The sequence below is a fragment of the Pan troglodytes genome, chromosome 13, assembly GCF_028858775.2.
Source record: "Pan troglodytes isolate AG18354 chromosome 13, NHGRI_mPanTro3-v2.0_pri, whole genome shotgun sequence".
Taxonomy (NCBI): Eukaryota; Metazoa; Chordata; class Mammalia; order Primates; family Hominidae; genus Pan; species Pan troglodytes.
In genome coordinates, this window is record NC_072411.2 from 17,045,823 (window position 1) to 17,190,001 (window position 144,179).

Sequence of the window (144,179 nt, forward strand, 5' to 3'; positions counted from 1 at the left end):
CGATGGCAACAAAAGCCAAAATTGACAAATGGGATCTAATTAAACTAAAGAGCTTCTGCACAGCAAAAGAAACTACCATCAGAGTGAACAGGCAACCTACAGAATGGGAGAAAATTTTTGCAGTCTATCCATCTGACAAAGGGCTAATATCGAGAATCTACAAGAACTTAAACAAATTTACAAGAAAAACCCATTCAAAAAGTGGGCAAAGGATATAAACAGACACTTCTCAAAAGAAGACATTTATGAAAAAAGCTCATCATCACTGGTCATTAGAGAAATGCAAATCAAAACCACGATGAAATACAATCTCATGCCGGTTAGAATGGCAATCATTAAAAAGTCAGGAAACAATAGATGCTAGAGAGGATGTGGAGAAATAGGAACACTTTTACACTGTTGGTGGGTGTGTAAATTAATTCAACCATCGTGGAAGACAGTGTGGCTATTCCTCAAGGATCTAGAACCAGCAATACCATTAGATTCAGCAGTCCCGTTACTGGAGATATACCCAAAGTATTATAAATCACTCTACTATAAAGACACATGCACACATATGTTTATTGCAGCACTTTTCAGAATAGCCAAGACTTGGAACCAACATATAAGCCCATCAATGATAGAATGGATAAAGAAAATGTGGCACATATACACTATGCAATACTATGCAGCCGTAGAAAAGGATGAATTCATGAGTTCATGACATGGATGAAGCTGGAAACCATCATTCTCAGCAAACTAATACAGCAACAGAAAACCAAACACTGCATGTTCTCACTCATAGGTGGGAGTTGAACAAGGAGAACACATGGACACAGGGAGGGGAACATCACACACTGGGGCCTGTCAGGGGGTGGGGAGGCTAGGGGAAGGATAGCATTAGGAGAAATACCTAATGTAGATGACAAGTTGATGGATGCAGCAAACCACCATAGCACATATATACCTATGTAACAAACCTAGATGTTCTGCGCATGTATCCTAGAACTTAAAGTATAATAAAAAATTGATAAGCTTGACTTTATTAAAATTAAAAATTTCTACTCTGCAAAAAGACTGCAGAGGGAATGAAAACATGAGCCACAGAATAAGAGAAAATATTTACGAAATATATATTTGTTAAGGAACTGTTATCCAAAATATACAAAGAACTCTTAAAACAAGAAAATAACCAATTAAAAGTAGGCTAAACATATTAATGAGAATCTCACTGAAGAAGATATATAGATGAAAAATGAGCAGATGAAAAAAACTTCATATTACATGGACTTTGGATTATAATGATATGAAAATTTAGGTTTTTCAATTGTAACTAATGTACCATTTTGGTAAAGAATGCTGATAATGGAGTAAGCTATGCTTGTGTGGGTTCAGGGATTATGTAGAAAAATAGTCATACCTTCCTATCAATGTAGTTGTGAACCTAAAACTCCTCTAAAAAACAGTGTTAAAGAAAAAAAGACACAAAAAATCTATTGGGTAGAAAATTTAGACTATAAATATCTACATAAAATTCAGAATAGGATTAAATTTTATTCAGAGTATGATTAAATAAATGAAAAAGGCATGTCATAGACAATATGAATTATTTGAGATGGGAAAATATCACCATTGTCTTTTGAAATTCAGAGATATTACATATATTGGCATGTTGGCAACTGGGCTTTGTGAAGAAGGTATTTTCCTAAGATTAGAGGTTGATGGAAAAAGAAATAGGGCATCCCTTTCTTCTGAGGTTATAATAAACCCAGCCACTCTCAATAAATACAGATATGCTAGTAAATAAACCTCTAAATCAACGACTTTGAGGTTAGGAGAGCTTCTTCTGCTTTTTACTCTTAGGAGTTACCAGACTTTCCATTAGAGTTATTAGTCACTTACAGCTCAACTGGGTAAAGAGTTGATTAGCGAGACTAGAGAAAAAAATAGTAAGGCCGGATTGTGACGAAGGGATTTACCAAGACTTACAGAAGTGATACTTTGTTGAGATTAATGGGTGAGATCAGAGCAGAACCCAGTGAAAAAAATGAATTACACAGTGGATAAGAAGTGTCAGATAAAAAAGGAAGCCTAAATGTAAACCAACCAATAGTGAGAAGATTGAGTTTCTTTTTAATTATGTGATCAAAATATCATGAGAAGAGGAGTAAAGGCTTGGAGTATCCTGCAGTTATAAATTTCTAATGAGGTAAATATTTTGTACATATAAATCCAACGTGGATAGCTTTAGAAGGGCTTTACTTTAAGTGTGACTGGTACTGCTTCTGCCAATGTTTATATTGAGGCATGCTCAGACCCTGTACATTACTACTTGATTCTCAGTTCTACCATAGCCATTTAGTTTCCAGTCCTGGAGACAAAATTAGAACAAAGAGGGCAAACATTGACAATAGCAGTAAGTAATAACTGATAGCCAGCTTGCCAAAGGGGCTGTAAGAAGTAAGATGCAGAGTTCATGGATGTGAATACATGAGCCTGATTTATCAAGATAAGTGGGACTGAGGTAAGATTTATTTAATAGTGATATTTAAAATGTTAACTAGTTTGGTGCAGTGGTGCACACCTGTAGCCACAACTACTGAGGAGGCTGAGGCAGGAGTATAACTTGTGCCCAGAAATTTGGGCCAAGCCTGAGCAACATAGCAAGTCCCATCTTTAAAAAAAATTAATTAAAAAAAAAGTTAACCACCAAATATGTGGCAAATTTTTTGGGGGGGTCTACTTCCTTTTTCAACAGCGTTGAGAAATAGTTGAAATAAGTCAGAACTATTTATGTTGTTTCCTTAATATATAAGGTTGAAAATATTTAACATCTTTGAGACTCAATTTCAGTAACTGTAAAATGATACGTAGATATTAAATATATATACACATACATCATTGATTTAATAGAATGATTAATAAAATACCCACATATAACAAATATTCTCTATGTACGTAATGTATAATGCTGTCTCCTTATACACAGACACATATGCACTTAAACGTGACATAGGCATAGATTGATGTTCAATCAATAGAAGCTAAAATTGCAGTTTTGATCAGGAGGTAAAGGAAAATATAAAGTTACATTTTTAGCTAGGTCTGATTTCAAATGCCAGCTATTGAACCTTTTTGCCTTTCCCATTACTAATTGGATGATGACTCTTCAGATTGGGAATTTTTGAAATATCATGAGAAAAAGAGCTCCTCATGTGTTTAACCTTAGATAGCCACACATATCATCACACAGCGACCCGGAAGCTTATAGAGTCAAATGTGGATGGCATTATCAATGATATTGTTCCCTTTTTGCTGTAAGAAAACCGGTCTAAGAGAAACAAAACAAAACATAACAAAACAAGAAAATGAAACAAAAAACACATTCGAATTCACCACAGTCAGAAAGCTGACATCATCCAAAGCTAATTAAATGCTTGTTTAACATAGTTTCCTTTAACCAATATCTCATTACTCTGATCTCAATTCCATTCTCTGAAGCCATGAGGGACTCTCTTGAGTTTCTTTTTTCTCAACAGGCGGTGTAAGAATGAGAATAACATGTGCAGAGATGTTTATCTGATGTCAGTAATTTCATTTTAATAAAAAGCTTCTTGTTTTCCCATTTTTATTTGACAGGTGTGACGATGTATTCCTAGAATTGAAATGAACCTTCTTTATATTTTCTTTTATTAATAAAGATATCTATTGAAACATAGTCTAAAAGGTTTTTATAACATGAAAACAAGGTGTCAAACCTATTAAATACTTAGGCAAACCAATAATTTTCATGCAGATTAAAATTCAATACAGAATGCACATTTATTCTATTTACTACACTGTGCCAATGAAGAAGAAATCAGTCTCTGCAATAAACAGAACTTTATGTCTTATTGGGGGGCTAAAATCTCAAAAAACAAGCGCAACTTCACATTTTGTGATGCAGAACAAATACCGCGACCCCATTATGTATCTTCAGTGTTCTACCCTGTTGGACAAATTCTGAGACTCCTTCATAGATCCTAAGTCTATCACCGTAAGTTTTTTTTTCAACTGCATGGTATCAATATCTCATTAAATAGCTGTTGTTTCCTACTTTTGTCTGCAAGGTACATCTTTCTCTTTGTTGTTAAGTAGAGCATGGTCTCCTCTCCCCTCCTAGTGTCCAAAAACTTCTCTTTCCTTGCTCACTAGGAGACAGTTTCTTGAAGGTCTTAGGTTTTGCTCATGTATAAATCATAATTTTGCTATATTAAGAAACACAGATGTTGTAGTCACCCAGCTACTGGCTAGTATTAATTCATCTCCTTTTTTCCTAAAATAAAGGACAAGGGCTTTTTAAACATTCTGAGTCTGTAGTCTTACTTTCCATAAGATAAAACGCATCCCAAATAATGCTTCCCAAATAATATTGCTAAATAATCCAACAAGCATAATATGATATGTGTAATACTAGCACTTTTTAAATTATACTTTAAGTTCTGGGATACATGTGTGGAATGTGCAGGTTTGTTACACAGATATACACATGCCATGGTAGTTTGCTACACCCATCACCATCATCTACGTTAGGTATTTCACCTAATGCTACCCCTCCCCTATCCTCCCCACCCCCTGACAGGCCCTGGTGTGTGATGCTCTCCTCACTGGGTCCATGTGTTCTCATTGTTCAACTCCCACTTATGAGTGAGAAAATGAGGTGTTTGGTTTTCTGTTCCTATGTTAGTTTTCTGAGAATGATGCTTTCCAGCTTCATCCATGTCCCTGCAAAGGACATGAATTCATCCTTTTCTGTGGTTGCGTATTATTCCATGGTGTATACGTGCCACATTTTCTTTATCCAGTCTATCACTGATGGGCATTTGGGTTGGCTCCAAGTCTTTGCTATTCTGAATAGTGATGCAATAAATATATGTGTGCATGTGTCTTTATAGCAGAATGATTTATAATCCTTTGAGTATATACCCAGTAATGGGATTGCTGGGTCAAATGGTATATCTGGTTCTAGATCCTTGAGGAATGCCCACACTGTCTTCCACAATGGTTGAACTAATTTACTCTCCCACCAACAGTGTAAAAGCATTCCTATTTCTCCACATCCTCTCTAGCATCTGTTGTTCCCTGACTTTTTAATGATCGCCATTCTAACTGGCATGAGATGGTATCTCATTGTGGTTTTGATTTGCATTTCTCTAATGACCAGTGATGATGAGCTTTTTTTCATATGTTTGTTGGCTGCATAAATGTCTTATTTTGAGAAGTGTCTGTTCATATTCTTTGCTCACTTTTTAATGGGGTTTTTTTTTTTTCCTGTAATTTGTTTAAATTCTTCGTAGAGTCTGGATATTACCTCTTTGTCAGATGGGTAGATTGCAAAAATGTTCTCCCATTCTGTAGGTTGCCTGTTCACTCTGATGATAGTTTCTTTTGCTGTGCAGAAGCTCTTTAATTAGATCCCATTTATCAATTTTGGCTTTTGTTGCCATTGCGTTTGGTGTTTTAGTCATGAGGTCTTTGCCCATGCCTATGTCCTGAATGGTATTGCCAAGGTTTTCTTCTAGGGTTTTTATGGATTTCATCTTAACGTTTAAGTCTTTAATCCATCTTGAGTTAATTTTTGTATAAGGTGTAAGGAAGGGAACCAGTTTCAGTCTTCTGCATATGGCTAGACAGTTTTAAAAACCAGGAAACTAAGTTTTGGAGAGGATAATTTATCACACATTATACAAGTGATAAAACCAGAACTTAAGGAAGCCTTGAGTCTTAGAACCCCTGTTGGAACGTCATGTTTCTCCTTTGATTAAAGTACCCACTACATAGTTGCAGCACTCTCTTCCAAGCAAATGTAATCTTCCAGGCAATTGGTCTGAAAGCTTCTTTGTAGAGCAAATGACTTTGTAGAGAAAATGGCTTTGAAAAGTCTGTTGAGGGGCAGAACTCTGCAAGCATGTTAAAGCAGAAAGAGAAAGACATCTAGCTCAATAAAGAAAAGAGGGAGGAAGCTAAAAAGCTGAGCAATGTCAGCGGGTAGGGTAAGGGGAGTGGGTGGTCCCTAGTTGCTAGAAAGAATGAACGGAGACTTTAAGGAAAGTCTGATTGTCTCCTGGAATTGATGGTGGTGCCTCAATTTTTTTTTGTGCACAATCTACAGTAAATCTCAGATTGCATTTTATTTTGAAGAGGTGTTTTTTTGTTTGTTTTTTGTTTTTTGTTTTTTTTTTAATAATGTGGAGAAATGCCAAGTACTGCTGCAAGGATAGACTGCTACACCTGATGCTCACTGGGCATCTGACTTTTGGTATCATACCCTTCTCAGAAATATGCTGAAAATATATGAGAAAAGGCATAACTCCTGCTGTCAAGGAACTTAAAATGTAGTTGAAATGTTGAATAAAACTTAGAATATGCATTTAATATTTTAGCTGGCTAGATTGGTGTTATGTAAGTAAAGAATGTAGATAGATCTGTTAGGGCCCTTACAGGGATTTAAAGATATTTTAATGATATGTAAATAATATTAATGCCAGTTTTTACAAAAAAAGTATAAAAAGAACAAAGATACAGAACTATTTATAAAATATATAAAAATAGTTTCTATCTCTTTTTTATGTTACTAAATATGGATTCCACTTTGATTTGGGGCCACAAGAATCATTTTGCTAATATCACAAGCTAGGACTGCTGCGTGAGGCAAAAATACCTACAATTTAGCATATGAATAAGAAATCTTAATTTATGTCCAATTCTAGTTCTCTTTTAATTAAATAGATTAATTCTGTTCTCAGAATCAATGTTAGAAATTGTGTGAACACAAGAAACAAAGGAAGTAAATGGTAAAATCTCTTCCTTCTATATTTTGCCATCAAAGAAACCAGGCCAGTGAAAGTGCTTTCTGGAGCTATCTAGATGCAGAGAATTTTCCAGCTGAGCCCTCCCCAGTTGCATTCACAGAATAGGCATGATGTGTGACAGGCTTAGCAGCCTATCTCAATCTAAAGAATTTAAAGAAAAATAAAGCAGAAATCTAAAGAATAAAAACACAATGTAATTTCAGCAGTGGGCTTACTTTTTTTTCCTAAACTAATACACTCTAACATGTTCCATGGTAATAAGGACTATTTTTGTATTATTGTGTGTTCTATTATATTCTGTCATGAGAACTATTTTTCAGAGACTTATATCTAAAAGTATTGTTATATTTTTCTTTATCATTCTAATGGCAGAGATTATACTTCCAAGAACAGAACATTTTTCCAAAAAAATAATAATAGATAATCATTTCCTTTGAGAAGGTCTATAATGAGGGCAGAGTGTGAAGGGGGAGAGAGTGTACATTCATTTTTGTGACAAATATTTTAATGCACAGAATATTATGGACCATTAATCCATTTGTATGACAGGCTTAGGCTGGACTACCACGGGACTTTGGAGAATGTCATATTCTATATTGGTTTCTTTCTCCAGAAGGAAAATTATTCATCTGGTGGAATATGGAAGAATACAAATTGAAAGTACAAATTTATCCTGCCAAACTACATATAGAAGCATTTCTCCCAGCAATTTCTGTAAACACCCATTTTCCAGCACCGTATTATACAATTGCCATAATTAATTAGCTTTATGGGGCTGTGCTCGGCAGTCACCTGCTCTGAGAAGGAAATTAAAGTAACTGTGATAAATAATTATTATTGTGGCTAAAATTATAAACCATACTGTTCTGATTACGTCAAGTTTTCCACAGTAAGGGAAATAAATATTTCTAGAAGTCATTAAGCTTTCCATAGGGAAAAAGATAATTAAATGAAAGGTATAAATATTTATCAGTCAACGGCATAACCAAAGATCTAGGGTTACAATGCAGGAGAGGTCAGAACTCAAAAGTTTTTATGTATTCTCTATCCTTGTCATCTGATTAAGAGTAAATATCTTTTCTGAATTAGATGATAAATAATATTGCCTACATAGGTAGATGAGGCTAGAAATCTGATCTTCCAATATTGCTGATTATCAGGCAACATAGCTAGAAGAGAAATCTAGAACAATGAAACCAGATTGCATCTCATTAGTATTCTTTATATTTCTAAAGAATATTAAACAATATTTAAAAAAGCGACAATATTAATTATACATGTTTCTGTATAAGCCAGTCTTGGAGGACACCAGTATAGTTCAGGACTGAGTTGAGCTATAGATAGACTTGGACTTTTGCTGAAAAGAGCGGAAAATATTGTATAATGTCTTGGCCCAGGTAAAACAGACAGTAACTAGGCAACCAGAACTAAAAAACACTAGAAACTAGTTTGGGAAAGCACGTGTTACAGTCTGTGCCACATATCCCATTTTGATCTTACCATATATGTAGTAAGTTGAAAGGTAGAACCTAGAAAGATATGCCCAAATCCCTATCATCTGTGAATATTAGCCTATTCGGGAAATGGGTTTTTGCAGATGTAATAAAATTCAAATCTTGAGATATGATTACCCTGGATTACCCAGGCAGGCCCTAAATCTAATGACAAATGTTCTTCTAATAGAAAAAAGAAGGCACAGACGTCACAGGAAGCAGCAATGTGAAGACAAAAGGAGCTACAAGCCAAGGAATCCTAAGGATTACCAGCAGCCACCAAAAGAAGAGCATAGAATGGATTCTCTCTGGAGCCTTGGGAGGGAGTGTAGCCCTGCTGACATCTTGATTTCAAACTTCTGGCTTTTAGGATTGTGAGCAAATATATTTATATTACTTTAAGCCACACGGTTTGTAGTAATTTGTTACAGCAGCTCTAGGAAACTAATGCACCGTATTATCCTCAAAGTAAAATGGTAAATAAAAATATACCAAATGGTATATTAAATGGTATATTTAATGGTAAATTAAAATATACCAAGAAAGTCACTTATAGGGAAAAATAAAAGATAGATATCCCCATTTATTTAACTACCTAAAACTACTGGAAAGACCTATGGGCTAAACTTGCTGACATCTTAGAAGCCTGGCTCCGGCAAGATGGAAAGAAGTTCCAGGTGGGAATAACCCACGTGGACATAAATCCTCTCTACATCTACTAAGCAAAATATCTAATGAGAATGACAATCTCTGCTTTGGTTTATGAAAATTTTGCCATCCATGAAACCCAATAGGGTGAAAGGGCATGTACAGTGAAAGCCAGACAGACTTAAGTGAAAAAAGTAGTTTCCTGGCAGAAAACAGGATGGATTTCTGGGAGAGACCAGAAAAAGGGAAAAGCAAATTCTGGGAAATCTCTGGTTGTAGGCAACATGGATAAACCATCTACTATTAAGTCCCCCTGCACCCCATTAAGATGGCATGGGACACAGAAAACTTTTGGAGTGATTCTTGAGGACCTGATGGAATATGTGGACTGCACCATTTTTTGTTTCTTAATGCCACCTGTTTCAGAACCCTTAATGAACTCTAGGGCTCTGAGTTTTTGTTTGCTTTGTTTTGTTTTGGGAAGGATGTAGAAGTCTGTGAGGCGGCACGCTGGTTTCAATTTTCCTAGATAGTTGTGTATTTATTTCAACTGCTTGGCTGACAGGGATAAATGCTAAGACCCTGTACTTTTAATTCTTTTCACAGTGTTCAGCATGATTTAACAGTTGACATCCACTATGGCGTATCAGAAAGATTGTGCTGTGCAAAATATTCTTCCATTTGATAACAACAATTTCATTGCCCTTGTAAGGCACAGGTGCCATGGGGAAGTCATGGGGATGCACTGGGATCATTTAGATCTTCCTAATTTTCTAGAAATCCTGAAACCTCTGCCCTGATTCATAGAAGGTTTCAGGCACAGTCCTCTGATTGCCCCTATGGCTACAGTTTTCTACCTGTAAGTTAAAAAGACAGCAGAACGCATTAAAAGGGGAGGGAACATTCAGTGATACGTAGTGCATAAAATATTTTGGCACACTGACAGATTTAAAGTCAGCTTGACCACTTACTTGCTGTGTAATGTGGGAGACATTTCTTACCTGCACAGAGATCAGTTTCTCTGTCAGTTAGAAACTATAAACTGCTGCCAGAAACAGAAACTAAACTTTGATGGCTGAACACAAATGGGTTTATTCTTGCCTCTAAAGTAAGCATGAGGAGACAGTCCAGGGTTGGTATGAAAACTCCAAAAAGTCATAGAAAACTTGGGTCCTTATGTCTGCTTTCTTTAGTAGATATCTTCTGTCCTCAAGGCTACCTCAGATTCATGGTGGCTCCAGTTATCACATCCACACTCCAGGCATGTGTTAAAAATGTGTGCATTGGTAGGGAAGAGGATAAGAAGGGGACATGCCAAATATTTGCACTTCTCTTCAGGAAATTCTCTAACAGTACTATCAAATAGTATTTTGCTTCTCATTTACCTTCCTAGTAGTCATAGAAATTAGAAAAGACCATCCTTTTCTGGATACATTGCATCCCAGTTAAAAAAAAAGTCCTATTACAAAGAATAAGGTTTTTTTTAAGTCATCCAAAAAAATTGAGTAACCATCATTTCAAATGCACTCTAATATGACTGAAAGTTGCCAAATTTATTTTCATATGGACCTTTGAGTTTTGCCCGCTGCCGTGGTACATCTGATACCAAAGCATTGCCTATGCTTCTTTTAGGTACCGGCTTTGATACAATGATCCATATCCGCTTGTCTCCTAACACCCTGCTATTCATTCATTCATTCATTCAACATTTACTGTGATTCAACTATGTGTCAGGCTCCAAGCTGAATAAAATACAGTCTCTATTACTACAAGGAGCTCAAAGTCTACTAGGGGAAACAGACATACAGACATACCCAGAACACACACTTGTGCAAAGATAAACACATGAAAAAATTGTTTACAATATGTAAGAGTTGTAGAGCCACTAAGACAGGAGCAGTCAGGGAGGGTAGAACCCCAGAAAACCTCATGCCATCTTCCTGTTAAAGCCTCTTCCCTCCATCCCAGGATACCTTACCCTGAATTCTTAGAGCCTGAATTGCTTCTTTTAAAACTTTATAATGGTTGCAATCATACCATGTGTGCTTATTTGTGTCAGGCTGCTGTTAATCCGCATATTTTCAAGATCTATCTATGTTGTTGCGTGCAGCTGGAGCTTGTTTCTTGTTTTACAGTGTTCTTTTGTATGACAGTGTCACAATTTATTCAATCATTCCACTCTCAGTGGGAATTTTGGTAGATTCTGGTTTTGGAATTTATGAATAATCTTGCTTTAATAAAACTCACCCATTTTTGTAAATATATGTGCTTATTCCTATTGGGTATGTATTATAAAATTACTGGGGTATATTTCATGTGCATATTTGTTTTTTGAAGATAATGCTCAACAGTTTTCCAAAGTAGTGGTATAAATTCTACCTATTTCCATGTAAAATAGCATTTATAGAGATATGTGCTTCCATGAAGAGAGTTCTACTTCGCCCACATCCTCAGCAACACACAATGCTGAACTTAATCACATCTTATCCTTTCTCCCCCAAATCTGTTTCTTCTACATCGTAGTAAGTGACGTACCTGCATTCCACACTTGTGTGTCTGCACTGATTTCTGTTTCATTCCCTGAATTCAATGAAGCGCAAAGCATGATTATTCTATTTCTAAATATATTTCTAATGTATCGGTTTCCCCGCCTCTGTTGCAAATGTCCCACTCTAAACAAACGCAGTATCTCACTTGGTCAACTGCAGTCGCTTTTCAACAAGTATTTCCTTTTTTTCCTCCCTTCAATCCAGTCTTCATACAGCAATCAATGGGGTGTTCTGAGATGTGTTAAGAAGTAAATTGTATTATTTGCCATCTTGTTTAGAAATCCTTCCTACAAATTGTTCTATAATTCTAATGTTTTAAGTTTCATTCTTTAGTATGTATCATAACATTATTCTTTTATGGTTAAATAGCATTCCATTGTATAGATATGACACATTTTGCTTACCATTTCATTTTTTTGATACACATTTGTGTTATTCTCGCCCTTTGGCTATTGTAAATAGAGCTTCTGTGAACATTAGTGTATGTTATGCTAAATGAAAGAAGCCAGACACAGAAGGCCACATATTATAGGACACCATTTATACAAAATATCCAGAGTAGAAAAATCTGTAGCAAGAAAAAGCAGTTTTGTGGTTTACAGGCGCATGGAAGAAGAATAATAAGAGTCACTGGTTAATGAGTATGAGATTTCCATTCAGGGTAACAAAAGTTCAGAAATTAGATAATGGAGATGGTTGAACGACACTGTGATTGTAGTTAATGGCATAAAATGAAACACTTTAAATTAGTTAAAATACTAGATTTTATATATATTTTACTACAATAAAAATTAGATTATACTGACGGTTGCACAACTCTGCTAAAATCATTGAGCTTCGCACTTTAAAAGTGTGAATTTTATAATATGTTATTTATGTGTCAATAAAGCTTTTTTTTAAAGGCCCGTCATCTAATTCTCATTTACTTTTACAAAATCCCAAACTTCTCATCTTGAATAATCTCACTCCTTTTGATCCATCATTCTCATTTGGAGCCATTCTTCTCAGGTTAACTAACCTCACACCCTTTTTAATCTCCTTTTAGTTTCTGTAACACACTGCATCTTCCTTACCTTGAGCCCTCTATGCTTTCCATTCTCTCTCTGCCTGGGACATTATTCGTCTGGATTCTCCTCCATGGCAGAATAATTCTTTCTCTAACTTTCACTTTGAACCTCATCCCTGTAGACAGATCCCTCCGCACCCTACACAAATCACCCTCAAGTCCTGCCTCCTGCACTCACATCCATTCAGTTTGCTCCGTCATCGTCTCATTACCAGTTATCCATTTAACATCTGTCTTTCCCCCACTAGGGTATAAGCTCCATGAGAGTGGAGACTATGCCTACTTCATCTACTTTCAATAGTATCTGGCACATAGTGCTTAAGAAATATTTATCAGAAAGAATATTATGAATGCATGCCTCTCACTGGTCTATATTTGAAGGTGACATTTCAACAGATGTTCTGAATAAAGTCACTCCCGACACTTATGTGAAGAATTCTGACTCTACCTGACCCATCTAGGACTCCAGCAAATGTTTTGTGGATAAACTCTGGAAATGTCATCTGAGTCTCAGATTACTAAATGAAAAAGATTTCTTATATAAAATAATATGCCCTTCAATATATTTTAGTTAACTTAATGTTCAAAGATTTTATTCTTTAACATCAATGTTATTAATATAAAATCAGTTTCCATCTATTTCAAGTACCACACATAGCCATATTTCTGAATGACCTAAGTTACAGCAATAAAGTAAATTACTTTTACTTTTGATGTTTTCATAATTAAATGACTCATAAAAGTGGTTAAATTGTAAGATAAATGGACTATAACCACCCTCAGCCACTTTCTAGGTACATGGCAAATATCTTAGACTTTCTGTAATAGTCTTCATCTATTAAATCCAGAGGTTAGGTTAAATGGATGTTACATCCTCTATGAGTTCCCCTGGCCTCAAGACCTTTCCATACAGAAATACTGTCTAGACATCTGCTGAATTGTTGCCAATTTATTCAGTTCTTCCACTTCCAAAAAAGTAAATTTAAAAATGGGCCACCAGAGTACATTTAAATTTTAATGAGAGTTATATTTCCTTGTTTACATATTTTCTTATTACTTACCTAGATTTTTTTAAAGTCACATATCAAATCAGAATTATGTCTTAATATTTTAGCATTCTTTGACATTCCATTTTGCAAGGAGATACAATTCAAGTTGAACTTGGGAATTTATACACATTGGTAGTTAGTTGAGCCTTGTAAATTGCAGACTTTATTTCCCCATACTGGATCTCTGAGATATTGTGTCAAGACATGAAACTATATGTCAAGATGTGGGGAAATATGTGCCAAAGTGTTACGGCTTAATTGAAAACACAGCTGCTGAAAAAAAAAGTAGGAAAATTGTAGAGTGCAAAAAGAACATTTAACATGTTTGGAGTGGATCAAAGATATCCACATACTCTGTGGATTCTTTACTGTGGAAATGAGCCATAAGTTTTCAATAAAGCAGTCAGGAATATTTCATAGTATTTCCCCCCTTTGTGAAATAATTAATAACAGAATAAAGAAAAGATATGAAGACTTGTTAGAAGTGACAAAAAGAACATAAGTAAGTTATGCTGAATAAATGGAAAAGTGCTGGGAAAGCATTGGAAAAGTTTATACAGGTGCTGTTCCTCATATATACAAATTTTTGTTTTCCTCTCTAACCATCATTGTTCTAGCCATTCTGTGTCTTTAAGAAGACCTTTTGTGTATCACAGCCAGCAGAGATTGTACCCTCTCTCCAAATAGCAACAGTACTTGTAAAAGGTATGTGAAGTCAAGTAGGATCTCTTCTAACTATCTTATGTTTGTGAAACACTTCTCTCATGTGGCTATAAGCTTCCTGAGGGCAGAGATGATTTCATAGTTCTTTTTTCACACCCGTAGCACAGTGGCAATCACCTACTGTGAAGATAAATGCTTACTGCTTAAAGCCAGAATGATTCAATCATAGTAATAGTTATTGGCTGCCTATTCTATGTCCCAACACAGGCTGATGCAGAAATTGCTTTCTATCCCAAGGGGGCACCTCAGTGCTTTTTCACGTAGGGAATATTTTTCAAATATTGTCATACAAAGCTGAAGCACTGGGGTTTGAAGGTATGTAAAGTAGTCCTGAAATTCATCTGCGGATGTACGTTGGCCCTGACACATCTTCCTGGAAAGGAGGTGGAATTAATTAACTGCCTAATTCCCAGGGATAGGAGAGTTGAGGTTTTGGGGTAACAAAATGTAAACCTGTCTCTGAACATTAGGAAACTGGAATAATCAGTGGAATGCTTTAGTATCTTCATTAATAAAGGCACAGATTTTATTACAATGCTTTTAAGTCCTAGCAACACCAAATTTTTTCCTAATCTATTGATAAACACTGAACCAAGAGATTTTCATTCTATGTGGAAAGTAAAAATATTGATTCCTATTATATTCTGGGTTCCGTATGAAACACATCACATAAAGATGGGCATTTTGCTCTCGAGACAAATTTAGAGGTAGGCTCTTTCCACCCATTTCACATAAGATAAAACTCAGGCTCAAAAAAATAAGTATCTTTTCCAATTTCACAGAATTAAAAACAAGATGAGCCCTACATAAAGGATGTTCTATGGGATTAACTTTTCCACTTCTGCTTTCTATTGTATATGACTGTATGAAACAGGGTGGTATGCCTTAATATTCTTGCAACTAATTCTTAAAAATACAAGAATAATTAGAAAAATAAATATTAAAGTAGAACAATTTCACATTTTCAGCTATTGTGTTTATTGAAAATTTAACAGTAGCTGCATAAAAGTACTTGATGTCATTATCTTTTCTTCCAACAGAAAAACAATAAAATCTATATAATTTAATTTTACATTTGAAGTAAATGCTAGTCACAGTAACCTATAAAGTTATTCTCTGGGAAGTTTTTCTGTAAAACAAATGTTACTGCTTTTGATTAGACTACATTGTATGCACAATTTCACATTTGATGCTGAAATGGGAAATTAAAGAATTCAATCTCATTGGCCTTAAGTCAGTTCAAAATAAAAAATAACATCTCATTTTGGAGTTTAAGCCATAAACACAGCTTTAAAAGTTCTGTTTTTGAAGTTTAAGTTGGTCTTTTTTTATCATTTGGAAGTTTCAATTTTTAGCACACGCTACCTCCTATATATACACTCCTGTTTCTCCTGCCCAGAAAATAATGCCATTATAAAAACAGTTTTGAGAGGGTAAAACAAAAGCAATAGAGAAAAGAAAAAAAAAAACCTCTTCAGAGATTTTCTTTGTAAAGATGTTTGGAGTAATTTCAATAGCTCTATCTCATTTGTAATGCATAGTGCATTTACTATAATTATTTTTCTCTCAGCTAGCCACTGCTGAAATCACTCCTGCTTAGCTTCCATCAGCAATGGATTGCGTTACCTAGGAGACGTGCTTGTATTCAATCTATAACAGAATAAAAATATAATTAAAATGTAGCTAAATATTCCAGTGGTCAGGTCTTTGATATACGTTGGATGATCTGTTCCATTAAGAAACAGAAGAAAGACATAGGACCTCATTGCACAGAAGCATTTAATTTTTCTACATTGCCTGCAGGAAAAATTGTACACTTCCCCTAAACTGCTATTAAGGTTTCTCTATTACTCAAATCTAACTTGCTTCTCGTGGGGTTTGCACCCTCCTAGGTGAAAGGCTAGGACTAGATACTGGACAAGAGGAAGTTAGAAGTGTTAAGAGTGAAGCACAGCTTCAATAAGTACTTATTTTTCTTTCTCCAGAGCGGAGGCTAAGCACAGGACAGAGGTTTTAGAGCAATCTTCAGGAGGCTGTGATATAAACATCCCCAGATTGTATGGATAAATAAATCAAGGTATCCATAAGCTTGGAAATGAAACTGAGGTTGAAAGCCACTTATTAAGCAGTTAACTGGTCTTTTAAAATGAAGGATCTAGAACAGAAATTAAAGCGTGGCATTCCGTAAGTCTTTATCTTGCCCTCTCTTATTCACAGAAGGCATTGTTAATTGATCATGTAACTATCACTGAGGTGAAATGCTGTAACACACTCCTCTGCTGTGATCACCAATACTGTAGACTAGCCAAGAGAGTTAAAACTGAGCTAGTAGAACTAGAAAGTGTGAGGTAAACAAAGCAAAGCAATTAAAATTGGAGGCTGCAAGCCTATATACTGAAAATTCATAAAACTTCTTATCTGAGAGGCAATGTTGCTTATGGTTAAGAAATCAGACTACAGAGTAAGACTGGGTTTGCATCCCACCTCTATAATTATGTCTCTGTGCCCAAAATGGGACAAAAATAATCTACTTTATGATGGTGTGAAAATTAAATAAACTTACAACACTACCTGACACATAGCAAAGACAATAACAGATAGGTGTTTTAATTACGTGAGACATGATGACAACTTTCCTCTAGCCCTAGGTTAGAAGTGACTCTTAAAGTGAAAAATAGGGTAAAATACTTGTCAGCTTTGTTATCCATCCTCTCTATTATACACCTCCTATTTGTCAATTGGTTTTTCCATAGAATCCTTCACATACCTTTAAGTATTTTTTTAGGTGGTGTAATGATTGCTTTTATGAATCAAATTGGCTAGACTATAGCACTCAATTATTTAATTAAATCTAGGGGTTTCTGTGAAGGTATATTGTAGACGTGGTTAACACCTACAATCAGTTGAGGGAGGAAAAGATCAGCTCTGCTTTACTGATGTTTCTGCATAATGTATAGGCCCAGTGGACAGCTGGAGTAAGACACATGGATGTTCACCTTGCTTGGAAAAAGGCCATACGTATGCATGCACACAGATTCAGGGGCTGTGGACAATGATTTGGTCAAATGATAAGGTTCTTGAAGGCAAATATTTGGAAAATTGCTGACAAGTGGGTCTTGCAAGGATGTATATGGATATACCTCTCCAGATAGGCAAAATTGGCAAAGATATCTATCTGTTCCAATGACTTATCTGGCTATCCATTCACGGTTTCAACAGTCTTTATTATTTTGGCTGTAAAATAAAGTCTTGATCCTCCTGTTTTATTCTTTTTAAAAAAATGCTTTAGCTATTTCTAGTTTGCCTTTCCATATACATTTCAGAATAATCTTTTATGGAAATACAAAAATCTTACTGAGCTTTTGATAGGAATTTTGCTAAAGGCTGTGTATCAATTTGGGGAGAATTGACATTTTTACAGTATAACTCTCTCTAGATCATCTTTGCTTTCTTTCATCAGACATTTGTATTTTTCCACATATTACATTTTGTTAATTTATACCTGAGCATTGCATTTTATTTTGATTCTTTGGTTTGAGGTATTTTTTAATTGAATTGTTAATTGTTGCTATATAGGCAAGCAATTTATTTTTCTATATTAACTTTATATTGTATGATATTGCTGTCACTTTATGTGACCTAATTATATTATCCATTAGTTCCAAAAGGGGTTTCTGTTATTCTTTAGGATTTCTATAATCATGTTAATTATGAAGATAATTTTATACCATTTTTAATGTTTGTGGATACATAGTAGGTATATATATACTTATGGGATACAGGAGATTTTTTTTTTTCAGGAGATGTTTTGATACAATTGTGCAATGTGTAATAATCACATCATGGAAAATGGGGTATGCATCCCCTCAAGCATTTATCTTCTGTATTATGAAAAATTCTTATACTTTTATTTTAAAATGTATAATTAGTTATTGAATATAGGCATCCTGTTGTGTTATCAAATACTAGGTTTTATTCCTTCTATTTTTTTTGTACCTATTAACCATCCCCACCTCACCCCACTACCATTCCAAGCACCTGGTAACCATCCTTCTACTCTCTCTATTTCCATGAGCTCAGTTGTTTTGATTTTTAAATCCTACAAGTAAGTGAGAACATGTGATATTTTTCTGTGTCTGGCTCATTTCACTAAGCATAATGACCTCCAGTTCCATCCACATTGTTGCAAATGACAGGATCTCAATGTGCATAACTTTGTTTCATTTTCATGTCTTAATGCATTATCTAGGATTTCTAGGACAATAGTGAATAGAAGTTGTGAAAGGGAACATCCTTACTTGTTCCAGATCTTAGGAGAAAGTGTCCAGTTTCTAATCACTAAGTGTAACATTAACTCTAGGTTTTCTGTAGGTGTTCTTTATCAAGTTAAGAAAGTTGCCCTGGATTTGTAGTTCTGAGATTTTGTTGTTTTAAATATAAATGAGATTTGGAGTTTCCCAATATATTTTCTGCATCAATTGATAGATCATTTTTCTTTTTAGCCTGTTAATGTGATGAATTTCATCTTTGAATATTGAACCAGCCTTGCATACCTGAAATAAATCCCATATGATTTTGGTGTATAATATATTTTATACACTGTTGAATTCAATTTAATATTTTGTTGAAGATTTTTGCATCTATATTTATGACAAATATTGTGCTAAAGGCTTTTTTATATAATATCTTTATCGAGTTTTGATAATTAGGTAATTCTGACCACATAGAATGAATTAGTAAGTAAGTATTCTCTCTGTTTCTATATTCTGCAAGAGACTATAGAGAATTAACATTATTTCTTCCTTAAATGTTTGGTAGAATTTACCAGTGGAACAATATGGGAGTGGTAACTTTTCCTTTGGAAGGTTTTAAATTATTGATTCAAATTATTTGGTATAGGCCTTTTCAGATTATCTATTTCTCTTTGAGTTTTGAGGTTAATTATTGATATAATTGGGTTAATATCTACCATCCTAGTACCTATTTATTTGCTACATGTTTGTTTCTTCTTCCCCTCTCCATCACTTTATGCCTTGTTGTGTTATAATTGGTCATTTTATATGGTTTCATTTCATCTCTTTAGCATATCCATTATGTTTCTTGTTAGAAAGTTTTCTATTGGTTGCCCTAGATTTCCCAGCATACATTTTCCAGTAACCTAAATCAACCTTCAAATGACATGATGTTGCTTCATATGTAATGTAGGTACTTTATGACAAGAAGTTCCAATCTCTCCCTTCTTATGACCTGCTGCCATTCATTTTACTTAAGTAGATGCTGTAATTACCCCAATACATACATCAATACTATTACTACTTTAAATAGTTATCTTTTGGGTCAAATATGGAAATGATAAAATATTTATTTAATCTTTATTCTCCCTCTGACACTTTTCCTTTCTTTTTGCAGATCTCAATTTCTGCCCTCTATCATTTTTCTTCTGCCTAAAGAACTTTTTATACTTCGTTGCAGGGAAGTTCTGGTGGTGAATCCTCCAGATGTGCATGAGTGTCAGATAGTGACTTTATCTTTCCTTCACTTATAACTTCGCTGAATATAGAGGTCCAGTTTTTTGTGTGTTAAGTATTTATACAGCTTGTTTTCTGTGCATCCTGGATCTGTGGTTTGTTGTCTGTAATTAACTTTGAAAAGTTATTGGCCATTATTACTTCAAATATTTCTTCTGCTTATTTTCTTCTCCCCTGGTGTTTTAATTATGTGTATGTTACACCTTTTGAAATTCTGCAGCTCTTGGGATGTTCCTGTTGAACTATCTACAAAGTTTCTAATTTGTGTCTCTGGTGTATCCAGTCTACCTTTGAGCTCAAAAGAACTTCATTTATATCTTAGGTTTTTAAAAAAATGTCTATCAGTTTGATTTGTGTAATTTCTATCTCTCTGCTTATATTACCCACATAATTTTACCTGTTTACTTTTTTATTAGAACTCTTAACATATTGATTAAATTCCCTGCCTGATAATTTGAAAACTTGTATAATATTGGAGTTTAATTCTCATGAGAACTTTATCTCTTCATAGCATCATTTAGTTTTGCTTTTACATTTTTTTCCCACTGTTTAACATGCTTTTTAATTTTTTGTTGTTGCAAGTCAAACACAATCTACATAGTAATAAGAACTGAGGTAAGTAAGCATTTTGTATGATCATTTGTGCTAATCTGGCTAGGAGTTGGCATAAATTTAATTTTTAATAAAAAATTTAAATGTTTAATATTTTATGTAGCCCTAGTTGCCAGAACCTCAAACTCTTCTGACTGTTTTTTTTTTTTTTTTTAATCTTTGCCACTCACTTTGGCTTCCCTAAGAACTTCACCTTTGTGGAGGCTGAAGCAAATTCATCTTGGATGCACATCCATCATGTTGACTTCTGATTAACACCAGCTCTGGGAACGCATCTAAGATTTCTACTTTCACATACCATAAATTCTGCCCTTAGGTTGAAACAACTTTGATGTTATTGTAAACATTTACTTACCATAAATCCTGCCCTTAGGCAAATTCCATATGGTATATAAACCCTGAGTCTGCGCACAGGGATTCACCATCTTGTCCCTTGGCTGCCCAAGACATGGCTTCTGTTTGTAAGTCCCTACTATTAATGAATGTTTCTTTCTGTGAAACTGGATTTGTCAGCCTCTTTATTCTGCCCCTTAGCTTCCTAGGTCTTTGGGGGTAGGTTTGCATAGACCCGCTCACTGCAGAAAAATTTCCAAGTCTATGTCTTGTGGCACATTTAACTGTAATCCACTATTTCTACACTAGACCTCTAATGATGTGAAGGTAGTATGTGTATGGGTGAGGGGGAGAAGCATTCTATAATCTCATTATTAAATCTTAGTCTTTCAGTGGGCCTGTATTTTAGGACTGTGATCTTCACCAGTGCTATAGTCCTCCTTAACATCCCCTGTAAAAAAACAAAACAAAACAAAAACAAACTAACAAAACACCCCACCTTCCCCCTTGGCCCTCATTTGGTGAGACAGAAAAGCAGCAGGGGGCTGGCATGGGAGGAAACGACTTTCCCTGTTTGGGAAAATCTCTGATACAGTCTTTTTCTCAGGAGGGTGGGTGTTCGTTCTGGAAAATGCTCCGGGCATTAAAAAAATAAAACCGCTCTTCCTTTTCCCCTGCCAGAGGCAAGACGGTAGGTTTCTCAGATCCTCACCATGAGAACTCAGTGGGGCTCATAGCGGGGCTCACAAAAGTATGGAGAGCAGTAAGTCTGCAGCTCCTATAGTTTCTCATTAGTCCACGCTCAGCTCCAACAATTGATCAACATTACCATGTAAGTTGTCCTACCAGTTTTCTACTCCAGTGATTCCCGTTTCAGGTAAGCAGGTGTTGGCTATCACTCTGGATTCACCTGTCTCTCCACATTTTGAATTGCTCTAAAACCTCAGTTCTCTTGTCCAAGAAAAGTCATACATTTTCAATTTTTTGAATGCTGTTTTCTTCTTGCAAAAATAAGAGTAAAAACTCCTAACCTCTCCACAGGTGAAAACTAAAACTGTGAGTCATTTAATTTTCTTTTAACATAAGTAATTGAATGGTACCATAAGGAAAAATATAAAGACTTAACAGTAGTAAGAACAGAGCTATTATCACCCATCTACTTAAAGGGATGAAAGGAAGCAAAGATTCCAAGAAGAGAAAGTTATATAGTGAATTTACTCTTGACAAGAGCTGTTTTTTTTCTAGGAGAGCAAAGTTACTGTGTGATACCACACAGTAAGGAAGTTAAGTAAATAAAAACTCCAGTGCTGGGCTTGCTGGCTCACATCTTTAATCCCAGCCATTGGGAGGCCAAGGTGGGAGGATAAGTTGAGATCAGGAGTTAAAGACCAGCCTGGCCAACAAAGCGAAACCCTGTCTCTACTAAAAATACAAGAATTAGCTGGGCATGGTGGCGGGTGCCTGTAATCCCAGCTACTCAGGAGGCAGAGGTTGTCGACATCACACCACTGCACACCAGGCTGGGCTACAAAACAAGAGTCCATCTCAGGGAAAAAAAAATACCCTCCAATATCAATCATTTCTTCTGACTGATCTACTACGATTCCCCCTTGACCATCTTATTGGCAAATAGCAGGCTGGAGAAGGGCAAAGGTTGAATCTGGTAAATAAAACGTGTCCAGCACAGCTGCAATTGTTACTACCAACACTTGTTGGTAATAATAGCAACAATCAGCCAGGGTCATGGGAGGATAATGAGAATAATATCACGGAAGAGAAACCTGGCTACTATGGGGAAATTCCCAGAACAGAAGAATTCCTGTGAGCTGAAGACTACCTCATTTATGTCTAGCAAATGTTCATAGTTTTGAATTGAATAGATTACAAGCTAGATTAGAAAAGGCATAGTTAGCAAGAAAAAATTTAATAAAACAGACTCCTGAAAGCAGGCATATGCCTGAGTTATTCCATACGTAGGGTATTCCTCTCGTTATAAAGCCCTCATATAGTCTCTGCTGCTGTAGCTTTTACCCATCTCTGTGGTTTAGTTCAGAGACCATTTTTAAAATAAAACTAATTTCTCATAGAAATTAATCTCCACTTTTTCCGAATTCCTATAGCACATTTTGATTCCCACACATTTCTAATACATTCCATTAGTCATTATTAGATTTTATGTAGATATTCTTCACTCATTAATATATTTAAAATCACTTATTAAAGTCAAAGCATGGAAAAATGAAACCACATAACATTATAATAGAAATTAGTAATAATCTGGTATGGTTTGTGGTAGAAGTCAGAATTGCAAAAACAAGTCATGGCTAATTCACAAAATGCTAGGCCAGGCCAAGTGCGCCACATTAAGGAGTTTGAAATTTTTCTGGAATCCTCAAGCGTTTCTAAAATAAGTAACTATGTATATGTCAAAGTAACAGTATGTCTAATTTGACCTAATAGATTATGTAGTAATTGCAACTAGGTATTATTTTATCCTCATCCTTAAGTTTCTCAAGAAACTGGTCAATTACTGTTAGATTGATTCGTTTCTTTGTGAAAACAAAACTGAGGCTCAGAACAGTAAGTGATTGCCCATGGTAATGTAGCTAGATGGGGGCACAGATTATGTTCTGTTTCCTAGTTTTGAGCACTACATTACAACCTGATGCAATTTCCCCTTTTTATATTTCTGTTCATGTTCCTGTGCGTGGTACCAACTAGTATAATTTCACAGTACAATGCTTAACACCTGCTTTCTGCTAGACTATGCATATTAGTGTATTTTCTTTGCCAAATGAGTCACAAGTGATTAGCAAACGTTAGGGAAATAAACTGAGTGGATGAAGGGAGAGAGGCATTAGTTCTCATGAGTTCTTTCTATTTACACTCAATGATAAGTCCCAAAATATTTCATCTAGATACAAATTACATGAAAAAGGAGTCCATGTAAATGAATTGCCCGCCTGAAAAAATTAAAAAAAAAAAAAACCGTAAAAGAGTGAAGTGCCATTTGATAATCTACAGTAGAGATAGGAGAAGTTTACAGTTAACATGCTTATATCTTTAGAAATATGTACGTAGAACTTTTGTAATTTGCCTGAATATAATTTTTAACACTTCAGATCTGAGGTTTTCAAACTTTCTCTGTTCACCGTGCCCTTAGTATCTCAGTAATTTTTTCATAGTACCCCTAAGCCGAAAGAAAGAAATCCTGTTTACTGAGGACTTAGGTACAAATAACTTACGTATTTCCTAAAAAATTAGCAGTCACTTAAAAAAAAAAGGAGAAATTAAACACAATTAAACACCATTATTTACTGAAAGTATGTATGGACCTGTTTTCCACTGTAAAACTTTTCAAACCTCAGAATCAGACTGGTGGCAGCCACCCTCATTTCCTGTTTCTTGTTATTGAATTCATAACTCATAATTCATAATTTAATTCATAGTTGAATTCAATTTATAATTCAATTCATAATTAAATCCAATTCATAATTTAATTCATAATTCAATAATTATTCAATAAGCAGGCTTCCACTGTGATTTCCTCATTCTGATTCTCTGTATTGTATATATTAGAAGATAAATTGTTTATCATAATATAAATTTTGCTCCTGCCCCTTGCCCAACTGCTCTATAGAATTTTAGTAATAATTTTATTGATGTAAAAAATTAAAATTTCAGTGAAATAAATTTATTACATAAATGCATGCTCCTTGTAAACTTTAAAATCCAGTTGAATAAAATCCCTCTTAACTTTCTACCCATATCAACTAACTACTATCTACAGGAATGATGACTATTGTTAACAATTTAAGGTATCTATTTTCACTGAAATAATTACATATGTAGATTTAGAAGTATATGGTCACATTGTATATTTTATATTAAAAATATTAGATTGCAAAATTAAAATTTCTTTTCATTTTCTCATTTTGGAGAAATCATTCTATATAAACAGGTATGAACTTACCTGGACCTCTTTTCTGCTGTTTAATACTATCTTGTGTGTTATGCTGGATAACTTCCATTTGTCTCTCCAGATCCAGTCTCCACTCTTCTCCACCCTGCTCTGTGTCCTGGGAAACCGAATTAAAACGACTGCCTGGAAGAACTCTTGATCTCCAGTACCTTCCTTGCTCTACGGCTTCTGATTGCATCTGTCAGTGCAGTGAAAGCCACTGGCAGGAGATACAGAAAGAAGAAAAACAAGCAAAGTTGAGGCACTTATTTCCCATCTTCTTGCATACTTGTTTTCTATTTGCCATCTTCCCCTACCAAGGGTCATACCTTTTATCAGGTGGGCTTCTACACACAGCTGTCACGAGTTTCCCATTAGGCCAAGAGATACTGGGAGTTTTCCATTGTTATAAACCCCAGGATACCGTGTTTCCCTTTCTGACTTTCCTAAACTTGTACCCATATCATTGTAAACAATGCCTTTATTAAAATATGTTCAGTTACTTAATTTGAGTGTGCCACTTGTTTTCATCCAAGTCTTTGACTGATGCATGAAGACTTGCTATATGTAATCTTTACTTACACATTTATAACTGCCTACAATGTTTGATATTTTATACAATGCTACATTGAACATCCTTAAACATCTTTCTCTATAAGTACTGTGAGTATTCTTTTATAATGAATATTCTTTTATGGTTGATACCTGGAAGAATAGTTTTGGGGTTAAAAAGTAGCTTCAATTTAAAAATTGATACACATGGCTGAAAGTCCTTCTAAAGATGGAGGAACAATTTATTCTCTCTCTGAAACTAAATGAAAGCATATATTTTTCCATCCCCCTCACCAACAGTGAATTTTATAAACCTTTCTTAACATGTATAAGATGTTACCTTTTAATTGTTTTAATGTGTGTTCACTGATTAGTAATGAGAAATGACCTTCTTGTAATATGTTTATTAGCCATTGATGCTTTCTTTCTAAATTGTTAATTCAAATCTTCTGCCATCACCATGGGTAGAGGGAATGGCAGCTGGAGTGATATGAGAAACATATGGAGCAGAGCTCAGGCTTTCCAGGCAAAACACAGTAACCAGCCAGCCCTGGCCAGTTCACTAACTGAAGGCAAACACCTGAGCAAGCCGAATTCTGATCAGTAATTCTGACCCAAATCAATGGAACCTCTTGGCTGGTGTGTAGATTTATGAGGAAAAAAAAAAAAAGGCTGCTACTTTAAATCCTCAGATTTAAGTGGTTTGTTAAACAGAAACAAATAATTGATAAAATCATCTGAATCACTTTTTAAAACATTGTATTTATTTTATTATTTTGCTTTTATTAAACTCTGTACCCTCAAGAATACTGCTTCTCCTTTAAGAGTCTCAACTGGTAGCTGTTTCACTTTCCTTACTCCTGATATCATGGAGATGTGAAAGATACCCTCCATGTCACATCCAATCTCTTTTCTTCCCTTTTCTTTCAAAACTCCTAGCTTCAGTGATGTTCCTTCTTCATCCCTAGGAACAACAGATTTAAATTTGATGTCATCCTGCTTCTAACAAATATCGTAGACACATAGGCTTCGTCTCACATCCCATAGAATTTTACCTCCCAGTTTACTGGCTGTCTGTCCAACATGACTACCCTCATAACTCTTGAAGCTTTAAATATTGACATGGATAACTCACCCAGCAATCATATTTGTACCCTAGAACTTACCATTACTAATAAGCACAAACTTTCCATAATGTCAATTTCAAGAACATTGCTCTCTAATTCCACCCTATCCCTAACTTACATGCTCTAAGATCCCAACACCGATAACCAGAACCTAAGATTTACTGCCCCTCTTGTATCACATCATTCCTCTCTTATTTCTTATCTTCTTTTATATCTTTACCCAGCTTAAATTTCATGGTAAAACATTATAATCAATCCCTTGCCTGTGTCTTCAACTCCCTTGGTAACACCATAACCCTGGTTCACATTCTCTGCATACCCTGAACCTATATATACCTACTTGAGCTTAGTGGTGTAAAACACACTATCATGCTGATTGTTCACATAGAAAAGCATGTTTACCAGCTTCTTACATACTCCTACTGCTGCTCAACAACTGTATTAGGTGTTTCCATTCTCCATTCAATCTGCCATTTTCCAAGACGACCATTTCAGGCACTGTCCTTTCTTCACAAACCTCCAAAATCTACACTCTTATCTGATGAGGTCAGCTCTTGCTTTATGAAAAGAATTGTAGCCGCCAAAATATCTTCTAGATGCTTCCACCACTATTACAGCCTCGTAATAGTTTCTATGACAATGTATACATTTTTCCTGTTTCATTAGAAATAAATTATTCATGCTTCTATCCAAAGGCAACACCTTCAGTTGTACAATAGATTCTACTATCACCATTTTCCTGAAGTACATCATTTCTTCAGTTTTTGCCTCTGTTTTATTTATTTTTAGGTATGTGCATGATCTTTCACATCTGTGTGAAAGATGTAGCTTTTTCTCTTATCTTAAAACAAATAAAAAACTGCCGATCCTGCCTCTCCCTCTGCTTTATATAAAAACCTGTTTTTTTTCTTTACAACAACACTCCTTACAACACTTCACTTCCCTCATTTATTTTAATGCTTCTTTTCATATTACCCCTTGAGCCCATTCCAAACAAGCCTATTGCTCTTGTCACTGTAACAGAACTTCTAATACAAGGTCAGCAGTGACTTCTTAATCACTGAATACAATAGTCAATTCTTAGTCTTCATCTTGCTTCATCTATCTGCAGTATTTGCCATTCTCATCTTTACAACACCATTTTTAACTTTTTCCGGACTGTCAGGGCTCTCCTGGATTTCCTTCTATACTCTTACTTTGCATTTGCTTCACTGTGTTCTCTCATTTCCTGCTCTAAAAATATTGGAATTCCCAAAAGCTTAGTACTTGGATTGCTTAAGTTTTAAAAAAATTGATGTGTGTACACTTACCCAATATCATTCAGTCATATATTTTTAAATGAAGTTTTTATACTAGAGATTTTAAAATGTATATCTTGTAACTAGATTTAACACTGATTCAAAGACTTTTATAGTCAACTTTCTACTTGATATGTATACTTGGTTTTCTAACATGCAACTCAAAACAATCCTACCCCAAACTTAGCTCTCAGACTCTAACATGTCATCAATACCACCACTTCTTCTTACAATCTTTGCCATCTCAGTTTAAGGCAACTGCGATTTTTATTTTATAATCCTGTGAAATTGTATCTGTTACCTGCGTCTTTGTAGAGGCCAAAATAGGCTCGGCACAAAATATATTCTTAGTGTGATGGATTCTAAAGATATCTTCTTTAAAAGGATATTTAAGATGTCCTCTTAAATGTATTCAATTAACATTTTCTTTGTCCTAACATCAATATTAACACACTTGTATTTTGGACATATGTCTGATATTATTTCTTTGCTACATCTATTTATGAGTCATTTTATTTTTTAAGATTAAATGTTTTACGCTCTTTTAAACAAAAGAACTATTTTAAACCCAGTTTGAAACTAAGCATTTAAATTGTTTTTAGATATTGATTTGATTTGTGATTACTGTGAATGTTTAAATCATTTTTAACAACTTCTTTTATGTTTTCTCTCTCTACTTTAAAAAATATTATTCTTGTCTTTTGATGAATTCATGCACTTATCTTATATTTATTTTTCTCTAATGGTTTGAAAGATTGACATCTCATTAATGTTTTTCAAATGGTTGCCCTTGAAATTTTAACATGTGTATTTAAGCTTTGCTACTTCTATGCAATGCCTTTGTTAATCATTTTCTTTATATTTTCCTCATATAAATCAAGAATCTTAGCAATTATTTTGCTCTTCCTCCCACCTCCTGCCATGTTCTATATCAGCACATTGAAAAGCCTACTCTACATTAAGATAATCAATAAATTAATTCTAAAATAAAAATTCCCATTGTTTTCTTCAAAAGCTATCCTTATTTAGCATAAATTATACTGGTTTTATTGTTCTTCACTATTTCTTATACAATCTCTCTCTCAGACTTATTGCTCCTTTTCTCAAAATGTATCCTCTAGTAATTCTTCCAGACAGGAGTGGACGGTTGGGAAACATTATGTGTTGAGGCATGCTTTCAGTGTTTTTATTTTGCACTCATAGTCGAATGTTAGTTTGGTTGAATAAAGAGTTCTAGTAAAATAGTCATACTTCACATGTAGACAGATAATCCTTCAGTCTTGCACTTACTATTCCTAATGAGAATTCAGAAGTCTTTCTGCTGTTATTCATTTCATAGCAGCCTCTACTTCCATCCCATCCCGTAGAACTTCCAATGGAGTTATCCTTGGTGTTCTGAAATTTCTTTCTGATATGACAATGTATTGGTCATTTTAAATTTGCTTTCTTATTTTAGGTAGACAATAAAATCTAAGGACTTGTGTTTCCTTTTCAGAACTTTTAAAATAACTTTTAAAAAATATGTTTTAACTATCTTCCTACCTACTCTCCCCACTCTGTTGTCACTTTTATATATAACAAGTACTGATGGATGATGGAATTTGATGTATTCTTTTGTGTATTAAATTTTATTTTCTCTCCTTGCCTTCCTCACCTTCCCTGTCCCTCCTCTGTCTTATACACATGCACACACATACTGACACACACTTGTGTGATGTATTGTAGAATTCATTGACCAATATCCCAGCTCACTGACTGAATTTAGCTGGGTTCTTTTAACCACATCTACTGATGCACCACCCAATATACTCTTGATTTTTATTTATCAACTTTGATATTTCTCACTTCAGTGATGTGAATTTAGATTTTTATACCCATAATTGCATTAATATTTTCATAATATTTTAAAGTCTGCCCACATATGTTCTGGAAAACACAAAGTGATTGCACACTGTTTTGTCTTATTTTCCATTTCATTTATAATATCCAACTTATCCCATCATGTTATAAGTATTTTTTAACTTCATATGATTTTTATATCTCTTATATTTTTCCTTTTTTAAATTCATTCTGCATACCTGGAGCTCTGTCTTGTTTGGTTTAGTATCGGTTTTCCAATGTCATTCAAGTAATTTGGGTACTGGAAGAATCAGGTTAATTGATTACAAATATACTGCAGTGCAAGAAATAGGGTTTAATAAACTCAAGGTCTCATTTGTTCAAATAGGATTTAATGTTCACTGCCAGTTACACATTGGCTGAAATAATATTTCCCAGAAATAACAAAGGGTCACAACACAAGTCAGAATCGTCATCCTGGGAGAAATCATAGAGATTAAGGTCGCCAAGGAAACTTTTTTGTTATATAATTACTTTTATTTATGTGAAACAAAACCTTGCCTTATCTAGATAGCATATGACTTAGTAATAGAAATTCCTATACAAATTATAATGTGTGTAGCAATTTATATCACTGAAGCAGCCACTGTGAACTAAACAATTAGTACCAGATAATGAGTAATAATTTCAAATGAAGACAACCTAGAATCATCGCTTCATTTTGATGGTGACAGTTCCAGAATGTCAAAGAGATACTAGACCCACAAATGATAATTAAATTACCTACATTCACTCATTTGTATTGCAATAATTAAGGATTTACATGCAAGAAGAACTTAGAGCCCCACAGTCAGAGATATTGAATGTGCAATAATTATTTCATGCCTACCAAATGGCTAGACACAATCTCAATAGCTAATTTAAATCTAATGGTTGAACTAATCAATCCCAAGTTAAGAAAAGAAAAATTTTGAAAAATTTTAAATGGGCTATAACAGAAAGACAAAAAAAAAATTACCGAAGGTAGCCTTATAGAAGTATTGCAATTTCCATTCTAGGAAGTATTATGATTTTTTTTTTAGTATTTCTTATAAAATAAAAAGAGAGTTAAGAAAATCTGTTTTCAACTTTAGATAGCAATGACCTTATCTTTGAACTCAAAGTCATTGAAAATATTATTGAGTATTCAGATTCACTATTATTTATAAAATACAAATTCAATTGTATTCTATTTGAGGTAAAAATTTGTAGAAAGAAGCTTATGGGCTTGAGAATACAAGACATGGTTGAAGACGTCACACAGCAAGAGAATTAGTTCCTGTATCAAAGGGGCAAAAGTGAAATTACAAAGTATTCTTGTGGTATTGACTGTCATCAAAGATGAAAATATATAAAAATAAATAGCAAATAAAGTGACATTAGAAACTCTTCAGGATCAGAGTCTTCCCTTGAAGCTACATGTGGGTGGAATGTGAACCTTCACAACGAGGCTTCATTGTAAAGTGAAAGAAAGCTTATAGAAACGAACACATGTTCACAATTATTTGTCTATAATTTTGAATTCCAATATCTGAGATTTTTTTTTTTTTGCATAACCCACTTGGCAGATTAGCACGACCTAATCTAAGGTAACCTAGAATCTTTATGTATATCAATCAGTGTGGGTTTTCACATGTTCTACTGAAGACATATCAATGGCCCCGACCCTCCTGTGAACTGTTAATCATATATTGTGTATCTTCCTTTGAGAAAATTTAAAATCTGAACTATAACTTGTTCCAAGTGTTTTAAGAAGAGATGGCATGGCTCACGTCTGTAATCCCAGCACTTTGGGAGGCCGAGGTGGGCAGATCACCAGGTCAGGAGATCGAGACCATCCTGGCCAACATGGTGAAACCCTGTCTCTACTAAAAGTACAAAAAAATTAGCTGGGCGTGGTGGCACGTGCCTGTAGTCCCAGCTACTGGGGAGGCTGAAGCAGGAGAATTGCTTGAACCCAGGAGGCAGAGGTTGCAGTGAGCCAAGGTCGTGCCACTGCACTCCAGCCAGGGGACAGAGTGAGACTCCATCTCAAAAAAAAAAAAGAAGAGATGGTAGATCTATACTTGAGTAGTCAACAGAGAGGCAAAAACTGTATTTCTGTAAACAAAAAATATGCTATGTGCTATTAAATATACAATTCTATTTATTTATTCTCCATTTATATATCCAATAGAGTATGACCTTTTCAAGCAGCTAATTATTCCAACAGTGTTTCCATGTATGGATTTAGAAACTATGTGCATATGGTTGTGCACACAGGTGGGTGTATAGATAGGTATCTGGATAATATTGATTTAATAGTTTTTAGTCATGACTGATTTCTGTCCTGAGAGAATAAATATAAAACACATCTGATGGCATTTCAATGAAAAATGCAAGTAATCAAAAATGCAAGTAATGGATAATGTTGTTGGAGTTTGAGAAATGTTTTTTAATAAAATAAAAACATAAGACTGATTTTTGCACTATCATTTCAAGCATTTTGTACGTGTATTATAATAAGGCAAAATGATTTTCCAAATAGTTTAGTCACTAAGTATTGAACTTTATCAAGTAGTCATGTCAACGGCAGCAATTCTGTTGCAACACTACTATATGGATGTTTAAAAAGTCATTCTTCTAACTTGAAAATAAAAACCTACATTTTCTTATGCAGAGTAACAGGACATATTCATTGGCATTTCATTACTTTTTATTTGGAAAATGACTATTTGCTACCAGTTCTTCTCTGTGGCAATCCCAGTGCTTTTCCATATGTAAAAACATGAGATTACAGTATTAATACCCTACCTTTTATATATGCATGATTATATATATATTTACGTGTGTGTGTGTGTAAACTGACCTGAACCAATTTGTTCATTAGGCAATTATTGGGTTATTTTAGTAAATATCTGTAGGCTCTGATCATTATAGAGAGAACCTTTGTAATTCCTCACACACAGCCCTACTACCAAGTAAATATTATAATTTTAAAAGTTTTGTACTAGGTTTTTCCAAATTTACAAATATTTATTGACAAGCAGGCACAAAAATAACTACAGAATCTGTTCTAAAAGTTCAGGGAAGCCTCACTCTATGCTCTGTCCTTGGGCATTCCAATAGGCCTGTTGACAGAAATGTTCATCTATGGTATGTACAACAATATTTTTACAGCATAATAAGCCAATCTTCTAGGATTCTTAGGCAACAGAGTGCCACATGAAATGGGGTGATACAAAACTAAAGAATTATAGCACTGAATTGAGTCTTCTGAAGTTGATGGAATTTCATACCCTATTTATGCTGAAGCAGTATGCACTATTTCTAACTATATTTCTTAAATATCATGAATGTCAATAATTTAAATTAAATTTCTTAATTCAAATATTAAGTTTCAGTTATGTTAAGTGCTCACATAACTACTTCTGAAATATGGATTCCTGATCATGATATGTCAAATTCTCGTGTTCTCATCTTGTGTATAGAACACATTTGGAAATGTATCCAAAAGTTTTTGGATGTTATAGTGACTTAAGAGAACTCCTGACATTTTGTATGTGGAGACCAGGGATACTTTAGCATTGTAGATACATTTAATTAGAGCCTCTGCAAAAAAAGTAAGAGCAAAATATATGAATGTATGCTTTTCTCTAACGTTTGAAAATGAAAAAAAATCACACTTTTCAGTTCAATCCTTTTTGTACTCCAATTATACACATTAGACTTTCTAATTCTATCTTTCTTATCTCTTAATATCCCCTTCCTCTTTTCAGTCTCTTTTACTTTCTACTTCATTCTATATATTTTATTCTTATTTATTTTCCTGCGTGTTATCTTTCTCTTGAGCAGTATTTAATCTACTGTTTAAATTTTTGGATAAGTTTATTTAAGTGTATAAGTTTATTAGTTTTGGTAATTTTAGTTACTTTTAGTTTCACTTTCTCTTATCTTTCTGATGTATTCATTTATAAAAATATCTTAAAAATGACAATTTTTGTGATTTGATCCCTTATGTTCTTAAACACTTTCACAAGCAGTTTTTAAAAATATTATTTATGCAATAATTCTAACACTTTTAGCATTGGGTAGTCTAAATCAGTTTTTTATCATTTATGTAAATTCATCAAAGTGGCTTGCAGTTTTGTATATTCCTCACCTTCGATTGTGCCTTCATTTTTTAACATTGTTTGCTTTTAACTGTGGAACTTCTAAGACTTACATGGGGAATTTCAATAGGGTTCCTGCTTACAGGACTTCCTTTTACTTTTTTTTTTTTTTTTTTTTTTTTTTCCCCCCGAGACGGAGTCTCCCTCTGTTTCCCAGGCTGGAGTGTAGTGGCGTGATCTCACTCACTGCAACCTCCGCCTCCCGGGTTCAAGTGATTCTCCTGCCTCAGCCTCCTGAGTAGCTGGGACTACAGGTGTGTGCCATCACGCCCGGCTAGTTTTTTGTATTTTTAGTAGAGACGAGGTTTCACCATGTTAGCAGGATGGTCTCAATCTCCTGATCTCGTGATCTACCTGCCTTGGCCTCCCAAAGTGCTGAGATTACAGGCATAAGCCACCACATCTGGCCGCTTTTACCATTTTTAAGAGGTAACAAAGGGAGTGACACTGATCTGCTACTGCATCAGCCCTCTTAAACAATTTCAGTTCTGCTGTAGGAGTTTCTTACCTCATTGTTGCTCAAGAATCAGTAATGCCAATAGCAATATTTTCAGTCTAATCTCCTTTTTTACAGATGACCTAATGTGTGTGCTGAACATATTCGCTGGAGGACAGCCCTGGCAATATTTATCAATATCATTTAAAATAACTGGCCTCACAGAAAGACTATCATATGCATGGTATAATTGTTCTACATGATCAGTGTCTTTTAGAACATACAGCCACACGTGATGCTGGTAGCAGAAGTTAGATGTTTAAGTTCCTTCTTTCTACAATACCTAAATTCTACAATTTTTCATTTCTCAGTACCTGAAGGACTCCAGTTATTTTTGTCACAATCATAACAATTCTGTTAGATTAATAAGTTCTATTATCCTACTTCTTAAATGCTCTGGGGGAAAAAAAAGCCTGTCAGCTTATTTTAAATAGAGAAAAGTGGTGAATACAGGAGCTCCTTGAGTTTAATATTAACAAATTTTTAATGAAAAATATTAATTATAAAGCAACCCTAGGCTGAATTATAGGCACACATAGTATAAAGAAATACTAAATGAATCCACACAGATGGTCTCTCTGAAACTCACAGAGTACAAATTGTGTTTATTAACTTAATCTTCAAAAAGATCTTAGATTCCTCATATCTTCACTTACGTAATAATATATGTAACATTTGCAGGATGTTTCTATCTCCTGTTGATATTTTTCACCTAAAAGCACTTTGGGAAAATAATAATTATTATCACTCACAGATTTCATGTTGAGCTTGTACTATCTGCTTCTCCCTTCTCATACTCCACCATGCATTCTGTCATCTATATCAAAACTTTCATTAAGATGTACTGCATAAAAAAACTTTTTTGATTTCTACTACTCTACCAATATATGTCTCTTTAAATATTATTTTAGATAAATAAAGCTTCTAACTGAAATCAGACTACTGACGTGCACAAATGGCAACAATTCAGTGTAAGTTCTTCATGCATTCACTTTATCTTCATCAGCAGGAATAGCAATGAAAAATGAGATGAAATGTTCACTTCAAAACTGATGATAATTATAAGTGAATGAAGTTGATCAGAATATTTTCATCAGAAAAGTATAGACCTTAAAGATTTGTTACACACTTTTGTCTACTGTGAATAGAATGTATCCTGGTGGAAAAACAGAACTAATAGGAACATAGCATTTTAAATTAGGGATCTGCCTGCATACTGAAACCGTTCCATGATATATTAGCTCCCCCAATATGCCCTTTATAGATGGCGTTTTCACTGGCACGTCACAACCTGAAGTAAATGTGGGAAAAATCTCTTAATTTCAAAGGCTATGCACTTATAGCAAAATGACATGAGATTACTGTGCCATTCTTAGAGTTTGCTCAAAAATGTTTTTATATTTTAATTCATTTAACACACATAGCAACTGATAATTAGTGTTGAATTTATATTATCATGCTTATTGTTTCACCACTAACATGTTTTCCAGAAAAAAAAGAGAAGTTAAAAAATCCATGAATATCACTAAACTAAATGGACCGTAACCTTTGAAAAGTACAAATTATTCCTCCTTCTCTGTTTTGTTTGCTAGTAGATTTTGTGAAGTGATGAGTTAGTGAATGAATTATAGTGTTCATAATTCATACCTCACTCTACTACCCCCTGTCACCTCAAATAGTAATCATTTATCTTAATATACTTCCTGGCTTAAGTTATCACTCCCTTAAAACTGGTAAAAAGCAACATACATTTTCTTAATCTAAAGAAGACATTAACTTTATCTATTCTTTCTTTTAGAAGAGAATTTGTTATCATAAGTGAGGTCGCATATATAAAAATAGTGGGAGCATTTTTCTACATGTTTGGAGACTGGAGAACAAGTGAAAGAGTTAGAGTATGTTCTTTTTTTTTTAGATGTTCAGACTGCTAAGTCTTCTGAAATGCAACGCAAAAGTCCAAAGGTTTTAAGCATAGCCACTAGAATTGGATTATTCATTTTTAATAATTTTTAACCAGTCCCAATTATTACATGAGCACTGAGATAGGCATTGGAAGTATATATGTATCTGTGTGTGTGTACTTACGTGTCTTTGATATTTAGTTTTGGTAGTTTTTATCTTTCAAGCAGTCATTCTATTTCATCTAAGATATCAAATACAAATTTGTGGGCCTAGAATTGTTTATAGTATTCCTTTATTAGCATTTTAATATTGCCAGTAGTGATGGGCTCTCTTTCGTCCTTTTGTATGTGTTATTTATTTATTTATTTATTTTTGAAATTGATCATTATATCTTCCCTCTTTTATTTGGGGTTAACAGGGCTAGGGATTTATTTTACTAATCCTTTCAATAAACCATCTTTTGACCAGACAGAAAGGCTAGGTTACCTAAAAAGGCAAGCCCATCAGACTAACAGTGGGCCTCTCAGCAGAAACCCTACAAGCCAGAAGCAACTGGGGGCCAATATTCAACATTCTTAAAGAATTTCCAAACCAGAATTTTGTATCTGGCCAAACTAAGCTTCATAAGCAAAGAAGAAATAAGATCCTTTTCAGACAAGCAACTGCTGAGGGAATAAGTCACCATCAGGCCTGCCTTGCAAGAACTCCTGAAGGAAGCACTAAATATGGAAAGGAAAAACCATTACCAGCCACTACAAAAACACACTGAAGTACATGACCAGTGACATCATGAAACAACCACATAAACAACTCTGCAAAATAGCTAGCTACATCATGATGACAGGATCAAATTCATGCATAACAATACTAACCTTTAATGTAAATGGGCTAAATGCCCCAATTAAAAGACACAGACAACATGGCAAGCTGGATAGAAACTCCATTGGTATGCTGTCTTCAAGAGCCCCATCTTATGTGCAAAGAGAAACACAGGCTCAAAATAAAGGGATGGAGGAAGATTTACCAAGTAAATGGAAAAGACAAAAAAAGCTGGGGTTGCAATCCTAGTTTCTGACGGAATAGACTTTAAACCAACAAAGATCAAAAATACAAAGAAGGGCATTACATAATGATAAAGGGTTCAATTCAACAAGAAGCGCTAACTATCCTAAGTATATATGCACCCAATACAGGAGCACCCAGATTCATAGAGACCTCCAAAGAGACTTAGACTCTTACACAATAATAGTGGGAGACGGAGACTTGAACACCCCACTAACAATGTTAGACAGAACATTAAGACAGAAAATTAACAAAGATAGTCAGGACCTGAACTCAGCTAGGGATCAAGTGGACTTGATAGATATATAGAGAACTCTCCACCCAAAAACAACAGAATATACATTCTCATCGACACACAGTACTTACTCAAAAATTGATCACAAAATCTGAAGTAAAACACTCTCAGCAAATGCAAAACAGCTGAAATCATAACAGTCTCTCAGACCAGAGCATAATTAAATTAGAATTCAATGTTAAGAAACTCACTCAAAACCACACAACTACAAGGAAATTAAACAACCTGCCCCTGAATGACTCATGGGTAAATAATGAAATTAAGGCACAAATCAAGAAGTTATTTGAAATTAAAGAGAACAAAGAGACAACATACCTGAATCTCTGGGATGCAGCTAAAGCAATGTTAAGAGGGAAATTTATGCCCTCATCAAAAAACTGGAAAGATCTCAAATCAACAACCTAACATCAAAACCGTAAGAACTAGAGAACCAAGAGTAAACAAATCCCAAAGCTTGCACAAGACAAGAAATAACCAAGATCAAAGCAGAACTAAAGGAAAGGGAGACACAAAAAGCCCTTCAGAAAACCAACAAATCCAGGAACTGTGTTTTTGAGAGAAAAATAAAAATAAATAAAATAGATTACTACCAGCTAGACAAAGATCAAAAGAGAGAAGAATCAAACAGACACAATCAAAAATGATAAGGGAGCTATCACCACTGACCCCACAGAAATACAACCAACCATGAGAGAATACTATAAACACCTCTATGCACATAAACTATAATAGAAAATCTAGAAGAAATAGATAAATTCCCGAACACATACACCCTCCCACGACTGAATCAGGAAGAAACAGAATCCCTGAATAGACCAATAACAAGTTCTGAAATTGAGGCAGTAATAAATAGCCTACCAATCAAAAAAAGCCCAGGACCAGATGAATTTACTGCTGAATTCTACCAGAGGTACAAAGAAGAGCTGGTACCATTTTTACTGAAACTATTCCAAACAATTGAAAAGAAGAAACTCCTCCCTAACTCATTTTATGAGGCCAGCATCATCCTGATTCCAAAACTTGGCATAGATATTAAAAAAAAAAAAGAAAAGAAAACGTCAGGCTGATTGTCTCTATTGTTTTCCTGTTTTTCAATTTCATTGCTTTCTGCTGTAATTATAATTATATACTTTATTCTGCTTGCTTTAGGCTTAAATTGTTCTCTCTCCCTAGTTTCCTAAGGTAGAAACTTGGATTATTGATTTTAGATCTTTCCTTTTTTCTAATACATGAATTCAATATTTTAATGGCGAATAGGCCTTTGTTACGGACAATGCTCTGGGCATATTTTATATGGTTACCTTTCTATTTCCTATGCCAGTCCATAAGGAGACCTTTCTTGACTCTATCATTGGTATCTGATGAAGTTCCCAATGGCAAAAATTCATGAATTTGGGACCTGTCCCCACCTCCATGACTGAGGCTCCCAGGAGTTTCTCACTCTTATGCTTGTCTACACTCAAAACAGCCTCCAGTAATTCATTCCAATTACCATTTATATGTTCTTACTAGTTTATGGCTTCAGGTAAGCAGATCTCAGCTATTAGTCTGAAATAGCCTATATCTCTAGATTTCCCAGTAGTGATTTATTGTGTGATCTCTGCTCAGTAAGAATGGGAATGACAACTTCAAAGCTCTTTACATGTCAAAGCTCCCCCTATTCAATTTAAATCTGTTTGTTAATTATCTAATACCATGTTTGTAAAAACTGAATGCAATATATATATATGTGTGTGTGTGTGTGTGTGTATACATATATATTCTCAATATAAACAAGGGAAAGAAATGTCTGTCCCTACAAATAGATAATTCAACTTAATTATAATGAATAATCAGTGATCTTAATGGGTAAGTGGTCTAGTAATTAATTACAATCAGATACAAGTGGCCATGTTTTAAGGCTTATTCCCAGAAACTCATTTGTCTGTTCATTAGGGCAAACCTAAAGCTGCATCCTGGAAATAACCATATTTTGATAAATATTTTAATTTTAAAATTAAATTTATAAATAAATTTAGTAATAAATAACAACAAAAATATTTATTCTGTGATGGCTCCTTACCTTCTATTCCACTCCTTATTTATAACCTCATAACATTGTTACTGTTTTTTGCTATTGTAGTGGTTGTCATGAGAACTATGTACCTGGTCTAGGCATGATTATTTTATAGATCCTACCATATACTCACTTTCTAATGTTATAAAAGAATATCACGCTTATTCTCAGCAGGATCAATTGATAAATACAGCTCTGAATTGAAAGGTTGTAGCTTTACTTTGTCTTGAACATTCCACCAATCCACTGTATAAAAGTTCAGCTATGAGAAAGGAAATTTATGAAGGATTTTCTAAAATCTGTCATTCATACCTTCTCCCAACAATCTAAAATTGATCCCTTAACACAAGCTAAGACGAGGATAATAGCTAAACAATAGCTAAACAATAGCAGATAGATATCCAGTAGAACTTCTTTCACTGAATTACATTTTGCTGAGATGTCCTTAACTGCACTGAGGGCTATTTCAAGAAATGATGCCACGTATATCATTGCTATGGGCCCTAAAATGATGCTGTTGAGAAAGATCATGACATTGCATAATATCCTCTCCTTGAGGACCGTCTGACAAATTATTTGGATCAGGAAATTTTGTGCTTTTCAAAAATTTGGTTTGTTTTCATCATATTTATTCAGAACCTAATGTAACTGACTACCTTTCCCACCTGGCTTTCATTACTATGAAGGTCGAAGTCAAATTTATACATTTCAAATCTAGCAAATATGTGCAACTCCATAGTTTCCATTTTATTACAAGCTTCAGTCATGCCTTCACCTACCCTCTTTATACTTGTTAGTTGTCTAATTTATCCTATTTTTAAAAGATATTTAATCCAGCATTTTATATATATATACATGAAGAACATATATACCTATATGAAAAACATATGCTCAAAAATGTTTGTAATACTGTATGGGGTATAATAACTATTAAAATCTAAGATAGAGGCATAAAGTAAACACGACAGTGGAAAAAGGAAGCAATGGCCCAATTATTTTAGAGAAACTCTAGGGAGGATTTCAGGAGGAGCATCTTGACAAGTGAGTAGGATTCATCTGGCTGAAGAGGGAGGCAGGCATTTCTGCCAAGGGCACAATAAATGTTAATGGGAAGCACAAGTAAGGAAGTATTTATTTTTTAACAGGGCAGAAACAACTGCATAAATGGGAGTATAAATCCTTATGCACCATAAACTGAAAAAAAATTCACCTCCTTTTAAAGAATGATGTCTATCAAAGCCACTCTGTTTTAGCTCACTGTGCTTGATTAAGCAAAAGCTGAATAGTAGAAGATTGAATCAGCTTACCTTGACATACTGAAACGGCTGTGTGAGATCTTAAATTCCACTATCTGAAAGGTAAGAAATACATACTCATATCTAACTAGAATTGTTGAGGTTTCTTATCTCTGGTATACAAATATGAAATTATTCCAATGAATTAAAGTTAGATTGGGTAATACTTTTTGATAGATTGCTAAGGTCCTGGTTTATTTTTATTCCTTTAACTTCTACTAGTTGTGAAGCCAATGCTAAAGAAACAAAAAAACATGAAAGGATGACCATTCCTCTAATTGGCTTCTCTTGTTTTGTTGTTTCCACATGTGTTACAAAAGCTTGTCCATTGTTAGACAAGATGCAACCTCAAACATTCAGTTTCAGAAAGCTTTCTCATACAAAAGTGATGGATTCATAATTGATGGATAATTCTGCCTTCAAAAGATAGAAATATCTTCAAAAGTAGGACAAGCCTATTGTGCAGATGCAGAGATATAATATGCTTTGAAGAAGTGGTCATCTGTCATATGACAGCCATTATATATATTGACACAAACATTGCCATATAATCCTGAAAATGACCTTGACAGTGAGAAATTAGTAATTCTGACTTACAAGTAAGGAAATGGATAAAGAGAAGCTAAGTGATTTGCTTAGTATCACGCAGTTGATGGGTAGTAGGACAGTAATTTGCACCTGCACTTTCCTCTTTAGCTTCCTCATTTTTGAGAGAAGTCACCTTGGGCCCAGAATGTTAAATCCCTTTCTCAGAGTAAGTGGCAAAGCCAAGTTCAATGCTTTGATCAGATGACGGTAACTGCCATAGGAGAGTTGAAAGTAGATTCGAATCTGGGAGTTATAGGTATGTGATGTTTTTCTTACTGTAACTATCTAGAAAACAGAATCTGACTTTACCTTGATCAGGAAAATTTTGTTAGAAATGAAAATCAATGTTAGAATGAGAAATAATTTGCAAATACCTGCTCAGCCATTTTGCAGTTGATCTTAAGAAGTTAACTGATGTTAAAGGACATGTATTATGAGCAATTAAAAGAAATGCCCAACCAAAGCTGATTAATGTTTTTTTCCTGATTTAGCTTACTTTGATTTCTTTCTAGACACTGATTGATCAGTTGTCTTTACGTGATTGGTTTTGTGTTTTCTTTCCCTTCAGTTTTCCTAAATAGACATTTTCCCATACAGACATTTTTCATAAATGTCTGTATGTTTAGAGGTGGAGAGATTGTCACATAGAGAATAGAATCTAAAACATATTTTATCAAGTTATTAATTTAGTATCATACAAATATAATTTTACATATCCTGAATTAACTAAGGACACCATCAGTTCCCCTTCAGGATTTGCTGAGCTGTCCGAAAATGTTCATATTTCCTTACCATGGAAAAAAGATTTTCAAAAACCACATTCTATTTACCACTTCTGTTGTTTTCTCTGAAAATAATCAGTATGTAAAATTTTTAATATACAAAAGATATTTAAAAATGCCTAAAAAGATAAATCAAACACTTAAATTACCAACTTGGTTAAAAATATAACATTCCCGGCCGGGCGCGGTGGCTCACGCCTGTAATCCCAGCACTTTGGGAGGCCGAGGCGGGCGGATCACGAGGTCAGGAGATCGAGACCATCCTGGCTAACACGGTGAAACCCCGTCTCTACTAAAAATACAAAAAATTAGCCGGGCGTGGTAGCGGGCGCCTGTAGTCCCAGCTACTCAGGAGGCTGAGGCAGGAGAATGGCGTGAACCCGGGAGGCGGAGCTTGCAGTGAGTCGAGATCGCGCCACTGCACTCCAGCCTGGGCGACAGGGCGAGACTCCGTCTCAAAAAAAAAAAAAAAAAAAAAAAAAAAAAAAATATATATATATATATATATATATATATATATAACATTCCCAGTATAGTTTAAAGTAGTCCTGTGTATTTCTCTCCTATCATATATATGTATATATACATTTTTTTTCTTTCTATCCAGATAAAAATTCTGTCCTGAATTTGATCATTATTTTCATGTATCAATGTATACCTTTATGTCATGTGTCTCAGTGCAATCTATAAAAATTGTCCAAATTATTTCTACTAAACATATCATCTCATCACAGTGTCTAAGAGTGCCTATGTACCACACCCTCAACTATATCTCCTTTTTCCTTTTTTTCTTTCTTTCTTTCTTTCTTTTTTTTTTTTTAAGGCAGAGTTTTGCTCTTGTCGCCCAGGCTGGAGTGCAATGGCGAGATCCCGGCTCACAGCAACCTCGCCTCCCGGGTTCAAACAATTCTCCTTCCTCAGCTTCCCCTGGGATTACAGGCACCTGCCACCAAACCCAGCTAATTTTTGTATTTTTAGTAGAGACGAGGTTTCACCATGTTAACCAGGCTGGTCTCAAACACCTGACTTCAGGTGATCTACCAGCCTCGGCCTCCTAAAGTGCTGGGATTCCAGGCATGAGCCACCGCACTGGCCTTATACCACCTTTAACAGATTTCTTTGTCAATTTGAATGATCTAAGGCAAGATTTAATTATGATTTTAACTTGTACTATTTAATAATGGGTCCCTATATCTTTGTGTATGTTTATTAGCCATACATGTATGTCTTCATCTCAATTGTCTATTCATATTTTTGACATTTTTAATATAGGCACTTAAAACTATTGTTGTAGAAATAGTTTACAAATATATTACCAATATTAATCATTTATTATATAAACAGATTTTTCATTCAGACTATAAATTTTCTTCATTTTCTTCAAGGTGGTTTCAGGTTAATAGCTTTTTGTTATTTGCTTATGCATATTTTTTGCTTTCAATTGTAATGAAATTAAATATATCAATCAGTTATTTTATGGTTTGTGGATTTTGCATCTTCTTTAAAAAAGAATTTTTAGACGAGGCTAGGCGCGGTGGCTCACGCCTGTAATCCCAGCACTTTGGGAGGCCGAGGCAGGGGTATCACGAGGTCAGGAGATCAAGACCATCCTGGCTAACATGGTGAAACCCTGTCTCTACTAAAAAATACAGAGAAAAAATTAGCTGGGTGTGGTGGCGGGCGCCTGTAGTCCCAGCTACTCGGGAGGCTGAGGCAGGAGAATGGCATGAACCCGGGAGGGGGAGCTTGCCGTAAGCCGAGATTGTGCCATTGCACTCCAGCCTGGGCGAAAGAGCCAGAGTCCGTCTTAAAAAAAAAAAAAATTTTTTTAGGCAAAGTTGGTTTATATGATCGTGTAAAGGAAAGACTAAATGTAACTTTTTTCTAAGTGAATATCCAATTATTCCAACATCATTTGTTGAGGAGATCCTCATTCTGTTCCATTCGTTGGATTTTTTTCACATATATGTTAATTTTCCTGTCAACTGATTACTCTTCTGGTATTTATTCATTCTAATTTTATCCATATACACATTTGCTCTCCTTTATAAATATTTCATATCATTTTTGAATAGTGGGTTTACTTAGTGATCTCAATTTTTACTTTATGATACTATTTTCTGACTGTTAGATTTTGTATTTTAATTTTAATTTTTACTGATACTTTATGAGATCATTGACTTTTTAATTGCTATTTTTATAATGACAAGTCTAGACTGTTCATGAAGATTTAGATCATAAATGTTCCCCCAACAGTCTGGAACACCATATCAATTTCAATTATTAAATTAATTTAAGTAAAAATAAAATTAAATTCATTTATATTGAAACTAATTAGCATACTTTAAAGACTATACTCTCAATTTTAAAAAATATTTTACAACACTAGAAATTAATGGCAATTGGTTGTGCTATAAGGTTTAAGCATTTAGGATAAATTAGACAACATCACTGCAGCAAAAGGCAATCTAACTGAGATAAAGTGTTAATTATCTTCAAAGAGATAAAAGAGCATTTTATTATAACCATTTGCATCTAAACAAAATAATTGAATTTTACGTCTCAACCATCTTTTGAATTAAAGAGAAACTAGTATTTAAAAATTATCATGGCACTACTAACAATCCTGACAATCTTCCTGTCCCCCGAGATACTCTAAAACACTGAAAAATAAAATAATTTTTTTCTGGTATGTTTTTCTGATGCCACCGAATCTGGTCATAAAAGAAAAGAATAGGTTTATAAACTTCCATTATTTTTGTTTCTATATTGCCAATAGAGTATTATATTTATATAAAGGGAAAATGAGAGATCATACAATTCTTTCTTTAATGTCTATGGCAATAATTAAAGAGGATATATTTGTCACTAGCAATAAGATGAATAGCATCTTTTTCAACATTCTCCCATCTTCCTCACCTGAAACCTCTGCCTGGCTAGGTAACTAAGTAGAGTAAGGTATTAACTAGTGAAAACTGACTGCACTAAAAATCAGGAGAATCTGGTTCCCAGACCCTGTTTTTCCTAAATTTAGCAGGGCAACCTTAGTTAATGGCTATAATTTTTTACCTTAGTATTATCTATGGTAACATGAAGACATAAATAAATGTTTGTGAATGTTGATATATATCTAATATTAACAAGTGTCTCAAATATAAGCAATATAGATTTAAAATTCAATAAATAAATAATTTAAATAAAATGCAAATCTTGGTAATTAAGAGTATCAGTAAGTTGAAGTACCTAATTATTACCTACTTGATGTACAAATAATGATGACCAAGGGAAAGTATGTTTGCTTTGATGTTCTCTCTCAAAATTTACTGTAAACTACATGAGAAAATACACCCTCAAATATGCAAGGAAATTACTTAAGCTTGGACAGTGAAATATGAAGATACTTGCAAGTAAGATAGGTGCATGCTGGGAATCAGCCCACGCCTTCTTAAACGCCAAGTTTGATGTAGTTTATTTCGAAGTTTCCCTGTCTTGACTAATAACCCATTATTATAGCTAAAATGTTAGGCCCCTGGATTAGCCACATGGTGCTAGAAGAAGACTAGGAGATGTTTCTATAAACCTAGATGAATAATAGAGGAGAGTAGCAGTTGGAGAAACCATGCAGCCAAGCCATTTCTTTCTTTTTCTTTCTTTCTTTTTTTTTTTTTTTTTGAGGTGTAGTCTCAGTCTGTCACCCAGGCTGGAGTGCAGTGGCACAATCTTGGCTCACTGCAAGCTCTGCTTCCTGGGTTCATGCCATTCTTCTGGCTCAGCCTCCCGAGTAGCTGGGACTACAGGTGCCCACCACCACGCCCGGCTAATTTTTTGTATTTTTAGTAGAGATGGGGCTTCACTGTATTAGCCAGGATGGTCTCAATCTCCTGACCTCATGATCCGCCCACCTCGGCCTTCCAAAGTGCTGAGATTACAGGCATCAGCCACCGTGCCGGCTGCAGCCAAGCCATTTCTAAGGCACACCCAGTCCCCAGAATGAGGGAGATTGTTGTAGATGAAGTTTACTTAAGTTTTGTGTAGTTTGCTCTGTGCATATTTTACACCTCCCTCCATGTGAAAAACAAAAATATGAAGCACATATTGAATTTCAGTTAATTGGTGTGCTTTTCATAGTACTATGGGTTAGTAATTCTGAAACCATTTCTTTGCATATTCTAAGTTTGGGTAAATAAGTACTTAAGTATAAAGGAATTCGATAATTTAGGTTCTTAGCTTTGAGTACTGACAGGGTATAAGAAAATGACACACCAGCAGGAATGGATTATACCTGGCACCCATTTTGCAGAAATAGTTAATTCCAGGGCTAAAAAAGGGAAAATGTAACATGGCCCTGGAAGAGCTTGATATGCAAGACAGCAAAGAAGTTCTCAGAGAATAAAAGAGACTTATCAAAGGAAGACAATAATCAAAATGAATAGATTTCCACTGAAAAATAAAAACTAATAATAATTAACAGTGATTGATAGTGAAGTATTATCACCCACTAAATTTAAGAAAAAATGCATGTCTATGCTGATAAAAGGAAAAATGATAAAGAAAAGTTCATCTTTACAGTATTTCATTAAATACAGAAGGAATTATAGAATTATAAAGTCATTAATGAACACTAAACCTAATGCGGGTTTGATGAATAATAGAAACTTTACATAGATGAAGAACAGGAATGTTTTCACAACATTATGTGTTCATTTTAAAAAGTAGTATAGTAACTATATGTTGGAAATTCTGGTAGACACTATGTTAACTAAGTTATCAATATCAATAACATCAATATTGGACAAAGACTGTGTTATGGTTTGGCTGTGTCCCTACCCAAATCTCATCTTGAATTCCCACGTGTTGTAGGAGGGACCCAGCAGGAGGTAATTGAATCATGGAGGCAGGTCTTTCCCACACTGTTCTCATGATAGTGAATAAGTCTCATGAGATCTGATGGTTTTACAATGGGGAATTTCCCTGCACAAGCTCTCTCTCTTTTCCTGCTGACATCCATGTAAGATGTGACTTGCTCCTCCTTGCCTTTCACCATGAATGTGAGGCCTCCCCAGCCATGTGGAACTGTAAGTCCATTAAACCTTTTCCTTTTATAAATTGCCCAGTATCGGGTATGTATTTATTAGCAGTGTAAAAACAAGCTAACACAGTAAATTGGTACCATTAGAGTGGGGTGTTGCTGAAAAGATACCAGAAAATGTGGAACTGACTGTGGAACTGGGTAACAGGCAGAGGTTGGAACAGTTTGGAGGGCTCAGAAGAAGACAGGAAAATGTGGGAAAGTTTAGCACTCCCTAGAGACTTGTGGAATGGCTTTGACAAAAATGCTGGTAATGATCTAGAGAATGAAATCCAGGCTAAGGTGGTCTCAGATGGACATGAGGAACTTGTTGGGAATTGCAGCAAATGTGACCCTTGTTATGTTTTAGCAAAGAGGCTGGCAGCATTTTGCCCCTGCCCTAGAGATTTGTGGGACTTTGAACTTGAGAGAGATGATTTAGTGTAACTGGCAGAAAAAACTTCTAAGGAGTAAAACATTCAGGAAGTGACTTGGGTGCTGTTAAAGGTTATATAAAGGTTATAGGCTTATATATTCAGTTATATAAGGGAAGCAGAACATAGAAGATCAGAAAATTTGCAGCTTGACAATGTGATAGAAAAGACAATCCCATTTTCTGAGGAGAAATTCAAGCTGGCTGCAGAAATTTGCATAAGAAATGAGGAACCCAATGTTAATCCCCAAGACAATGAAGAAAATGTCTCCAGGGCATACCAAAGGTCTTCATGGCAGCCCCTCCCATCACAGGCCCAAAGGCCTAGTAGGAAAAAGTGGTTTCATGAGCTCGGCTCAGGGTCCCTCTGCTGCGTGCAGCCTAGGGACTCGGTGCCCTGCATCCCAGTCACTCCAGCCATGGTTGAACGGGGCCAATGTAGAGCTCAGCCCATGGCTTCAGAGGGTGTAAACCCCAAGCCTTGGCAGCTTCCACGTGTTGTCAAGTCTATGAGTACACAGAAGTCAAGAATTGGGGTTTGGGAACCTCTTTCTAGATTTCAAAATATGAATGGAAACACCTGGATGTCCAGGCAGAAGTTTGCTGCAGAAACAGGGCTCTCATGGAGAACCTCTGCTAGGGCAGTGTGGAAGGGAAATGTGGGGTTGAAACCCTAGCACAGAGTACCCACTGGAGTGCTGCCTAGTGGAGCTGTGAGAAGAGGGCCACTGTCCCCAAGACCCTAGAATGATAGGTCCACTGACAGCCTGCGCCGTGCACCTGGAAAAGCTGCAGAAACTCAATGCCAGCCCATGAAAGCAGCAGGAGGGAGGCTGTAACCTGCAAAGCCACAGGGGTGGTGCTGCTCAAGACTATGGCAACCTACTTCTTGCATCACTGTGACCAGGATGTGAGACATGGAATCAAAGGAGATCATTTTGGAGCTTTAAGATTTGACTGCCCTGCTGGATCTTGGACTTGCATGGGTCCTATAGCCCCTTTGTTTTGGTCAGTTTCTCCCATTTGGAAGGGCTGTATTTACCCAATGCCTGTACCTCCATTGTATCTAGGAAGTAACTAACTTGCTTTTGATTTTATAGGCTCATATGCAGGAGGGACTTGCCTTGTCTCAGATGAGACCCGACTGTGGACTTTTGAGTTAATGCTGAAACGAGTTAAGACTTTGGGGGACTGTTGGGAACAAACGATTGGTTTTAAAATGTGAGGACATGAGACTTGTGAGGGTCCAGGAGTGGAATGATATGTTTTGGCTGTGTCCCCATCCAAATCTCATTTTGAATTCCCATGTATTGTGGAAGGGACCCAGTGGGAGGTAATTGAATCATGGGGGCAGGTCTTTTCCATGCTGTTCTCATGATAGTGAATACGTCTCTCCAAATCTGACGGTTTTGTAAGGTGGAGTTTTCCTGCACAAGCTCTCTCTCTTTGCCTGCTGTCATCCATGTAAGATGTGACTTGCTCCTCCTTGCCTTTCACCATGAATGTGAGGTCTCCCCAGCCATGTGGAACTGTAAGTTCATTAAACCTCTCTCTGTTAATTGCCCAGTCTTAGGTATGCCTTTATTAGCAGCATGAAAATGGACAAATACAGACTGACATTCTATTTCTACTGATGATCCACTAAGGAACATTTAATGTCTCTATGGCATTTCTTCCAAAACTCTCTAACCTAAATATAATCATTAGGAAACATCAGACACATCTAGATTAATGGATATTCTATAAAATATTTGGATTATGTTTTTCAAAATTGCCAAAGCTACACAAGCTAGAGAAGGGCTGAGGGTATGCTCCACTCAACTAAAGTGGCTTTTGATGCTAATTTCAGAAAATCCTCAGATTGAGCTATGGCCAAGATGACAGTGGTGGGTGATGGGAGATAGTACTGAAAATATTGAGACATTTTTAAAATATTGAGTATGGACCAGAATTATATAACAGTATTGTATCAATGATAAATTCCTGGTTTTGATTATGCTCTTGTAGTTTTGTTAGAGAAGCCCCTTGTTCTTAAGAGATGGTACCTCTACCCTCAAAATGTTCAAAGGTTTTTGTACTATCTTTTCAACTTCTCAGTAAGTTTCAAATTATGTAATATAAAAGGTTACAATGTATGGTATAGAGAAAATAAAGACTAATTTTCTTTAGCATTAATAAATGTCCATTTTACCATAGCTGGGTTGAACTATATATTAACTTTAATTATTGAGTTATAACTTACCCCATCAACAATTAATCAGCCAGTGTTGAATTGGCAATATTTGTGCTTATGGTATTATGCACAGAAATTTGAAGAAATAAAAGATACCTTGGACATGGCTTAGTATTCATAAAGCTTTTAATCTGGTTTGAGAATCAAAACTATCAAATATAAATATGACTCAGTTGGGTGATATGTGGAATACTGAGGTGTGGGAAAGAAAACATACCTTGAAAGGACCACACTATGAAACAGTGGATTTATTGAATGAGCAGCCTCATGGTTCATCCAGTACATCTGGATAAGATAACTAGAAATCTGGGGGTAAATGTGAAATGAGAAATGTATTTATTGAGCATCTAATATATGCTCGGCATCATGCTCAGTTTTTGCTACCTTATTTATTCATCATCGCAATGCTGTGAGTTTGATGTTTTTTTGTTTCTCACAATTTAGAAATTGGAAAATGGTTACTGAGAAAGTTTAAATAACTCATCCAAGTTTGGGGATTCAGGATTTGCATTCATGTGGCTCTCATTTAAAAGCCAATTCCTAACATAAAATATGGCAACCAAGTAATAAAGTCGTTAATAAACCATCTTAATCTATCTCTTTGATTTTCCCATTTAAAAAAGAGAGTGTTAATAGCAACCTGCAGTTTATTTCATCCCTAATCTAACTAGGAAAGTAAGATAACTTTGCCAAATTCCCTCGTTAACATGCTAGTAACAGACCTCTATACAAAGGAAGCCTCCATATCCTGTGTTAGCCTTCACTAGCATGAGTAAGCTTATCTACGAAATGCTTTTACATGATGTACCAGGACCATTCTGATTGCTTAAGTCAAATAAATTAAACTGAAATGTACAGTTTTATAAGTCAAAAAGTATCATTTAAACTATGCAATTATTAGATTATAAACTAGGGATTTTTGTAACCTAAATTGCATGGTGATTTTCCACTTGCATGTTGAATTTAGTTCAGGGCACATTCTAATATGGTGAAGAAATACTTGGGAAGAAACGTGGCTGCTCCATAATATCGTGTGCTTAGCTTTGTCCTTGAAGTTATTACTAAAACTTGATACTGAATGTGATCTCTGATTTATATGCGTCTGAACTGACAACGCAAACTTTTGTGTTACTGTATCATCCTTCCATGGTATTCTCCTCTTTAAAAACTTCTTATCATTGCATTTATTGATTTAATCTAAACTTACTGAGTACTCATTATTTTTCAATAATGGGGCTGGGCACCATATATAGAAATGGCCAGATTCAGTCAAATGTCGATTCACTCATCATGGCCTCCTTGCGAGATTAGATTTTATGTTTTTCTCCTATGTTCTTATGGCATTCTGAGCATATGTCTATTTTGATGTGATATTTACTCTATATTCATATCATTTGTTAATATATCTGTGTCCTAGTCCCCAGAAAAAGTCTATAAAAAAAGAAACTAATTCTCATTTCTTCATTATAACTTTCTTAATAACAAGTATAGTGCACTGCAAAAGAAAATGATAAATATTTGTGGGAATATAAAAGATTTTTATCTTTGCTTCTTATATTGTTCTTACTTGCCCTGTGGTCACTACTTAGTTACAATTAATAAAAGATCTCTATCAGGCACAAAAGCCTCAAGTAAAAGAAAAAAAAAAGAATTTTAAAATTATCATTTCATTGGATGACCTCTATGGGAAAATACGGTTATCTTTACGTTTGTAAAGCCTTTTCTTCCTTCCCTTTACTTCTTTTTTTCCCTAAGGACCTTGCTTTAGAAAAGGAGAAACACAAAGACCACCAGAGAGAAAAGCTAACTTTAACACCATTCTCTTATTTAATTCTAAGAAATCTGTGCTGATAATAATTAAATTAATCATGTATCTTCCAAATTTTATTAAACGACTTCCCAACAACTTTACTGTCTTTATTGAGCACCCAGCTTCTCTGGGTGAATGAGACAAAGTGCTGCCTTTGTTACTGTGTTCTGACTCAGCAGCAATTTCTTGGGATTTATGAAGTCAAGATAAGTAAGCCAGAAAAGATGAATCTCTCCCTTTATCCATGTTGAAGATACTTATTCATTCACTTGTGCTAAACTCCACAGTACTTGTGAACTCTGTAACTTAATTAACATTTTTTAAAACAAAGTAAAAATAGCAAGAATTTGGCATTTTCCCATCCTTCTCTGTTTCATAATTGCAGTTCATTTTTCGTATAATGCTCCAGTTCTGCAAATACAGCCAATTTTTTTAAGTAATTAGGTTGTCTATTTTGGGTAAATATGCTACAGTGTGAGAATGTGTATCTCTGTGTGACTTGATATAAATTGTGTTAATTAAACATGCCATTGTTTAGAAGCAACATCTAAAAACAACCACCAGAGAATTCATTTTTAATGCAGTAATCAAATTCTGGTGCTTGGAAGGCTTAAGCTTAATGAGCTCCAGGAACTATAATCAAGTGAAGATTTTTTTTTTTTTCATTAACTGGGGCCAATGTGGTTGAGGTAAGTTAGGGCGGAGAACGGGGTAAACTTCAGCCATCAATGCCACTCTGCAAGGCAGACATCAATAGAGGCAATATTGAAGCTAGAGCTGAGAAAATAGAAGTAAATGTTTACTGGGTATATACTGTAAACTACAAACAAGACAATGTGTTAAATAATATACATGGTATTTCTTCTATAACCTGCTCCACAACCATATGGGGACATGTTGTTGTCTCTAACGATGGCGAACTGGAACTCATAGTAAGTAAGCAACAAAGAGATCACAAGGTTAAAGTATATAACTTTATTGGCATGCATATTTTAAAACTGCACAGTACTGGCATTTTCTAAATTGGCAAGTTCTACTCAAAAGGTGGGTAGAGGGTTGGGTAAAGAGAGAATGGGAAAAGCAAACTAGGAAGTAGGAGAGAAAAGAGATCAGAGGAAGTAGAGCGTGGGCAAATCCTGGGTACCTGAAGCTTATACAATTGGAGGGGACTTTCTCATGGAAACAATATAAAATTATGAATATAAAATTAAATATTGGAGCCCTGAGAAGACACCCATGAAAGTAAGTAGCTCTAAAGATACCCATCCTAGTTACGTTTTGCTGCAAATTAAATCATTCCCCAAATTTACAAATTAACTCTTCCTATTATGTTTTACATCTCTGGAGTTGGATAGGATCAACTAATAAGTATTTGCTTAGGGCCCCTCGTGTAGTTGGAATTACATGCCAGAGAAGGCTGGAGTCATCTGAGTCCTTGACGAGCTGGACAACCAAAATGACTCATTCACATGACTGTCAATTTGTGCTGGCAATCACTGAGCACGTAGCTATGACCAGACCATGATCTTAGCTTGGCTGTCTTCATGGCCTCTGCCTGTGCCTTGTGCTTCTCACGGAATAGCACCTGAATTCTGAGAGCAAGTATCACAAGAAGCAGCTTTCCAATAGAGACGAAGCCAATTTTGCCAGTCCTTTCCAAGAGTTGCCTAGAAGTTGCACAACATTACTTCCACTGCATTTTATTGGTTAAGCAGTCACAGGTCAGTCCAGATTTAAAGGAGAAGGGGAGGGAGCCAAGATGGCCGATTAGACAAAGCAAGGAGAAACACTGGGAAGTTTGGCACACTCTGAGCAGATTTTTTAAGGGAAGGCATTGAGAGTGGATGGAGTGGGGACACGGATGCTGAGCTGCAAAGGGAGAAAGCTGGAAACCCCGGATGGGGCTAGCGAGCACCAGGACTGCTTCCTGGCCTCCAGCAACTCCTAGTGAAGGAGTAAGCTGAAAAGGCAAGGAATGGCACGTTCTCACCATGGACCTCCAGGATCCTAGCTGCAGGAGACCTGATGACCCTCACAGACACATAAGCTGGCAGGGAGAGCTGCTTAAAGAGGTTATAGGGGTGGGAGTCCAGCCTGTATGTAGTCCAGAGAGCTTGATGAGGGAAATGTCAGGCGTGCAGTCCAGCCAAGGATGCCCATCCCCTAAGGCTTGACATGATCCTTTAGGAGACTTTAGCCATAAGGTGACCGTTGGACCTAGGCAGAGCAGGTTGGTCTTGCCTGTGAGATAGGGCCAGTCTGATCTGAGTGTTCTCCTGTCCACTTGCCTCTCCTGGGGCCCCAGCCTGGCTGTGCCCACTTGCAGCACAGTTTTTGATGCCCAACGAGGGTGCCTGTCTGTGCCCTCATTATAGTTGTTTTACCAGAAGACCACACCTGACCATCAGAGAGCTCCAGTAGACCAGCAACCGCCAACATGTGCCAACCTCCCTGCAGCCTCCCTGCATGCTACACTTCTCCCTCTGCAGCCTTCCCCCACCACTTTGCCAGTACACACTTGCCCACAGCCATTTCCACACTGCTTTGCTGGCACACAAGGGGGCTTACTCCCCACACCCTGCCAGCCTGCACATATGCACAGACCCCACCAAACACTGCTGCAGGTGGAAGGACAACTACTGCCCCATCCATCCCCTGATGATGTGCAGGCACCCCGCCGTGCCATCATTACCGATGTGAACACTCACTCAGATTCCAGCAACCTCACCCCTATTCCCTGCCCCTCGTGCACCTGCCACTGCCAGTGTAAATGTGCACAGGGACAGTGGCAGCCCTGCCCCCACCAGGATTCTATCATTGCTGCTGCCAGCACGAGCACACACAGGAATGCCAAAGCCCACTCCTTTCAGTACCCTACCCCAGCTGATGCACATGCACTCCGCCATGCTACCATGACTCCTGGCATGCATAAGCAAGCATGGATCCCACTGCCACCACCCCTGTAAAGCATTTTGGCCAGCACCACCCACTGGAGTGTTGTGGCCAGGAGACTGGGAACACCTCAGCCCCTCTGGTACAGCATGTTTCTAACCTCAAGTTGCCACAGAACAAAGCTGAAAGGCAGAGTACCAGCCCCCGCAGAGTTAAACCACATAGACCAGGAGTGCTGAGCTGAGCGTCAGCCTCCTGAAATCTTTCAGAAACAAGGCCAGTAAACTGAACCCACCTTATACCACAATCAAACCCACAAGGGCATCAAAGGAGATCAAAGCAAAAATCCTATCCAAAGGACAGCAAATTCAAAGGCTGAAGAAACATCAGCACATAGATGAGGAAAAAAAATAACACAAGAACTCTGGCAGCTCAAAAAGAAAGATTGTCTTCTTACCTCTAAAGGACTACGTGGTTATCAACCAGCCTAAAATGGCTGAAATGACAAAAATAGAATTCAGAATATGGATAGAAACAAAGATCGTCAAGACTCAGAAGAAAGTTGAAATGCAATCCAAGGAATCTAAAGAATACATTAAAATGATACAAGAGCTGAAAGATGAAGTTGTCATTTTGAGAAAGAACCAAACTGATCTGATGGAGGAAAAAAATCACTTCAAGAATTTCAGAATAAAAAGGCAAGTATTAACAGAGTAATCAACCAAACTCTGGAAAGAAACTCAGAGCTCAAAGCCTGGTTCTTCAAAATAACTCCATCAAACAAATTAAAAAAAAAAAAGAATGAACAAAACCTCCAAAAGATATGGAATTATGTAAAGAAATCAAATTTATGACTCACTGGCATTCCAAAAGAGAGGGAGAGAAACCAAGCAATGTTAAGAACATATTTAAGGAAATTATTCATGAAAATTTCCCCTACCTTGCTACAGAGGCCAACATTCAAATTCAGGGAATGAAGGGAACCTCTTTGAGATGCTGTACAAGATGACCATTCCTAAGATAAATAGTCATCAGATTCTCCAATATCAAAATGACAGAAAAAGACAGAGAAGGGGCAGGTCACCTATAAAGAGCACCCCATCCATCAGGCTAACAAACAGCAGATCATTCAGCAGAAACCGTACAAGCCAGAAGAGACTGGGAGCCTATATTCAGTACTCTTCAACCAAGAATCTCATATTCAACCAAATTAAGTCCCATAAGCCAAAGAGATATAAGATCCTTTTCAGACAAGTAAATGCTAAGGGAATAAAAGGATCTACTACACCTACAAGACTTGCCTTACAAGAGGTCCTGAAGGGTGTGATAAATATGGAAAAGAAAGACCATTAGCAGCTGCCACAAAAAAACACACGTAAGTACATGGACCATTGATATCATAAAGCAAGCACATAATCACGTACGTGTAATAAACAGCTAACAACACTATGACAGAATAAAATCCACATATATCAACATCAGCCTTGTATGTAAATGGGTGAAACACACACTTAAAAGGCACAGAGTGCAAGTTGGATAAAGAAACAGGACCCAAGTCTATGCTGTCTTCAAGATATCCATCTCACAGTCAATGACACACATAGACTCAAATAAAGTGATGGAGAAAAATCTACCAAGAAAGTGAAAAACAAAAAAGAGCACATATTGCTATTGGAATTTCAGGAAAAAAAAGAGACTTTAAAACAATAAAGATGAAAAAAAAAGACAAAGAAGGTCATTACACAATAGTAAAGAGGTCAATTCAACAAGAAAACCTAAATATCCTAAGTATGTATTCACACAGAAAAAGAGCACCTATATTCATAAAACCAAGTTCTTAGAGATCATTGAAGAAATGCGGCTAGCCACACAATAACGATGAGAAACTTCAACATCCCACTCATGGTATTAGATCATTAAGGCAGAAAACTAACAAAAATATTTGGGACTGGAACTTTGACACTTGACCAAATGGATCTAACAGACATCTACAGAACTCTTCACCCCAGAACAAGAGAATAGTCCCTCTTCTCATCTGCACATGGCACATACTCTAAAATCAACCACACAATCGGCCATAAAATAATCCTCAGCAAATTCACAAAAACTGAAATTATATCAACCACACTCATAGACCACAGTGTAATACAAGTAGAAATTAATACCAAAAAAAATCACTTAAAACCACACAATTACACGGAAATTAAACAACCTTCTTACTGAATAAATTGGGTAAAAAATGAAATAGAGAAAGAAATCAAAAAATCCTTTGAAGCTAAGGAGAACAAGGATATAACATATGAGAATCTCTGGGACACAGCGAAAACATTGATAAGAAGAAAGTTTACAGTGTAAAACACTCACATCAAAAAGTTAAACATCTCAAACTAAGAACCCATTTTCACAACTAGAGAAACTAGAGAAATAAGAGTAAACCAACCCCAAAGCAAGCAGAAAACAAGAAATAATGCAAAACAGAGTTGGGCAGAATAAAATTGGGAGGTGAAAACCCATACAAAAGATTAACACACTTATTAATTGGTTGTTTGAAAGAGTAAATAAGATGGACAGACTTCTAGTTAGACTACTAAAAAAAAAGAGAAGACATACATGCAATAATAAATGACAAAAGGGACTTTAGAACTGATCCCACAGAAATATGAAAAACCCTCAGACACTATTAGAAAAAACTGTATGCACACGAACTAGAAAACCTTGAAGAAATGAATAAATTCCTGGAAATATACAGTATCCCAGAATTGAGCCAGGAAGAAATTAAATCCCTGAAGAGAAAAATAATGAGCTCCAAAAGTGAATGAGTAATAAAAAACCTGCCAACCAGAAAAAAGACCAGGACCAGATGGATTCACAGACAAATTCTTCCAAATGTATAAGGAAGAGCTGATATCATTCCTACTGAAACCATTCCAAATAATTCAGGAGGAGGTACTTCTCCCTCACTCATTCTATGAGCCCAGCATCATTCTGATACCAAAACCTGGCAGAGACACAGCAAAAAAAAAATCAAAACTTAAAACTTCTGGCAATATTCTTGATGAACATAGTTACAAAAATCCTAAACAAAATACTTGCAAGCCAAATCCAGTACCACATCAAAAAGCTAATCCACCACTGTCATGTAGGCTTTATCCCTGGGATGCAAGGGTGGTTCAACATACAAAAATGAATAAATATGATTCATCATATAAAAAGAATTTTAAAAAACTACATGATCCTCTCAATAAATGCAGAAAAGGCTTTTGATATAATCCAACATCCCTTCATATTAAAAACCTTCAACAAACCAGGCTTTTAAAGAACATACCTCAAAGTAATAACAGCCATCTATGACCAACACACAGGCAACATCATACTGAATATGCAGAAGCTAGAAGCATTCCCCTTGAGTACCAGAAGAAGACAAGGATGCCCAATCCCACCACTCCTATACAGCATAGTAATGGAAGTCCCAGCCAGAGCAATCGGGGAATAGAAAGAAATACAAGGCATCCAAATAGAAAGATATGAAGTCAGACTATCTCTGTATATAGATTATATAATTCTGTACCTAGAAAACACCATAGTCACTGCCTAAAACCTCCTAAATCTGATAAACAATTTCAGCAAAGTATAAGGATACAAAATGACTGTATAAAAATTGGTAGCATTTCTATACAACAATAACATCCAAGATGAGAGCCAAATCCAGAATGCAATCCCATTCACAATAGCCACAGAAAGAATAAAGTACCTAGGAATCTAGCTAACCAGGGAGGTGAAAGATCTCTATAATGAAAATTACCAAACACTGAAATAAATCAGAGATGACACAAACAAATGGAAAAATATTACATACTCATGGATAAGAAGAATCAGTTTTGTGGAAATGGCCATACTGCCCAAAGCAATTTAGAGATTGAATGCTATTCCTATCAAACTACCAATGGCATTTTTCACAGAACGAAAAAACAAAACAAAACAAAAACCTATTTTAATATTTGTATGAAGCCTAAAAAAGCCCAAATAGCCAAGGCAACCCTAAGCCAAAAGAACAAAGCTAGAGGCACCACACTACCTGAATTCAAACTATAGTACAGGGCTACAGTAACCAAAACAGCATGGTAGTGGTACAGAAGTAGATGCATAGATTAACAGAACAGTTTAGAGAACCCAGAAATAAAGTCATACACCTAAAACTATCTGTCCTTTGACAAAGTTGACAAATAAAGCAATAGGGAAATAACTCCCTAATCAATAAATGATGCAGGGATTACTGGCTAGCCATATGCAGAAGTTGAAACTGGACCCCTTCTGAAGCAGCCTTGTTGTCTGGGATGATATCCGAGGTTCATTTTCTCATGACAAGGAAATCAAGGACATGGACACACAAGAAGTGAGGTTGGCCGGGCACGGTGGCTCACGCCTGTAATCCCAGCACTTTGGGAGGCCGAGGCAGGCAGATCGCGAGTTCAGGAGATAGAGACCATCCTGGCTAACACAGTGAAACCCCGTCTCTGCTAAAAATACAAAAAATTAGCTGGGCACGGTGGTGGGAGCCTGTAGTCCCAGCTACTCGGGAGGCTGAGGCAGGAGAATGGTGTGAACCCAGGAGGCTGAGCTTGCAGTGAGCCGAGATAGCGGCACTGCAGTCCAGTCTGGGCGAAAGAGCGAGACTCCGTCTCAAAAAAAAAAAAAAAAAAAAAGAAAGTGAGGTTAAGAGCAGAGGTTTAATAGGCGAAAGAAAGAGAAGAGCTCTCTTCTCTCTTTCTTTAAGAATTAAAATGTAAAAGATTAATATGTGAATGGTGCCCATGAGAAATGAGAAAATACTTTGAGCTAGGAGAATCAAAATTATCATTCATATTTATTTTGTATTATATATGAGAATACTGGCTACAGAATACTGGACAAAGTAAATTTTTCAAAGTTACACGGCAAATGAGTGAGGATTAAGATTAATTTTAGGCTGGGCGCAGTGGCTCACGCCTGTAATCCTAGCACTTTGGGAGGCTGAGGTGGGCGGATCACATGAGGTTAGGAGTTCGAGACCAGCCTGGCCAATGTGGTGAAACCCCATCTCTACTAAAAATACAAAAAAATAGCTGGGTGTGGTGGTGGGCACCTGTAATCCCAGCTACTCGGGAGGCTGAGGCAGGAAAACTGCTTGAACCCCAGAGGCGGAGGTTTCAGTGAGACAAGATCCCACCACTGCACTCCAACCTGGGCAACAAGAGCAAAACTGTGCCTCAAAAAAAAATATTAATTTCAGACTTAATAATATTGTAAAATTGAATTAAAATTAAAACACTTTTATAAAAAGAACTAAAAATTTTTCTTAAAAAGAAGTAAAAATTTTTCTTATGTATATTTACCCGAGTTGAAATATAGCCACATGAAAAAAAGGTTTGCCAAATGAGAATCTGGGATTTTAGCTTGAACATACATTCTTGGATACATCCTAATGTGAGCTTCCTGGAGGAAGAGAGTATGTCTGCTCTGCTCAACTTTGCATCTCTAGGATTTACCACAATCCTTGGCACATGACATGTAAAGGCTAAATCAATATTTTTAAATAAATAAATTGATGAATATAGTTTGTATCATTTCAACTTTCCCAAATATTTTAAAGGCAATATAATTTGCATGTCTGGTTTATATCTCAAATCATCAATCAGGTTGTATTCTATGTATCTTGTTTCCTACCCGATTTCCAGGAAGTCCACTAGTCCCAGAAAAGCATGAAGCAGAGCCATTCTCATTGGTTCACAGACCTGCAGCCTTATATGGATCTGCTCCAGCTGACCAGAGGCTTATTAGCATGATATTTCTATACTCTTGTATGTTACAGACTTTTTCAGTGCTTTATTATAGGACAATAGCTGAACAATAGAAGATTTTTTTCCCTTATTATTGTTGGTTTGTTTTAATTTTTGTTTGCTTTTTTTGGTTATTTTTGTTGGTTTGTGAAGTTTTGGGTTTGAAAAAAATGAATAAAAGAAACTACCTAAAATATTCACTTTTTATATAAAGCATAAATTAATAGCATCATTCCACATATCAAAATGTAGAACCTGAGGGTGCAAATTCACCCAAGGAGTAGCAACGATTCCTAAAGCAAGACAGAAAACAGCTCATGATAAATGTTCCCCATATTACAGTTTAACTTTCGTTTAAACATTTTAAATGGTTTAAAGTACATTATAGAATTACACAAATAAACCGGTCTAGTCTCCTGTTGCTTGTACTCCCCTCATTTTAAGCCTATTTCATTAAGTGACAATAGGAATCATTAAGCTAAATGCATACTCTGCATATTAAAATTTTTGTCTGCAAAGATTTCCAGAAGGTTTTAATTGGAGCGAAACTTAGTAGTGATCTAAGGGAATGCACAGTCACCCAGTCATGTTACTATCAGGCTACTGAGGATAACTGAGGACTGAGGGCATTTTAGATAAGAACAAAAATATTAGTTTCAGATTTTTTATCTAGAGAGATATGGAATCAATGGGGCAGCAGAACTGAGAGCAGCATAGATACCCAAACTTCCAAATTCTCACACTTAAAAGCTCATCTCATGACCTCAAGTTTTCTCTAGGCCTGGGTTGTGTCAGTGAAAGACAAATGCACTGGGGTATTTATGTCTAATGAAGAAAATAATAAAGCAGTGCAACTGGATAGCTGTTGATGGGAGCAACCGATACTGAATAATTTGTTAATTTCATTATGTTAGCACACATATTTATTTAATTATATTTAATAATTAATAAGATTCATTATTAATTTTATTAAGAAGATGCTGAGAGTGATAATCAGCAATTAAACATTACTTGCAAAAATCACAAGTGTTTCTTGGCAGTACAGAAGGGGACTCACTTCCTGGACTGGGAGGGCAGAAAAAGCTCAGTTCAAAGCTGTAATCAGAATTGCAGCAAATCTCTAGAGAAGGTTGAACTCTTAGTCTCATCACGTCTGCTACCTCAATGTCAAGACTCTGATTGGGAAGGAAAGGGCCCCCGAAACATGAAGTTAGGAATATCTGGGTGACACACTTGAAAATCTTCAATCTCTATGGCCTGCAGAAATGACCCACTTCTCCCTGTTGAAAGCTAGGTTTACTCGCCATGCTTAAAGGCAGAGAGTGTTTTAATCTTCCTCCAACTACCTTCTGGCTACAGCACCATTAAGTAAGGCCATATCACAAGATAATGGAGTTGGAGAAGTTCTAGGCCTTAAATGAAAGAAAAAAGCTGCACACTGAATGGCTTGCAGAAGTAGCCAACTTGTATGAAAAAGAATTGGGACTGTTATGTATGGAAATAAATTTCAAGAGTGTTAAATCAAGGGGGGCAGCAGTGAAATGTGAAGTTGGATAAAGGTAAGTTTATTCATGTGGGATTCCTCTTCCAGTTCATAGAATTTAATACTCTGGAAAACACCCTTGGGGATTGCACCAACCAGTGCTCATATGGTTAATGGAAGCTTGGAAAAGCCAGTGGAATATAGTATAAAATAGAAGTATTTGAACTACTATGATGCAGAATGAAGTAAGGGATCAAAAGGTTCTGAGCATTGGATACACTACAGTGGATATAGTATGTAATATTGGGATATTCAGAAGATGACTGTGTTCCTGGTGGACGCTTCCTTCACCAAAACAATAAGGAACATATTAATGAGAGAGGCACCAGCATCACTGAGCAGCCCTGGGTATATGTTCTCTGAAGTCCACAGCTGATGGTAGGAGATACAGTTACAGAACTGGCTACAGGACAGCAGTGGGGAAGGTAGGTTCCTGAAAGGATACAAGCTAAATTTTTTATTGCTGTAAAAATGAGGTCAGAGAGAAAGCTGGGGGACTCACAAAGAATTGTGGAGACAGTTAATAGTATATGGTGTTCCCGTCAAAGCTAAAAATAAACGATTCTGTCTTATACCTCTCACTACTAAGAAGAAAGCGTGGCACATTGTTAGCCTCCTTTGGGCTCCTGAGGCAGCATATTCTGCACTTCGGAATCCTGCTGAACTCATACATTTGATGACATGTCATACTCAGCTTTGAGTGAGGCCAAGAGTAAGCACAGGCTTTGCAGCAAGCCCAGGTTAAGATCTAAGAAGTCCTGTCATTTGGGGTATATGACCTAGTGGAGAATCGCAATGTAGACCTCTACTGTTCTGGAGCAAGTTACATTGGAAAAAGAGAACTAAACACCTTTCAAAAAACTGTTCCTAGTATACAAATTGGTACTTGTACAGACAGATTGCCTGATGATGGGACATAATCTATCTATGTAGAAAGAACTGCTATAAGCTGGCTTTTATCAGACCCACTAAGTCATAGGCTGAATTGGCCCGGCAGGAATCAGTCGCAGGATGTAAGTAATGCATTCATTACCAAACAAAAGCATAGGACACAAAATGTCTGTACAGAAAGTGGCCTAGATCCCCTACATTATCTATCACTTTTCTACTGGCTTATTGCCTCAGATCACACAAATAGCTGCATGGGAGTCCCTTGACAGAGGAGGAAGAATTCAAATATTGGTACATGGACGAATAAACTCAGCAGCTTATGCACATTGAAAATGGATGACATTGTACCATAGCCCTATTTAGAAATGACATAGAGAGACAGTGATGAGGTAAAATCCTCCAAGAGTGCTGAATTCCAGGTGTTACACCTGGTCTTCTACTTTGGAGGTTCTATTATTTAGGATATATGATCCAGTGAGACCCAGGGTTTTAGAGAAGTACATGGGAGAAGATACCATGTACATTTTATGACAGGGCCTAAAGAAGAATCGCAATATAGACACCTATTTTTCCATAGCAAGTTAGTTACATTGGAAGCAGAGAACTAAATACCTTTCAAAAAACTGTTCCTGCTATGCCAATTGGCCCAGATCCTGAGGTTAGAATTTATATGGATTCACAGGCTGGTTGCTGAACAGAACGAGAAAGAGATATTGGAAGATTGGGTAAAAAAACATCTGTAGAAGAAACATATGAATGGACCTATGAGAATGATCAGGTGTGAAGATCTGTATCACATGTTAATATCTACCAGAGAGCATATACCAAAGTTGAAGCTACAATCAACCAAGTAAACAAAATGACTCGGTATGCTGCAGCCAGCCTCTGCATTGGCCACACTTATGCTGATACAGCAGGGTCATTTACAAAGTAGCTACGTTGCTAAAAGGACCATTATGCATACATGCCAAAGCAAGGGTTCCCTGTTCCCAAAGCCGATTTATCTATTACTGCTGCCCTAACTACAAGAAATAGATACATACTAAGTCCTCTATATGTCACCATCTTTTAAAGAGAACATAGACACTTGGCAAGTTGACTACATTAATCCCTTTCATCCTGGAAGAGATAGCAATCGTCTAAAGTGGAATACAATTATATTCTTTTCTTTGAGAGAGAGAGAGTCTCACTCTGTCACCCAGGCTGGAGTGGAGTGGCGTGATCTCGACTCACTGTAACCTGGGTCTCCAGGGCCCAAGTGATTCTCATGCCTCAGCCTCCCGAGTATCTGAGATTACAGGAGTGTGACACCACACCTGGCTAATTTTCGCATTTTTGGTAGGGATAGGGTTTCACTATGTTGCCCAGGCTGGTCTCGAACTCCTGGTCTCAAGTGATCTGCTCGCCTCAGCTTCCCAAAGTGCTGGGATTACAGACATGGGCCACTGCACCTGGCTGGAATAGAATACAAATATATTTTTGATATGAATTTCCCTTACCTGTCCACAAGACCTAAATCAGCACTACTGTCCTAGAACTCACAGAATATGTAATCCCTTCCACAGGATCCCACATAACCAATGGACTCACTCTAGAGCAAGAAGGTTGTATCATGTTCTGGCACTATCTGGAAGCTAATGACTTCATACGATGTTGGAATAACCTAATGAAGGTACAGCTGAGACATCAGCTACAAAATGATGCCCTATAAGGATGAGACACTTTCAGCCAGGATTCAATGTGCACTCTCAATCAATCATGATTGTACATTATTGTATCTACAGTAAAGTGTACGAGGCCAGGAACTAAGTAGAATTCACTGTGCCTTAATTGAAGAATTTGTGATTTTCTTTTTCACAACTCTAGGTTCTACAAGTTTAAGTCCTGTCTTCAAGATTGCAAAAGTCAATCTCACATGCAGATAAATAAAAAAGGTTATTTGCTATTGTGAAGATTTTCAAAGACTGCCCAGCCAAATGTAGAACAAAATATGAGTGTCTAAGAAGCTACACTGACTATGCTTTAGAATAATAGGTCATTATACCTGTGGAGGAAGCTTCAGAATAATCTTATGTGATCTTCTGTATTTATCAATGAAAAGATTAAAGGACCAGGAAGTCTGGGGATTTTTCTCATGTTGCATGACTAGCTAGGGATATAAGAGTAAGTATAAATTTACTGTGTTAATTCTCTTTAAATGTATATATTGACTTGATTGGGACACTTATTTGAAAAGTTCCAAATGAAAAAATTGTATTCCGTACTATTTTTTCTAATTAATTGTTTGTGTTAAGGAAGGTAAAGGAAATGTGTAATCAGGATAAATTTTTTAGTTTTAATTAAGCTAATAAAAATAATAATGGATACAACAGCAAGAAAACTTTCAAAATTGTTAATAAATTGAATAGTCAGCTAAAAATCCATTGTCACTTTATATTAGGGAAGCAAAGTGAAAAACTGTGAAGAATACATACAACCTCCTAAGTATTTCCCAGAGATCAATTTAAAGCAAAGAATAAGAAAGAAATATTTATTAAACTCTCCCAAGGGCATATAAACAGAAGAAATTGCAAAGAAAAAATTAATTAAATCTTTTCAAGCAGATTAAATTCAAGAGCTCTTCTAAGACAGTAATTTCTTATTATAATGTCTGGAGAACAGGAAGAACGAGGAAGAAAGCAAAATCCTTTGGGTAGCCATTGAATTTTTTTCAATCCCATGTTAATGGGGGTAGAAATGGTGAGGAGTAGGAGAGCAAGGATACAGATCACAGACTGGCATTTTCAAAGTTGTAAGGGTTTTTAGTTAGGTTTAAATTTCGCCAGGGAACAGATGACCGTGTTTTTGATGACCTGTAAGATAATGTCCTCTTTTGTATATGTTTTGGCGATGAGTAGAGTCACTGTATTCTGGGGCATCTTCCTAGCCTGCTTTGTAGTCTAATCTCCACTGTCTCAGATGAGTTCATGAGAGAGTATAAAAGTAGAAACGAGTCTTAAAGACCCTGAAGCTGTATGGGATGGCAGTACTCCATGAACAAACACAACTTGAAGTCAAACAAGATCAGTGGCCTAAGAGGTAGCTTACATGTGGCAAGTGCTGCTGTATTTATCAGAACTTTTGTATCTTCAATTTGAGCCTCATGTGAGAATTTGATAAAATCATGCGTGATGACCATAAAAAGCGATTAAAAAGTGAATTATTTTTAGTAAAGTTTCTAAAATCGGGACTATGTCAAGAAGGATAGCAATAGCTATTTGCAGTATAACTGATGTTGACTACCTCATATTTCTCATACCACTGCAACATTATATAGATATAATATATTAAATATATAAGATTATATATTGACATATAATATGAATATATATGTCATACATAAAACCATATGATTTATGTATAGTATTTATTCTTAGGTTTAAGTGAGAATACCAGGGAAATTGTTCTGTTTCAAGTTTAGGCTGATTTGTATATAACTACTTTGAAGGCATTCGGCTCATTCTGGCATGGTATCAGAGGAGAGAAAAATTACTTTGCCTAAAAATTACTTTGCATGACAATACATGTTAATTTATAAAAGTAGCATGAATTAGTTGGATTGCTTTTTACATAGAGGTTGAGGAAAGAATGATAAAGAGTTAAAGGAATAACTGTCCTATAATGTCCATGGAGTTGCATCAGAATAGGCTGACATATCCTGGAACCCCTTGCTATGGTGGCTTAAACTATTCTTAATTTCTTGAACCTTGTTGAAACTAATCTGAGCTGAGTGAATTCCTCTGTGACTGCATTACCTCGGTATATGCTGATGGAACAACAGAAATAACTTATAAAAATTCAGCTCCCTCACCCATGGATTTGTCTATCTATGCGGTGTCATGCATCCAGATATTTTGAAATATTATGAGTGACTGACATTTTCATTCCTCAACTAGAAACTCTGGCAGATTGTTGACCCAGACTTCATCTGAAAAAGCCCTTTATCTGAACTAGAATCTTATTTTAGAATGCTGGGCATACCTTAAAATCAAATATTTTTTGAATTGCTGTGTTACTAGTCTAATTTGGAAAAATAAGAGAAACCGTCAAAAATTTATAGACAAACTATGTTAAATCCTTAATATAAAAGTACAAACTTTAACCATTTTATAACTTATTAACTGCTGATGCCGTCAAGTATCAATATAGAATATTTATAATTATTATTCTATATTATTTCCAATGTATTTTATAGTTATTGAATTTGCTGCAAATGACTTAAATTGGAGATTTTTAAAATGTTAGGCCTTTTACCATTAGCTTTAGTTCTACTGTGAATGAGAGGAGAAAATACTTGAGATACTCTTTTAGAATGTAAGTTAATAAGGGAAGAAATCTTGATTTGTTGTCTTCTCTTTACACACGTATCTCAATGCTGAGGATAGTATCTTTCACGTAGTAGGTGCTCTGTAAGTATTGCTCAAATTAATGAAGGGATAACAGGAACTGTGTATAACTCAGTAAAGATTGTAACATTGCCTATTCAAGAGGATCTAAGACATAGACAACTCTGAAGAGTACATGTAGATGTACTCTAGAATTTTTGAAAGTGACATCAGGTGGTATACTTTTAGTTTTGTTTCATTTATCATTTTGATGTAGAAAGAATAATGCAAAGGTCTAAGGGAATACTTGTCATGTAGCCTGTGAGACCCCCATCTCTAAAAAAAAATTTAAAAAAATTATCTGGGTTTGGTGGCATATGCCTGTAGTCCTAGCAACTCAAATGCTGAGGTGGGAGGATCACATCAGCTCAGGAGTTAAAGGTGAAGTGAGCTGTGATCGCACCACTACACTCCAGCCTGGGCAACAGAGTGAAACCCTGTCTCTAAAAAAAAAGAAAAATATTAAAAGAATATTTGTCACATATTTCAACTTAGAGTTGAATCAGGACAGGTTGCCAAGGCTGGGAACTTCTTGCTACAGAGGAGTGGTTTGAACATCCAAGCTTTGTGGTTTTTTTTAATTTTTTTTATTATACTTTAAGTTCTAGGGTACATGTGCACAAAGAAGGTTTGTAACATATGTAAACATGTGCCATGTTGGTGTGCTGCACCCATTAACTCGTCATTTACATTAGGTATATCTCTTAATGCTATCCCTCCCCACTCCCCCAACCCCATGACAGGCCCCGGTGTGTGATGTTCCCCTTCCTGTGTCCAAGTGTTCTCATTGTTCATTTCCCACCTGTGAGTGAGAACATGCAGTGTTTGGTTTTTTGTTCTGGCGATAGTTTGCTGAGAATGATGGTTTCCAGCTTCATCCATGTCCCTATAAAGGACATGAACTCATCCTTTTTTATAGCTGCAGAGTATTCCGTGGCATATATGTGCCACATTTTCTTAATCCAATCTATCATTGATGGACATTTGGGTTGGTTCCAAGTCTTTTCTACTGTGAATAGTGCCACAATAAACATACATGTGCATATGTCTTTATAGCAGCATGATTTATAATCTTTTGGGTATATACCCAGTAATGGGATAGCTGGGTCAAATGGTATTTCTAGTTCTAGATCCCTGAGGAATCGCCACACTGTCTTCCACAATGGTTGAACTAGTTTACAGTCCCACTAAGAGTGTAAAAGTGTTCCTATTTCTCCACATCCTCTCCAGCACCTCTTGTTTCCCAATTTTTTAATGATCGCCATTCTAACTGGTGTAAGATGGTATCTCATTGTGGTTTTGATTTGCATTTCTCTGATAGCCAGTGATGATGAGCATTTCTTCATGTGTCTGATGGCTGCATAAATGTCTTCTTTTGAGAAGTGTCTGTTCATATCCTTCGCCCACTTGTTGATGGGGTTGTTTTTTTCTTGTAAATTTGTTTGAGTTCATTGTAGATTCTGGATATTAGCCCTTTGTCAGATGAGTAGATTGTAAAAATTTTCTCCCATTCCATAGGTTGCCTGCTCACTCTGATGGTAGTTTCTTTTGCTATGCAGAAGCTCTTTAGTTTAATTAGATCCCATTTGTCAATTTTGGCTTTTGTTTCCATTGCTTTTGGTGTTTTAGACATGAAGTCCTTGCCCATGCCTATGTACTGAATGGTTTTGCCTAGGTTTTCTTCTAGGGTTTTTATGGTTTTAGGTCTAACATGTAAGTCTTTAATCCATCTTGAATTAATTTTCGTATAAGGTGTAAGGAAGGGATCCAGTTTCAGCTTTCTACATATGGCTAGCCAGTTTTCCCAGAACCATTTATTAAATAGGGAATCCTTCCCCCATTTCTTGTTTTTGTCACGTTTGTCAAAGATCAGATGGTTGTAGATGTGTGGTATTATATCTGAGGGCTCTGTTCTGTTCCATTGGTCTATATCTCTGTTTTAGTACCAGTACCATGCTGTTTTGGTTACTGTAGCCTTGTAGTATAGTTTAAGTTTTTAAAAGACCTAGATATTCTTGTGGGATTTCATTGATGACAGATTACATGTGACATTTTTTTTTTGAATGCAATAGAAATCTCCTTGTTTCATTGTATAAAGGAACTTTCTGGCTGTTCAATCAGTAACCTATCAAATATCCTGGTACACAAAATAAAATCTGAAACATAGTAAAGATGGACTAATTAGATAGTCTGAGCATATACACTTAACTTTTCCTCTTCTATGTGATCTCTTTTGATGACTCTGCATGTGTGTGCATATTTTACACACATACACAAGTGTGTGTGTGTTTATGCATACATGAAAACACACCACATTAATTTCCAATTTTATGGCAAGAAACAGGAATTCCAAAATTTATGAAAAATGTAGAAAAGGTATAAAGTCATTAATATCAGATAAATAAGGACAGAAAAACTATAACCCAAATATGACAAGTGAAGAGTGGAAATCCACAAAGTATGAGAGAGAGTACTAAGTCAGCTATCATAGTAATTAATTAAAGACAAAAATCCTAACCAGCTGGTCAAATGAGTCCAACTACTTTCTGTCCACAATCCCTAACACCCAATGGCAATCTAAAAACCAAAAGCTGTACCATAAATGATGTGAACTACTTGCTTGGGGTCAGGTTTAGTTCACACACAGATTAATGAGAAAGAAGGAGAGAGCTTCAGGAAGGTCTAGACAGGATGAGAAATGGAGTGGGGAGGTGGGAGAGAAGCCATTTCATTCATGGATGAAATTTACTTATGTTTTAAGTGCTGAAAGAAATTATTCCTTATTTTAGCTGCTAGAGGGTGTCCTAAGCTTTGCTGCGAGCCTCATACTAATAGACCTTGAGTGAACTTAACAAAACCATTCTTGATTTTTTACACATAGCATTTGATTATCCCTTCTACTTAAACAAACTCATATCAGCAATCTAAACCAATTACTAAGAATCATAAGCTATTTGAAGGAAACAAATATTGTTAAAGAAAAAAAAATAAAGAAATCAGCCAAGGTGCCAAGAAAAGATGCTAAAAGGCAATCCAGGGAATAAAGGAGATTTTAATAAAATATATTTGCTAGTTATGAGAAATTTGAGAGATTATTGAAACCAGAAAACAACTATAAGGATTAAGAAAATGAAACAATCAGAAAGAATTATGGACAAATTGATAAATATTGCCTAAATTAAAAATAACTGACATAAGGCTGAAAGTGAAATCAAATAAATAAAACTCAACCAGAACATTAGAATACCAAGACAAGGGAATTACAGATAGCAATTTTTTTAAATGTGCTAAAAAGTTAGAAGATATTGAGGATTAATCTAAGAAGGCTAATATATTTTTAATAGAAGTACTGGTAAGTAGTAGGTAAGTAGTAGAGCAAGGATTTGAACCCAAAGCTTCATGCATGAAAATACTAAAAACTTTCAGAGCAAGACCATATCTAAAAAACAGAAGAAGGAAAATTATGTCGACATTTCATTAACAAAATTACATGTTGAAAGATGATGCTGCACTATTCACAGAGATTTAAGGAAAATTATTTTGAAACCAGTCAATCCATTATCCGAAATGTGAACAGAACATCTCAACTGTTAATTTTAAAGACATAATAAAAGTTCAGAATTTGCAAAGAGTAAGAAATTTAACGTAAGAAATCTAAAACCCATAGGCTTTCTCTGAAAGAATTAGCACTGAAGGAGTATACTACAGCCAAAGAAAATAATGTAATAAAATATAACATTTTAAACATAGTAAGATTATAGAAGCCACTAAAATATATGTTTAATAATTTGGAAGTACAAATAACATATTCATAATGTATACCATTTATAGTTATGCAATATAATCACATAATGATAAAATATAAATAAGCATTTATACATAAATAAAAAAATTATTATTAACTGCAATAAAACAATCCCAGATGAGCTCAACATGGGAGATGGGGTGGGGCAGGAGGAAATGAAAGCATGCTAGAATTTCCTTCTAATTATCTATTATTAGAAGGAAAATGGGGTGAAGAGTAAGAGGATGAAGGAATAATTGATTTATCTTGGTGATTCATAAAAATGTGTTATAAAAATATATGTACCTGAGAAATTAACCATTACAAAAATAGTTACATATTGAAAATTTAAATTTTCTTAATGAGATTCACTGATTATCAAACTATCAAAGAAAAGATATAAAAGACAAAACAACAACCTACAACCTTATTTTACTTTTAAGAGACTCATCTAAGATAAAATTTAAAAAAAATAGGAGAAATAATAAATATGGCAGCAAGTGCTAGTGAAAGAAAGCTAATGTTAAAATGTTGATGAAACTCCAAACAGACTTTAATTCCATCATGAAATTCCGTATTAACAAAAGGTAATGCTAAGAAAATATAAATCATTAAACTTTAATCAGGTAAGACAAAAGCTTCCAAATATATAAAGCAGAACAGAAAGTGAGACATTGCCAATTTTAGAAACACATTGGTATAATTTAACACAAAATTTTCAGAAATCAACAAAAGAACAAAAAAATAAATAAGGCAGAGGATTTCAATGACACAATAAAAGTAGTTTAGCCATTTATTCAACAAAGGTTTTTGAGCACTCACTGTGTGACAGTTCCTCTTTTGAGTGTTCTACATTGTGACAGTAAAAAAGAAAAGTCCAGATCTAAAGATTTTAGCTTCTCATTTTTATAGGGAAAGACAGACAATTGAAAAAATAAATTAAGTACACCACATATGACAAGGTTGTAAGTATTTGAAGAGAATGAGGAAAGTCAGCCTGGGTGGGTGAGCAGATTGCAGTCTCACTTGGGTTTATTAGGGAAGGCTTCACTAAGAATAAGACATTGAGTAAATGCTCAAAGGAGGAGTAAGAGTTAAAGCTAATAGGAGATTTTGAGTAGAATAGTGACATCATCTGGTTTACATAAAATTGCATGACTGGGTAATTTGGTGGGAAAAATAAAATTAAACGTAAGTAAGGATGGAATGTCAGGAATGCATTGGAAGCCTATAGTAAGAATTCATGTAAAACATTATAGTGGTTTGGACCAACTTGCATCAGTAGAAATAGCTAAAAATGGCCAAATAGTAAATCTACATAGAAAATAAAACAAAATGGATATACTGATAGATAGGATGGGCAGCCTGGTTTGTTTTCTGTATTTATGTCTTAGTCAATATTCTTAATTCCTGTGTCTGGCTATTATTCCACAATTTTGTGACTATTAAAAGGCATTCCAAATATCTTCTAATATTCATAAATGCATAATAAATAGGAATGATGTATTATATAAAACCAAAAGCTTACTGTATTAGTCTGTTTTCATGCTGCTGTTAAAGACATATCTGAGACTGGGCAATTTACAAAAGAAAGAGATTTAATGGACTTACAGTCACACAAGGGTGGGGACGCCTCACAATCATGGCAGAAGGCAGGAGGAGCAAGTAACATCTTACACGGATGGCAGCAGGCAAAAAGAATGTGCAGGGAAACTCCTGTTTTTAAAACCATAAGAGCTCATGAGACTCATTAACTCTCACAAGAACAGCACAGGAAAGACCTGCTCTCATATTTCAATAATCTCCCACCAAGTTCCTCCCATGACATGTGGGAATTGTTGGAGTTACAATTCAAAATGAGATTTGGGTGGGGACACAGCCAAACCATATCATTCACCCCACCCCCTCCCAAATCTCATGTCTTTACATTTCAAAACCAATCATGCCTTCCTAATAGTCTTCCAAAGTCTTAACTCATTTCAGCATTAACTCAAAAGTCCACAGTCCCACATCTTATCTGAGACAAGGCAAATCCCATTCACCTGTGAGCCTGTAAAATCAAAAGCAAGTTAGTTACTTCCTAGATACAATGGGGGTACTTGAGTAAATATAGCCCTTCCAAATGGGAGAAATTTTCCAAAACAAAAGGGCTACATGCCCCCTGCAAGTCAGAAATCCAGTGGGGCAGTCAAATCTCAAAGCTCTAAAATGATCTCCTTTGACTCCATGTCTCATATATGGGTAACACTGACGCAAGAGTTGGGGTTCCCATGGTCTTGGGCAGCTCTGCCCTCATGGCATTGCAGGATACAACCTCCTTCCTGGCTGCTTTCATGGGCTGGCATTGGGTGTCTGTGGCTTTTCTATGAGCACGGTACAAGCTGTCAGTGGATCTACCATTCTGGGGTCTGGAGAATGGTGGCCCTCATCTCACAGCTCCACCAGGCAGTGCCCCAGGGGGGACTCTTTGTGAGGACTCTGACCTCACATTTCCCTTCTGCACTGCCCTAGTGGAGTTTCTCAATGAGAGTACTGCACCCGCAGCAAACTGCTGCCTGGGCATCCAGGCATTTCCATATATCCTTTGAAATCTAGGTGGAGGTTCCCAAATGTCAATTATTGACTTCTGTGCACCTGCAGCCTCAATACCACATGGAAGCTGCCAAGTCTTGGGGCTTTAACCCTCTGAAGCCACAGCCTGAGCTGTACCTTGGCCTCTTTTAGTCACGGCTGGAATAGCTGGGATGCAGGGTGTCTTATCCCTAGATTGCACACAGCAGAGGGACCCTGGTCCCAGCCAAGGAAACCATTTTTTCCTCCTAAACTTCCAGGCCTGTGATGGAAGGGGTTGCAGCAAAGGTCTCTCATATGTCCTGGAGACATCTTCCCCATTGTCTTGGGGATTAATATTTGGCTTATCATTACTCATGCAAATTTCAGCAGTCAGCTTGAATTTCTCCTCAGAAAATGGGATTTTATTTTCTATTGCATTGTCAGGTGGCCAATTTTTTGAACTTTTAGGCTCTGCTTCCCTTATAAAAGTGAATGCTTTTATGCTTTTAACAGCGCCCAAGTCACATCTTTAATGGTTTGCTGCTTAGAAATTTCTTCCGCCAGATACCCTAAATCAACTCTCTCAAGTTTAAAGTTCCACCAGGCTCTAGGGCAGGGGCAAAATGCTGCCAATCTCTTTGCTAAAACATAACAAGAGCAAATGTTGTTCCAGTTCCAAGCAAGTTCCTCATCTCTATCTGAGACCACCTCAGCTTGGACTTTATTGTCCATGTCACTATCAGCATTTTAGACAAAGCCATTCAACAAGACTCTAGCAAGTTCCAAACTTTCCCACATTTTCCTGTCTTCTTCTGAGCCCTCCAAACTCTTCCAACCTCTGCCTTTTCCCCAATTCCAAAGGTGCTTCCACATTTTCAGGTATCTTTTCAGCAGCACCCCACTCCAAGTACCAATTTACTGTATGAGTCTTTTTTCATGCTGCTGATAAAAACATACCTGAGATTGGGCAATTTAAAAAAGAAAGCAGTTCCACATGGCTGGGAGTCCTCACAATCATGGTGGAAGGCAAGGAGGAGCAAGTCACATCTTACATGGATGGCAGCAGGCAAAACCAGAGAATGAGCAGAAAAACTGTTTGTAAAACCATGTGATCTCATGAGAGTCATTCACTGCAATAAGAACAGTGTAGGAAACACCCACCCCTGTAATTCAATTACCTCCCAGTGAGTACATCCCACCACACATGGAGATTGTTGGAGTTATAATTCAAGATGAGGTTTCAGTGGGGGCAAAGCCAAACCATGTCATTTAGTAAATTATATATATATAAAAAATAACTTATATTTGGTCATCATACTTTAAATGACAGTGTAACAAGTCAATTGTAAAAAAAAAACGTGTTCACTAGGATATTTTATTTTAAAAAACTGATCTAAATACATTGAAGGTTAAGGATAAAATAAAAATAAATAACATTATTATCTATTTATTTCCTTATTACATGCCAGGGAATGCAGGCAATAACTTAAAAATGAGTGATAATGAAAGCACGACACAACAAAAACTTTGGGATACAGCTGATGAATTACTCAGAGGAAATTTAGTGTTAAATTAACTTATTACAAAATAAAGACTAAAATTCAATTCTCACATGAGAAAGAAGAAAAAGGAAGAACCACATAAGCACAAGATAAAACATGATTAACTATTTAAAACTAAAATAAATGTATTTTTTTAAAAAGAGACTACCGAAAAAATTATTGACATAAGTAAAAGCTGGTTATTTCTAAAAAAAGCAATATTACTAAAATGCAGAAAAGTGCTTATTTCTGTTGAAAAATAAAATGATGAAATAAACAACAGCAAAACATAAAAAATGGATAGTCTTATTTTTGGATACATATGTGATCAAATAAAAGAATGTGCAAATTTACATCATGTATTTGAAACTCTAAACTTAACATATGATTTCCTGGTGAAATGTTATTTAACAATACTGATTTAAAAGAAGTAATAAAGAAAAAACAAAGAATAAACTTTAAAGCTGGTCAAATACTGTTGTGATAGGCAGAACAATTGCATACCAAAGACGTTCACCTCCTACTCCCTGGAGCCTGTGAATATGTTACATTACATGTCAAAAACAGGGTACCAGATAGAAATAAAATTTCTAATCAGATGACTTTTAAAATAGAAAGATTCTAATGAACTATCCAAGTGGGGCCAATATAATCATAAGTCTTTAAATGTGGAAGGGGGAGGAACAAAAGTTGATGGCTAGAGTGAAGGCTAGAATGGTTAGAATGATGATGAGAAAATTATACAAACTATTCTTGCCTTGAGGAAGGAAGAGTGCCATAAAGGGGAAATTCAGGCAGCCTGAAGAAGTTGGGAAATATAAGGAAACTGATGCTCCCTGATGTGTTTTGGCTGTGCCCCCACCCAAACCTCATCTTGAATTGTAGTTCCCATAATCCACACATATTGTGGGAGGGACACAGTGTGAGGCAACTGAATCATGGGGGCAGTTACCTCCACACTGTTCTCATGATAGTGAATGAGTTCTTATGAGATCTGATGGTTTTATAAGAGGCTTTTCCCGCACCTTTGCTTTGCACTTCTCCTTACTGCTGCCATGTGAAAAAGGATGTGTTTGCTTCCCCTTCTGTCGTGATCATAAGTTTGCAGAGGCCTCCCCAGTCCTGTGGTACTGTGAGTCAATTAAACCCCTTTCCTTTACAAATTACCCCATCTCTGGTGTGTCTTTATTAGCAGCGTGAGAATGGACTAATACACTCCCCTAGAGGCTACGGGAGAAATGCAACTCCTGATTTTAACACAAAGTTATTTCAAGCCGTCAAGTTATCACAATCCATTAAAGCAGCAATGGGAAACTAATGCAACCCATCACAAAAGCACCAGTTTCATATGGTTAGGATGTGAATTCCATCATACTTCAAGGGATGGTTAAACACCATTCATATAACTTGTTGTAAAGCCCAGGAAAAGCTGGTTAGCATCCTGTAGTATTCAAAAAGGATATTTTATAGATCGATTGTGACATCAAAACCTAACATAGTTGACAGAATGACAGGTAAAGAAAAAAGGGAAGCAGATGCAGTAGGGAAAAGAAAGAATGATGAAGAGAAAGAAAAATTATCAGCCAAGCACATGAATAATATAGTTGAAAAAATAACACACTAAACATGGTTTACAAGGAAGTGTAAAAATATTTCAATATTCAGGACTTTATTAATGAAATTCATGGCATAGGGAAATTAAATAATTTTTTCACATAGGCAACTGGAAAAGCCTCACTGCTGTCTTTGCAAGTGTAAACCATTTACCAGAGATTCTTGTGAATAAAACTAGATAAATTATTAAGATGTTTAATTTTAGAAGAAAGGTAGAAAATTGTTGTTTAAAAAAATTATATGAGGCCAGGCGCGGTGGCTCACTCCTGTAATCCCAGCACTTTGGGAGGCTGAGACAGGTGGATCACGAGGTCAGGAGATCGAGACCTTCCTGACTAACCCAGTGAAACCCCGTCCCGTCTCTACTAAAAGTACAAAAAATTAGCCGGGCATGGTGGTGGGCATCTGTAGTCCCAGCTACTCGGGAGGCTGAGGCAGGAGAATGGCGTGAACCCAGGAGGCGGAGCTTGCAGTGAGCCGAGATCGCACCACTGTACTCCAGCCTGGGCAACAGAGCAAGACTCCATCTCAAAAAAAAAAAAAAAAAAGAAAAAAAATTATATGATCATATACTTAAAAAATACCATTTAAGAAAATGTTATATAAAAGCTAATGTGGAGCTGGACGTGGTGGTTCACACCTGTAATCCCAGCACTTTGGGAGACCAAAGCAGTTGAATCACCTGAGGTCAGGAGTTCGAGACCAGCCTGGCCAACATGGTAAAACCCCATCTCTACTAAAAATGCAAACATTTGCCAGGCATGGTGGCGCATGCCTGTAATCCCAGCTACTTGGGAGGCTGAGGCAAGATAATTGCTCGAACCTGGGAGACAGAGGTTGCAGTGAGCCGAGATTGTGCCAGTACACTCCAGCCTGGGCAACAGAGTGAGACACTGTCAAAAAAAAAAAAAAAAAAAAAAAAAAAAAAAAGCTAATGTGACTAACCTATTTATGAATGAAAACAACATTATATATATCAGGTAATATTAAAATAAAGAAACAACAATATGAACTACAAATAATATAAGTAAAATAAATGAACAAAATTATATTAAAAAGATTCTTAATTTCTAGTATTTAAGTGCAATTAAAGTGAGATTGTTACCACTCAACATTTTGGCAAACATTAAAAAGTTTAATGTACTTACACATTTGTAAGAGTGTAGTATAATACATAGCAATATCTGATGGGAATTTATATCCTAAACATCTACCTATAAAGTGATGTATAATTACAGAATACCTATATTGTCACAATTTAGCAGTTTAAAAAATTAGGCAGATCTATATGAACGGATAGAAACATTTTTAAATAAATAGAAACAAGTTTCAAAGTTATGTTTGTGCATGTGTATGTCCATATATATAAAGAACTACCCTGAAGGAGACACAAAAATGTTCATAGTACTCCTCAATTAAGAAGGGAATCAGGTAGAGGAAACAAGTAAAGGAGAGCTCTACTGCTTGCATTTTCTGCAAAGTGATTGATTCTTTATATATTTTGATATAATGATAAATTAATATCTAAATGCAATTAACACTACATTGGTGTTCATGGTCCAACTTGGGAAAATAGCAAGCATTTTAAGCATATTACAGATAATTTAGTACAGAGATTTGGTTACATAGTTGCTGGAAGACCAGGGGAGCCAATTAGAGAAAAGGAGACAACTCAGAGATCTCCAACTATAGAAACCCACTACTGCATTAGGATCAACAGGAAAAACAGAGAGAGAGAGAGAGAGAGAGAGAGAGAGAATGGTATTACTAGATTTCAGGGAGTGAAGTCACCCGGCAGAAACTGGAATAACCACAGGAGAGATTGGTGGTGTAAACAAGATACCATGCTGTCGTAGACACTGCCTCGGCATATAGACTGGAGTTCATATGCTCTAGCTCTTCCCTTTTCCTCTCTCCTCTGTATCACGCTCTGAAATCACCTGCCAGTGTCTCCCATTGGCTGAAACACAAATGGCAGCCGCTGACAAAATAACTAGGAAAACTGCTTCCAGAGGTCATCCCACCTGGATCACCTAGCAATATATGGGAAGAATAAGGAACAGGTTTGAAGGATGTTCAATTGGAAGATATCTAGTAGACTGTCAGAGAGAATAGTCTACATAGCCCTAATAAAATTAAAAACAACTATAGATATTATATATGTGCCTACTGGTGTGAACATTGCTCTTCTTTTCTAATATGAAAATTTTTGCCATACGAAACAGCTTTTAAATATTTAATACGTTATTCAGAACTTGAGAATTCTAACCGCAGAAGAACTAGCAATGATTTCAGTCAAGTAGATATTTTATGTATTCTCCCGTGAATCACACTATGAAAATTTCTGATTTCTCTCATTCTGCGGTTAGATTATGATGTAAATTATTCTGGGAAGAAGCCGCACACAAAAGCCATCGAGTGTTTCAAGAGGAAACAGCAGGCTCTCAAAAATCTATGCAAAGTCTAATTGAATCTAGGGAAATACTTGCCTGATTAGGTTCATTTATTGGACTCTGAAGTTGTAAGAATGATAGCTTAAATCATTCGCATTGAATAGAGACAGAAAACAGTTTTTTAAAGTCATTTTGAATATACAAATATAATAACTTGCTCATTAGTTATCAAGAAGCTACAATTAGGAATGTCCATTTGAGTACTGAATATTTTAGGCTAAAACACTGTTTACATCATACTTTATGTATGCCAAGCAAAGTCTTTACATGAGATGGTCTAATCAAGGAATGATTTGGTCAATTTCTTATGCCTGTAACCATGAACTATGTGAGTTTTCTCTAATCTCTACTTCCAGCTGTGCCATGCAAATCCAACCTGCAAGAAACTGCAGAACTAATTTTACTAAATACTTGCTTTTACATTGATGTTTCTTTATAAGGATGAACACAAAACTCTTCAGACTTATATTCAAGATACATTATGAATCAATTTTCATTCTGTGTTTTTATGCATTAAATCTTATATATTAATAAAAGTCCTGGTAGATTTTTCCAAATGATGACAACTTTCTATATTTCCTGCTGTTTTTGTAAGACTATTTTTGCTTTAGAAGACTTGCTCAACAATACTCAGATACTACAACTATGTAGACCAAAATCAATCCATCAGCTAATCCAATAAACCTTTAAAGTTTATGAAGCATTTTTGTATACATATTTTCAAGTGTTCCTCCAAACCCTTTTATAAGGTATGTTGGGTGGGGGGTGAATATGAGATTATTTGGAGCAGATTTGACAGGAAGTAGTATATTAGGAAATGCTGAGGAGGATGAGCCTTTTAGCAAAACACATCATTGTTTCTCTCCTTTTCCTTCCCACTAGAATTAAAAAAAAAAAAAAATAGAAAGCAGGAGCTAACAAACCATAACCTTCCTGGCAACTAAAAGGGTTAAAATTCAAGACAGAAGCTAAAATGAAAGAAGTTGAGGCAAGACTTGTATATAAAGACATCACTTTGTGACTGGCAGAGAGACAATGACTACAAAGCCCAGATAAATTCCCAGACATGCGTAGAAAAAGTTACTGTATTTGTTTATTTAGAACACTAAGATAAACTTGGAAAGAGGAAGAAGCAGTAATCTCCTTAGGCATTACACTGCTATAAAGAGAAAAAAAGTACACTTCATAATTTAAAGAAAATGTGAAGCAACTCCATTTCTACCTGTAGTGCCAACCCCATGACATCTCAGTTCTTCACAACCTTGGTTTTCAATCTGGAAATAATTTATTGAGGGTGAATTTTATGTCACTGTGTTTGAAGGAAAACATAAAAAGACACTGTTGCCCTGCAATGACTTCCTACAAAACTCAAAATACCCTCCTGTCTATGCCTGTCTTCCACAGAGGCATCCCAGATGACTTCATTGTAAAAACATCTGCATTTGTATGCTCAGATATATCATTTAAAAATCAGACTGCACCCTTCAGAAAATTTCCAAGAACAAGAGTCTAACTGGCAAATTTTTATTGATTTTAAGATCCTGGAGTCTGTGATCCAAGTACACATCAAGTGATGCCAAGAAATCAGGAGGAAAAATGATGAGTAAGCTGTATGTGATGGGCATGAACAGTTAAAGAGTGAAGCCTGCTCCAGAACGTGAAAATCTGTACTAGAATTACATGGATCTTTGGTAATGAGGATATGTATAGTAACCACCACACAGTAAACACAAAGGTAATGTCTTTAAAATAACGGTGATGTAATTTTAAGATGATGATGAGGTTAGAAGACGTACTTCCTGTCCTTCCTTGAGAAGTTAGCCTGGTTTAAGATAAAGGGAGGATTCAGACATCTAATTCCCACTAAAAGGAAAACATACAAGAAAGCTATAGCTCTTTATTAGTATAATATTTACTTATTTATTAAGTATATCTATTAAGTGGGGCACTATTCCATGCATCAGAGGTATAGAAATGAGCAGATTTGTGCAACAGAACTTCAAACACAAATAGAAGCAGAAATAAACAGACATAAAAAACAGACAAAAATAGAAATAAACCATTTGATTCATATAAAGAACAATGTTTATGGTGAAAGGAATGAACTTGTATTAACTGTGTAACTGCAGAAGGAGAACTTGACAGTACTAGGATTTGAAGTAACTAATAAATGTGGAATAGCTTTAAGAAATAATGTTGTTCACTGATAAAGAATAAGCACAATACAACTGGGTATTGGATTCTACGTATATTTGTTTTTCCAGTTTGTGGTATCATCTTAGGAGAAGACCAATGTCACTCATTTTAATTCTTTTCACAGGTTACTTTTGTGGTTCTGATTTTCCCCTCCTTAAAAGATTTTAATGTTATCCCTTTATCCCTAGTACTCTGAAATTTCGCAAAACTTTGTCTTAACGTGGGTCTTATTTCTATTACTGTATTTGTTCTATTTTATTTGGAACATTTTTTGTTTCAAGTTCAGGAATTTTGACCATTAATTCTGTGAAAATACAATTACTTTCACTTTGTTCAATCTATTAGTTTGATGTTGCAATCAAAATTACCTAATTCCCTTTTCTCTCTTGGTTTATATCTTCTTGATGCTCTCTCTCCTCCATTTCTTCACAAATATGATCCATACATATTCACTTTAAATTGTTCTGTTTAATTTTTATTGTCTGCTACCATATTTTCACTTTGAAAACTCTTGTTTTATGGATGTCCTTTTATAGTGTCATGTTTCTATTCCATGGTTTCAACACATTGTCTTATTTCTGTGAAGATACTAATTTTTAAATAATCTTCTGATCCCTGTACTGTTTCTATTTATTCCATGTTGTCTTGTTTTCTGTTTGTTGCTATTTCTGTAGACTGGCTAAAAATCTAACCACCCTGGCAATACTGACTTCCGGTGAGGATGCCTAGCAGCAGGAACTCATCTATTGTTGGCAAAAAATGCAAAATGGTATAGCCACTTTTGAAGACAGTTTGGGAGTTTCTTATACATCAAGATGTAGCCTTACCATACCACCCCAGAAGTCTTGCTGTTCGGTTTTTTACCCGATTAATTTTAAGATATATGTACACAAATGCCTACGTATGAATGTTTATAATGGTTTTCTTTATCATTACCAAACACTGTAAAAAAAACAAGATGCCTTTTTATATGCTGGGGATGTTTCTCCTTTCCAAATCTCATGTTGAAATGTGATTCCAAATGTTGGAGGTGGGGTCTGGTGGGAGGTCATTCCATTAAGGGGATGCACCCCTAATGAATGGTTTAGCACCATCCCCTTACATGATAAATGAGTTTTTGCTCAGTTTGTTCACACAAGATCTGGTTGATTAAAAGTTTGGCACCTCCTCACACCACTCTCTTGCTTTTGTGCTTACCATGTTGACATGATAGCTCTCTGTTAACTGCTGTCATGATTGTAAGCTTCCTGAGGCCTCACCAGAGGCAGATGCCATCATCATGCTTCCTGTAAAGCCCACAGAACCATTAGCCAATTAAGTATTTTTTCCTTATAAATTACCTAGCCTCAGGTGTTTCTTTCTTGACTCACTGCAAACTCTGCCTCCCAGGTTAAAGTGATTCTCCTGCCTCAGCCTCCCGAGTAGCTGGGACTACAGGTGCCGGCCACCACGCCCGGCTAATTTTTCGTATTTTTAGTAGAGATGGGGTTTCACCGTGTTAGCCAGGATGGTCTCGATCTCTTGACCTCATGATCTGCCTACCTTGGCCTCCCAAAGTGCTTGGATTATAGGCGTGAGCCACCGTGCCTGGCCCAGGTGTTTCTTTATAGCAGTGCAAGAATGGCTTAACACATCCTTCAATAGGCAAATGAATAAACAAACTAAGGTATACCCATATAATAAAATACAATTCAGAATTGTTTTTGTCTATTTTGTGCTGATACAACAAAATACCTGAGACTCAGTAATTTGTAAAGAACTGACATTTCTTTCAGACGTTTTGGTGTCTGGGAAGCCCAAGATCAAGGTGCTGGCATCTAGTGAGGCCTTCTTGCTGCATCCTTATTTAGGAGAAAGAGAAACTAGAGCTGAAGATCAAGCTAGCAAGCCAGCTGAATGCTTCAAGAAGCCTATTTTATAGAGCCTTAATCCCATTAATGAGAAAGGAGCCCTCATGACCTAATCATCTTTTAAAAGTCCCATGCCTTAATACCATCATATAGGCAACACCTGGATCTTGGAGGAGAAACATTCAAACCATAGCAAACGTTTAAAAGTAATAAGATAAAAAGAAATATTAAGACACAAATGGATCTTACATGCATATTGCTAAGTGAAAAAAGCCAGCCTGAAAAGGCATGCTTCCATTAAATGACATTCTGGAAAAGGCCAAGCTATTGAGATGATAAACATGTTAGTGCCTGTCATGGATGACACGGGAAGGGATCAAACAGGTAAAGCACAGGACAGTGATGCTAATTTCATATGACACAGTGATAGTGGATACATGATATGTTTATCAAAATGTATAGAACTTGATACAAAAAAGCCTTAATGTGTGCAAATTAAATAAACGTTTAGGATCTTGAGGGATCTCATGATAAAATGGAAAAGGAGACGATGGAACCTCACTGGATTATATGTGTGAAACAAACTTGCTGTAGGGGTTAAAGAGAAAAGGTAGAAACCTATGTATATTTGGAAATAAGTAGAGTCTCTAAGACTAAAGGCAAAATAAGCTGACCATAAGCACTGTACTCCCGTCGAAGAAGTCATTTGCACAGGAATATGAGTTAACAATTCTGAAACCACAATACTTGAATAAAGGAATTTAATATTTAAGTAAATTGGTGGTGGGTAGTAGAAGCCAAGTTTCTGACTGCTGTGTGTGAAGTTTCACAGAAGAAAGAGGTGAGGGTGGAACAATCCATGTGACAATGAATTTGATTTAGAGAAACAAGTATGAACTCCTGTTGTGCTTAACACAGATACACATAGTTTCATATAGAAATATGTTTATATGTATGTATTTATATATAATCTGCATAATATACACACATATATTTCCCTGTCAGCTTACAGGGCCTGGAAGCAACAACACTCTCATTAAAAAGAAGTATACCTAGAGCCAGATCTTATTTTCAAATACTATTATCTAATAAAAGGAACCAGGAGTGCTAAGAGAAATGACCGACTCTAGGTTTGGGGCAGGATATATACAAGATGAACAGAAAGCATTTTGTACAGCTAGAAATTAAGAAAGTGTTAAATACACACACACTGTGTTAGTTTGTTTACATACTGTAATAAAGAATTATCTGTGACTGGGTAATTGGTGAAGAGGTTTAATTGACTTACGGTTCAGCAGGCTGTATAGGAAGCATGTCTGGGAGGCCTCAGAAAACTGACAATCATGGCAGAAGACAAAGGAAAAGCAATCACATCTTAACACGGTAGAGTGGGAGAGACAGAGCAAAGGAGGAAGTGCTACATACTTTTAAACAACCAGATCCTGGGAGAACTCAATGACACAAGAACAGCAAGGAAAAAATCTGCCCCTATGATCCAGTCACCTACCACGAGGTCCCTTCCCCAACACTGGAAACTACAATTCAGTATGAGATTTGCATGGGGACACAGAGCCAAATTATATCATTCAGCACCTGGTGCCTCCCAAATCTCATTTTCTTCTCACATTTCAAAATAAAATCATGCCTTCCCAACAGTCACCCAAAGTCTTAACTGATTGTAGCATTAACTCAAAAGTCCAAGTCCAAAGTCTCATCTAAGACAAGGCAAGTCTCTTTCACCTATGAGCCTGTAAAATAAATAACAAGTTAGTTATTTCCAAGATACAACAGGGATACAGGCATTGGGTAAATGTTCCCATTCCAAATGGGAAAAATTGTCCAAAACAAAGCAGCTACAAACCCCATGCAAGCCTGAAACCCAGCAGGGCAGTCATTAAATAGCAAAGGTCCAAAATAATCTCCTTTGACTCCATGTCTGACATCCAGGTCACACTGATGCAAGGGGTATGACCCCAAGGCTTTGGGTAGCTCTGCTCCTGTGGCTCTGCAGGGTACAGCCCCCAAAGCTGCTTTCACAGTCTCTCATTGAGTGCCTGTGGCTTTTCCAGGCACATGATGGAAGCTGTTGGTGGATCTACAATTCTGGGGTCTGAAGGCCAGTGACCCTCTTCTCACAGCTCCACTACGTAGTGCCCCAGTGTAAACTCTGTGTGGGGGTTCCAACCCCACATTTCTCTTGTGCACTGCCCTAGTAGAGGTTTTCCATGAGGGCTCCACCCCTGCAGTAGATTTCTGCCTGTACATCCAGGCAGTTCCATACATTCTTTAAAATCTAGGTGGAGGCTCCCAAGCATCAGCTCTTGCCCTCTGCGCACCCACAGGCTCAACACTACATGGAAGCTTCCAGGGCGTGGTGCTTGCACCCTCTGAAGTGGTGGTCCAAGTTGTACCTTTGCACCTTTCAGCCACAGCTGGAGCTGGAGAGGCTACGATGAAGGCTGCCATGTCCTGAGGCTGCACAGAATAGCAAGGCCCTGGGCTGTTCCATGAAACCATTTTTTCCTCCTAGTTCTCCAGGCCTATGATGGGATGGGCTACCCTGAAGGTCTTTGAAATGTCTTGGAGGCATTTCCTTCATTGTCTTGGCTATTAACATTTGGCTCCGCTTATGCAAATTTCTGCAGCTGGCTTAAATTCTTACCTAGAAAATGAGTTTTTCTTTACAACCACATGGTCAGGCTGCAAATTCTCCAAACTTTTATGCTCTGCTTCCCTTTAAAATATAAGTTGTAGTTTCAGTTATTTCTTTCTTCATGCAAATTAGCATGTGCTATTAGAAGCAGATAGGCCACATCTTGAATGCTTTGATGCTTGGAAATTTCTTCTGTGAGATACCCTAAATTATCTCTCTCAAGTTTAAAGTTCCACAGATCTCTACAGCAGGGGCACAAAGTTGCCAGTCTCTTTGCTGAAGCATAGCAAGAGAGCTCTTTGCTCTACTTCCCAATAAGTTCCTTATTTTCATCTGAGACCACCTCAGCCTAGACTTTACTGTTCATATCACTATCAGCATTTTGGTCACAGCCACTCAACAAGTCTCTAGGAAGTTTCAAACTTTCCCTCATCTTTCTATCTTCTTCTGAGCCCTCCAAAGTCTTCCAAATTCTGCCCATTACCTAATTCCAAATTCACTTCCACATTTTCAGGTATCTTTATAGCAAAGCTCCACTCCCAGTACCAATTTTCTGTATTAGGTTGTTCTCACACCACTTTCAAGCACTACTTGAGACTGGGTAATTTATGAAGAGAAGTTTAATTGACTCACAGTTCTTCTTACAATACAGGAAGCATGGCTAGGAAGCCTCAGGAAACTTACAAAAGTATATCTTACCATGGCAAAGCAGGAGACAGACAGCACAAAGGGGGAAGTGCTAAACACTTTTAAACAATCAGATCTTAAAAGAACTCTCTATCATGAGAACAGCAAGGGGGAAATCTGTCCTCATGATCCAATCAACTCCCATCTGGTACCTCCCCCAACATTTGGAATTGCAATTCAACATGAGATTTTGGTGGGGACACAGAGCCAAATCATATTTCACACACACACACATGCACACACACAAACACACACACACACACACACACACACACAATGAAGGGGGCATGCCAAAGAAACACAAGAATTATTATTCAGGAGTCCATACTGATATAATATTTGACTAAATATAGAGAGAGTAAACAAATCTCTCATGCAGAAGAATTCTAGATAATTTATCTAGATTTCATTTTCAAGGAAGTAAAGCATAACTCCTTCCTTAAATATGCACTGTACCATAGTGACTTTCTTCTAAGCAATGCATGGAAAAAAAAGGAAAAGAGTAACTTTGCCATGAAGAAACCAGACAAATACTATCTGTGATCAAGGTTCACTTCAACAGTGACAAGTCTTGATAATATGAACCCTTGGAATGATGAAAATGATGCTTCACTTTTATATTTTTCCTTCTGTAAACACATACCCCAGTTTAATCATGAGAAACATGTCAGACAGGACACATATGAGGGACATTCTATAATACAAAGAAAGTCTGACAAATTATCATGGCCAAGAGTAGCCTAAGGAGACCTCATACCTAAATGTACAAAATGACATCTTGGATGGAATTTTAAAATAGAAAAAAAGCAGATTAGGTAAAAAGTTAGGAATCTTAATAAAGTATAGACTTTAGTTAATAATAATGTATCAATATTGGTTTCTTAATTGTGACAAAAGTGTTAGGTCAATGTAAGAAGGTAGTAATAAGGGAAAGTCTGGGTATATGGGAGGTCTTTGTACTGCATCATTTTTCCATAAATTAAAACTATTCTTAAATGTTTCTTTAAAGATACTACATGACAATATTAATTCTCACTTATACAATTTTTAAAAACTAAAGCATTTGACCACTCACTCTTTTAGAGAAGCTATGTTGAAATAGGCACAAACCTGTACATCCCCTCAGGAGGTGAATTTAGCAATATCTAACTAAAACTACATAGGTTTTTTTACTCTTTGATCCCCCAAGTCTGCTTCTAAGAATTCACTCTGAGACATGTTTCCAGTAATACAAAAATAGTTTCCCAGAAAGTTTTATGTAGCATCATTTGTAATGGCAATTATTGGGAAGAAAAAAACTATTAGCCCATACATAAGATAATGTTTGAATAAATAATGGTACAACTCATATAGTAGAGTACTATGAATCTGTGAGAATGAATGAAGATCTCTATGAAATAGAGTGAAAAGAGGATAGTCCATATATATATGTAATATGCTACAACTCAAGGAAATAAGGAAATGAACATTTTAAAATCAGTATCTATTTGTCCTTCCCTTGTGTTGCTGTTTTCCCAGATCACTTAGAATGGGGGAAAGTATCTGGTTTTATATACCTACTCTTCATAGAAACTTTCAAATATCCCTTCTGATTTTCATTTAAATCTGAACTGTGCTTGTATGCACCTAGTGTTTCTGAGAATTGCAACAGAAATAACCAGCTTCTTGTGGTTTTTCTCCTTGTAAGTTTCATAACAGTTTTCTGAGATGTGTCAAGTCAGTTATTGCTCATTTAATTGATTTTTTGAAATTGTTAAACCCTATCTGTGTCATTTTTATACCTGTTATTTTTCCTTACCTGTTATGGTCATTTAATGTCATTTTAGAAAGAAAAGGGATATATTTATGTATTCAATAGAAAAGATCTTCCCACCTTTTATATCATTTCAAGCAGGATTTCAATATAATAATGATGTATGTTAAAAAGTATCTCACTTCGGTTGCTGCCAATAAAAATACTTAGAAGGATTTAATCTTAGCAGAGATATCAGAAGGAAGCAATTCAATAGTGGAAAGAAATGAAGATAGCTGTTGAACAGGGTATTGTTAAAAAGTGAGATAGGGAAAATGGGGTTATTTGGGAACTATTTTGAAGGTACGTTATTGCACTTATTGATTGTATCTAGGGGATAATGAAAATGAAGGAACAAATACAACTCTTAATTTTCCAGTGTAAATAATGATTGAAGTTTCTTTCCCGAGAAGATGACTGGTAAATCAATATATTTGTGGGACTGAGTGTTAGAGGGAGTAGTATTTCAAGAACTACATTTTACATGTATTACATCCAAGTCCTGACTGATGAAATCATTTGCAGCATTATCAAAACAAGGCATCATAGCTAGAGAGATACAACTAATTGATATCTACTCTAAGTTGTTCCGGTTCTTAGTTTAAAAACAAAATAAGATGTGCAGTTTTCTCAAACTGATTGGACAAAAAGATAACCTTTGGTCAAATAGTAGGTTAAAATAGACTCAAAAAAAGCTTAGCGTAATAATTTTCCGGGATGCCAGTTCAACAACTGGAATGCTGTTAATGAAATTATATGACAGTTGTACCATCAGGGAAGTTATAAAGCTGAAAATTGGAAATAATTTTGGAGGAGACAAAAAAAAATCTTTGGCTGCATACCTTTGCTCATAGCCTAAATTATTAATGAAAAACTTAATACTGTAATAGGTAAGTGCCTACACAATATTCAGTCTTTTTTAAAGCTGATCAATTAACAATACAAATAATTTCATTAACACATTGAATGTTGAGTATGCAAATCTAAATTGCTCACGGTATTCCTAATGATATAATGATTAATGTATTCATTATGCATACATATACCATTCAAAGCTCTCTTGTGCTGAGTGGCAGCAGCTAGAAAAGGTACAAGTTTGCCTGAATTTCTATACAGGGATTTCTTCACAATTACACTCAGGTTGCTGATGATTCCTAAGTCTATATGTGGGTACAAGTGTTCTATAAAAATAAAACTATTTTTTTCTTCTCTTCAGTGCTTGGTTGATTAAGTCAAGACAAATTATTCCACCACGAGAAGTTTGAGCAGTTCAAAAGAATTGATGTTATCTCTAGGACACATTTACCTTTTTATAATAATTATATATGTCTAGTTTACTCCAAGAAATGAATTAACTGACTATATACCGAGCTAGATGTGGCTCAGAGTTGAGTAACATACACTGCCTATCTTCAAAGAGACCCTTCAGTCATCAAATTTCATTGCAATTAGACAGCCTCCAAAATCTAGTGAAATGGAATTTTGGCAGAGAAAGAAGGCAGGCAAAGAAAGACATTTTGCACCAGCAGCTAACAGTTAAGTCCCTCAGCTTTTACCAGTTAGTCTATATACTTCTTTCATGGAGGGGAAATGCTGGGTGTGAAAATAATCATATTTTCTGAAAACAATCCTCCAATACACACACTCGCCCTCCACCCAATCGTTTGCCCCCTAGGTCTCCTTAGTGAGGTAGTGGGAGAAACAATTGGTGCATCATGTAAAGTTGTGAGTGCTCATTGATGACAGCCAACGAGAATGGATTTTCTGTGGAAATTCTGATTGTGATTGTAGCAATAAGCAGATACTGAGCACAGCAATTTTTCATGAAAGTATGGTGCCAATTTTTGACACACTGTCCTCCAAAAAGTCTATACCACTTTTATTTTTAAGTTCCAATTGAATGCTCTAAGGATGACACCAAAAACTGAGCTGCAATTCTTCATTGAATTCCCTGCCTTTCACTGGGCTTAGGGAACTAAAGTCATATTTGTATGCCAAAAAGAAGAAAGAAGTCCAAAGGAGCAAACTGAAGAGTGCCCTCCTATTTGGAAATATTTGTTCAATTATTCATTTTTAACAAGCCCCAGATACAGACATGCAAACCAGACAAAACATGCCAGATGACTGTGTCTGTGGTAAATAATGTAATAAATGTCAGTCTCTACAGTTTTAGCCACAATTTCATGTTTGTATTTTATTTCCCCTTCTAGCAAAAATGACAAAGTTAAAAGGAAATATGTATTGTGTGTCATCAGTGGTAATATATAAGAGCAGAAGTGCCTTACCATACATCAGCTCCAACATTACAAGGCAGAGGCAGAACCATTTCATTGAGAGTAATGTGTTTTCATTTCAGGTGGTGAAATCAACTCCAATTACTCATCTCTGGACTTAACTGCTTCCCATTACTGAAGCCAACACTTGAAAGATGGTTAGGATTCTCTAATCAGGTAATTAGAGGTGATGGCTCCTATTAACATAATCACGACTTCTGCAGAAATGGGTCTTCTCTCTGCTTGTTTACACTGTTAGAATGTCTTTAATGGAACTGTGGGAGGGGAGGGTAGAAACCTCGCCATTAAGCAACAAGATTTGGAGATGGAACTGCTCATGATTTGGTCCCCTGGTTTATCAGCCTGTATTCCATCATCTATGAAATAATAGCCTTCTTAATGTCCATTTCATAGCCAGTTAGTATGTGAGATCTATGTATTCTCGGGTATTTCCTACTTAACCATTGAGTCTAGAAAACAGGAAGAATCGAATTGCTAAGATATAACAGAACACCTCATTTCTTTGCTGTTTATGGGCGTATCTAGGCTTATAATGTGGCAAAAGTCACAACAAGAGGATGGTGGAATGCCCTAAGACAAAAGTAGTATTTGCATCTCACAATTAATACCAGCTCTTAAGATTTTGCTGGAAAAAATACTATTTATTTAATTGATTTTTTCTCCCAATAGTTCATAATGAATGCATAACAAGTAGGTAAAGTTAATCCTAGAAGCAATAAATAGAAGCTTAACCTGTTTCTTTCTTTCACGTGGTTAAAGGATAGACCCCAAACATTTCAGTCCAGTCATACAGGGGACATTAACACTCAGGTCCCAGTATAGAAATGAGGTTCCAGAACCGTGAAGAGAATGAAATGAATCTAGAACTTAATTATGTAGGCAACACATTGCTTCTAAATGAACTTAACATTATTGCCAAACTCCTGGTCTATAAATTGAAACATCACTTGTGAAATGTTTGCTTTATGCTTAATCATTTGGAGTCCCACAGACCAAAGACAAAGTCCATCAAGAACTCATTTGCAGTCAAAAAAAAAAAAAAAACAAAGAAAAACATTAGGTTTGTTTATTTTGCTTCACTCTGGAAGAGAAAATGAAACCTGGGGAAGTACAGAATATCTAAGTAAGGGAGATCTGGGAAAGAAATCTCACCAGGTCTGAGCCATGTTGGGTAATTCTTAAAAGGTAATAGGGAAGTGAACAACAATTCTTTTTTGTTTTAACTTTTATTTCAATAACTTTTGGGGTACAAGTGTTTTTTGGTTAACGGATGAATTATATAACAGTGAATTCTGAGATTTTAGTGCACCCATCACCTGAGTAGTGTATATTGTACCTAATGTGTAATTTCTTTATCCCTAGTCCCCCTGCTACTCTCCCCATTCTGATTCTCTCAGGCCCATTATATCACTCTATATGACTTGGTGTAGTCATAGCTTAGCTCCATTTATAAGTGAGAACATACAGTTTTCAGTTTTCCACTCCTGAATCACTTCACTTGGAATAATGGCTTCTAGCTCCATCCAAGTTGCTGCAAAAGACATTATTTCATTCCATTTTACGTCTGAGTAGTATTCCATATATGAATTAGTACGTTCTCACACTACTATAAAGACATACCTGAGACTGGGTAATTTATAAAGGAAAGAGGTTTAAATGATTCACAGTTTTGCATAGCTTGGGGATGGGGGTGCCTCAGGAAAGTTACAATCATGGTGGAAGGTGAAAGAGAAGCAAAGAAACATTTTAGACGGCAACAGGTGAGAGAGACCCAAAGCAAATGCAACATAAACAAAAATAAATAAATAGTACTTAAACTAAAAAGCATCGGCACAGCAAAATAAATAATAATCAAAGTAAACAACAAGCCATGGAATAGGAGGAAACATTTGCGAAGGACCATCTAACAAAGGACTAGTATCCAGCATCTACAAGGAACTCAAACAAATCAGCAAGATAAAACAAATAATCCTATCAAAAAAGTGGACAAAGGACATGAGTAGACATTTCTCAAAAGAAAATATATAAATGTCCAACAAACATATATTTAAAAAAGCTCAACATTACTAATTATCAGGGAAATGAAAATTAAAACCACCTTACTCCTTCAAAAATGGCCATTAATAAAACATCAAAAAACTATAGAAGTTGGTGTGGATATGGGGAAAAGAAAATGCTTATACCCTGCTGGTGGGAATGTAAATTAGTAGAACACATGACTTGTGTATGTTAAACTATCCCTGCATCCCTGGTATGAAACCCATTTGATGATGATGTATTATCTTTTTGATATGCTGTTGGATTTGTCTAGCTAGTAATTTATTGAGGATTTTTGCATCTATGTTCATCAGGAATGTTGGTCTGTAGCTTACTTTTTTTGTTATGTTGTTTGTTGGTTTTGGTATTAGGGAGATATTAGCTTCATAGAATCATTTAGGGAGGAGTCCCTCCTTCTCAATCTTTTGGAGTACTTTAAGTAGGGTTGGCACCGATTCTTATTTGTGTATCTAGTAGAATTCAGCTGTGAATACATCTAGTTCTGTGCTTTTATTTGTTGGTAATTTTTAAATCACCGTTTCAACCTCCCTGCTTGTTTTTGGTCTGTCCAGGGTTTCTATTTCTTTCTAATTTAATCCAGGAGGGTAGTTTCCAGGAATGTATTCATTTCCTCTAGGTTTTTTAGTTTATGCACATAAAGCTATTCATAGTAATCTGGAATGTGCTTCCTGCAGTCCTGTGGTGTTTGTTGTAATATCTCCAGTTTCATTTCTAATTAAGCTTATTTGGATCTTCTCTCCTCTTTTCTTGGTTATTCTAGCTAATGGTTTATCAATTTTGTTTATATTTTCAAAGAAAAAAAATTTTCTCTCGTTGATCCTTTATTTTGTATTAATTTTTTGTAGTTCTGCTCTGATATTTGTTGTTGCTTTTCTTCTGCTAGCTTTGGGTTTAGCTTGTTTTTGTTTCTCTGGTCCCTTGAGGTGTGACATGAGGTTGTCAGTTTGTATCCTTTCAGACTTTTTCATGTAGCCATCTAGTGCTATCATCTTCACTCTCAGCACTGCTTTTGCTGTATCCCAAAGGCTTTAATAACTTGTGTCATTATTATCATTCCATTCAAAGAGTTTTTAAATTTTCATCATGATTTCACTGTTAACCCAGAAAATATCCAGGAGTATATTATTTAATTACCATGTATTTGTATAGTTTTGAGGATTCTATCTGGAGTTGATTTCTAGTTTTATTCCACTGTGGTCTAAGAAGATACTTGTTGTGATTTCAATTTTTAAAATTTATTGAGACTTGTTTGGTGGCTTATGATAGTGTCTGTCTTAGATAATGTTCCATGTGCTGATGAGAAGAATGTATATTCTGCAGCTCTTGGGTAGAAAGTCCTGTAAATATGTCTTAAGTCCATTTTTTTCTAGTGTGTTGTTTAAATCCATTGTTTCTTTGTTGAATTTCTCTCAGTCATCTACCTAGTGTTGTCAGTGGTGTATTGAAGTCTCTCACTAGTATTGTATTTCTGTCTATCTCATTTCTTAGTTTCAGTAGTAATTGTTTTATGAATCTGTGAGTTCCAGTGTTAGGTGCATATAAATTTACAATTGTAATATCTTCTTGTTGGATTGATCCTTTTATTATTTATCATAACTTTCTCTGTCTTTTTTTTTTTTTTTTTTTTTACTGTTTTTACTTTGAAGTCGGTTTGTCTGAAAAAAGAATAGCTACATCTGGTCACTTTTGGTTTCCATTGGCATGGAATAACTTTTTCCCCCTTTTACCTTAAGTTTATATGAATCTTTCCATGTTAGGTGAGTCTCTTCAAGATGGCAGATATTTTGGGTTTGTAATTTTTTATCTATTCTGCCATTTCATATCTTTTAAGTGAACTATTTAGGCCATTTACATTTAATGTTAATACTGGGATGTGAGATACTGTTCTCTTCATTATGTTTGATGTTTACCTAGATACTTTGATTTTTTGTGTATGTTATTGTTTCTTAGGCCTTGGGAGTTTTAAGCTTTCAAGAGATTCTATCTTGGTGCATATTGAGCCCTTGTTTCAAAGTTTAGAACTCCTTCTAGCATTTCTTGTAGTGACAAATTCCCTCAGCATTTGTTTGTCTGAAAATGACTTTATTTTTCCTTCATTTTTTGAAACTTTTGTTGGATACAAAATTCTTGCTTTTTCTGTTTAAGGAGACTGAAGATAGGACCCCAATCTTCTCCAGCTTGTAAGGTTTCTGCTTAGAAATATGATGTTAGTTTGATAGGTTTTCGTTTATAGGTTACCTGATGCTTTTGTCTTATTACTCTTAGAATTCTTTCCTTCACGTTGATGTTAGGTAGCCTGATGACTACGCACCTTGGTGAAGATATTTTGGCAATAAATTTCCCAAGAGATCTTTGAACTTCTTGGATTTGGATATCTAAATCTCTAGCCAGACTAGGGACGTTTTCCTCAATTTACTCTCAAATAAATTTTCCAGAGGTTTTCTTTTCTCCCTCAGGAACACTAATTATTCTTAAGTTTGTCGATTTTACACAATCCCATATTTCTTGGAGACTTTGTTCATTTCTTTTTATTATTTTTTCTTATTTTCATCTGATTGGCTTAATAAAAAAGCCTTGTCTTCAAGTTCTAAAATTCTTTTACTTGTTCTAGTCTATTGTTAAAAATTTCCACTGCATTTCATAAATTCCCTAAGTGTATCTTTCATTTACAGAAGTTCTGATTTTTTAATGATATCTATCTCTCTAGAAAATTTTTCATTCATATCCTGAACTCCTTTTTAAGTTTCTTTATGTTGGTCTTCGCCTTTCTCTGGTATTTTCTTGAGTAGCTTAATAATCAACCTCCTGATTTCCGTATCTGGTATTTCAAAGATTTCGTCTTGGTTTGAGTGCATTGCTGGGGAGCTAGCGTAATCTTTTGGGGTTGTTATAGAACCCTGTTTTGTCATGTTATCAGTTATTTTCTGGTTCCTTCTCCTTTGGGTAGACTATTTATTCTAATTATTCTTGAATTTATATGACTTTTTAAAAAATTTATTGTTTTCCCCTTAAGTCTTTGACTTTAATGTTTAAAATTAATTGTAGCCTAATGGAGTTCTTGGTGTTTTCAGCAGTGAAAATTCAGTAAGACTTCCTTGATTATAGAGAATCTTTGCATGATGGGTTTCTCATATGCCGGTTGTAGTAGCAATGTGCTCAGTGTGTGAGCAAGTTCACCGTCTTCTACAGGGTTGGAATAGTAGAGGTCTCTTGAAGCTTTTTCTCATACCCCGTGGCATGCACTTTCTTATTTATTTATTTATTTATTTATTTATTTATTTATTTTTCCTCAGTATTTATTTTATTGGCTTGATGGTTCGGGCTTTAGGCCAATAGGGGAGATGTCCCTGCATAGGAACTAGTTGTAGCTAAATCAGGTAGGTAAATGCAATACCCAATATGGGCAGAGGTCCCAGCCTTGATGGAGGTGGCTGGAGGAGCTATCGGTGAGTCTCACTGAGGGCTTATCAGGAGAAAGGGTTGGAGCCACCTCAGCTCCCCTGCCAGGACAGTAGGAAAGCTATCCATGTCCCAGACATACTTCTGTCCCAGTGATATAGCTATTCAGATCAGACAGGCACCTCTTTTCATTTGTAGGAATGTTGATGTTCCAAGTAGAGAGGAATTGTGAACCTTTGCAGATGTAGTCACCCTGACATGTTGCAGACAGTCTGTCTATAGTTGTGCCCATGCCAAGCTCCCATGGGAAAAGCCCCAGCTGTGCCTGTAGTGATGGATGAGGAGGAAATACTTCTCTTTCTCCAACATCCTTCACACACGCCAGAGCTGTCTGTTGGGTTAGAGCTGCAGACTTTCCCTGCCGAGCCCAGAACTGCAACCATGCCTCTGCTGAAAGAAACTCTCCACCAGCTAAAAGATCTGATTTGTGCTCAAGGCCTGTTGTCTGGATTCTTTCATCGCACAGTGTGTTCCCTTTTTGTGATGTACCCCCGCTTCCCCTAGAATCCCTTGGAGACAGACTACTGTGAGTGTTGTTGCTCCTCTGGGTCTAGCCTTCCATTGAAGTTGCCACACTCTAGGCTGGTACTAGGAAATGTCTTCAAGGGATCCAGTGATGTGACCTGCCCTCAAGTCTCCCAGCAGTGGGTACAGCTCTCATGGGGATGGCAGGGTAGTGACATAGACTCTGAGATTCCTTCATTTTAGATAGCCTACCGTGTTGGCTTTCTCAAATGCCAGTTATAGTAGCAGGGAACTGATCATGTGGACAGACTTAGGACCTCCTGGTTAGCCAGAGTGGTGCAAGTAGTGGTGATAACTGAAGTTACACAGCTGTTTTCTCCTTCCTGGGTGCAGTGGTTTTCTACCAGGAGGTGCTGTAATGGATTGTTGTTTGGCCTCCAGCCAGGAGGTGACACTTGCAAAAGAGCACCCTCTGTGGTAACAGCAGTGGGATTTTTGATTGCCGTATGTTGCCCAGAAAGGTACTCAGGTTTCTCAGGCAATGGGCGGGGCCATAAAGCTCCCAAAAGTTTCTGTCCTTGGTGTTAAGTGTGTCACTAGCAGCAGTGAGCTAAGTTTCAGGCAGCCTGCACTCAGAACTCACAAATGCCTCACGTCACAAGCTTTGCCTATGGAGATAGCAACTGTGGCTTCCAAGATACACTCCTCCTTGTCTTCCCACAAAGCCGGGTGCCTGGCTCCTGTGCTTGTGGCTACAGCCTGCTTTTCACTTGCCCTTCCCCAGCTGTGGCCAAGGAAGTTTGTCTCCACTCAAGGTTGTATTGCAAATTCCATCTGAGGGTTTCTTTCAACCTGCGACCACTGCCTGAACTATTTGGCCGGCCTCTGCAGGGTCCTCTGTGAGGAACAATATGGAATGGCTTCCCTTGGTCTATGCTGGAGACTGTGAGTGCAGGCAGAGGTCTTTTCTGTGCTGTTCTTACTTTTATATTCCATGACCCTCCTCAAGTCAGTGCCTGTGCTGGGTAGGGTTAACGCCATCCTCTGTGGCCTGAACTTTCAAGATCCCTGGTGAGAATGTGTATCCTGGAGACAGCCTCTATCCCTCTCACACTCTGAGGACTCACAGACCTTTGCCTGACTCATGATGTAGGCTGCAGCCTGGTACTTCCTTCAAAGGGCCTGTGGATTCTTTCAGTTTCCTGTTCAGCTCCTGAATCACTTATTGAAAGGAAGTGTTTATGGCGTGAATTTCTATACACTATTTTGTCCTTCCAAGTGGGAGAGGTGTGCTAGCAATGCCTCTAATCTGCCATGATGAAACAAAAAACCCATGAACACCGATTTTTGATTGGCTGTCTTTAAGAAATTGGAAAAATTCAGAAATTGGATATTTTAATATTTTAAACTAGGAGGTGGAAGTTTTAAGCAATATTAGAGTTTTCATTGGCAAGGAAGGAAAAATCACTCAGAAAATATGTCAGTGAAAAGCAAAAGAAGTCAGTCATTTTTGTGGTCTTAGAGTTTCCTTGTTTAATTTGGAAGGAATATCACAGTTTTGTTGTACACAATATAATTTTTTACTTTTTCAGCACTAAATAGAAACTCATGAAAGTTTTATTATATCCTAATTTTTTAAAGTATAGAAGTAAAAGTGATCTTTGCCATTGCAGCAATAATGTCCATATAGGTTTATTAGCACATTTGTGGAAAGCATCAGCATAAATCATCTGGTTTACAATCATTTTATTGTAAATATCCTATTTTTCTGTGGCTCTAAATTTCCTTTAAAATTGTTAATTCAGTGAAGAAACACCTTTGAACTAGACCTACTAAATAAAAATATAAACTATGTATTCCTGTTTTCAGAAAAAAATATTGATCTAAATTTCATATGATATTTTGCTCTGTGAGGTCCATAAACTTTCAATCATGGACAAATACAGTCTTAAGACTCCTGTTAAAATATTTTCTTTAATTATTTGATTTCAGATGCTTGCTTATAAATAAACATCTTTCAATTAATTTAGGTGAAAGAATACAATTTAGCAGCCATCCTGTACCAGTTACTGTTCAATCTAATTCTCAGTCTTGTGGCAGAAAATAGACAAAGTAATATGGCAAATACGTGTTGATATAATTACAGGAGGGAAGAAGAGGAGGATGAAAGTGAGAACACGTAACTCAGACTAACAGATCAGAAAGACTCCAAAGACATATTCTTGAGCTGCGTGTTGAGTGTAAAAGATAGAGTTAAGAGTAAGTGAAGACAGGATATTCCCAGTGGAAAGAACATCATGTAAGAAGACATTAAAAAAAAATCAGATGATATTTTATGAGGGATGCTCTTACATAAGTATTTGCACAGAGCCTGGTAAAAAGTGAGCATTTATTTTAAAACTTATGAATTAATCACCTACTTATGGCGATAAGTTAAACCAACCCTAAAAATCATTGTCTTGAGAAACTCTTTGCACACACATCAGCCTCACTCCCAGGTCTGTGAGATGACTTGCAGCTTGGAAGGAGGCACCCACCCTGAGTGAAGTGAGATCCTGGAGTTATTAATATGCAGTTTCAATTATATTCCACCCTCTCCAATCACAAGGCAAAAATATAGGTTGTGACACACATATATTCAGCAGAGATTTTCAAACTTGTATTGACATTTAGGCCAGTCGAACATATATTAAAAACTAAAATTTCCATGCCACCTGACTCCAAAACCTTTTTCCTCACCACAGCAACAGAATGAAAGTTACATCTCCTTATAAGTTAATCAATGAGCATGCATCCAGGACTCTGCTAGATACTATGAAGGGCTCAAGAAAAATAAACTGAGTTGTCCTTAACTTTTACTTTGCATTTTACAGTGACAAAGGCTACAGATCAATATAAGAAGGATGAAATCAAATGTGAAATTTTATGATACAGAGAGTAAAAGCTGTCAGACTGAAGAATAGACATTACTCTAAGTTAAAAATAACTAAAAATGGGCCAGGCATGGTGGCTCACTCCTGTAATCCCAGCACTTTGGGAGGCTGAGGCAGGCGGATCACGAGGTCAGGAGATCCAGACCATCTTGGCTAACACGGCGAAACCCTGTCTCTACTAAAAATACAAAAATTAGCCTGGTGTGGTGGCTGGTGCCTGTAGTCCCAGCTACTCGGGAGGCTGAGGCAGGAGAATGGCGGGAACCTGGGAGGCGGAGGTTGCAGTGAGCCGAGATCGCGCCATTGACTCCAGCCTGGACGACAGAGCGAGACTCCGTCTCAAAACAAACAAACAAACAAACAAAACTAAAAATGTTTATAGACAAGATTTCCATAAGACCTGTGTTGTATGATAAAAGTGCTTATAACCTATTGAGATCAGGCAGAGAAAAACGATCCTGATTTAAAGTCACGAAGATGTTCAGAAAACATCCAGAAAAACCACATTCTGTTAATAACACATCACTAAAAGCAATTACATTCATTTTGCAAATACGCTAACTTGAAATTTGGAACAATTTTTGGGAGAGAGATCACTGTTTTCTGTTTATCTGGGAGAAATCACTGGGACTTGTAATAAGCAGATTAGTTTCCCTTAAGGATCTTGTACTGTAAAAAGAAAATAAACAACAGAAAAATCAGGTGTTACGTACAGTTCTCTTGGTTCGAAAAATTTACAAATGGCACACTCATGCAGATTACAGAGACTCCATGGAGTAAAATGAAGTAAAATGTATCACTGAGACACCATTTCATCACTCTCTGTTGAGTGGCAGAAATCCAGTTCTCTTTCAACCTTACTAAAGGAAAATATGTATGAGGTTAAGAGAATTGTAAGAAGAAAATTACTCACTGCTGCCAAGCTGGAGCGAATCCTGCACCCCAAACTGATTTTGTGAAGGAAAAACAGGGCTAGTAAATAATCCAGATGGATCTTTTTGTCAGTATTTTGTTAATCAGTCAAGAATTTAAGCACCTACTATCTACCATGTACTATCTAGGTATTGGGAACACAACCACGACTAAATAAAAAGCTGTGCCTTTACAGTATATATAGTTTAATAAACGGAGCAATCTATAAACAAAGTCTGACATGAAAAAGAAAAATTCAGATTAACAACTGTTAATTTGGCAAAGTTACAGGATACAAAATCAACAAACAAAATCAGTAGTGCTTCTTATACACAAACAATAAAGTAACTGAAAAAGAAATCAAGAAGGCGATCTCATACAATAGCTACAAATGAAAAATGAAATAAATACAAAAAATCCCTAGGAATAAACTTAACCAAGAAGGTGAAAGACTTCTACAAGAAAAACTGCAAAACACAAATAAAAAAATTGAAAATATAAACAAATGTAAAAACAACCCATGATCATGAATCGAAAGAATTGCTATTGTTAAAATGACACTATTACCCCAAACAATCTACTGATATAATGCAATTTCTATTAACATACTAATGACATTCCTCACATAATTGGAAAAACAATTTTAAAATTTGTATGGAATCACAAAGGACCTCAAACAACCCAAAGCAATTTTGAACAAACAGAACTAAGCTGGTCACATCACACTACCAGACTTCAAAATATACCACAAAACCGTAGTAACCAGGCTAGCACTGTACTCACATAAAAACAGAAACAAAGACCAACAGAACAGAATGGAGAATGCAGAAATCCATATATCTATAGCCAATAGATTTTTGACAAAGGTGTCAAAAAACATACATTAAGGAAAAGAAAATCTCTTCAATAAATGGTGCTAGAAAAACTGGATATCCATATGCAGAAGTATGAAACTAGATTTCCCACCTATCACCTGATTTAAAAAAAAAACTCAACCCAGGCCCAGCGTGGTTGCTCACACCTGCAATTTCAGCACTGTGGGAGGCCAAGGCGAGTGGATCACTTGAGGCCAGGAGTTCAAGACCATCCTGGCCAACATACTGAAACCCGGTCTGTACTAAAAATACAAAAAAAAAATTAGCTGGACATGGAGATGCATACCTGTGATCCCAGCTACTTGGGAGGCTGAGGCATGAGAATCACTTGAACCCAGGAGGTGGAGGTTGTAGTGAGTTGAGATAATGCTGCTGCACTCCTCCAGCCTGGGAGACAGAGGAAGACTCTGTTTCAAAAAATAAATAATAAAATAAAAATCAACTCGGCATGGGTCAAAGGCCTAAATGTAAGACTTGAAGCTATAAAACTATTACATGAAAACTTAGGGGAAATTCTTCAGGACTTTGATCTGGGGAATGATTTTATGAATGGGACCTTAAAAGCACAGGAAACAAAAGCAAAAGTAAATAAATGAAATTGTATCAATGTAAAAAAGCTTCTGCACACAAAGGAAAAAAAATGAATGGAGTGAAAAGACCCTCTAAAGAATAAGAGAAAATATCTGCAAACCATTCGTCTAACAAGGGTCATATATATATATATATATATATATATATATATATATATATATATAAAGGAACTCAAACATCACAACATCAAAAACCAAAGAATCCTATTACAAAATGGACAAATGATCTGATCACACATATATCAGAAGAAAACATACAAATATCCAATAAATATATGAAATAATATTGAACATCACTAATCATTAAGGAGATGCATATCAAAGCCACAATTAGGATGGCTATTACTAAAGACAAAAGATAAAAAATGCTGGTGAGGATGTTGGGAAAAGGGAACTCATACACTGTTGGTGAGAATGTAAACAAGTATAGCCACTATGGAGGTTCCTCAAAAAACTACAAGTAGAATTACCTTGTGATAAAGCAATCCCACTACTGGTTATTTATCCAAAGAAAAATGAATTGGTTTATCAAAGAAACATCTGCACCCCATGTTTATTGTAGCACTATTCACAATAGCCAAGATATAGAATTGACCTCGGTCTTCAACAATAGAGTACTATTCATCCATCAAAAAGAATGAAATTTTATCATTTAAGGCAACATAGATGGAACTGGAGGACATTATGTTTAGTGAAATAAACCAGGAACAGAAAGTTAAACACTGTATGTTCTCATTCATATATGGACTCTTTAAAAAGTTGATCTCATAAAAGGAAAAACTGTAACAGAAGACACTAGAGGCTTGGAAAGGCAGGGGGAAGAGGGAGGGATACAGAGAGGTTTGTTAAGGGATTCAAAGTTACAGCTAGAAAGAAAAAATAAATCATAGTGTTCTATAGCACTATAGGATGACTGTAGTTAACAATATATAATTTCGAATGGCTAGAAAGATGATATTGAATGTTCCTAAAACAAAGAAATGATAAAGCTTTGAAATGATGGATATGCTAATCACCCTGATCTGATCACTATACATTACATGTATCACAAAATCACTATGTACCTTATAAATATGTAAAATTATCATATGTTCATTTAAAAAATTTAAAGACCTAAATGACGACAAGAAGAATTTGGGGGAGGCACATTCGAAGAAAGAGAGCAATTGTTCTTTTTAATTTTTCATTCATCATAAATCTTTCATACAAACAAGCAAACAACAACATACAGTTATCAAGCCCTTACTATGCCCAGGCATTATTCAACAATATTAGAAAGCAATTATAAATAAAAGTATCAAAGAAGCCATAGTTTAATAGAGGAAAATATGCCCAAAAGGAGAATGGAAAAAGTGAGGTGTGAAAAAAACATCTTTTTTTTGTTGTTGTTGTTGTTTCCAAGTGTCAGATAATCAGAGGGTAACAAAGAAGAACAAACAAAAGATGCCAGGATAACTAACAAAAACAAAAGACACTATATGTTAATGAATTATAACAAAGTTCAACCACTTCTTTACTCTTTTACTTCTTCTATAGTTCCTGTTTGCTTGTCTTTGGAACTGAGGGAAAACTTTAACAATGTGCCTTTTCTGATTTTTACTAAATATAGTCTCTACATTAAAATGCACCCATTTTATGCCACATTTGGACAAATTTTGACCAATTGTACATCCATGTAACCACCACCACAATCAAGTTAGTCAACAATTCTACCACTCTCTAAAAGCTTTCTCATTACGTTCTATCAATCCATGCCTACACCACCAGGCTACAGACTTTTCTGTAATTTTTGAACATGTATTATAATTTTGGTTGAAAATGGTACATTGTGGATAATAAATGATACAGGCTAGTTATTCTGCATTCAGTTGTGTTCTTATGAGGATTTTTTTTCTTCCGCAGTATTTTAACTAGCCTACATTCACACAGCAAATTTGTTCTTTTCTGCCTTGTTCAGGAGCTAATAACCTTGCTCAGTTGTTTCGGTTTCCAGCTACTGTGTTTTTTTCTCGCCTGCTCCCCTCATGTCCCCTATCCCCTCATCTCCCCTGAACATGTGTAATTTACTGGTTAGCTAAAGATTTGAGAAGTTGATATTCACCCTTGGGAACTCATTCTTTCTGTGGTTTCATTGTTTTCAAGCATTGCCCTCTACATTTCCAGCTACTCTGGCAGCTCCAAGCTCTATTCTTTGACATCTCAACCCAGTAATGGGTTTTCTTTTTCTTTCTTTCTTTTTTTTTTAAACAAGGTCTCACTCTGTCGCCCAGACTGCAGTGCCGTGGCATGATCTCAGTTCACTGCAACCTCCACCTCCAGGGTTCAAGCAATTCTCCTGCCTCAGCCTCCTGAGTAGCTGGGATTACAGGTGCCTGCCATCATGCCCAGCTAATTTTTGTATTTTTAGCAGGGGCGGGGTTTCACCATGTTGGCCAGGCTGGTCTTGAACTCCTGACCTTAGGCGATCTGCCCACCTCAGCCTCACAAAATGCTGCGATTGCAGGCATGAGCCACAGCACCTGGACATAATGTGTTTTCTATTGCCTGACTTGTTCACAGGTTAAAGAATCACATAATGAAAATAGATCAAACTCACAAATCTTATCCAGTGTGCTTTTTTCTTTAAATGGTGGCTTCTTTGCTGGTTTCTTCCTTCTTGTTCACTGAGCTGCTGGGAGAGTCCCCCATGCATGTGTTTGTTTAGGAGTCATCCAGGATTACATTCAGATTTGGGGTCCATCTTCCTTCTGTGGCTCTCTTGCTTCTTGAATACAACCTATACATTTTCAGCTTCTCTGCCAGCTGCGACCGCATTCCTCTCCTTTTCTAGCCACTTAGGCTGCAATTATTTTCAGCTGGAGCTATCAAGAGTTGGGTAGTGACCACAAGCAAAGCAGCAACAAACTCATGATAATTATCTAACTGAATCACAATCTTTCAAGAGTAAAATTTCCTCCAATTTCTAGCTGCTTGGTAACTCTTTCCAAGGTTGTCAAATTCATGTTATTATATGTGTTGGTCCATTTGTGTTTCTATAAAGAATATCTGAGGCTGGGAAATTTATGAAGAAAAGGTAATTATTTTGGCTCATGGTCCCGCAGGCTCTATGAGATGCATGGCACTAGCATTTACTCCTGGTGAGGCCTCAGGAGGCTTACAATCATGGTGGAAGGTGAAGGGGGAGCAGGAGTGTCACATGGCAAGAGAAGGAGCAAAAGTGGGAGGAGGAGGTGCCAGGCTCTTTTAAAAAAACAGCTCTAGCATGAATTCATAGTGAAAACTTGCTCATTTTCTCAGGGAGGGCACCAAACCATTCATGAAGGATTCACTTCCTTCATCCAAACACCTCCTGCCGGGCTCTACTTCGAGCATTGGGGATCACATTTCCATACAAGATTTGCAGGGGACACACATTCAAACCATATCATTATTGTTGTAGCTGTTTTTTACTATTTTCTTCAATTAATAACTGTAATTTGCAGGAAGGCTCACTCCAAAAATGTACTGAGCAATTACCAAAATTCAGAACCAAAATAAACTCTTAATAAAATATTGCTAAAACAGAATTAAAAGGTAGAAAATTAGACCATGAGTTTTCTGCTACCAGAGTTCCTGATTAATTTATGTCTGTATCTGAAAAATATATCCTGGATAATGTGTACTAACTATATAGTATAGAACCTGTGTTTAGTACCACACAGCTAAAACGGATCACCAAATTCTGCTGTGTAGAGAGTCCATGGAGGGAGAATCAGTGTCAACACTATACTGTCACGGCTGATAGTCAAGTAAAATAAGGGAGAAGCTGGCAAGGAGAAAGTTGACTGGGTTCACGTGGATCAATTGTAATGTGTATTTAAATACTTCTGAGTGATTTACTTAGGATTGCAACAGCTAATATTTATTCAGTATTTATAGTGTGCCAGACACTGTAAACTAAACACTTTATATATATTACTTCATTTTAATTATGAAAACAATAGTGATTTAGAAATCATTCTTTTCTTTTAACAAATAAATAAACTTAGGCAAAACCAGATTAAGCAAGTTTCTCGGTGTCATACTGCCAATAAATACTAGAGCCAAGATTTGAATCCCAAAATCTCTGACTCCAAAGACTTCATTCTTAACTACAGTAGTAATTGTTTAAACAGATGTTTGACAATTAATTCAATATATTCTGTAGAAAGCCCTTTGTAGAAGTGCATAAAAATTCTTATAAGACAGAGGATTAAAATCTGTACTATGTGAAGAACCGTTCCAAATAAATAAGAAAAAATTTTAAACATGAATATCCTGAGCAAAAACAATTTGCAAAGGAGAATATAGACTGTCAATTGATGTGTGGAACTAAAGTTAGTCAAATACTTAGTATTGATCCAAATACATAATTATTCAAATATATGGAAAAAATAACAAAAACCTATTTTATAAGGTTCACAAAGATTAATGCCCAGTATTTTAAAAAGTGAAAATGAATTTTCATACATTGTTAATAAAGATGATTTTGGGTGGTCCTTTTGGAAAGACACCTTGGTAATATGTACACCTAAAAATATCCATTTGCCTTGAGTCATAAATTTATGTAAAAATTATTCCAAATATTGACACTTTTTTTTTTGAGATGGAGTTTCGCTCGTGTTGCCCAGTCTGGAGGGCAGTGGTGCCACCTCAGCTCTCTACATCCTCTGCCTCCTGGGTTCAAGTGATTCTCCTGCCTTAGTCTCCCTAGTGGCTGGGATTACAGGCATGCGCCACCATGCCTGGCTAATTTTTGTATTTTTAGTAGACAGGGTTTCACCATGTTGGTCAGGCTGGTCTCATACTCCTGACTCAGGTGATCCACCCGCCTTGGCCTCCCAAAGTGCTGGGATTATAGGCATGAGCCATTGCCCTGCCAGGCCAACTATTGATATTTTTATATAAGTAAACATTAACATAGTATTTTATAAAAAATTGAAATCAATCTAGGGATACAATGCTGAAGGGAAGCAAATCAAATATGGTGTTTTTACTCAAGGAAATACTATGCAGTCTGAATATAATTCTGTAGATTTTGATGAGTATGGGAAACACAGGATATTACTGTAAATAAATGAATTGGACTTGTTGTAAAGCTACAGTTCACATTCCAAGTTTTTTGTTTTAAAAAAGAGGCAGGAAAAAATTGTTTATCCAGGCCTACCCTGGAATGAAACACTTGAGCCCAAAGATTTGAGTGAGCCATTAAGAGCCACTCTATTTTACTAAACTGTTACTGAAACTGAGACTTCTGAGACTTCGGTACCCCAACATTTTTACTGGCTGAAATAATGAAAATTTTGGTTAGGCTCTTGCTTGCTTGCACAAAGGCCAACATCCCTTGTTATAAACTCCTGTTGTATTGTCTTTTTGATAAGTAGGAGGAGATAACTTAAGGGTCACATAATATTTTTGCAGAAGGAACGAAGAATGCCTTTAAGAACATTGCAGCCAGCTACTGATGCTGGTGGCTCAAGGTGTTATCTGAATTGGAAAAGGTGGCTCAAGGTGTTATCTGGTGGCTCAAGGTGTTATCTGAATTGGAAAAGGTGGCTCAAGATGTGATCTGGTGGCTCAAGGTGTTATCTGAGTTGGAAAAGGACAGACTTTTCTCCCAGGGATCCCTAAAACTCCCCTTTTTACTGGCTAGCTTCTTTTCGTTAAGATAGATTTAAGGGATCTTGCTCTCCTGCTCTGGCAAAATTGAATAAACCTTTATCTTCAGGTATTGGTGTGTCAGTGTTTAGTATTAGCTGTGTGTTTGATACACGAGCCTATATTTTGGGTTCTTCAACAGTTCTGGTGACCATGGTAGGATAGTGTCCTCATAGGTGAATAGCCCCAGCAGGATCTGAGCACACAGGGCATCCCTGCTGCTGTTCTGGAGTTTTGCCCGGGAAACACTTCTCATCACTTCCCTTCTTGCTGGTGCCAACAACCTTCAGGACAACAATCACTTGGAGTGGAGATACGTGCCAGACTTCAGTCTGCTTTCAGTTTTGCCTTTGCTGGGTGAGTTGCTTTGACATGCACAGCTGTGATTCTCTGTCTCTCCATTTGCATTTTGTTAGTTGTTGAAAAGAGGGACCCTTATTTGGGAGAGTTGAGGAAATTGTTGGACTCCACCCTTTTGTCCTGCAGGAATTTTATTTTATTCTTTGTGTAAACGTGTGTATTTATTTTGTATGCAAGTGTGCAACTAAGGGAAACTCAAATTTGATTCCCAAATGCCGCCGTTTGGATTACATTCTCCAGAACTGCATTGCTTTTAGTTGGGAACCAACGAAGCATAAAAAATATTTTCTTTTATAATACAGTCTTGCCACAATATTCCCTAGGTTCAGGTAAGACTCAACTGGTCCATAAGTTTTATGGGGATGCTCACACTAACAGTACAGGAGAAGACATCTTCATCAGATCAGCGCAATGCGTAACTTACTCACTAATCACGGGAACTCCTCTGGCTTAGGTGTTTGAGCTATGGGAAAGTTCAAAGGCATGCCAGGTCTTCTACAACTCCAGCTGGTTACATATTATGGCCCATGCTTGTGCACATATTAATTAGGTAGGCAAATTATAGCAAAAGAAAATTCAGAACTCAAATGGTCAACTTGCAACTGTAGTGTTAAACTGTAGAGTCTTCTAAAGCTCCCTGTTTCTCTCTTTTATTTTTCTGCCTGCTTCGAATCTGCTGTTACTGGCTACTGGTATTGAGATAAAACTCACTATTTTCTGACACTGCTAACTGCTAATTCAAGACTACTTGGAGATTCTGTTTCTCTTATACAGTTCTCCCCAAAATGAAAGATTGAAATTCATTTGAAACTGAAGGGAAAAAAAAAGGGTAAAATAGGTTTCTAAAATCAACCTGTCATGGAAACGGTTTTGCCTAAATTTTTGTCTCACAGCCTTCATTTGATTATCTGTGAGGGCAAATAAAGTTTAGCCATATGAACAGGTTCTAATTTCATCAGAAATTATTTGGATCTAGCGAATTTTTGTAAACTGGGGATACTGTGCTGCTATCTCATGGCTAGAGTCCTGAGGAAAAAGCTATTGGATCCTTGTTTATATGTGTGTGAATATATGTTTACATGTTTTCATGTGTATGTACATATACTGTCCTATATATTGTGTCTATATAGTACCACATTGGTTTATTATTAAAGGAGTGTTCATAAATTAAATAAGCCACATTGCTTTCCAATTAAATGTTGGATAAATAGGCTGATTTTTAAATTGTTGGTGAGATAAACATGGACCATCAATGGATCTCTTAACTATGTTATTATGTGATTTAGAACCATTTCATAATAGGAAAAGAAAATGAAATAAAATTCCATATATGCAGCTTTTATGTTACTGCTTCAGAATGAGTCCACACAGAGAATGTTCAATTTGATGGTGCAAGGGGTGAGAAACTCAAGTCAAAAATATTAGAATCTCAAATACTAGATGAGGAGAATAATGTCTTGATCAATGTTTTGAACCCTCCTGCCATGCCAGTGAACCACCACTGGGGCCAGATCACTCTCTGAGTTGATGCCAATTCAATTTGCACCTGAACCACTACCTCCTTTTCCAGTAGACCCAGATTTGATATGAGGGATGAGATGCAGAATGGGACAGGCTCCCCTGATGGAAGAAAGTCAGGAAGTAAGGATATAATCTCACCATTCTGTACTTGACAGGGTATCCAATTTGGCCTGAGGACTGGGACTCCTCGGGCAGGGCAGTTTCCACTTTGCCAATTCCCACTTGGAGGGCTAAATTCCAATGGACAGCCTATAGGTATGATGTGGACACAGTGCCCATTCCCCACATGGATTTATTTAATTGAAAAAAAAAATAAACTTTTTTATTGGCATGACCCTAGATTCATGGCCAAGTTGTGTTTCCTTCACCTTTTTGACATATTACCCTACCTGAGCTGATAGGCTTTAATGAATGTTTTGCTCGTGGCTGTAGGACACCATATGGTTATTGAAAAAGCAAGAGCAGAAGTCCATTGACTTTATCCTGAAGGTGGGAACAACTGCCCTGAATCTTCTGATGCTATTCCTATGGTTGAACCAAGTTGGGATGTGAACAGTGGGGACCTGTGCTTATCGGGGGAACCTGCCCCCAATCTTTCAGTGTAGGTTCTTTCTATTTTCCCTAAGTGTCAGCCAGTCTGAGAGATAAAGAGAAAGAGTACAAAGAGAGGAATTTTACAGCTGGGCCACCGGGGGTGACATCACATATCAGTAGGTCTGTGATTCCCATCTGAGCCGCAAAACCAGCAAGTTTTTATTAAGGATTTCAAAAGGGGAGGGGGTGTACGAACAGAGGGTAGGTCACATGCTTTAAGGGGCAAAAGGCAGAGCAAAGATCACATGCTTCTGAGGAAATAGGGCAAGGACAAAATCAGAACTCCTGATAAGGGTCTATGTTCAGCGGTGCATGTATTGTCTTGATAAACATCTAACAGAAAACAGGGTTCGAGAGCAGAGAACCGGTCTGACCTCAAATTTACCAGGGCTGGGGGTTCCCAATCCTAGTAAGCCTGAGTGTACTGCAGGAGACCAGGACGTATCTCAGTCCTTATCTCAACCGCACAGGACAGACACTCCCAGAGAGACCATTTATAGACCTCCCCCCAGGAATGCAATTCTTTTCCTAGGGTCTTAATATTATATTCCTTGCTAGGAAAAGAATTTAGCAATATCTCTCCTACTTGCATGTCTGTTTATAGGCTCTCTACAAGAAGAAAAATATGGCTCTTTTTGCCCGACCCCACAGGCAGTCAGACCTTTTGTTGTCTTCCCTTGTTCCCTAAAATCACTGTTATTCTGTTCATTTTCAAGGTGCATTGATTTCATATAGTTCAAACACACATGTTTTACAATCAATCTGTACAATTAATGCAATCATCACAGGGTCCTGAGGTGAATACATCCTCAGCTTACGAAGACAACAGGATTAAGAGATAAAAGTAAGACAGGCATAAGAAATTATAAGAGTATTATTAGAGAAGTGATAAATGTCCATGAAAACTTTACAATTTATGTTCAGACATTGCAGTAAAGGCAGGCATAAGAAATTATAAAAGTATTAATTTTGGGAACTGATAAATGTCCATGAAATCTTCACAATTTATGTTCCTCTGCCACAGCTCCAGCTGGTCCCTCCGTTCGGGGTCCCTGACTTCCCACAACACGTACTGGCTTAAGCATTATATTAATTCTATTCTGGAAAGATTAAGGAAAGGATTCCTACAATTGAAAAGCCTCAGTAAGTTCAGGAGGTTGAGCAACAATCCCAGGAGAGCACCTCTCAGTTTTTAGAATAATTATGTATATAGAAAATAAACTGATGCCAATATCAAGGCCTCTGAGGGTCAGAGAATAACTGTCAGCTTAAGTTCCCCAGATATCAAAAGGAAGTTGCAGAAGGTAGATGACATCCTTGAGCTGTCAATCTCGTATTTGGTGGAGCTTGTTTCTAAGGTTTACAACAATAAAGGTGAAGTGAAAGGAAAAGAAAGGTGAAGTAATAGCACTCTACTGCTGAGCTGATAGGAAGATAGGAAAGAGGTTAAAAGAAGGATGATGGAAGGTAAGAGGAACGCCCCCTCCTTGAGGAAAGAATCAATGTTTATATTGCAAAGAATAAGGACATTGTACAAAGGATTATCCCAAATTGGTGAAGGAAAAAAGAAAAGTAAGATTCCCTCAGCCCGGATGGCGGAAGTGAAGGAGAGAGATACAGCTGAAGAAAGAAGAGGCCCCAGGGCTCCATTAGATCTGAAGCGATCAGTGTCATATCCACACAAGAGCTCTTGTGATTGAGAGTAGGAAACAAACTGATTGAATTTCTTATTAATACAGGGGCCACATCATTTGTAGTTAACACCCACTTGTTCCCTGATTCAAAGGAGACTATGATGGTTACAAGAATGTCAGGGGAACTGTGACTTGCCCCTTCCTGCAATCTTTAGATTGTCATCTTGGAGAAACAAGCCTGAAGCATAGTTTTTTATTTATGCCTGAATGTTCTGTTCTCCTTCTGGGTTGAGATTTACTTGCTCCACTAAATGTTCAGATTATTAAACACATATTTTCTAGCCACCGTGACTTGACTGGCTGACCACTGGAGCAACCAGAATTGGAAATATGTACTGATGGAGGTAGCTTCATGGGCCAAGGACATCGTTGAAAAGGTTATGCAGTTGTCACCTTGCAGGTCACCTTAGAAGCCAAGGCTTTGCCTCCGGACACCTCAGTTCAGAGATCTGAACTTATAGTCCTTGCCAGGGCTTTCCTAATAGGTAAGGACAAAGCTGTCAGTATTTACACAGACACAAAGTATGCTTTCTCAGTGATGCATGCAAACAGGGCCATATGGAAAGGAAGACTACTTTTAAGTACTGAAAATAAAGACATCAAACATGTGCCAGACATTTTGACCTTATTGAAATCTGTGAACAACCCTAAGGAAGTAGCTGTTATGCACTACTCCAGGCACAAGAAGGGAAATTCCCTAATAGCAAAAAGAAACCAACAAAGCTGCAGATCAAGTAGCTAAGGCTGTGGGAAAGACTCAGAGATTCAAAACCCTTCTGGAACCCTTAATTTCCCAAATAGACTTGGTCATTTTTCAGCTTCAATATAACCAAGAGGATTTAATACTAGCCAAAGAATTGTTTTTTGAGTCTTCCACTCCAGTACATCTTGGCTGGAAATACAGTTCACAGGTTATCACTGGTGCCCAAGGTCCTCTCAAAGGAAATCATAAGTCAAATTCATTAAACCCATGATTATGGGAGGAATGCCACCTTGCAGTGGATTTAAAAATATTTAATTAGGCCAGGCACGGTGGCTCACACCTGTAATCCCAGCACTTTGGGAGGTCGAGGTGCATGGATCACCTGAGGTCAGGAGTTTGAGACCAGCCTGGCCAATATGGTGAAACTCTATGGTAAAAATACAAAAAGTAGCCGGGTGTGATGGCAGGTGCCTGTAATCCCAGCTATTCAGGAGGCTGAGGCTGGAGAATCGCTTGAACCCAGGAGGCGGAGGTTGCAGTGAACCGAGATCGTGCCATTGCACTCCAGCTTGGGCGACTTCAGTGAGACTTTGTCTTTAAAAAAAAATTCATTAGCCCTAGTTTACAACAGACTGTCTGAAAGATGATTCAACAGTGTGTAATTTGTGCTGAAAAGAGCCTTCAGGCATGGCCATTCCCTCTAAAAGGGTTCCAACAAAAGAAATTAGCCCCTTCCAAGGATTTTTAGGTGGACTTCACTGTGATGCTCTGAGCATGTGGAAACATCAGGTCCCTTTTGGTATTTGTTGATGGCTTCACTGGGTGGTTTGAAGCCATTCCCTACAGAACAGAGAAGGCCACAGAAGTGGCTAAAGCCCTACTTAAAGAAATAATCCTTATGTATGGACTTTCTGTAACAATTCAGAGTGATAATATGTCCACATTTACTTCCAAGGTAACTTAGGAAGTGTCAAATGTTTTGAGAATAAATTGAAAACTGCCCTATGGTGAGCAGAGTCCACTGGAAAGATTGAAAAGATTAAATCACATCTTGAAGAAAATGATTGCAAAAATCTGTCAAGAAACCAGTTTAACCCTGAATAAGGTGTTATGCTCTTCCCTGATGTGAATCTGGGTAGTGGCCCAAAGTAAGCTCCAACTGAGCTGCTTTAAAACAGTGTATGGAAAACCATTCCTGGGCTTGCTAAAGGAAAAGTGCCTGGTATAACAAAAACAGATAGCAATTAAACAGTATTTAAAGATCTTAAATGGAGTTCTAACCTTTGTTTATAAACTTGCTTCTAACAGCCTACTGATTCCAACAGACGTGCCCCTCCATCACTTTAAAGTGGGTGACCAGGTCCTTCTCAAGTTGTGGACAGAGTGCAGGCCAGGGGACCACCTCATCCCCCCAATAAACTGCTCCCTAAGGAGTACTACCGACTCCCCACTTGTCAGCCATGCTAGCCAGAATAGAATTTTGGATCCATCACCCTCGAATAAAACTTGTCCCTACAAACTTGAACAGGAAAAGAAAAGCCTTGGCTACGGGAGCATCTTGGGTTGCTGTTTCAAGCCAAGTCTACTGACAGAAAAGCAAAATGAATTGGGCCTTTATAGTTTGGGTCATGAATGCCTTGATTTCTTCTTTTTCATGGAAGCACAATTCATTGTTGTTATGGATTTCCCAACCTCTAGATTCTTCTGCTAACTTATTTTGGTATTGGATATGTCCACCTAAACCTCATCTGTTCTAGACCATTATGAGTCTCTGATGCAGACAGCTTACAATGTTTCAAATATCTGTATCTGCACATTTGAGTATCCAAAGACTCCCCAAAGTGTGGAGTATCAGGTATGCCTCATCTGACTCATTCATGGAGCTACCAAACACCCTTGTTTGTATCTGGCTTCTCGACAGAGATGGCCCCTTTCATTCTTAAAGGAGGTCATATGAAAATTCTCATTGGATGATGATTTGCAAAGATCTTCATTTGACCCCAGTTTTGCAGCATGGGAAGGATATTGGATAGGCCCAGCCTTACCCGAGTGTGACAACAGCATAACAGGTCCGTGGGTAGATTAAATGGCTTTAATAACAGCCACAACTATTGACACCATGACCTGTGCTCCTGTGGGATGTTTTTCTGTCTGCAGTCAGGAAACCCATCCTTGGACCTATAGGTGCTTTAGGGGAGGAGATCATGGACAATGTTTATTGGGATACTCATTTACGCCATTATCAGAACACAGTAATATAATACTAGAGAAGTTCCTTAAAACTTTTCCAGGGTCTCAAGGAATTTTGGAAGAAGACTCCATGGGGGTGGTCCCTGAAGAAAATTTTCAGGAGGATTCCTGCTGGCCCAGGGTACTTCTTTGGACACACTTTGCTCCTATCATGAGGGTGGCTTCTCATCAACATGTTTTTAGAAACTTATCTATCACTTTAAGGACTATATCTGACGAAACTGCTGCTGCTATTGCAGCATAGTAAAAGTCTTTGGATTCTCTAGTTGAAGTTGTTTTGGATAATTGCATAGCATTAGATTACCTGCTGGCTGAACAAGATGGAGTAGGTGTAATACCAAACTCTTCCTGCTGCACTTAGATTAACAACTCAGCCAAAGTTAAAATGCATATAGATAAAATAAGAAAACAAGCTTCATGGTTAAAACAAGTAAATGATGAAGCAGGATTAGGTGATTGGTTTTCTGGATTATTTTGTTGGATCCCACAGGGATCTGATTTGTATTTTCTGGCATCTTTAAATTTGGCTTACCTCTCTTATTAATTATTATTATTCAGTATTTACTATTATTTTTTGAGATGGAGTTTCACTCTTGTTGCTTAGGCTGGAGTGCAGTGGTGCAGTCTCGGCTCACTGCAACCTCCGCCTCCCGGGTTCAAGTGATTCTCCTGCCTCAGCCTCCCAAGTAGCTGGGATTACAGATGCCTGCCACTACGCCCAGCTATTTTGTGTGTGTGTGTGTGCTGTTGTGTTTTGTTTTGAGCCAGAGTCTCGCTCTGTTGCCCAGGCTCCCAGGCTGGTGTGCAGTGGAGTGATCTCAGCTCACTGCAAACTCTGCCTCTTGGGTTCAAGTGATTCTCCTGCCTCAGCCTCCCGAGTAGCTGGGATTACAGGTCATACCACCACACCTGGCTAATTTTTGTATTTTGAGTAGAGATGGGATTTCACCATGTTGGCCAGGCTGGTCTTGAACTCCTGACCTCAGGTGATCCACCCGCTTCAGCCTCCAAAGTGCTGGGATAACAGGTGGGAGCCACCTCACCTGGCCTCTTATTAATTATTATTGAAGCTTATTTCTTTATTAATGTCATCATCAAATGTGATTTAAGGTGCTTCTCTAAGACTATGGATAAGAGTACTCAGATAATGGTATTGCAATGTGCAGGGTACTGGCCCAGCACCTGTGAATATTTTCAAATTCAGGTGGATAGGTTCTGTTTATCAGTTTCCCTCATCTTTACCCCTTATCAGCAGGAATTAGCCAGAAAAAAATGACACCCCTTTTTCTACATTAATGAGTAATAGATAAAGACAGGCCCCTTGAGCTTTCAGCACCCCAACATTTTTTGTGACAGAAATAATAAAAATTCTGATCGGGCCCTTGCCTGCTTGCACAAAAGCCAACATCTCCTGTTACCATAATATAATTATAAACTGCTGATGTATTGTTTCTTTGTCAAGGAGGAGAAAAAAGTTCAGTTACAAAATATTTTTTCTGAAGGAATGAATGCATTTATAGACATTGCAACGGGCTGCTCACTCTCAGAAGTCCAGTTGTTCAAGGTGTTATCTGAGATAGAAGAAGCACAGACTTTTCCCCTCAGTTCCTTGAAACTTCCCCTCCTTACTCTCTAACCATATACAAACTTTCTGTTTTTGTTGTTGCTGTTTGTTTGTTTGTTTTTAAGGTGGATTTCAGGGAGCTTACTCTCCTGCCTTCACGCTTTGGTTAAATTAAATAAACGTTTCTGTATCTCCAAGCAACAGTGTGTCATTGTGTGCCATTAGTTATGCATTGGGTACACAATTCTGAATTTAGTGTTCTACAATAACACTTTAAACAAATTCTGATAGATAATAGAGAGAGGTAGAGAAGAAAAGAAAGGAAGAAAGAAAGGGAGAAAGGAAGGAAGCAAGGAAGAAGGAAGGCAAGAAGGAAGGAAGGAAGGGAGGAAGGAAGGGAGGCAGGGAGGGAGGGAGGAAGAGAGGGAGGGAGAGAGGTATTAAGTGCCCCTATGGTTCTGTGCTGCTCTGAGACTGCAAACTTCTAGTGAAGCATGTATCCAGGTAAGTAAATTTGAGTTTGTCTTTTTTTTTTTTTTTTTTTTTTTTTTTTTTTTGAGATGGAGATGGAGTCTCTCTCTGTTGCCCAGGTTGGAGTACAGTGGCGCGATCTCGGCTCACTGGCAAGCTCTGCCTTCTGGGTTCACGCCGTTCTCCTGCCTCAGCCTCCTGAATAGCTGGGACTACAGGTGCCCGCCACCACGCCCAGCTAATTTTTTGCATTTTTTTTTTTTTTTTTTTTTTTTTTTTTTAGCACAGACGGGGTCTCCCCGTGTTACCCGGGGTGGTCTCTATGTCCTGACCTCATGATCCGCCCGCCTCGGCCTCCCAAAGTGCTGGGATTACAGGCCTCAGCCACCACGCCCGGCCAATTGGAGTTAGATTTCTATGGGAACTTTACCTTTCAGAAATCAGGACTAAGGCTCTAGATTCAGGAATTCTATAAAAAGAGGTAGGGCCCTATTTCAAACACAGAAGCAATATTCCAAAATATTGAAAAAGATCTTAAAATGGTGCACAGGCAAACAAAAGAAAATAAAACATTTAGGTACATATCATCTCCACCCTAAACTTCAAATATCAGGAACTCTACAATTAAATTTCTGCTCCAAAAATATTAAATTTTTTGTTCTAGCAAGAAAAATTTTCTGTTTTACAGAGTGTATTTAATTCTAACAATTAGAGATTTTGTAAAATAGTCTTCATGGGAAAGTACTGAAAGCATTAACATGTGGCCTGGATATAGGCAGATCATCAACAATTGGACACAGAGATACAGCTAGCATTCGCCTCCATAATCATGTAAACATGAGTTTGGGCTAGGGTTGAGACCTGATTTCTACTCTTCTACTACCTTGACACAATTGATAAATGACAGCTTAGAACACCAGAAATTGTAAATTTGTAAGTATTAGCATGAAGCCCTGAAAAGAATAATTTTAAATCTCCTCTAGATTCATCCGGAAAGACTTCTGGGATACACTGGCGATGTCTGCCATGGGAAGCTGAGTGGTTAAGGAGGACATAAGAAATAGGCTGTGCATGGAGGTTGATCTGGCAGCAAAATAAAACGCAGCGTGAAAAGATAGGACATAGGAAATTTCAAAGAGTTGTCTAGTGATGACTCAGCATATCCCTTATCTGTGTACTTCATTAAATATTTATATAATGCATTCTGAGATTTCCTGTTCTATTTTATTGTCCTCTGATCTAGTTTATTCTCTTTCATTTCATTTTAAAATGCTGGTAATGTCCTACAAAAATAATTTTATAATGTACTCTTCAGTTGTAACTTGCAAGTGGAAAAAACTGCTTATCAACCCAGTTGGAGTGGCAAATGTAAAATGCAGCTACTCAGGGTTGATCCAGACTGTTGTCTCTAATCTGCTTAGGTAGACCATAGCCAGCTCTGTGCCATTTTTATAGGTAATGATTCTGGCACAGACTTCCAGTACGATGTATTTTTTTCATGTGATTTAATTAGTAAAAATAAAGGTCATTAAATGAGAATTTCACCTATGAACATCATAATTGAAATTCATCCAGCTGACAGATGAACACATAGATCTGTTTTTTTGGTTTTTTGTTTTTTGTTTTTTGTTTTTTTTTTTGAGATGGAGTCTCGTTCTGTTGCCCAGGCTGGAGTGCGGTGGCGCAATCTCAGCTGACTGCAAGCTCCTCCTCCCGGGTTCCCGCCATTCTCCTGCCTCAGCCTCCTGAATAGCTGGGACTACAGGCACCCGCCACCACGCCCGGCTAATTTTGTTTTGTTTTTGAATTTTTAGTAGAGATGGGGTTTCACCGCGTTAGCCAGGATGGTCTCGATCTCCTGACCTTGTGATCTGCCCGCCTTGGCCTCCCAAAGTGCTAGGATTACAGGTGTGAGCCACCACACCTGGCCAAATCTGTTTTTTAAAAAACAAAAATATGTAAAGAAAGCAAGGCAGGGGCATAAATTACTGTGGTGAGATAGAAAAATCAAAAAACGTTTCAGAATATGAATTCAGGGTAACTAAACAAAGAAGAATTAGTAGAAGAAATAGAAAAGGCATATAGGTTTTAGATTTAGTCAGGTTTCAGTTTTAGTCAAGTATCTGGAATATCCTAGCTGTGAGATTTGCAGTTTAATGTTAACATTCTCTCTCTTTTTTTATTTATCTTGAGCACTCAATACATGTCAATTATCTTCCTTTTCCACAAATCTAAGGAATTTTGCATCATCATTACCTAAATAAAACAGTTGATCAATTAAAAAAAAGATATTATTTTAGGTCACCAGATTCACCATTGCTGTACCCAGTCTTTCATGGGATTCTTTATCCATTTATGTTGTATCTTTCTTGTGGTGTAGAGTTACAACCAGTTACATTATTCTAAAAGTGGCTTGAGTAAAAATAAAACTAGCCCATTTATTCATTTATCTATAAAAAATCTGTACTTAATTTGTTAATAAAGGGTACGATTATTCTTAAAATTCATGCTGTTGTATTAGACTTCCAGCAGGCATACAGGCCAATGTGAGGAAAAAAAACATAATTTGAAAAGAAGAAAAAAATGAAATATGATAAAGACACCTACTATTTTTTGGAGTATTCTATATCAAGTATACAGCCACTAAGCTAAATGGATGGATTTAGAGAGAACAACTTCTATTTTAACAGAACTTTGGTCTTAGATGTAGGATGAGAAAGCATCAAAAACAGAACTGGAAACATTTACATGTACAGTGTCAGCAAGTGTTCATGATATTGACCAAGAAAGTTGGGATTAACAGACTAAATTTCACTTGGTCAGAGCATATTTGTAAACCTTTAAAATCCCAATGAAGACACGTTCAAACAAGGAAACTGCAAAAATAAAATCTCATCTATAGGTAGGCAAAAAATAAAATATGATCTTCAATTAACTCAGGCACTCTGTAGGTGAAGATCTGCAGTATTGCACTCTAGCCAAAATTTCAAGCTAGTAAAAATCGTTGTTAAAGAAGATTTTATATGTAGCTTCTTTTTTTTTTAATGTGAGTAAGGGAGACATAATAAGCTTGTATACTAATGGTATTACAAGAGTTGGAGGTAGGATAAAATAATGTTGGGTCAGTTATTTCTTAGTGCTTACAAAATGGGTAAAAGTTTATGTAAATAAAATGGCTTGCCTTGCCTAGATTATACAGTAGGTTTGTGCCACCTGGAAATAAATGCCTGTACTCTAAACTTTGCTCGAAACTGGATTCTACATGGTGGTTGATCTGGCAATAAAATAACATGCAAGCAGGAAAGATATTAAATCGTAATTTCTATTTCTTCAGTGAAATCTCAGCACATCTCTCATTTACAGACATGATGTGATCTATTCTTCCTCCCTCTATAATATTATGTCTGAGCCACTCAAAAAATACAGCAAATGCTATCCTATATTATTGGAATGTTTTTCATTTTTATCCTTTATCCATTCACTCAACAATCCACTAAAACGTAATCAGTATGTGCCAGAAACCAAACTTATCTTCAAAAAGGAGTAGATGATGAGATGTAAAATCTGGCACTCAGAAAAGGTGGTCCAGGTTGCATATATTGATCTAAAATATTTTTACTGAGACTATAATATCCTTAAAGGTAGGATTATGTTTTATTAATTAGATGTTCCATATAATGAATCCTATCATTTGAATAACACTATTAGAAACACTGTCATTCCATTTAAAATTGAAGACATGCATATATATCCTTGAACAAGCACTTCTTGTGACTTTAACACTTTTTGGCTGGGCGTGGTGGCTCACGCCTGTAATCCCATCACTTTGGGAGGCCGAGGTGGGAGGATCACCTGAGGTTGGGAGTTTGAGACCAGCCTGGCCAATGTGGTGAAACCCTGTCTCTACTAAAAATACAAAAAATTAGCCAGGCATGGTAGCGTACGCCTGTAATCCCAGCTATTTGGGAGACTGAGGCAGGAGAATCGCTTGATTTCAGGAGGTGGAGGTTCCAGTAAGCCAAGATCACACCACTCTTCTTCAGCCTGGATGACAGAGCAAGACTCAGTCTCAAAAACAAAAACAGACAAACAAAAATTTTTGACTGCAATCTACAGTAATCATCAGTAGAAAATACATTTTAAAATCTAAGCCAGCACACATATATAATAATATACATATCCAATGACATACATATACAATTTGTATAAGTGCACATATATGCATTTGAACACTTACTATTGCAGCACACCATATATTTCTTTTTAATTATACTGTCTTCTATTTTGTTTTATTTTTAAATAATGGTTGCAATTCACTAAGTTATTTCCACAGGCCACTAATGAGTTTTAACCTTCTGGAAAAATATTGCACGATATTGTACTAAAATGTCTCTTCTATTTGCATACCAAGGGATGTTTATAACAGTGCTGAAAATAATTATAGCCTTAGTAACAAAATTGGTCAGACATACCAGAATGAACAAAGTATGGTATATTCATAAAATTTTTCACTCTGTGTCAGAGAAAATACATGAATTACAGCTATAGGTATCAATAGGTTTCAGAAATAATTTTGAGAAAATATCAGGTCACAGTGATATACAAATAATATGTTTCTATTTATGTAAATTTTTATTGTGAGTAAAACCAACTAATATATTCTTCGGTAAAGAAACACCTATGGTAAACAAAATGAGCAAGAAGTATGAAGTATGAAAAGTGATGAATACAAAATTCAGGATATTGGTTATTTCGGGGTTAAACAAAGACTGTTACAACAATACAGGAGTACATGATACCTCAAAGATACCAATAATATTCTATTTTCTAAGTAGATTGATAAGAAACATGATACTTGTGCTAGTCTCTACTGTGTATCTACCATACAATGTTATAACAAATCAATTTATAAACAAATTAATTTAACGAAAGATTTAGGATTTTAAAAATATCCTTAGAATTCTATGAGAAATTTTATGCTAATAATTTATTTATATGTATATAGACAAATTCCTTTTAAAACATAACTTGGAAAAAATATAAAGAAGAAATAGAAAATATGATAGATCTGCTACTACTAAAGGAGTTGAGTGAGTAGTACACACACACTTTTCTTGGAAGTTCTTCAAAACTTCAAAGGAGGTATAATTCTCAAATTATAGAATATATGTAACAAAGATAACAGAGTAAAAGATTCCCCCAAAAAAGTAGCCTATATTTTGAAAAGCATGTCAAAACATACAGAGAATGTTTTACAAGTAATTCTAAGTAAAACATAGGTCAAGAAATTGAATATCACTAGCTTTGAATTTTAATTTTAATAGTAGAATTACCTATTGAGTTTTTTGCCACCCAAAACCTCTTTTCATGCTCTGAAACTTTTGTTATAATTCCCTTACTTTATTGATAATTTTACCAAATATGTTTGTATCTGTAAAAATACGGTATAGTTTTACCTGCTTTTGAATTTTATTCTAAGATAGGCAAACTTTGTCCAGAAAGGTCAGGAAGTATTTTAAAATTATGCACCATAGTTCTCTGTCACACCTGCTCAACTTTGCTTTTGGTAGCCTGAGAATAGCCAAAGACAATATGCAAATAAATATCCATGCCTGTCTTTCAGTAACACTGAATTTTATCTACAAAAATAGGCAGCCAATCTGCAAAAAACAGTTTACTAATCTCACCTTATAGGAATGGAATCCATTTTTTAGAATATTATTTTATGTGAATACTCCATAATCATTTACGTATGCATTTTTTAGAATATTACATGAATATTCCATAATTATTTAAGTATGCATTCTATTTTTGATACCTTGTTAGATTGTGTCCAGTTTTGTAGCTATTACAAAAACATGCGGCTAGTGTTCAATAAACATTCTGATAATTCTATTGTGATGCCAGTATGCATAAGAATACCTTAGGCTATACACGTAGGGATACAAATCGTTAAGACTGAGGAAGTATTCAGTATATGGTCAACTTCATCAGATACTACTAAGTTACTTTCAATGATGGATGTATCAATTTGCATTCTTAGTAGAGTATATGCAAGTTCTCTTTATTCTATATTCTTATCAAAACTTGAAATTGGCTTTCTAATTTTTTACTAATCTAATAGGTGTTCAAGTATACTATCTATTCTTTAGTTTGCAATTCCTTATTAATTAATTATTTGTCTAGATTTCCATTAGTATTTGGATTTCCGCTATTTCAAAATGACTATTCATATTTTTTTCCAATTTCAAATAAGTTTTTTTTCTGTTTTCTTAAGGATTCTTAATACATTCTAGATTTTCTCTATCTTTGTTACAATAATTTGGTTTGGTTTGGTTTTCCACCCTACTTCTTGCATCATTGTAGCCCAAGGCATAAATATTTTCACATAAGCTTTTCTCTAGAAGTTTTGTAATTTTAGCTTTTATACCTAGGTCTATGGTTTATTTTGAGATAATTTTTGAAACATGCTGTGAGGTATGGATAAAAGTTTATTTTTTAAATGTAACTAGTCAGTTGTTTCATTTATATATGAAAAACCCTTTCCTTTATTCAATGAGTTGCCTTTAAATATTTGTTAAAATTATTTGACTATATATGAGAGGGTTCATTTCTGGAAACTATTATCTTCCAATAATCAATTTGACTATCTTTAGTCCAATACTATGCTATCTTGATTGATAATGATAGCATGATAATAAATTTGAAAATCAGCCAAGTAAGCCAGATAAATGTGTTTTTTTTCCCAAAGATATTTAGTCTCTACTAGTCCTTTGCATTTGTTTGAAAACTTTAGGACCAGCTCATCAATTTCTACACAAAGAAAAGCCTGCTAGGGATTTGATTGTCATTTCATTGAATCTATAGATTAATTTTCAAATTGATATCTTAGAAATGTGAGTCTCTTGAACCATGAACAAAGTGTATCTCTGCATTTATTTAGGCCTTCTTTAATAACTCTCAGGAATGTTGTGTAGATTTTATTCTGTGAGTTTCATGCATATTTTGTCATATTGTCAAATTTAACCATAATTATTGCATGTTAATGCTATTGTAAGTGATATGAATTTTATTACATGCTATATTATATACTCATTGCTAGCATATAGAAATACCATTTGTAATTGATCTATTTTACAAACTTACCATGCTCCCTTATTAGTTATACTAGCTTCTTCTGTAGATTCTGTAGTATTTTACACACAGATGATCATGTCATCAAGACAGTTTTATTTTAGCATTTTCTTTCTTTCTCGTTTTTTCCCCCAATGGCTAAAATTACTAGTACAATAGTGAAGAAGCAGGAGTAGACATTCTTTCCTTGTTCTCAGTCTAAAAATAAAATAATTTAGACTATGATCACTAAATAAAATATGAGAGGGACATTTTTCATATGTGCCCTATATCACAATTTGTCATATGCATCTTTCGTATGTGCAGTATATCCTAAACATGATGGCTTAGGAAATGTTCTACTATTCTCAGATTACTGAGTTTTTATCAGAAATTGATGTTATATTTTTTTCAATTACATTTTCTGTTTTTGTTAAGACGATTATACATTTTTTAGCTTCAAGATGGCTGGCTAAGGTATCTGGCAGTCACCTCCACACACACACACACACACACACACACACACACACACACACACACACACACAATGTAGTGAGTAGATATTCATACTTTGAATAGATCATCTAAGAGAGAACACTTGAATTCAACAGCGGAGTGACAGAAAACCCCTAAAGCGACAAAGGAGAGGGAAGTGAGTCAGCCTGCCCAGCCAGGATCACCTGGAGCCCCAGAGAGTCTCCCCAGTGTGGGGAAGGAGTTAAGTGAACAATTTGCAGCAGTCCACCACGAACTCTTTCAATCCCAGCCAAGGGAGAGCCCTTCAACTCTTGTGGACCCTGAGACTAACACAGGAAACTGCCTGCAGACTGCACAACAGTGTTAGTCAAGAGAGGAAGCTCACACTGGGTCCCACACATCCCCTGAGATGTTTATTAACATTAAGCAGCTACAGCACAGTGCCATTTCAAGAGTCCAGCCCCCACTAAACTGCACGGTGCCTTGGGACTCAACAAACTACACATCTCCACATCCCTGGAGCCACAGTGACATCCTCAACATGTAGCTACCACTGCTGCTGACTGCTGCCACTTGGGCCAAAGCATGAGCCACCGGCAGGGACCCTCCCCTGCCAAGCAGCCAAGTAGGGGGATTACTGTTCATGAACAAGTGCCTCGAGGAACAAATGCCACCTTCTGCACCTGCCACCTGAGGCTGAATCACATACTCGCCAGCTGCCTGCCTACAGCTGCTGAAAGCAAACCTGCCCTCCCCAGCAGCAGGGCCACACCCATGACCTCCATAACCAGGGCCTGGGCATCACCCCAGACCAGACGACTACAGCCAGCACCTGTATGAAGCACCAGGGAGCCTGAGGACAGGTCTTCCTGGCCTAGCTTTGCCCCCACCAGTGCCCAAGCACACAAACTGTGGGCTTGGGGATCACCGTGCACCATTCACCGTCTTTGGCACTTGAGCACTCTTCCTGGGGCTCAGGCAGCCTGATGCTACCGCCACAGCTGGCACTCCCCTGCATATGCCATCTGTGGGCCCAGGGACTGGTCTGTCCAGCTCATCACAGCCAGCACCAATATTAACATGGACTGGGAGCCAGAGAGTTGTCTCATTACTGCTACAGCTATCGCCTACACCATGCCTGCTGCCCAGGGATCCCAGGACCCATGCAACTTCCTGGCCCACTACTGCCACTGCCAGCACCCAAGCAAGTCACTTGGAGGCCCAATAATTGGCCCACCTGGATCCACTAACACCAGTGCCAACATATGCCATCCTCAAGCCCAAGGACAGGCATGCTTGGCCCACTGCTGCTACCACAGGGGCCTGTGGACTGGTCCACCTGGCATCCCCATCCACAGCAACAACTTCACCACAGCCTCCATGAAGAACTGCACCCTGAGCAACTGAGGAAATCAGAGACACCACTGATACTGTTTACATCAGAAGAAATTATGTGGAGACTGCACTAGTGTATGCACCCAGAATAAAAGCCAAAATGTCTTACCCAAGCAACAGTATAGGTACAACTTTATGAAAAAGTCCTCTCCTATGAAAAGAAATTCAAAAACTTGGAAGAAGCAATTGTTACATCAGATGTGTAGAAATTAATGTGAGGACACAAGAAACATGAAAAAACAAGGAAATATGATACCTCCAAAGGAGTACAATAATTATCTAGCAACAGATTCCTATGAAAAATAAATTTATGAAATGTTGAGAAAATAAAAATAACTAAAAATAATATTTTAAAAGCTCAGTAAGATGGGAGAGAACACAAATAATGCAAACAAATTAGAAAAACAATGTAGGCTATGAATGAGAAATCCATAGAGGAAATAGATATCATTTAAAAAAATCCTGGAACTGAAAAGTTCACTGAATGCAATAAAAAACACATATGAGAGCTCAACAGTAGACTAGATCAAGTGGAAAAAAGAATTTCAGAACTTGAAGACAGACCTTTTGAAATAAGTCAGTAAGACAAAAATAAAGAAAAAAAGAATAAAAATAAAATGAAGAAAGCCTACATGACATATAGAACAACACAAAGCAACCAAATATTTGAATTTCCAATGTCCCAAAAGGTGAAGAGAAAACCAAAGAAATAGACAACCTATTTAATAAAATCATAGCTGAAAACTTCCCCAGTCCAGCAAGAGATTCATACATCCAGATATAGGAAGCTCAAATATTCCTAAGCACATACAATTCAAAAAGGTCTTCTCCATGGCACATTACAGAATGAAACTGGACCCCTGTCTCTCCTTACAGTCAAAAATAAACTGAAGATGGCTTAAGTATAAGATCTGAAAAAATGAAGCTATTTGAAGAAAACATTTAGGAAACACCACAAGACATTTGTCTAAGCACAGATCTTTATGGCTAAGACCTCAAAAGCAAAGGTAACAAAAATAGGCAAATAGAGTTATGTTTAACAAAAAATCTTCTTCACAGCAAAGGAAAGAATCAACAGAGTGAAGAAACAACGTATTGAATGGCAGAAAATGTTTTTAAACTATTCATATGCCAAGTGATTCAGGATATACAAGCAACTGAAAAATCTCAACAGTGAGAAAACAAATAATGTCATTAAAAAGTGTCTAAAGGACATAAATAGACATTTCTTAAAAGAACACATACAAATGCACAATAGATATATGAAAAAATGCTTAATATCACTAATTATCAGGGAAATAAAAATCAAAACCACAATGAGATATTATTTTACTCAAGTTACAGTGACTAGTATTAAAAAGACAAAAAATAACAGATACTGTTAGGAATGTGAAGATAAGAGGACCCTTATACACTGTCGGTGGGAATGTAAATTAGTGCAACCACTATGGAAAACAGAATGGAGATTTCTCAAAAAACTAAAAATAGAACTACCACACAATCCAACAATCCCACTACTGAGTATTTATCCACAGGAAACAAAATCAATATATCAGATGGATACTGGAAATCCTATGTTTATTGCAGCACTCTTCACAACAACAAAGATATGGAATCAACCCAAGTGTCCATCAATGAATAACTGAATGAGGACTAAAAGGTAAATATATACAATGGAATATATTCAGCCATTCAAAAATTAAATCATGTCACTTACAGTAATATGGCTGGAATTAGAAGTGATTGTGTTAAGTTAAATAAGCTAGTCACCGAAAGAAAAATATTGCATATTATCACATATTTTGGGGCTAAAAAGTTGATTTTTGTGGAGTTACAGAGAACAAGAAACACTAACTCTAGTCACTCAACTCCAGTGTCACTTATCCTAAAAGGAATGCTACTATTATATTAACATGGTTCTGTCTGCAGCACCATTTGGAGTTCATTGCTGTCAGCCATTTCAATGAGTTGCAACACTAGTTGCCTCCACCAGATATTGCTGAAACGTTCCTGCCATTATCCATAAATAACTTTCCTTTGAAAGCAGTCTGCTACTGGGCCTTTGTAATGACTGAATGATTGACCGTGGACCACCAAGTTACCCTACAACCTGAGCTGAGTATCATTAGCTGGGTGCTCTCTGACTCACCAAGCCACAAAGCTGGGTGTGTACAGCACTACTCCACCATTATATGGAACAGTGGGTATGTAATTGAGGCCAAGCAGGCCCTGAAGGCACAAGTTATACAAAGAAGTGACACAAATGCCTATGATTTCCCCTCCTGCTGCTACACTGCCTTCTCTCTCCCTGCTTGTGTGTATAGCCTCATTGTAGCAGTTTCCTATGATAAGTTGACAGAGGTAGGAAAGGCTCAGGCCTGGTTTTACAGATGGTTCTGTCTAATAGAGAAGCACCATCCAAAAGTGGATAGCTGTGGCACTACAGCCCCATTTTCAGGCATCCCTGAAGGATGGCAAGGAAGGCAAATCTTCCCAGTGGGCAAAACTTTGGACAGTCTACCCGGTTGTGCACTTTACTTGGAAGGATAAATAGCCATATGTGTGACTATATACCATTTCATGGGCTGTAACAAGTGGTTTGGCTGGATGGTCAGGGAATTCGGAGAAACTTGATTTAAAAATTAGTGAGAAACAAATTTATGAAAGAGGTATGTGAAAAGACCTGTCCGAATGGGCAATACAACATAAAGATATTTGTGTTTCATGGGCATTCTCACAAAAGGTTGACTTCAGTAGAGAAGCATTTTAATAACTAAGTAGATAGGGCAACTCATTCTGTGGATAGCATCAGCCTCTCCTCAGCCACCCATGTCATTGCCCAATGATCTCATGAACAAAGTGATCATGGTAGCAGGGATGGATGTTATACATTAGCTCAGCAACATGGACTCTTCATTTCTAAGGCTGACCTGGCTACAGCCACCACTGTGTCAAATCTATCAGCAGTGGAGACCATTACTGGGTCAATGAAATGGCATGATTCCCTGGGATGATCAGCCAGCTACCTGGTAGCAAGTCGACTACATTGGATCACTTCTATTATGGAAGAGGCAGCATTTTTTTCTTACCAGAATAGATACTTACTTTGGATATGGATTTGCCTTCCCAGCATGCAATGCTTCTACCAAAACTATCATCTGTAAACTTACAGAATGCCTTATCCACCATAAAAGTATTAACAGTTAACAGAAATGAGGATTATAATTCCACACAGCATTGCTTCTGACTAAAGGACTTGTGACAGCCAAAAAAGTGTGGCATGATAATAATATTCACCAGTCTTACCACGTTTTCCATTATCTTGAAACAGCTGGTTTGATTGTAGGACTTCTTGGCCTTCATAATTATGTGAGCCAACTCCTGATAATAAATTATATATTAATAATCGTGAAAAACATGACTCATTTTGCAGCTGCCAGTCATCCTCTTTCCCTAGAGGTTCCTCTTATCACTCAATGAACCAATGAACTTATATAGAGAGAGACTATGTATTTATATAAAGTATAGAATATATATATTCTATATTCTATAGACTGCATACTATATATTCATAGACTATATATTCAATAACATAAACTCTATATATATATATGTTATATATAGTTTATATTCTATTGGTTCTGTTTATCTGGAGAACCGTCACTGATACAGATGCTGAAATTAAGAAATTACTTTTAATCAAAGTTTAAATCTAGGTCATCTACAGGAAAATACTGTCTAAAGATGAAGCAAAGTCTTGACTATAAAAACTGTTAAAACCTCAGAAATAAAAAAGGTGATATCTCAGAGTATGATTCAATCACACAAATGCCCTTTTAAAAAGTTTAGGGATGAGATGGGCATTACAAATTATCTCAAATATCAAGCTGTCCATAGAAAACTGTTATGGTCAGAATTGTGTACCCCCAAAATTCATAAACTAAAGTCCTGACCGCCAGCACCTCATAATGTGACTCCACTTAGAAACAGGTCCTTTAAAGAGGTGACTGAGTTAAAATGAGTTTTTTATTAAGAAGGGATCATTAAGTTAAAACAGGGCCATATTCAATATGACTGATGTCCTTATATGAAGAGAAAAATTCAGACATAGCCACGCATAAAGGAAAGATCAAACGAAGACAAAGAGAGAAGATGACTATAAGTCAAGGAGAGAATTCTCAGAAGACACCAAAACTGCTGACACCTTAATTTTCCAGAACTGTGACAAAACAAATTTCTGTTGTTTAAGACACCCGGTCTGTGATATTTTCTGATGGCATCCCTGACACACGAATATGCCATACAACTTTTAAGTGGTGTTAATGTCTTCTATTGCAAAATTTCTTATTCATCCTGCATTATCATAAGTTATAAAAGTGAAACATTTGTCATCGCTCAAAACATACAGAAACTAAGTACAAATTTTCACTGTTGTGTTTTATTATGGCAGCACTTGCAGACTAATATGGAAGCTTAATGGCCTTGCCCCTTCACTATCTACACAGGAACAAAAAGTAGAAAAAAATCTATGTCAAATAAATTAGTGGCTTTTATATCTGCCTAATTAAGTAAACTGCAGTTATATTCAGAGGAAGCCTACAAAGTTTTTGAGTGAATTATATCAGCAAAACCATTCCAGAATTAGATGAATGAAATGACAAGATGCTTTTTGAAATTTCAAATCCTACAGGCAGAAAGCAAGCTGAGAATACTACTTGGCTTCAAACACATTTACCAAAAATTAAGTATGACTCAAAGCGTATGATAAAAACCTCAGAGGGAGGAAATGAGAGCTGTGGAGAATTATTCTCAGGCCTTGAGACCTAATCAAGGAGCTGTCAACATTTGCCTGGCTAGATTTCAGAATTTCTATCAGTGACTCATTTTGCTTCTCATTTCCCCCCTTTTTAAACAGTAACATCTTCAGGAGTTACCCTGTACCTGTCCCCTTACTGTATGTTGATTATGCAAAGAACAGAATGTGTCTCTCTAGTTTGACAAATCAACAGATTGACAGGAAGTGTACTTAAGAAGCTTCACTTGTGGCACTATTATTTGAGGAGAGTCATCACACATGAAAATAAGTTATGCAGTGAGATTATGACCTTTAAGCTGGTGATGTAATGCGATGGAACTTTAGGTGAATGTGGGTGGATATAAATGCATTTTGAATGTGGGAGGAATATGAATTATTGGAATCAGAGTGCAGATTAAGAAAACAGCTTCTTAGATGGCCCCAATAATTCTAACCTCCCGGTGAGGTATGAACACCTTGTGTAATCCCCTCCTCTTCATTTTGTGAGAGTCCAGTGACTTTCTTCTAATGAGTACAATCTGGCAAAGGCGTTGAGCTCCCTTCTGAAAAATGTTCTTTCTCCTGCTTTTTCTCTTCTGCTTTATCTCACTTGTTCATTCTGATGGAAGCCAGCTGACATGCTGCATGTTACCCATCGGAAAACCATACGGCGAGCAATGGAGGGAGCTTCTGGTGCACGGCCAAGGAGAAACTGAGATCCTCAGGCCAACAACAGTGAGGAACTGAATGTTGCTATCAATCACAGGACCGATCTTGGAAGTAAACCCTCCTTTAGGTGAGGCTTCAGGAGAGACAATGACTCTGGCTAACACCTTAACGTCATTCCTGTGGAAAATCTGGAGAAAGAATCAGCCAGCTAAGCTGCACCCAGAATCGTGACTCACAGAAGCTGTGAGATAATAATGGCTTTTTTCTTTGTTTGTTTTAAGCCATTGGGTTTTGCATTAATTTGTTACACAGCTACAGATGACTAATACAATCTGTGGCTTTCTTTTAGCAAATGGAATGCCAGAGGAGTGGTGCTGTGTAATCTCGAAGATTATTAGACCAAAAGAACTTCCACAGCTTCCTCCTTCCACATTAAAAATGCTGCCCTTAGGACTTTGAGACCAGCCTGGCCAACATGACAAAACCCCGTCTCTACTAAAAATACAAAAATTAGCCGGGTGCAGTGGCAGGCACCTGTAATCCCAGCTACTCAGGAGGTTGAGGCAGGAGAATCGCTTGAACCTGGGAGGCGGAGGTTGCAGTGAGCCGAGATCGTGCCATCGCACTCCAGCCTGGGCGAGAGAGTCAGATTCCGTCTCAAAAAAGGAAAACAAAAAAAATGCTGCCCGTAGAGTGCTGAGTCAGCATATTAGAATTCTGACTACCCCGAGGCACTCACGCTGTGAGGAAACCCAGACTACCTGTAGGTGCTTAATCAAAGGCAAGCCTAACATAGAAGCTGTCCTAGGCAGGCACTCGACATGGAGCTGAAGAAGCCTCCCTGTGATTCTTTTACCTAGCTAGTTGAGTATCACTCTCACTTGAGTCTTCCAAGCTGAAGCAATAAATATGATGAAACAGAAAAAAGCCATCTTTTCAGTACTCCGCTTAAATTCTTATCCCACTGAATTCATTAGTTTAATAAAATTGTTGTTTTTGTGGCACTACAGTTGGAAGCAACTTAACATATTTTCTAGTCACCATGAAGCAGCTATGAGTCTGAAAAAAAAAGAGCTATGAATCTCTTTACTTCTTAATAAAGACCATTTAGGAAAGTTTGCATTTAGCTGATAAGGGCCACAGTACATCTTAGTTGCTTACCCTATGGAAATATCAACTCTCCAGAATCACTCACCTCTTAAAAACACAGTATATCGCCTGGATCCATTACGCTGAGGGTATCATGCTAAATGGAACTAGTAAACTAAACATTACTAAACGTTTTAATACAACACATATGTGGCACAGAGTGGAAAACAAAACCTATAAAAATGTAGATAGCTGTCTGTCCTATGGTCTAGGGTATGTTCAGTCATCCCTTCCAAGGTAAAGGATGAATTCCTGCATCTCGCATTCTTACAACTAAGACACAGACACAATGTCTGGTGATACTCTTTGGAAGAATACACTTCTTGTCAGATTGTGCTATCAAAAACTATTTGCCAAATATTCCAAGTTTTCCAGTTTTTAATGGAACCCAGATAAGAAAATGCTTTGCAACAGGTCCAGGATGCTGTGCAGGCTGCTCTGCTATTTGGCTTATGTAGCTAAGTAGATCAAAAGGTGCTCAAAGAATGTGTGGCAGATAGAATGCTGTATGGATCAGTGATAGACACTTACAAACGAATCACAGCACAATCCTTTAGAACTTTGGAGTAAAGCCATACCGTCCTCAGCATTTAACTATGTTCCCTTTGAGAAAGTTTCTGGCTTGATATAGTCCTTAATAGAGGCTGAATGAATGCTTGACCATTGACCATCTAATTATGCTCATTATCTAGAAGTTGTATAACAGACCAAGCTGTATATTTGGTTGATTGCAGCAGGACTTCATTATTAAATGGAAGGAGTACATAAATAGAGGGATCAAATAAATCCTTAAGTAATGAGTCAGTCACATGGCCACGTGGCTTGGATGTCTATGGCTCCTACTCCTGCCTCACTGTCTCCTCCATCTTAACCCACGTTTATGGCCTTATGAGGAGTTTCTTCTAGCTAGGCGATTAGGAGGTAATCTGGCAATTTCCATTGCTGTGCACCTAACTTGCCAAAAAGCCAAGACCAATGCTGAGTCCCTGACGCTATTTCTCAGCATGATCAGTCAATTACCTGGTGGCAGATTGATTACATTGGACTACTTCCAACATGAAAAGAGCACTTGGTTTTACGTCTCCAGAATTTGGTTCTTTATCTCCAGAATTTGGTTCTTTTTTCTCTTCCACTTCCTGAATTATTTATCTGTCTAATATTTCCCTCCTTCTGGCTATCACTCTGTCTGTTCCTCTCCCTCTTCTCTGTCTCTTCTCAATCATTCTCATTAAGTCACATACATAAGATGGGACATAATTTTTTTTTCTTTTGATGCTACATAGACCTCCAATTTTAACCTACACTCAATACTCTAGAAAAACTGTTCTTATAAAGATCAGTGATAACTTACGTCAAATTTAATTGCTATTCTTAATTGTTTTCTCAGCAATATTCAAGAGTGACCAGATCTTTCACCTTGAAACACACTCCCCTCCTGATTTTCTTGGTCTTTCTAATATCAGGATACTTTTTTGTCTTCCAATCTCCTTTGTAGACTGCTCCTTCTTTATAAATGGACATTTTTGGGGTGTGGTTCAAAGCATGCTTCTTTTCCCCAAGGTGGCAATAATACTGCTTAAGCTTGTGGGTTCTAAATTTGGACTATATAAATTTAAAATTTGCCTCCATCATTTACTGTGTGGCCATGGGAAAGTTACATAACCCTTTAAGATTATAGTTTTGCTTCTCTAAATAGAATATAGAAGCACTACCTATTTCTCAGAGTTTTAACAAGACTAAACAAGGTAAATCATGTGAAGTGCTGAGCATTTTTCCTGGAATCTAGTTAATAGTCAATAAATGTAAGTGATATTTAACCATACAATGCTTCATAGTCTTCACAGGCAATCTCATCCATTCTAGCAGCAATATATGACATCTGTATGTTAGTAATTTTCAATGTATAGCTTTCCTGCAAATTTCTCACACCAGAAAATTAGGCGGTCATCTTGGGTTTCTGTTTTTCCTCTTTATACATATAACATCATTAGATATTTAGTGCCTTTCTTTTTCAGACTATGTCTTAAATATGTCTACTTTCAATTTTCAGAGGGCTACTCACTTTCAATTTATCATTATTTATTTCCTTAAGGCTGAAATAGTCTCATTATTATTAACATTTCTCTTTCATGCTTCCTTCATCAGATCATTTGTCTTCAGAGTAGTCAGAATAATAAGTGTAAAACAAATCATATTATGATGCTTGACTACTTAAAATTCCCACTGTGTTCATATAAAACCCAAATACTTTAAAATGACCATAAAAATCATACCTGACTTAGTACCTGACCTCATACCCTTCTAACCTTGTTCCCAGTAACCATACCTTTTGCTCACTATGTCTCAGCAAAGTAGTATTTTGGCCTCTTAAAATACCAAGTGTTGTTGTGTTTTTTTCCCCTCACTCTCTTCATTACTCTTCCCACTGTTGGCCATGCACTCTTTCCCTTCCTATGGGTAACTCTCTCTCATTCTTCCCAAATGTACTCCTACATATCTAGTGGTTTTTGGTTCAAATTCAATAGGTAGGATCCTCTTCACCATAAGATTTAATGTTGAAAATTAACAGGTTTTTTTTTTTTTTTAAATCAGAAATAAATTCCCAAGTTAATACATAACTTCTTCAGGTTTGAGTATATGGCTGTTTCTGTTCCTTCTATCATTGTAGGCCTCAGCTTCATAATCCCTACAGCCCTAATTACAGTACTTTTTAAGCACTCAGACATAGGCAGGGAAACCAAATTCATGCTCTGGTCTCCAAAATCACTGACTCTGTCCTCTAAAATTTCACAGGAAATGAATATCAATCCTCCTCTGCCAGTTTCTAATCCGGAAATCCAGTTGTTTTCTTATCATTTTAACCTTCACTCATTGCTGTGTATCTACATTTTATTTCTCATCTAAGAGAGTTGTTGGCCTCATTTTTATTTTCAATTTCCCTTATAATGTTTATATGGGAATATATATACACACATATATTTATATAATTATATACATATGTATGTTGATAGATAGATATGTGTGTGCACATGTATGTGTGTATACTTATATTTTTAAAATAACTTACAGTATTAATTGTTTTTTGTCAAGGGGTTCCAAATTCCTTTCATTGTGATGTGACATGTACACATTCACAAAAATACTTACTTTGTAAATGAACAGGTATATAAATAATGAAATACATGAAAGCTATGTGGGATATTCTGGGAATTAAAAAGACAGAATTATGGGTGCTGAGACTAAGAATAATTTAATGACATAAAGGAAGTAGTAGATTTAGAGTATAGAAAATATCTGATTATTACTTTCACATAGAAGCATTATTATTAGTTTCAGTGATTGTATGGGGATGTAGTTCCACTTTGAAGAACTGTCATACCACTAACTTTGTTGTACAATATAGTACAATGATCCTGATTTAGACATTCAACAAGCCTGGCTTCTAGAATAGAAATATATGTATGCTATTACATGATTTATTTACTTCCTCTGAGAAATACTTCTTTCTTCAGTTAAACTTTTTCTAATTCAAAATACAACACACTTTTATAAAAATACACAAAACTAAAATACACTGCTCATTAAAATGTCAAAAAGGATTTGCTTACTTAACCTATATGCAGCTCAAAAAAGAGAACATTGACAATCTTTTTTTGTGCCATCTCCCCCAATCACTACTCTCTATCTACCTACAATTTCATCAGTGTCAGTCACTGCTTTCTTGATTTCGAACTATTTTTATACCTAAGAACACGTTAAAAATGAGTTTGTTTTTTCTTATTTTGATTTTTATATAGATGGAATCAGACAATATCTATTATTTTGTGCCTGATCTCATTCATTCAACATTGCATTGTAAGAATCACCCATGTATATGTATGTGTGTGTAAATGCAAATCATTCTCAGTGTATCTATTATTCTAATATATAACTGTCACACAATATATTTACTATTCTACACAAGTTATTTACACAGTTCAGTTGCACCAACTTACATTCATGAGAATAGTTAGTAAGAACTCTAATTGTTTCACACCCTCACCAAGTCCTGATATTTTTATTGTTTTGTGTTTTAGCCATATTAAGGCTGTAGTGATATAATATTATGATTTAGCATTCCATTTCCCTGATTTCCAATAAGGATTATAGCATTCAATTCAAAATATTTTATTTCCATTATGAGTATGACTTTGGCCCCTGTGACATTTAAATGTGTATCTTGTTGTTCAAACATCTAGAGATTAAATTGTAATATTTTGTTATTAATTCAAGCTTAATTAAATTATGATAAGAGAACAGATTGCATGAACTTAATCTCTGACATTTATTAAGACTCAATGGGTCTATGTGCAGAAAAGAGTTAGCATAGCAGGCCTGAAACTAAATGCACAAAGACCTGTTTGAAAGTTAGCCCTCAGCTGGCATCTGATAACTCAGATATTAAAAGGGTTCCTATCATAATCAGGACTGATAAAAGTAACTCACTGTGCCTAAAATGTTTGTACAAATTATGTTGTTTATGCTGAAGACTTACTTTACGTATGGGTTCTATGGAATTTTGGTATGTATGATGAAGAGGATGCCTGTGTAAGCAACCCTTAATGAAAACCCTGGGCACTGAGTCTATAATAAGCTCCCCTGGTAGAGATTTCAAATGTGTCATTACAACGCAATGCTGGAGGAATTAAGTGTGTCCTGTGTGACTCTACTGGGAAAAGAGTTACAAAATCCTGAGCCTGTTTTTTTCTGGATTTTACCCATGCACCTTTTCCCCTTGCTGACTTGCTTTTCTTTTGCAGTAATAAATTATAGCCATAAGTGAGACTACATTTTAATTTCTGTGAGTCCTTTTAGTGAATTGTCAAATCTGGTAGTGGTCTTGGGAACCCCTAGTATAGTAGGGGTCAGAAGTGGAATTTGCTAGAATGACCCTGGTTTACTGAAATATGGTGAAAACACTGGGAAGAGAAAGGCTCAAGGGTCCAGGGAATGGTAAGCCTTCACTTCCTGAGTGGCTACGGAGTTAGCCATGGTATGAAAATGCTGTTGAAATTGCTGTCTACTGAGAGATTTAAACATTACCTATGGAATTTGAAAATGATACCTGCAGCTCTATGAGCGTTGGCTTGCTGAACTCTCTAGCTGCTTTTGGCCATCCTGGTTAAAGCGAGGATTAAAGCATGCAGCATCAGTGATTTCTTTCTTTCTCCTCCGAGTAGTAAAAGAAACAGCCTGAATAGTCACAAATGTGAACTTTGTCTAAAAATGTTAAAATTTTCTATATTCTCTTCTCCAAGTGGGACAAAAACAGCTAAATCCATTTCCAGAGCTGGAACAAAGTGATAGATAGTTGAGGATAAAGATGGGATGGGGAAGGGGGAATCACAATCTTGCCACATCTTCAACCTAACTGACTTTGCTGCAGCAGCCCCACCCTTGCATTGTCAGAGGTGTTTGAACCAGAGCAACTCCATCTTGAATAGAGGCTGGGTAAAATGAGGCTGAGACTTACTGGGCGGCATTCCAAGACCGTTCGGCATTCTAAGTTACAACATGAGATAGGAGGTTGGCACAAGATGCATGTCATAAAGACCTTGCTGATAAAACAGGTTGCAGTAAAGGAGCTACCCAAAGCCTACCAAAACCAAAATGGCCACGAGAGTGACCTCTGGTCATCCGCACTGCTACACTACCATCAGCACCATGACAGTTTACAAATGCCAAGGCAACATCAGGAAGTTACCCTATATGGTCTAAAAACGGGAGGACTGAATAATCAACCCCTTGTTTAGCATGCAATGAAGAAATAACCGTTAAAATGTGCAACCAGTAGCTCTCGGGCCTGCTCTGTCTATGGAGTAGCCTTTCTTTTATTCCTTTACTTTCTTAATCAACTTGCTTTGGCTTTGCACTGTGGACACGCCCTGAATTCTTTCTTGCACAGGAGATCCTAGAACTCTCTTGTGGTCTGGATCTGGTCCCCTTTCCGGTAACAGCATCACAGTTAGATCTCCCCAGCAACTATAATCTTAACGCTATAAATGTGGAATTTACTGACAGGGGGTTGAATAAATTTGCAATACTTTAGAAAAGGATTTTTTTAAATTGGCTGTGGATTTTCTGGTTATTTGTATAATAAAAATGCTTGTAAATGGTATATACTTGTAATTTTATAAATTCTTAGGGGGATCTTCACAATCAGTGAAAGCTGCAAACGAAAGTGATAGTGGGACATAACTTCTTTGCTTTTTACCGCTGATGGGTTGGCTGGAAGTTAAATTCATTAAGCATTTAAAACAAAATAAGTCTTTGTAACGCATGCTTTTGGCTCTGATTTTGCCTAATGTTAGGCTCTCTGAATAAGAAAGATAGCATTAACAGAGAGTCAATATCCAAACTGAGGTGCACTTCTGACATTGTAAACAGTTTTTAGTTGCTAATGAGCCCTTATAAGTTAGTGATCCAACCCTTACAGGCGGATGATTTTCTAATGTAATGTGCATATTTTTGAGTGGGTCAATTTGGACTCAGACTAACAAGACAAAAAAGCTCAAGAAAATCTTGCTTGTCACTCAGACATGAATCATAGTGTGTGGCCCTATAGCATCACAACTTTACTGCTGCTGAAGAAAATTTGCTAGCTTTTTAAAGAATCTGAATTTATATACCCTAATTTCCTGGGTGTGACTGTAAGCTGAAACCTAGTATTGTCTGTCACAGGCTGTTTTGGCCTCAGCACAGGCTAAGTTGAACTAAAAGCAAGCATCAGCTTAATGAATAGAACTAAAATTCTAAGACTGTTGCAAATTTAAAATTCCCCTCTGTGGGCACATAAACTATGACAATATCCTTGTTGTTGACTGGACCATCTGTGTCATGTACAAATGCCCACAAAAAGGGCTCATTCTCTGGTGGGACTATGTAAAATTGAGCTCCTAGTCAACTCTATATTTCTGACACTGCTTGTATTTCTATTTCTGATCTGGACTAGAATCTGGAAGTTGGTAGAAAGGGAATCTTCAATCCCCTTTACAGGGAATCTTGACCTCATGAGGGATGCCTCACAAACTGTTGTTGACTTGTGTTTAGCTTTCTGGATCAGTTGTAGATTGCAATGATGAACTGATAGCTTCAGTCTATTTTCTGTATCTTTCTCCTGGTACACACACATCAGTAAGGAAATTTTACTACTAAATACAACCATCCCCAGAAAAGTGTGATTGTTTATAGAATGCTCACTAGGTAAATGGTTATAATAAAAGGTAGGGAAAGTTATGTAAACTAATTTTATTTTTTTTTTACTTCAGGATTTTATCCTAACCAGTTCCTAAACATGATGCATCTTTCTGATTAAGTTGTACCGAAATATTTTTTTCTAAGAAAATAGTTTTGCTCCTCTTGTATGAAAGTTTTCCAGATGAAACATCTCAGTGAGATTGGGAACTAATTGAAAACGTGTGAAGTTATAATTGCTAAAAAGAACAGATTGACTTTATAACAACAAGGAAAAACAAAATCTTTGCACCAGGGCAGGCATGGAGAAGTGGAAAGGCAATGATCTTTGTTTGTCAAAACTATTACTGGAAGCTTTCTCTACTCCTGAGGAAAAAGAAAAAAAAATCCCAAGTGTTGACTTTCCATGCTGCTCTGAGCATTTTGAATTTAACCTACCGCTGAGCCTATGATCACACCTGACTCTGAGACAGCAGGGGGTAGCCCCAGCACTTTCCACACAGAACATCCCCAGATGCTTCCACATGTGAAAGGAAGGTGAACTGGTGTCAGGGACAAGTGAAATGTTTAGAACTAACTGCCTCAGGTGGTCCTTCTGAAAGCAAGGACTAAACTGAGCGAAGTGAACTGAGAATCCCAGGGTGATAGGCTCCACGGTGAGAAACCACATCAGGGGCCCTGTTAAATTTACTGCCTGACTAATGTTATCCCTCTGGAGGAACCCTAACAATTGTAAACTCTGTCATTATGGCGTACCATGTTCCTTCTGGGACTGTGTTTCTCGTGTGTGCATCTATCCTAAGTATCATGATACTGCTTCAGTCCTGGAAGGCATTCATATCGGCTTCAATGTACTGGCCAGAGTTAGGCTGTGCCTGAATTCTTGCCTTGAGCTAGGGGGGAAAAAACATCATGCAGAAGCTGAAGAAGGCAGTCTCCTCGCTTTTAAAAATAGACTTTTATGGTTAGTGGAATTTGTTTCAACTGAATAAATCTATGACACCTAATGTTCCTATGTGAGCTCAACACTTCGGTTTGGTCTCCTTTTGCTACCTGGAGGCTTCCTGCTCATAGTTTTGCAGTAAATATTCCAGATGGCAAGGGGTAGACCTTGCAGGTGGATTCTTGGAAGTTCTCATCTGGTTTCCTCTGGACTTTACTCCATATGCCTTTTTCCCTTTGCTGATTTTTCCTGATGCCTATATTTGTTTAAAAGGGCTTTCATAAGAAAATACCACAGTCTGGGTGGATTAAATAACAGAAATTTATTTTCTCATAGTTCTGGAAACTAGAAACATGAGATTAAGATGTTAACAGGTCTGGTTTCTCCTGAGGCCTCTCTCATTGGCTTACAGATGTCCACCTTCTTGCTGTGTCCTTGTGTGACTGTTTCTCTGTGTATACATGTCCCAGGTGTCTCTTTTGTGACCATTTTTGTTTTTTATAAAGACAGCAGTCATATTGGACTAGGGCCTGCCCTAATAGCCTCATTTTCACTTAAGCACCTCTTTAATGACCCTACTTCTAAATGCCATAACATTCTGAGTAGCGGAGGTTAAGGCTTCAAAATATAAATCTGAGTTGGTGGGGGGACACAACTCAGCCCATAACAGTGCCCTTTGGCAGTAATAAATTATAGCCTTGAATATAACTCTTTGCTGGGTTCTGTGAGTTCTCTTAGTGAAAAATCAAACCTAGTTAATCATTTTTTTGTAAATGTCCTACGTGTGCTTGGTATTTACAAAAAAGCATTCTTCAATTTTGGGATGCAGCATTCTGTATGTAAATTGTGTTCAGTTTGTTAATTATATTTTTTTCATGATACTTTTTTTATGCAACCCTTTTTGGCTTTTTAATTTTAATTTGTTTCTACTGATTTTCTAGCATGTTTTCATTCCTCTTATCATGACTTGTTATTTTGCATTGTGTATCAGACATTTAGTTTACAATTTTTTGTAGCAATTCTTTGCAGAAAAGAAAATTTACTTTTTGTCTGGCAAAGTGCCTGGAGACACTAGCAATCTGAAATAAATTAATCCAATTTTAAGTTTTAAAATTATTTGAATTGCTTTACAATCTCTGGAAAGGCTGAACTATTTCCAACTAATCTTTAATCCCAGGATGTACCTTTCACGAATTCAACATACATTTTATCATCCAAGCAACACAAGGCTGTCAATTGCTTGGATATATGTCCCAGCCATTGAACTTCCTTTACTCGATTAATTAATCTCCAAGGAAAAAGTTTCTCAGACTTACTTCTTTGGATTTCCCTTTTACCCTGGATCTTGTTTTAGGAATGCTTCACTAACTCGTAAGCTCTCAGGGTACGCTTTTACATTTTATACAGCACTGTTGATCATGCTCAGTGAGTAGATAATTTCAAACTACATGTGGTCCATGAGTTATGATGGTTTCACTTAGGATTTTTCAAATTTACAATAATGTGAAAGTGATACACACATTCAGTCGAATCTGTACAAGTACCCATACAACCATTCTGTTTTCACTTTAGTACAGTATGTAATAAACTACATGAGATAGTCACACTTTATTATAAAATACTCATTGTGTGAGATAACTTTGCCCAACTCTAGGCTAATGTAAGTGTTCTGAGCTCATTTAAGGTAAGCTAGTCTAAGCAACGGTGTTTGGTAGGTTAGGTGCATTAAATGCATTTTTGGCATATGGTATTTTCAACTTACTATTGGTTTATTGGGATGTCACCCCATCATAAGAGCCATCTGTAGCATAGAATTGGAGGTCTTCTCTGTCCTTAATTTATTAATTGTCAGATAATATTATCCCTTTATTTACTTTAAAGATCTATGAGAAGGGTCAAATTAGACATTTGGGAAAGCCTTTTGAGAGTTCTCTTGTTTACAGCAATGTGTGTTCATATTCCTTTCCTCATTTGATCTGCCCAAGTTAAAGAAATTAATCTTCTAGAGGAAGACTTTTTTATTTTCAAAAAAACCTCATTTTGAGTAAATGAAACATTTATCTACCACAGAAACACTGTGCTGTTACAAAGAGCTATTTTAGCTTGATTTACTGAAAGATTTCTCATCTGATCTGAGATCTATGTCTTCTTGGAAGATTAAGTCAAGCTTTTTGTCTTTCTGGAAGATGACTATAATCTGTTTCTTTCTTAATAAATATCACCATATATGTTCTAATATATTTTATGTGACTATTACATAAAGTATATTTTATGTGAATATTTATACTCTGTAGTCATCTTCTAAGAAGAAACCATAATGTTTATACATAGAAAACTATAGAGGCTGCTATGACAATCAGCATGTTCATACAGACATTTGCATCCAATGTGTGTTCCAAATATTCTTAAGTGCCTTCTAAACTAGAAGTTACAAAAAGAAGAAAGAATTAATAATAATAAAAAGTACTCAGCAGTGGTAATAAGGTGTTTTGAAGGAGATGTAGAAAAGACCAAGTACACAATTTTGAAATAATGCATTTCCAAAAGGACCTCTGCTACCAATAATAAGCATTAAGTTGGGAGAACCCTAGGCCTCTCCTTGGCTAGCTTAGTTTCTCTTAAGCTTTAGCACCTCTTCTAAATAACCAAACCCATTGTTAAATTATGTTTTCACTGAACTGTATTTAACAGAGTAACATAATATAATGCTAATGAAGATAAAAGAGATCCTGAAGTTCCCAAGCACAGTAGAGGTATATACTCCTTTCTATAGTGATGACAGACAACTGAAAAATGTTTGTGAAGCCATATTTGTTGATAGAGTGATATTATAATACAATGAAGAAGATTGTTCCTTAAGGGAATCATATAGGAAGGCCATTGCTAATGGATATAATTATCATCTGAAGATACGTAAATTTGAACTTTTATATATTGGAAATTTTTATAAAGGATTATTGTTCCATTGTGCTCATAGTAATATGAGGGCACGTGAAAGAAAAGTGGAGTTCTCATTGAATATCTATGACTTCTGACTGTTTATCATCTGTTTCCTCTTCAATAGTAATGAAATCCCATTTTTTCCTCCATTTGGAAAACTACCCTTTGCTCATTGTACTGTCTTTACTATCCCTTCTTGAAAAAAAATAAAAAAGCAGGTGATCCACTTGGCCAGTCAGCCTCTCCTTTTTGGGAATTTGAATATTGAGAAGAATGATAAGAATAACGAAATGGTTGGAACTAATTTATCCCAATAATAGTAAACCTGAAAGGCCTTGTCTGTCTACTATCCTGGTCTGGAAGACTAATGGGGTCTTTCAGGTTTGGCTATATTTCTTTTCTTTATTAGAGTCATGCCCCATCCTTCAAGTAACCTTGCCCCTTTCTTGTTTTAGTTAAATAAGAATTGTTTTCTGTTGCTTGCTAAAAAAAAAAAAAAAAAAAAAAAAAGGCATAAATAACATAGGCACAAAATTGCC